Genomic DNA, 125,980 nt, shown 5'->3' on the forward strand with positions numbered 1-125,980 from the left:
GGTTCGGCTCTGCGGTTATTACCTGCCCTAAGTAGACATAGACTTTTACAACTTCAAGTGCACTATTACCTATCTCGAAGCGCTGCTCCTTTCCGAGGTTGTTGTACATTATTTTCGTTTTCTGCAGATTAATTTTACGACCCACCTTTCTGCTGTCCTTGTCCAACTCCGTAATCATGAGTTGCGATTCGTCCCCGAAGTTACTCAGCAATGCAATGTCATCGGTGAAGTGCAGGTTACTAAGGTACTCCCCATTAACTCTTATCCCTAACTGTTCCCATTCTAGGCCTCTGAAAACCTCATGTAAACACGCGGTAAATAGCATTGGGGAGATTGTGTATCTTTGATTGGTATTCTGTTGCTTTCTTTATGAAGCACTATGGTAGCAGTTGATCCCCTGTAGATTTCTTCCAGGATGTTTATATATACTTCATCGACGCCCTGATTCCGCAGTGTCTGCATGACGGCTTATATTTCTACTGAATTAAACGCCTTCTCGTAATTTATGAAGGCTATGTGTAGTGGTTGGTTATATTCTTAGCATTTCTCTATTACCTGATTGATAGTATGAATGTGGTCGATTGTTGAGCAGTAGTTATCTACAAGTACACTAATCTTTCTTCATTTCCTCGGGTCGTAGTGATGTTGTAGAGAATGTTTGTCCATGGCTTCCAATGCCTTCCTCTTGTTTTTGTGGTTTTGGAGGCTCCTCGTCTTCCGCATCCCATGAGGACTACGATTCACTCGTGTCCGTACAAGGCGGACTGTATTTGTGTAGTCAGTGCAGCTATGTGAACAAAAAAAAGGGGGGGCTCATGTGAACACACCTTAGCAAACACACGGGCGAACGCCCCTTCCAGTTCCACCTATGCCCAGCTGCATTTACTCAGAAAAAGAACCTCACTGCCAACATGCGCACACACACAGGCAGCGTCCCTTATTCTGTGACTGCTGCAGTGCATCGTTCTCAAAGAAACAGACCCTTGTGGATCACATGCGCAGTCACACAGGCGATCGTTCATTTTTCTGTGACCAGTGCAATGCGTCGTTTGCAAAGAAGAGCAACCTCACTAGGCACATGTTCACCCACACAAAATAGCGTCCATTCTTCTGTTGCCACTGCAATGCATCTTTTTTATGAAAACAACAACTTGTAAACCATGTGTACCATCATCATACAAGAAAGTCAACATAAAAATTGAGTTGTCCCCAGAACCTTTCTTTAAGGGGACATGCAGCTCGTGTTCTTTTTTTTTAATCTATAAAACAGTGCAATGAAATTTTCGCTCTTTACATAACTTTTTATACTGATTTCAAATATGTAGTCAGTTTTATATTGATTTGCACAACTTTGTTTTCCACCATGACAATCTCTAAAATATAACTTTTTTTGAACAATCTTTTTCTGCCACTAAACTTTTTTTATTATGTGCGATTAATGGCTGATATTGCTCGACAAGAACTATAGAATGCAAGTAAGTATTAGGAATGTAATAATCTTAAGAAGCTTGCGAAAATATCATCTTGGGGAAAATTCAGTTTAAGTGTAGAAATCAAACCTGATCTTTGTGGCAAAGAGGTGCTTTTTAAAATGATTTATTTCACTATGAGACCTTGGGAATTATTGCCGTCTTGGGCATGTGGCTTTCACGACCTATTCATGCGAAATGTAATGTCTTATAGTCAGGTGACAACTTCCAGGGGACTCTAGACAGTGAGCATTTGGTAGTTGTTTTATAGCCACATTGTACTTTTTAAGGGCAATTTTAATCCACTTCTAGTTTAAGTAGGACCTTGATTTTTTTTTTTCATCATGAACGCCTCTCTGGTGAAAGGCTGCTAACGAAAAACTAGGCATTGTGAAACACCTTGATGAAGTAATTAGTCAGAAAAGCGAAGGTGTTAAACGAAAGAGTGAACTTCCTGAACTCCTTACCGATTTTGGTAAAATCGAGCTCGCATACAAGATCAAGCTTAGAGAAGGTGCTGCATACCTAGCATTGACCTCTCCTTGAAAAGTTGTCGCACCGTTAATGTTGAAAGCCACGGTAAAACTACAAAAGATGGTTGAGCCTTGAGTCATTAAGGCAGTGGAGGAGTCAACACAGCGGTGTTCTGGAGTGGTCATTGTGCAGAAGCCTAATCGAGGTGTGCATATAGGCATGGACCTGACCGTGCTTAACAAGTGTGTAGAGTGAGAGGTTAACCCTCTGCCTGTGAATCAGCATGTGCTTGCGCAACTTGTCATGCTCAGTATTTGTCCAATGTTAACACCAATTCAGGATTTTCACGATAGCGAAGTTTCTTTTAGTTGGAATAGTATACAAATAAAAAGGACGTGAGACCACTGAACAAAAAACACCGTGCACCATTGTCTGTGTCATCCTGCTGTCAGGTGGCGTGTCTTTAGGACTTGTTTTAATTACAGCTGTGTCATAACAAATTGCCTAAGCTTCCAAACTGCTGTATGTTCATGGCTGCAGTAGCGTAAGTTAACATGATCAAGAGAAAAGAAAAGAACAGTACCCAACGTAGTCTTCCAAGCGATCTTTATTATAGATAAATAAGTGATTGACTACGGACAATACAACGTAACTACAATGTGTTCAGATGGTGGTGCGCGTCGAGTGTTACCTTGAAGCCAGGAGCGTAGACGGGTCCCGGATGTATACGGTGGCGCTGCAGTCGCAGGGGCTGTACGAATGTGTGGTGTGGCTGGTTACAGCATCTTTGCTGAGCTCTGGCTTGCTGATGCGCAGACGTGGTGTTTCTGTCGCTCCTTAAGGGTATCTATAGTGAGGTTTTTGTATATTCATGGACCTCTCGAAGCCTACATAAGTAGGAAAAATTCTTTACTATTGTGGCACCTGCGAATCCAACAGGTACATGCTTGCACGTGATGAACAATCCCAGGCAGCTGCCTTCTTACTGTGCCGTTCCGAAAACCGGACATGGAGACTACAAAAACCGGTGCTTACTGACTATGCAGTCTACGCTTGTGCGGTTAGGATTTAAAAAATGGGTAAACTGTAATCTGGCTACTTATTATAGAGTTTTGCATGAGGAGGTAACGAAAGCCACATTCTCGAAATGAGGATGATTACTAAGCTCTAGATGATGGAGAAAGTTATTTACACAATAATACATATATTTGCTACATAAATGAGCATCAACTTGTACCTTTAAGATGCATTTTCTCAACACTTATTTTGGGGATGCTTTAGAGTTTTGATCTAGTGTTTTTGGCACTTCTGATAGCTAGATCAAGATAAGAATTCGCCCCAATATTTCTTCACTTGTGAAGGGTACAAGTATCTTCTTTGAAACATAGTATCGCCTGTATATTTACTACAAACCTAAAGCAAGCACGTATTATGGGCTGAGGATTCTAAAAATTCTCACATTACCATTTTTCTTGTCCATTAAAATATCTTATATGTACTTTCTTGATACTAATTTGCATTCTACAGTTAATGTGAAGCTATATGAGCCAATAATGGTTCTAAACCATGAAAGATTAAGGGCTTAAAAAGTTTGTCCAAGATGAACTTTATTTTACCTATTGTCGTGGCACTCACCAAAAACTGCTCAAAATATTTTAAACTAATTACATATTTGAAATGGCAATAAAAGCCTTTATATACACCGAAAAAAAAATTCCGCACCCAAGGCTCGATACTGACGAAACTTCTTGAAATTGCAACTTACCTTAACTGCCATAAAATACATCGTACGAAATATTAAGAAAGTAGTAGCATTTATGAATACACTGGGCAGTGCACGTACAGAGAGAACTGGCAAACTACATAAAAATACAGACCTTATGACCTTTAAAAGCACTTTGATAAGTTATATTGAGGTACTTCAAATAATAGTTTGCTAGGTGCCAGGTCATGTTGAGAGGCAGATCACAGGCACATAGGGATTAGTAGACAGCCAAAGACGCAGGCCTGACAAGGTCAATGTGCCATGTCAATATCTGTAAGGGCTTGTTCACCACTTTCTGCTGTTGGCAGAGACAATATGGTACAGTGTAATTAATGACCTCCTTGCTGGCTTGTACTTTTGTGGTCTCAGTCATTTGTAAGTTTGTACCAGGATTGGGCAGTTTGTTCTGAAGCCAACAATGTTTTTGTAGCTCTTGATTTACTGTGATCTTGTGTCCCTGCATTCTTTTATATCTTGTGTATTGTATTATCACTCGTGATGACATCTGTGTTACTACCAAATAAAGACAGGATTGATTTTTTAGACTAATATAGCAAATAATTTCTATCAGGGAGTTAGAATATCTGTTGTTTTTACATAAACGCTTTTAGCACCTGTGGTCATGAAATATGGCACTCAAAAGTACATGTTAAACATTGATTGCACACATGTCATTGTAACTTTATAGGTATTTTTTATATATTGTACACTTTCTTTGCTCAGGAATGGAGGTCCTTTTACAACCATTACATTTACATTTGGCCGTATTCATTGATCAAATCAAGTCATGTACACCTTACTTTGATTTGATGCTTTATTTAGCCATTGGGTCATTAAACCCTACTACAAATGAAAAACGGTAAAAAGTAATACAGTGCTTTTGCATTATTTGTCGCCCAGCCTTCACTTTGTAGCATGTGTAGTGGAGCATACGCACTAACGTGTATGCGCCTTCCAAAGAGAAGGAAAAACCCCGTGCTCTGATTGCACGAGAACCTGGGCCGCCTTTGCCAGACTTGTCGTACGGCCATTTTTCGTTGCGACATCGTTGCGACTTCTCCGGTTCAATAAACGTCATCACATTTGGTGGAGGCTGCTGAGATCCCCAAGCAGACCTGGAGCTCCGCTCTCGCAAGTTGCCCGAGAGACCACTGCAAAACATGACTGACGCAGTCGCCAACCAGCCCATCCCAACCCAGCCAGCACCACCGGCTGTCCCGTCTACCTGCCCCGGCGCTACTCGCCAACGGGACCCACAAATCTTCAGCGGCAGGGGTGAGCAAGACGTCGAAGACTGGCTCTCCTTGTACGAACGCGTAAGCGCCAGCAACTAGTGGGGCAACGACTCTAAGCTCGCCTACGTTATCTTTTACTTGGCAGACGTAGCTAAACTTTGGTTTACGAACCGCGAAACCGCCATCGCGAACTGGTCCTCCTTTAAGACACTCGTGACTGAAGCGTTCGGCCGACCAGAGGTCCGCAAGCTCCGCGCTGACCAGCGCCTGCGCCACCGCGCCTAGCAGCCTGGCGAGACATTTACTAGTTACATAGAGGACATGCTCGACCTCTGCAGGTGTGTGAATCCATCTATGCCCGAAGAAGAGAAAATTCGGCAGATTCTCAAAGGCATCGAGGATGGCACATTCCAGATGTTGCTAGTGAAAAGCCCAAACACGGTGGCAATCCTCGTAAGCCTCTGCCAGAGCTTTGATGAATTGCGCCGTCAGCGTTCCATCGCCCGACAGAGTGTCCCACCGCCGGATTCGATCTTGGCCGTCGCACTCACAAATGCCAACGTTTGCCAAGAAAGTCTGTCCAACCAGATCAAAGACTTCATCAGGAAGGAAGTCGCCCGACAGCTCTCCCTGCTGCCGCATAGCGGCGCGCCCACCGCAAGCCTGCCTTCGACACTGCAGCAGGCCATACGCACTGAAATTTGTGATGTCCTCCCTACAGTGCAGGCCCCTTACCCATGCACTTCAGTAGCACCTAATCTCACAGCTGTCGGCTACGCACCACCTGCACCACCTTCACCTCTCAGCTACGCAGCTGTGGTCGCGTGGCCCCCATCGCATCCATTCGCTTTATCAGCTCCACCTCCTCCGGCCTCGCCTATAGTTTACAGGCCCTTACCTCGCTTTTTCCGTCGATCTAATGAGTGGCGCACCCAAGACAATCGGCCTATCTGCTTCGCCTGTGGCATCGCTAGCCACATTGCACGCTTCTGCCGTTGTCGCCCACACCTGCAAAGGCATACTTCGGAACTCCTACCTACGCGCCGCAGCAGGCCACCGCATCTGCATATGAACAGAAGCACTCAGACTCGGATCGCCGCCCATCGACTGCTCGTTTCCCATCCCCTCGTCGCCGATCGCCATCGCCTATGCGTCGTCGACCACCTCATGAGGAGGGAAACTAATCAGTGCAGTTCCGGAGGCAAGAACTGCAACTTGTGCGCAATTCCCAAGGCCTCCGTTTTCGCCGCAAAATATTGATATCGATGTTGAGGGAGTCGCCACATTAGCATTAATTGATACCGGGGCCGCCGTTTCTGTGATGGACGCCAAATTTTGTCGGAAACTGAAGAAAGTGACCACATCTCTCTGTGGCATGGTGCTGTCCAGGGCTAGCACGCAACGCATTCATCCCTCGGCTCTGTGTACGGCGCGCGTCGTCATCCAAGGCGTTTTGTACGACGTACAGTTTTTGTTCTGCCATGTTGCTCTGATGACCTTATCCTCGGTTGGGATTTCTTATCACGTGATGAAGCTATCATCGATTGTTCCCGTGCCGAAGTGTCCCTTGTGCCAACATATGAATTTCCACCACCCGACCGGCCTCCTCGGCTCTGCAAACTCATCGCTGGCGACGACATCACCTTGCCCCCGGAAGCTTCAATCCCTATAAGCCTTTCATGTGTGGCGCAACCTGACGCCACGGTGGATTTTACGCCATCTCCTGTTTTTACTGAACGCAAGGGCATCGTTCTCCGATTTGCCGTTCTTACAATTGCGTCTAGTTTAACCGTAATGCTGGTTACCAACCACTGCAACTACCCCATTGGCTTACTTCGAGGTGAAACGTTGGGATATGTGCAACCTGTCGACCATATCGATGATATTATTCTTCCCGACGAAACGCCATGTCACATTGCCGCAATAACTCATGCGTCTGAGCCATCAAGTTGTCAGCCTTCGACAATGCTATTTTCGCAGACCTTACCCTCTCGCATCGCCGCCAACTTGTTGCTCTCCTTAACAAGTTTCGCTCTTCTTTCGACTTTCAAAAACCTGCTTTGGGCCGCACCACGGCTATTACTCATACTATTGACACCGGCTCACATTCGCCTCTGCGACAGCGTCCTTACCGCGTTTCCACCGAAGAGCGCCGCGTCATTATGGAGCAAGTAGACGACTTGCTTAAACGTAGAGTGATACAGCCTTCTCCAAGCGCTTCGTCATCACCTGTGGTTCTGGTAAAGAAAAAAGATGGCACTGTTCGATTTTGCGTGGACTATCGCCGCTTAAACAAGATTACGAAGAAAGATGTCTACCCGCTACCACGTATAGACAATGCTCTTGACTTTTTTTTAAGGCGCCGAGTACTTTACATCCTTGGATCTGCGTTCTGGGTATTGGCAGGTGCCAATGGCTGAATGTGATCGCCCTAAAACAGCCTTTGTAACGCCAGATGGCCTATATGAGTTCAAAGTGATGCCATTTGGGCTCTGCAACGCACCTGCCACATTTGAGCGCATGATCGATACCATCTTGCGCGCCCATAAATGGAAAACTTGCTTGTGTTACCTGGACGACATCGTAGTCTTTTCGTCTGATTTCCCGACACATCTTGTTCGCCTCCACGAGATTCTGACATGTCTAACTTCTGCGGGCCTACAACTTAACTCCAAGAAGTGCCACTGCGCAGCACGAAAACTAACCATCTTGGGACATGTCATCACAAGAGACGGTGTTCTTCCGAATTCCGAAAAGCTTCGGGCTGTCGCTGACTTTTCATTACCCACATCACTGAAAGCCCTAAGAAGTTTCGTCGGTCTCTGCTCCTACTTTCGTCGCTTCGTGCGCAACTTCGCGTTCATCATCGCACCTCTCACGAGTCTGCTTTCTAACCGCAAAGGTATATCTGCATGGTCACCTGCATGTGACGACGCCTTTCGCCAGCTGCACCGCCTGCTGACCTCACTACCCATTCTTCGTCACTACGACCCCGCTGCTGCCACTGAAATTCACACCAATGCAAGTGGCATCGGTCTTGGTGCAATTTTGGCACAACGGAAAGGCACCCAAGCCGAATACTTAGTCGCCTATGCAAGTCGCGCTCTCAAGAAGGCTGAATTGAATTACTCCGTGACAGAGAAGGAGTGTTTGGCCATAATCTGGGCCTCGACGAAGTTTTGCCCGTACCTTTACGGCCGCCCTTTCGACGTGGTCACAGACCACCACGCTCTATGTTGGCTGTCCACATTGAAAGACCCGTCCGGACGCCTGGGACGTTGGGCACTTCGATTGCAAAAATACGACATCCGTGTAGTATATCGTTCCGGTCGCAAGCATGCAGATGCCAATGCACTTTCGCGATCGCCATTAACCCCAGATGTGGCTTCTCTGTCACCACTTTTTACCACCTTGTCACCAATAGACACCACTAACATGCTTTCGGAGCAGCGTAAAGATCCATACCTTGCATTGTTACTCGATTACCATACCGATCCGTCTGCTGTCCCTTCCATAAGAGCGCTACGCCGACAAGTAGCCCACTTTTCCGTGCGAGACAGCATTCTGTACCGCCGCAACTACATGCCTGGTGGTCCGAAGTGGCTCCTTGCTGTCCCAACTCATATACGCTCTGACATCTGCATTAATTTTCATGCAGACCCTTAAAGTGCTCACGCAGGTGTCCTGAAAACCTACGAAAGGCTGCGCAAACGATATTACTGGCGAGGAATGTATTGCTTTGTGCAGAAATATGTTCAGTCTTGCACCACTTGCCAACAGAACAAGACACTTCCACGGCACCTTACTGGCATGTTACAGCCGCTCCCATGCCCGGCTCGCCCATTCGACCGCGTGGGTATCGGTCTATATGGCCCCCTTCCATATAGTCGCTCTGGAAACCGGTGGATTATTGTCGGCGTCGATCATCTGACACGCTACGCTGAGACTGCAGCTCTACCGGCATCGACCGCCCATGAAGTTGCACTCTTCATTCTGTGCAGCTTCATTCTCCGCCATGGGGCTCCATGGGAATTACTCAGTGATAGGGGTCGAGTGTTCCTGTCGGAGGTCATCCAAGCTATTCTCGCTGAATGCAACATCATTCACCGGAAATCTACCGCATACCATCCACAGACGAATGGTCTCACTGAACGGTTCAACCGCACACTTGGCGACATGCTGAGGATGTACTCCTCTTCCGACCACACTAACTGGGATGCTTTCTTGCCTTTTGTTACCTTCGCTTACAACACCGCGACGCAAGCGACTACCGGTTTTTGCCCGTTCTTTCTGTTGTACGGCCGCGAACCATCCCACCCACTCGACACCATACTCCCGTACCGCCCTGATGCATCGGAGTGCTCCCCGCTTTCGGAAGTCACCAGATACGCTGAAGACTGCAGTCAGTTGGCTCGGTCTATGACAAGTGAGGCTCAAGGTCTACAAAAAACCCGACATGATGGCCCTCATCACATAGCGCCTACGTTTCGTACTGGCTCCCTCGTGTGGCTTTGGGTGCCCCCGCATGTTCCTGGCCTGTCTTCTAAACTTTTGGCCCGATACCATGGTCCATACCGTGCCATTGACGCAACCTCGCCGGTGAATTACATCATCGAGCCCCTTACACAATCGCCACATTTGCGCGGTCGAGGACGCGAGACCGTACACGTCGACCGTCTCAAGCCCTACTATGACCCCCTCATCGTGCCTACTCCCTGAGTCGCCAGGATGGCTACTCTTCAACCCGGGGCGTATTGTAGTGGAGCATACGCACTAACGTGTATGCGCTTTCCAAAGAGAAGGAAAAACCCCGTGCTCTGATTGCACGAGAACCTGGGCCGCCTTTGCCAGACTTGTCGTACGGCCATTTTTCGTTGCGACATCGTTGCGACTTCTCCGGTTCAATAAACGTCATCACACATGTGAGATGATCTGGCCTCTCTCAGTAAATACTTTGCAGCCTTTCACGTGTAATTATTTTTACTGACACATGTTTTTCAAAATTAGGGCTCGTCACTCCATCTTTTAGTGTGAAAACTCCAGTAACAACGCTGAAAACTTGTTGTTCCATGTGACCAGTAGAAAGAAAACCAGTGTTGTACGAAGTAGTAGTGTACAATATTGTGTTTACTCACTTTCTGAAGTCTTGCATGTGTCTTTTCTTTGAAATACAACACTTCACCATTGCTAAAATTCGAGTAAGATGCCTCCTAAGCGGCCTACAAAATGTAAAAGAAATTGGATACGCACTTCATTCCTTTCGTCTACAGGTAATGCACACATCTTTATTTTGCCAAATTGGGAACATTCAATATAGCGTACATGCATATAGTGCTCCGAAATGAAGAAACAGGTACTGAGAGCGTCAGTTGGGTTGACAGGGCAATTGCATGTTTCATATAATGTGCCCTACTACAATGCACTTCAATGTTCAAGTGCTCCCCAGTAGAGTTTGTGTTTAAAAAAGGTAGTTCAGTTACTGACATACCTAAAAAGTAGCCACTCATTCTCAACACTCAGAAGTTTTGTTTATTACGGAATTTCTTACAATCAACTGGAGGTGATGCTAACGGTGAAAGTATGTTCTAGAGTAGTGTGTTCTGTCCATGTGCTTCTGCAGATATGTGCATTTGCCCTCTAAGGAGATACAAAGTTGCATGCAGTAGACATTGCTATAAATGTCTCTTCTTGAAAATAATTTACCCTTTTTTTTTTGCTGATGAGGCAATGCTATGAACGCGTGATTGTGATGGCGATGTGACCACGTCTATAGACTGCTGCTGCGTCATATTGGAATGAGAGAATTGGCTGTTCACTTAGATCACTTTTAGTCAATGGAAATTGGCATGTATGTAATAGATTTTATTGCTTTGTATATATATGTTTCAGTCGTCAATGTAATAATATTGTGCCTGTTTTACAAAACACTGGTTCAGTTTAGGTATTTTTCAGTGCATATCGTAACATAAAAATCGCTGAAATAGTCTGCTATTGCCTATATAACTGCAACACTTGGTAGTGACACTATGATCTTACATTGCAGTATTTAAAAAATGATTGTGCATCTTGCCCATGAAAGCCTTTGTGAATGGTTGTGCTGCGCTTTCCGACTAACAAAATCTAGAAACAAAATGAACAAAAAAACTTTTCTTTTTTGTGTGTGGCAACGCCTGCTGAGTAACAACCATTTAAATTTTCCAAAGTGTTTCTTTATTTTCTTCTGTTATAAAAGATTGTAACATTCTTAATTTTGTCATTGGTTTTTGCATTTGCCTCTCAGAATTGTGAAAAACGAAACAATTGGCATTTAGTTGCTTGAGTTGCGTGCATTGCTTTACAATCCCGGCTGCCGTGAACATGGTGGTAAATATGCCGAAGCAAGTGGTTTTGCAAAAATCGAGACCATCTTGGGGTCTGACTATAATTTTCCAATGCATAGAAGGTAGCTCTGGCATGCGCAAGGCTGCGATCTCTCTCTTCCATTGCAAGCTCAGTCGTGCTGGCGCCGCTCAAAATGGCTGGCATTTCCTGTTGCTAGGTTAGACTTGGGTTCAGTCTCGTAAAGTTGGAAGTACCGAAAAATGTTGAAAACTCACTCAGCGATGAGAATCTGCCCTGCCTCGTGATCAGGAGGATGAAACGCACTTGATGGAACGAAAATCTGTATGAAAGTTGGCTCATCAGAGATGACAGAGATGGAAAAGGCTGGAGCGACGTGGAGGCATGTCCGCATGGCTTGATGTTCTAGCTGCTCCACAGAATGAGAGGCAAAGAGAAAAAGATGAGAAAGAGAGAAAATTAAAGCAAGACAGTTGAAGAGTGGAAGCGAGGGAAAAAAACAAAAAGTGGAAGTGACATGCAGAAATAGAAAGCGAGATGCAGAGACAGAAATAAAAGGCGTATCTGCTTGTGACAGATGTGGGGAGGGGAGAGACCTGTCTGTTTGCATGCTCTGATTGAATGCACGCAAATCGAGAAACAGTGAAAACTCCACTTTGCAAATTATTTTTGGAGGCCCATCCCACTTCACCTACCCCTTTTTCTTTATTAAACAACCTCCTAGTTCTCTTCATCAGGCTACGTCTAAGCAGCAAAACACTTTCTTCAGTGTCTGTTCTTGAGACATAAGTCTCAGCCTTACCGTCATGGCTGAGGGTAAGTAACACTTGTATTCTGATGCTACTGGCTTGATAGTTTTTACAACCACAAGGCCACTTGATGTGTAGCCACTTCATTCGTTAGTAGCCCATATTTTAATGTGGTTCTATATGCGACCGTTTTCTTTATTTACGAGTTCTACCATCACTGCTGATCACATCCCCACTGCAATCGCACAAGACCTAATTGATAGTGAACATTACGATAGCAAATAATGTTTGTCATGGTGTTGAAATGATTGCGATTTTTATTCAAACATTCTTGGTATCTGTGCTCACAGTGAACGCATTTTGATAGGACATGTTTGACATTCATTTTGTCACAGGGATAGAGAATGGGCGAGAAATACAGATATCACACCTTTTGTGGTATTATTGCAATTTCTATATCTTTATTTATGCACGTTTTACATGCAGGACTTCTGTCCTTTTAAATCCACACTACATTTTGTTATAGTCATTGATCGCACCAATGCATATACAATTTACTTTTTCTTGGTGGTCTACTGGCACTGTAGTCATTGCACCATTAAACCCTGCTACTAAGAAAAACATGTGTAATGTAATAGATTGGCTTTGCATTATTCGTAGCCTAACCTTTACATTTCAGAACACAAAACTATCTGGCTTGTCTCTCTGAATCCTGTCTAACCTTGCTTGTCCTTTTAATTTTCACTGGCATTTGTTTTTCAACATTTGTGCTGATCTATGTTTCCATGGTACAGAAGCCCAATGTTGTTTGAAACCATAGTGCATGTCATTGTATTTACTGGTTGGCTCTAGCCTCACATGTGTGCTCTCTACGAAACACAGAACTACGACTCAAGACACTTTCTACACGTCTCGCAATGTCTAAAAGAAATTTTCTACGCATTTGTTTTCCAGACATCAATAGATGCAGCCATCTTTATTCAGCCACAGGACATCTGTTTGTTTTAACCTACCCAAATATTTCGTGCTAAGATGAGAGAATGGCCACTAAGCTCATTGATTTGGTTCGCAGAGCTTTTGGATCTTTCATATCTTATATGCAGCTATAACGCACCACAGCAAATGCTAAATTTTTTATTCCCCTCTGCATTCAAGTGCTCAAATTTGTATTGCCTTACATATAGAGGTCCTTTAAAAAAAAAATGGCAGCATATCCACGGAGTGAATGATGGGGAGTGGGGCGAAGCATTCGTCCGTCCATTCGTTCTTGCTTCCGTCTGTTCCTGCGTACGTCTGTGTAACCGTTCAAGCGTCCATCCACCCGTCCGTGCGTGCATCTGTTCGTGCGTCCGTCCCTGCGTTCGTCCATGCATCCGCGCCTGCGTCCGTTCATGCGTCCATCCATGCATCTGTCTGTGCGTCCCTTCGTCTATCTATTCAGCACTCTAAGTACCACCATCTCGCATCTTTTCATCATATATTCTCCATATGGAAGCACCGCCATCGAGCGGACATTTCAAGGACTAATGGGATCGCAGCGTGCGCGTTACCTAAAGGCCGAATGCTCCTGTCTCTCATTCCCCCTTAGCAGCCATTAACATGTGCATTGAGCACTATCTTTAATTGTTCAACAACGCACAGAAGAAATCTCTCACCAGAACCACCTTGGAGGTCAAAATCGTTAAGGACAGCTATTCCGGGTATGTGCCACTGGTGGTTACATACGAGGGACGCACAAGCCACGCCATAAGGAGCTTCGCCCCTAAAAGTCACAGTTTAACCGCCATGTCGAAGCAATGAATGCGATTGCAACAACTTAATGTAACGCTGAAAGCTGAAAAACGGCAAGCAGATCTAAACGTGCAGGGCGCTGCTGGCGCACAAATGACGCATGAAAACAACCCACACTGGACGAGAGCGAACTAACAACATTTACCGCTTGACCTTGACACTAAATGTGCTGTTTAAACAACAATAATGCACGAAACATAATCACAGAAATAGATGCGTGCAAACTAAGAAGTGCTCCAGACGTTACTTCGCTGTATATGAAAAGCGCGCTCTTTTTGCAAACGGGGCCTGCGCAGCATGTTCATTGACCTTTTTGGGCCCGACAACTAATAAAATCGTTCTGGTAAAGGCCCACGGCACAATTTTTTCTCCACAAAAAAAGTAAGCGCATGCGCACTAGGGTCTATCCCCTCCCCCCCTTTACCAAATTCGAAATTCGTGGGGCGAAATACACGTGGCAGATAAGCGCACATTGGCGCATCCAGCGACCTGGATACTGAGCATGGACAGCTTTTTTTCTTTCTTGAGTTTTTATATATAGATGCGTATACATGTACGGTGTATGACGCCGACGCCAGCGGCAAAAACCGGCCAGTAGTGTTCATATAATTGCTATTGCAATAAAAAGTAGTGACATCAAAGCAGTACTGAAAGGTACTAACTGAATTACAATAAACAAAATTTTGTTAAAGCCCAGCTGATCTTGCGTGCATAGTGTTGCTCGTGCTAGCTTGAACAGTTTTCTGCGTGCTTTTGCAGATGAGTCCATCCATTCTGTGGAGAAGCATCGAAGTCTTATGCTTTGGATACTCGCAGAAAAGCATTGTTCCAGTGTCCTCTGGGAAGTCACTTACCCTTTCACAATAATGTTGCACCTTAATACTCTGTGTGCATCGGATAATGTTGGTGTTGTGACCATGTCTGTGAGTCTTCCAAAGAACAGGTTTCGCAGTCGTGTGTAATTGACTATTCAGTTTCTGCGATGTATTTCGATAGAACCTGAGAAGTGTATAATGGATTTCATTGCATTGTGTATGTATCATTAGTGTAAAGGAGTATTGGCTGTCTTACAAATCACTGGTTTATATTAGGCATTCATTCATGAAATTCTTTACACATGTGTATGTGCCGAGAGAAAGAAATGCATCTAAGCAAGGGTAACACTCGGTAGGAACATTTTAATTTTACACTGCAGAATGTAAGTGTGTAGCGGCAACCTGGCGTTACTTTCTTATGCATTTTACCCTCTAAAACATTTGTGCATGTTTGTGTTGTGTTTTCTAGTCAACAAAATTTGTCATCTGGACAAAGGAACTTATTTTTTTGTAGTTCTGCTCATTGAGCAACAGCCTTGTAAATTTGCTTAAATCTTTCTGGTCCTCTTCTGTCATCAAACTTTGCATCATTCTTGATTTGATCATTCGTATATATCTTTGCCTTTTCTCTCAGTTATGCTTAAGATGCAAGCAGTGCATTGAGTTGATCGCACTTTTTTGTAATATATCCAAGGTTGTTTTACCATTCTAGTATATAAGGACAGTCGTATAAGTGTAATAGTCATTGAATTCATTCAGTGTATAGTAAACTCTTGATAATTCGAACATGTTTATAGGTCGAGGCCATAATCTGCATTGTTTAATGGCATGAAGCTCTTGTAATTCGGTCATATTTAGCCTCAATCCGCTTAACTCGACCAGTCATTGGAGAGTGCTGAGCACGAAATGTCAGCCAATTTACCTGCGAAAAAACATGTGCACGTGGTGCAGGTAATGGTTGTAGCTGTAGGTAAGGATGTGGTGCAGAACACCTTTCAGGCCTAATAAAGAGGGGGTCTTAGAGCTTGGCTACATTGGGAACAGAGTTGCAGGATTACAAGACTTGAGATTTTTTCTCCTATTTTATGCGAAATAAGTACAGGATTTATTTACAAATTGATATAGAAATAGAAATTATAATGGAAAATGTGTAAGCTGTGGAAATGCAAATAGAACAACATACTTTTTTTGCATTCCTTATAAATGTATCAGCATTTCAGACCACCACAACTGTGATGTCACTTTTATCCCTTCCTAGTGATTCTTTCATATTTTGCCATTTATTTCTTATTAACCTCTTACACTCATATATCATTTCTTCTGCTTTGTGTCTTGATTTAGGAAGGTGTTTAGTTGATGTACAGCATTTCATAAATATTTCTATGGAGAAAAAAAAAAGAAAGTGCAATAAATGTTTCAATGAGCTGGTGCATAAACTGTTAGTGTATTACGGAAAAGCTTTGGTATTTAGGTGTAGTATCGGAATTACATAAACTTGCATTCTTGTGCATTCACTGGATCGTTTTGCATGTATTGGGCATAGTATTTAAATACAGAGAGAGAAAGCTGTAACCATGTCATCATAGCATGGTTACTGCTCCAGTAACATGTGGTTTCTTAGGCAAAGGTGATTATGTACTTTGTCTGCAAGTACAGTAATCTTTCTTCATTGTCTGGTGCTGTAGTCTAGTTACAGACAATGCGTGTAAGATTTTCATTGCCTTCCTTTTGTCTCTGTGGTTTCGCAGATTCCTTGTCTTCGGCATGCCATGAGGAGTACCATTCGCTCGTGTCTGTACAAGGCGGACTGCATTCGTGTCGTATGTGTAGCTATGCGACCAAGGCAAAAGGACACATGCAAGGACACCTTCGCAAGCACACGGGGGAACGCCCTTTTCAGTGCCACCTATGCCCAGCTGCATTTTCTCTGAGAGCGACCCTCGTTAATCACATTCGCACCCACACGGGAGAGCGTCCCTTTTCCTGTGACCGCTGCAGTGCGTCGTTTGCACTGAACAAGACCCTCGTGGATCATATGCGAACCCACACGGGAGAGCGTCCGTTTTCCTGTGACCATTGCTTTGCGTTATTTTCACGGAAGACGAACCTTATAAGGCACATGCACAGCCACACAAGAAACCGTCCATTTTCCTGTGACCAATGCAGTGCATCATACACAGAGAAAAAGAGCCTTCTGGAGCATGTGCGCACCCACACAGGAGAGCGTCCTTTTGTGTGTGACCACTGCAGTGCATCTTTTGCACATAAAAAGACCTTCGTGGACCATATGCGCATCCACACAAGAGAGGGTGCCTATTCTTGTGACCACTGCAATGCGTCCTTCTCTCAGAAAAACCGCCTGACGGACCACATGTCTCGTTATCATGAAGACAAGAAGCCATAAAATTTGAATGCTTTACTGACCTTCTGTAAGGGGGGAAGCATATCAGGGTGAAGAGAGCTCGTTGATCAGAAGTGACAGTGAAAGAGTAGTTCGAGGTTTGGAAAGTCTCTTAGTTTAGCAAATGATAATGGCGCGAATTCTTGGGAGAAAAGGTAAGTGGCAGAAAAGAGTGCAAAGAAGAGGCCACCTTCTTGAGATAGTATTCACACTAGCGTGCACTACTTTTGAGTAAGGCTCCCTCATGAGATCTGTTGAGCGGGTACAGGCTTTCGAACTATGTGTCGCCCGAAGGGTGGAAGAAAGATATCTCCCCATCCATAAAACTAGAAACAGCAATTTTCTAATTATGTGTCTGGCAATCCACATATTAAGCTATGGTGGCAGTGCTTATGGTTTGTTCACCTTAATTTGTTTTCCTTGATGTCATGATACTGCATAATGAATATAAACTACAAGTAATGAATTATGAGGCATTTTATTTGCTAGCCTGCTCCCACATTCGTCTTGCGAATCATTCGAATGGCTTGTAGTTTGAATCAACCCGAGGACAACAATATTTGGGTATTTGTATTCATATATGTTTGACATACTGCAAACCTCATATTGAAAATATTTGTAAGGAAGGAGAAAAAAATAAATATATTAAAGTCACCACTACAGAAGCATACTAGTACTCATTCAAAATACTAGTACAGACTTTTTGAGTAGAAGTGTGATGGCAAAAAATTTACATTTATAAATGAGAACACCTAAATATACATCACTCATACAGTCATATCATACTTAGAGGTATAAGGATACGATCATACCCACATATGTTCTAGACTTACAAAAAAGAAGTTTGCTCATTCTAGGGGAATTTTGTGAAACCTATGTGGCTTTTTTTTTCCAGCACAGCAGGGAACTGTAATGGCACACTCAGGACATTGCTATGTCGTCGAAGATTGGCCAATATAAAACAGCCATTACAAAGCACCATTTAATGTTCTATTCCGGAAGGACAGATTTCATTGCCAAGCTCTTCTGTAATCTTGTTGAAAAACCTTGATATATCAGTGTCTTGAAAAACATGTTTTAATATTGAATACTTAATAAGATACTTCCTAAATTCAATAAATATTCAATTTATTTGAATAGCAAAAAGATGGGGCCTAAGATAATTTCGGATACTTGAGCACACAGAGTGCGCGCATTTTGTTACAGACAATTCCATTACTCCGAGCCACCACATTAAGAACGTGCGGCTGAGGGAGAAGCTACACTCAAAAAGATATGAATACACTAAAGTAGTCGTGTATTTTTTACCAAGTTGTAAGGCTGGTAAATGTTTTTCTTCTTATCTCATTTCTAGTTTTCTTTTCGGATGAAATTTTTTTACTTAAATTTTATTTCATATGCTTCATGTATCACCATATAGGTACTTCGATGCACATTAAAGTGTGATGATTAGCTTGATGGTCTAATGCTTAGTAGTCTGATGTCACATATGAAAATAAATTTCGGGATTTAAGTGTTGTATATCTGGGTTGCAACTTAGGCCTTTATGTATTGGCAGCAGTGCTTTGTATATGAAAGCATAGTATTTAAGCAGGGAATGTTGAGAACTTGCATAAAAAATGTAGTGTGTTGGCACACTGCACTGCCACTGCACTAACGTGAGGACCAAGGTTAATGTGTGTATTGGTGTAGCAGCTCCTAATTTCTTGTTGTTGAAGTCTGATTTCGTGTGTAGAGTATAACACGCGGTTTTCGTTGCCTCGCTGTATTTCTTTGGCTTTTCAGTTTCCTCGTCCTTGGCATCGTTAAAGCAGTACCGTTCACTGAAGCCGCACAAAGACGACTGCATTCCTGCTAGCGTTGCTCATATGTTAGCTAGTATAAGATGCGAGGATTTGTGCCCACATGGGCATTTGTTACCTTTGAGTGCCACCTCTGTATAGCTGCATTCACTCAGAAGTGTGGCCTTATAAAGCACGTTATCAGCAAGTTATCTTTTTGTTGACTTTACTTTCTTTTCATTGGTATCATAACTAGTACATTCTTGTCTGTTACTTCAGTTAATGTCGTGCCTAACAAAGAAAAAGCCCTTAAATTTCTCCTTTCTGACCGCGAGCTTTCTGGCCAAGAGGAAATTTCAACAATACAAAGTTCCCCGTCATTTGAAGTTACATTGTGAGGTCAGGTAAGAAAAGTTTTTGGAACACGCCAGTTTTTTGTATGAAGATTGCATTAATTCTAATAAGTGATATGTGTGTATTTTTTTAGAATGCCTCATTCGAGTTTTGCTATTTCACAAAAGTATTATAGTGGTACTTCTTATTGGTAGTATTAATAATATTTGGGGTTTAACATCCCAAACTACTATATGGTTATGAGAGATGGCATTGTGGAGGGTTCCAAAAATTTCAACCACCTGGATCATGCCCCCAAATCTGAGCACCAGGGCCTACAGAATTTTTGCCTCCCTCGAAAATGCGGCCGCCGCATTCTGTAGTGGTAGTTCTGACTTCCAAGAAATTTCATGCAGGGCACCTCATTTTTAATATCATAGAACGGCCGAGACTTATCCATCATTCTAGCCTCTACATTGGGCTGTGAGATCTTGCTGGAAAAGCGCGGTTACACATGGTCCCAGTGGCTCGGTGTCACACTTCTTGGCTTCGGAAACAGTTCAGGTTAGAAAAACCATCTGAATGAAGTGCAGCAAAGGCTAATTCTTGTATATTTGATTGAGCGCAGCATTGAAGTTGGGACAGAATATGCAATTGTTTCTTAAACTTTCTATTTTACCAAAACCCAAGCTAGTCTTCATAAATTGCAACAACATATGCTTCGCCATGCAACTTGAACAGTAAGGTTGCATCGGAAACGTGGACGCCATCATAACAGTTTTTTTGGTAGTAAAAGGGCATCCATAAAATACTTTCATAGCTTGACACATTCGTTGAAGCAACCCTTAATAGCGAATGAGGAGGCTATCGTGAGGGAATGTTGGGTAACCTTATGTCATAAATGTAAACCTTTGCAGGGTTCCCCTTCAGGGAGGGGGTGGGAGTTCACAGCCCTCCCCACCTATTAAGTCAACGTATGTGGCAACATTTGCCTCCCTCCCTATTTCTGCGTGCACGCCTATAGTCCTAGGTATATGAAAGTTTGAGGCTGTCTGCAGGAATGCGAGATGTCACCATTTGAGATACTGCATAAAATATACATTTATGTGCACAAATATGTATTTTCTTACACGCTAACACTATTGCGTGTTAGTGTCTTTAAAGGTTTTGTTCGTAAATGTTGTGGTGGTTGAGGTTTGCATGTCGCCATTGCGCAGCTTTTCTACCTACTCAGCCGTCCCACATGTCCAACAATATTTCTCCCTTCCGACGCGATCCTAGGGTGACGGGCGAGTGGGGTGACCTTAGCCTCCCGCACCTAGCAGCCTAGCGCGGGATATCGATGGTAACGCAACATGTCGCCTTTCTCGTGTTGGAAGTCTTCTCAATGCTTTAATGTGCTTAAGGCTTGATCACAAGCACCTGTTGCAGCGCGTCAGCGTGTGGCTTTGCTGATGCGGGTTCGCGTCCTCTCCCTGGGGAGAGAAAGGGTGTGCAGCTTGGCGTAGCTAAGTGCTTTCTCTCTCTCTCTCTCTCTCTCCAAGGAAAGCGGGTGCAAAGCCGTGTCAAAAAGCCACGCACCGATGCGCTGCAGCAGGTGCGTGCGGTCAGGCCGAACAAGCGCCATCTCTGATGCCCGACAGAAAGAGGGGACGGCAGATGGCTTGTGGTTGCAATGTGTCAGATGGTATGTGAAGAGAGCCGCGTGAGGCTCGTGAGCTCGGGTAGTACGGGAAGATAATAGGTGTTCTGTCGTATGGGTTTCCACTCACGGCCATTGGACGCTCGACTCGCGTTGCAGTACGACACGTATAGGGTGTTGTCAAGCCGTGTAGTGCTAGAGCTTTAAATAAAAACTAGTTTTATTAATCAATGATATGGCGCAGCTGTGAAACTTTGTCTCAGAGACGTGTTAGTGGCACTCGTGTATTTTTGCCCTGAGATATTTCTTCATTTGAAGAGACGCTTTTTACCTAGCTTCAAATATACTGTTTTTTCGCAATTCATATTTCTTCATACTTGTAAACTTCATTTCTTGTACTGTACCTTTTACATAATGCACATTTTTAGAAATGAATCACCATCATTACTGTAGTTTTTTGCAGAATTGCTAAAAAAATCTCTTTTCTTTAATCTTTGAAAGCAAGTATTCATTGTAGAAAGTAATATTTATGTGCAGATGTTTTAGATGTGATTGTTTCAGTTTTTACGTCTTCCGTGCAGACTTCATTCCAGTGTCTATCTTAAGTTGTACTCTAAATGGACTTTTCTGGTTCTGGCTTTTCAACTTACATTGAATGTATTATCTTTTAATTCGTCTTCATGAGCTTAGGGTTTGCAGCTAACCAGTGGATAAGGTCCAAGCTATGGATATTCTATCCTCTACCCTTTTTACGCCATGGTACGGTTCTTGGTAGCTGCAGCTGCCGTTGGGCCCGATACTGCATCTTTGCAAAGACTCGGCATGCGTGCTAGTATTTTTAATGTGAAGGCAAGTGCAATTTAATATGTCATTAAAGAAATTGTCAGGCGAAATATTGAAGAAAAAGAACAGTTGTATTTACAGGTTCATGAAGTGTTGTGTGTACATTGTACACGGGCAAACCTCATAAAAATACGACCCTGAATGGTATTGAACAGTATTTGATTACAGCGTACCAAAGCACTTCGAATACTATAGTCTGCAGAGTTCCAGGTCACGTTGGTATTGAAAAGAATAAACAAGCATATGCTTCTGCAGCATTAGCCACACGAAGAAGCAGTCCTGACGAGATTAGTGTGTCGCACTATGCAAGATCTGGAAGCGCTGTGCCACACAACATCAATACCTTCGTTTCATACTTATTTATGAGTGGAAACTTTGTAGACTAGTGATTGCATTATATAATTGGTGCATCTTTTCATGACAAGCCCTTTGTTCTGACTACAAGTGCGTTGGTCACTTTACTGCCGTGTCTGTCTTGACAATGATTTTAAAAGTGAAGAGAACTTTTTAGGGAAAAATAAGTATGAATACAGCAAACAAAAGTGAATATACTTCAGTGACTCTGATAATGTTAAATTTAGTGAAAAGAGATTATGTTGGGTGTATTGGTGGATAATGTTGAGTGGAGAGAAAATTTTGCTATGATTTGAGGGGCACGTTTGTGAAGAAGTATTTTGTGTAAGTTAGTATTTGTAGTGGTGCCCCGCACAAGCATGTCGGATAAATTTGTAATTTCACCTTGTTGTGCGCCAAGAGAAAATGTTTGCTGTATAAGTAACTATATAAGTAATTTCAAAATCTAATGAGGGTGGCAATTTGGGCTTGTTGGTATGGTAGGATGATAATATTTGGTAGCACAGACAAAACACACGGACAAGAGAAGGCACCTTTGCGCTGTGTTGTCGTGAATGCGCCTTCTCTTGTCCGTGTTCTTTGTCTGCGCTATCATATATTATCTTTCAAAATCTAGCCAGATGTTGGTGGCTTCAATGTTAGCACGATATCATTAAAGACCTCGTTTCACAGAAATTCTGGCATCGGCGTCAATGCCGTTAGTTGTTTGCGAAAAATCTTGGCTTTGACTGAAAAATCGACATGTATGCAAATAAAATAAATAATAAAACTCTTTGGTACGAGTGAGCATCTATGTTAGGCCATCTGCGGCAAGCGGGTGCTCTCCCACAAAGCCAAGCTATCCCTTGCAATTGCATCAGGAAAAAAGCACTATATAAATTTTATGCAGTAGAAGTAGTTCTGCCGCATGTAATAGTATTGTGTGGCAAAAGCATAGATTTGCACCAGGTATCAGAAGATGTAAAACGGGCAAAGAGCGGGTGTTCTCAATGCCCACCCATTACAAAGCTCTTAAAGACATCATGCATTGCTCCATCAGCAAAAGCTTCAACAGAGCGAACTGCTGCATTGGTTCGTGTATAGCCCTACGGACGCGTAATAGACCCTTTGGGTAACTATGACATTGTGGGCACCTAACAAGTTTACTTGCAGTAGACATTTTAAGATAGATTGAAATGACCAATGTTATGCACAGACTCTTTCGTTTGTTTACAGGCTGACAACCAAAGCCAGGCTAGCAATTGAGAAGGTGATGCACACAGGGCCCACTTATGCCATGGTGTTCTACTGTTGAAGTAGAACCTGAACCATTCTTCAAGTTTTCTGACCATTAAATTGGTTTGGTATAATCAGTTATACGAACTGCTGCATTGGTTCGTGTATAGCCCTACGGACGCGTAATAGACCCTTTGGGTATTCTAAAATTGAAGAAACTATGACATTGTGGGCACCTAACAAGTTTACTTGCAGTAGACATTTTAAGATAGATTGAAATGACCAATGTTATGCACAGACTCTTTCGTTTGTTTACAGGCTGAGAACCAAAGCCAGGCTAGCAATTGAGAAGGTGATGCACACAGGGCCCACTTATGCCATGGTGTTCTACTGTTGAAGTAGAACCTGAACCATTCTTCAAGTTTTCTGACCATTAAATTGGTTTGGTATAATCAGTTATACTTATTTAAAGTTGGAAAATAGATCTGTTCATTTGTGTGTTTGTGCTAGTTACCCAAAGACCTGGTAAATAACCTACTTCTAGAAAGCAATATAAAAAGTGGGCACTTGAATCCCTTAACTGCTCTTTTTTTTTTAAGTTCTGATCAAAAGAAGACCATTTTTATCACTGATTTCGATTCTGATTCTACTAAAAAGTAGCCAGTCGATTTTGAAAAAAAAAATATTTTGACGTCATATGTATTTAGTCAAATAAACAGAGCAAAGTTTATTTCTGAACGTTACATAGAAAACCAGCTACCTGGTGCTAATAAAACTAAAAACCTTATCAACAAAACCATTACAGGCGCCACATCTTTCTTCACTTCTGTAGCCCAAGCACCCTTGGGGTATTTCACTCGGGAAGCTTCAGTGCTCTGGGGGAAATTTCAAAACGTGGAGTAACACAAGGCGGCTTCACTGGCGGGCATTCGCAATGTTTACGTCCGAGCTGTCGTCACCATCACCGGAGGAGCTACGCACTCTCCATCATCGCTGTCTTCATCTTCGGACGCAACACATAAATATGTGTACTCGGATCATCATCACTCGAAGGAGATGACGAAAACGAATAGCTCCTTCTTTGTGTTCACAGGCTAGCTATATATTCATGGGTCGCTGCCAAAGTGAACTTGAACTTGAACTTGAACTTTATTTCGCATCTATACATTGTACAGATAACAGGAACACAGACAAAAAGCCACATTACGGCTTGACGAGGTCTGTGCCCCCCCCCCCCCCTTTTTTTTTTCGCAACAAACAGTTGGCGGGCAAGATCAAAAATGCAATGCAAGAACAGATTCATGTACACACACGCACAGTAAGAAATAGAGATAATTTAAAGCACTTGCATCCGAAAACAATGAACAAATTTATATACAAAGTTTTAAACGCGTCGCTATACACCTTCAACACAAAAATACACAAAAATACATAGTAAACATACGAGCATAAGAAGTATGCACTAATGAATATACAAAAGTTCAAAAACGCTTCGCCTTGTACTTTTAACATAAAATGCATGTTCATTTAAAACACAATAGCGAATAAGATGTATGATCGGCACATCCAGATCCTTCGGGAGGGGAAATATGGCAGTTAATGAAGAGAGTTTAGCAAAGATGGTAAGGCATGACGTAGCATTTGTTTTCCATAATTTGTTCTACAATGTGGAACATGCCAGGTTTCTTTGTGACGTGTACTGAACGTGCTTGAATTTAATGTGAGCCTTGACAATTGCTCTAGAAAACCCATGCTATTCTTTCTTTCTATTAAAAACCGTTTTTGCAAAATTGTATTGTACACTGCCTTTAATGGTATGATATTTAACTGGTCAAAAATAGGGTCCGTGTGTGCATCGAATGAAGCATTTAAAATCGTTCGAACGGCTTTCTTTTGCAAAAGGAATAAAATGTTGATGTTTGAGCTGGTTGTGTTGCCCCATACGAGATGACAATAATTGATATGTGATAGAAAAAGAGAATTTTAAAGTAAGAGCTTCACTTTCAATGGCAGCAAGAGGCGTAATCTTACTAGTATACCTGTGACTCGAGCAAGCTTATTGGCAATAGTGTTGACATGTTCATTCCATAACATGTTTTCCTGAAAAATGACGCCTAAACTTTTGACTGAAGGTACTACTTCTATTCCGGAAGTTCCTATCTGGAGACATCCATGGACTACTTGTTTTTTATTCTTTGGTTGAAAAAGCACGCCTTTTGTTTTGGCAGCATTAATAGTTAGCGAGTTTGATAAACTTCATTTGTTTATTTGTTCTAGAGTATCATTGGCAGTGCTGATGAGTTCGGCAACGTTTCTAGAAGTGATAAATAAACTAGTGTCGTCCGCATAGATAACAAATCGCGCCGTAGTCTTAATATTCGTTAAATCATTTATATAAATGTTGAACAATAGTGGTCCAAGTATGCTCCCTTGCGGGACCCCAGCACGTATCGGTAAATTTTTTGAATAGTGATTGCCTATAACAACAGTTTGATACCTATACTGCAGATAACTTCTAATTAATTTCAGAAATGTTCCTCTAAAGCCGTAAATATCAAGTTTTGTTAGTAAAGTGTTGTGATTGATGGTATCGAAGGCCTTTGAAAAATCAATGAATATGCCAAGGGTAAACAAATTTTCTTCAAAGCCTTGCAGAATTATTTCTTTTTGGGTCAATAATGCTAATTCAGTTGAGCGACCTTTTCTAAATCCAAATTGAAAATCTGTAAGAAGATTGTGCTTGTTACAGAATGAGGTTATTCTTACATTTATCAGCTTCTCGAGACATTTAGAAAAAATAGGCAGAATTGATATTGGTCTATAGTTCGAGAACTTGTTTTTGTCGCCAGATTTGAAAAGTGCTGTTACCTTCGCGATTTGCATGCGTCTTGAAAATGTGCCGTTCGCCAGCGAAAGATTGTACACGTGCTCCAAGACAGGACCGATTAGATCTAGTACATGCTTTGCTGGGCGAGTACGCCGCCTTTCCATTCAAATACCATGCCCTGCTTCAGCAGAGAACTGAATCCTTGATCAAATGCTGCCATCTAGTGGAGAACAGACAATGTAACCTGTAAATGCCCGCCTTTCTGCGTAAACGCTACAAGGGAGTGCCTGTTCTGCTAGGACGAGTTCTGCTCGTTCAAAGCAGTTTTGTGACACAGTTTGGCCTGGAAGAGCTGTGCTCGTCCAAAGCATTTGAGGGGTTAATGAGGAATGGTCATACTACTATTGAGTAGTTCATTGTATCGGTGGGCTTTTATAAAAGCATGTTATGTACATAACTGTGCGTTTTTTTAGCACCAATTGTTTATATGCAATACAACTTCATTATTACACTTGGAAAATAAATTGAAAAAAAATGCACTATCTGGAAAGCATAATATATAAATTAACAAAAATGATCTGCAAGTTTACTTGATAACGAAATTTGAATTATTGGCATTGGGAAAGCATAATAAAAAAGAGTATTAGTAAGGTATTGCTATACTAGCCCCTGATGAGTCTCTTAAATAATTTTTATGTATTGTCTAATTTATTTCGTGAAATGCTCTTTTGACTGTCAACTTAGTTCATGTCCACATATGTTAAAATACAAAGTTATTATTTTAGTGTCACATTGTGCACAAACTATAAATACAGTTCACTTAGCTAATTTTCAGGATAGCATTTGTGAACGGGTATGCTGTCATGACGCACTTATATTTATTGACAATTTCACTTGACTGCACTGTTACCTGTTCACTTTTTTTTTGCCTTGACACCAGTACTGCTGTGACATGGTGAAGCTTCATGCATGAGGTCAATTAAGATGGTTTGCCTTTAAGTTGTTTTAATATTTAAATCGCTGTGTATTAACTTTCGAATCACTTGCACATTTTTACCATTTACTTCACCTCAATTTTCATTTGATTTCATTATCTGTTACTTAACCCACCCATACCCCTTTACATCTGCTGGCCCCTTTGATGCTTTCATCTAATAACCTGTGAGCAGTCTTGGGGAGCAACTTGTTACTAGTAGCTTATTACCGGTAACTTGTTATCTTTTTGAGTAACTTGCAATGTAAGTAGTTACTTTTAATTTTTAAGAACTTGTAACTAACATTGTTGCTTTTTTTACATAATTGCGGTAACAGAAAGTACCGTTACAGTTACTTGTGTTTTCATGTAAAATATTCGATAGCAACACTCGTCAGCCGATGTTAAACGCTTTTCGTATTTTCGAGCTTTCCTTTTTTGACCATGTTTTTTCGATCTTTCAGCCTTCCACAATAAGCCTGCCCTCGTAGTTGAGGAGAAGACAATGATAAAAGGAATGTCCCCCCTGCAGAAGACCGTGCTGGGAGTTTACTTGTAAACTATCTGTCGTAAACCAATCGTGTTGCGGTTTAACAGCTTACTAAGTTCAGGTCTTTTCATTTATATTGCGGGCATTCGTTAGGCATATCTTTCTTCTTCATACATGTTCATCATCATGAGTGCTCGCCATCTTCGTCGGCTGTGGGAACTCGGCTTGCTTGTGATCTGTGCATGCCTTGAGTTTGGTCCCTTTATCATGCCTTCGGGGCCTAATAAAGATCACTTTAGCCGTGATATTACAAGTTGTGGAGGCTGCTCATCGATCTTCTGTCCACTCGCCGCACTTTACCTCCCAGAACTCTGCTCAGGTCGCCGTTTGCACGAGGTGTCCGGTAACATGTCCCAGGACAAAGCCAACTCGTGCTCCTGCATCAATTTACATGGCCCCAACAACTGCGGCCTATCCACCGGGAATTAACACTGGGCACCAGCATGATCCGCCCACATTCGTCAGCCTTGGAGGTGAAGATGTGGAGAAAAGGTTCTTAGGTGCACTCACAACCGAGTGAGTGCAACTAATAACGGGGATGATACAGCTAAACTTCGCCGTGTTTCTTTCTATCGCAGAGGCGTCATTGAAACGTTTTTCAATCATGAGCCTGATATCACAAATCAAACACAATTCAAGCAGCAGCTTTGTCAAATTTTCGGCACTCCGGAAGTGCTTTCAGCTCTCGCAAAGACCCCGGATGCCGGAAAGCAACAATGCGGTGAATCTGACACCGCATCAGATGTAGCTAGTACTGGCCTTGTTTGTCCACCACTGTAGCGAAGTACGTAGCCTCGCGAGTCCTTTGTCAGTGTCGCAAGCTCCGAACATGAGCTCAAAGCGGACAATCACAACCACTTCCGTGTCCGCTAGAACCATTTGAGGTAGTTGGCGTTGACCTGTATGGCTTGCTTCCTGTGACTGTCGTGGGATACCGATGGGTAGTTACAGCTGTCGACCATTTGACACGCTGCTCCGAAACAGCTTTCGTGCCATGTGCATCAGCATCGGAAGTTGCTGACTTCACTGCTCGTGTCATCCTGAGCGACCATGGAAAGATATTAAATGCAAAGCGTTTATTAGTGAACTTTGACAACTGGTCGTATCTATCTATCTGTCATTTATCTATCTATCTAGTCCCTACGACCTTTAGCTCTTCTGGCCGTTTCGATAATGGGATCTACATCAAAATTGGTATAGCATAACATGATAACTCGACTGTATTGCGAGCATAAATACTAGTCATAAGATGAACCTCATGACATGCATGTCTTGAATGTCATGGTCTTGTTACTCTTGTAGTGGTTTTGTTCACGCGACATTGCAAAACTAGTATGGTATCACATGACTGCATCACAAACCTTAAGTGACAGGCCCTAACTAGGAAATCGTGACATGCATGCTATGTAAGGCATGGCTATACGCCACGCTCAGGGTGTTCTAGTGGTCGTTTTGCTAGGTTCACTTATGCCAAATTTTGTATTACGTGACGTGAATAGACGAAGGTAAATGACACGTTCAAACATGATCAATATGATATGCGTGTCAGGTGAAACATTACTACACGCTACGCTCATAGTGTGCTCACGTCCGTTTCGCTAGTTTCACATGTACCAAATTTTGTATTGTGTATACCATTTTTCGGCACTTCACCTTCTAGCTCTAATTAGGGATTAGGATTCATTATGTAGCTGGAAGATCTAGCCTTGCGAATTCGCTGGCGATTGCCGTGCCCGGTTTCCTCTTTGCTGATTGTATCTATAATGTCCTTTTGTTTTTTCAACTAAGCACGAGTACAATCTTAAAAAGTTGCGCTTAGCGCGACGTAAGCCTGCATAAGTCGGTGGCCTCTTGCTATTTCTACTTGCTTCATAGCACCCGAACGGGATCAGCGCGTACACCAGCATGGCTCCACAAGGTCAGACTCTGCGACGCCATTGTGCTCGAATTGCAAAGAAAGTTGATATAGACCATTATTTGCTCAAGTGTCGTGAGCTTGGGAACGAATGGCAAGGTTTATTTAAACTGCAACGTTCAGGCCCGCCATGCGACAGCGTGACTAATATTGTGTTTCCGCGTGGTCACTGAATCTTCAGGAATTAAGCAGGTGTCGTGACTGCTCTTGATATTTTTGAGTGCTACGGGCCTCGCATGTGACCAGCGATGAATGACAATTATGTTTGGGGTATGGCGCAGTGAAGATTGGAGTACCGGAACAATACTGAATGTGGAATAGCTTCTGGCTCTGTTCTTAGTGTCTCAGAGCATTCCTTTGATTGAGGCACCGCGCTAATCGTGCTGAGGTGTTCGACAGGTGGCTACAGAACTGTTGCGCGAATTGGTACTGTGAACTTGTGAACTAATTGAAACTTTTCTGTGACTAATATTCAGAAGTCTACGCAGACCTAATTCAAGTAATAAGAAAATGGCAGGTGTTTTGCCTCATACGCAGGTGACATTCTCAGCATACTCTGGCAATAATAATAAAAAAAAGAGGATGTCAATCAGTTCACCAGTTCCACATGTCCTCACAAGCGTTTTATGGTAGGTAAAACTTGTAGCTGGGTGAGTTTGGTCATAATTATGGGTAAATTGGTGTGCGCAAATACAGACGACACAGAGAACTAGAAACAGGTTCAAGCGCAATCCCTGTCTCTTGTTTTCTGTGTATGTATTTGCGCACACCAGTTTACCCGTAGTTTTATGGTAGGCAGTTGCTGTTGCGTCCTTGCTAATGAACCACGATTCTAGAAGACCCCCTTCCCTGTCGATTTCGTTTATGAGCCAGCATCGTCGTATTCTTCGGGCCAAAACTATTCCCTGTTGAGCAGTGTTCAACAAGCTCAGTAAAAGAATGCATTGCATGGTCGAAATCTGCAAGCTTTTGTTTCGTAGTCCTCCTGCCGTTTCACCATCAAAATTATGTCGCTTCGCAATCCCTGCATGGTACTTGTAAGCGATACCGCACTTATCATCCACAGGTGTGTGGTCTTCAAATTGCAGACACGTCTTAGAGTGTATACAACAAATAGCACAGCTCAAAGACGGTTTGTATGCACAGTGGACTCAAAGCTACTGCTTGAAGAATATCGGGTGTAGACTCAATGGTAGGTATGCACGAATAATCAACTTTAGAACAGACTCGGATATATATCGCATAGTGATTAGTGCGATTGAAATGCAGTTCCTACCGTATAAAAGACAATAGTCGCAAAGTAGAAAAAATCATTATTATTGGCATTCACCGATGGTATTCGTGACAAAAAATTACTGCCGTGGGTCGCTTGAGCCGTGTTCGGAGTCTTGTACTTTGCTATGTGCAAGTTTGTATAATGAGAGCTTACCACAGGTGGAATAATTTTAATGAAAGTAAAAGAAAACGCAGGAACATGTTACCGAATATTTTACAGTGCAATGAGATTCAGTTTCCGTCACTAAAGCTCATAATTGGCTTCGGCACACACTACAACATTACATGACCGGGACAGGTCATATAATGCGAAAGACAAGCTTTGTTTATAGGAGTGCCGGAATACATATCAAGGTATCGAAAACCTGCCATGGGCAGTGATGGGTCAAAGGCAGCTACATAATCAAGAAATTAGGAGGCCGTCATGGGGCAGAGTGAATAAGAGATAATTCCAATATATCTTTGTCCTGAAGTGCACATAAAATGCAAACTGATCATCCTGATGTGGCAATGGAAATTATATCCTACATTATTGTTTGCTCTTATATTGTTATTCAATCAAAATTAATGTCTCCAATAATACGAACAGTACTGATTGTTCATTTAGCCTTGGAGTATTGTGACGTACTGGACCAACGTGATGAAACGAACACTCAGGAAACAAAATGATGATAACGCGCATTTGTCCTTGGGCCAATTTTTTTTTTTTACTGTACGTGTTTCTCTTTTTTTAAGCGGCATTATGCCTCTCTTCGCACATTAAAAGATTGCGCAAACCGTGACGAAGACCGGGCCACCGGTCGAGACCATTGGTTATAATATTAAGACAACCGCCAAGTTGTGTTTATTCTCTTCCCAAGTACGTATATATATATATATATATATATATATATATATATATATATATATATATATATATATATATATATATATATATATATATATATATATATATATATATATATATATATATATATATATATATATATATATATATATATATATATATATATATATTGTAGCGAAGCCTCCAAACTATGAAATGGGTCGAACTCTTGAGTACCTTCTAGTGGGGCTACCCAACAAGGACGCCGCTCGCGCTGAGAGCCCGTGCTTGGCCGTTACTGTCGCCATTGTGCTTGCTCGCTGTGGGCCGGCTAATAAACGCCTTAACATTTTGGTGGAGAGTGCTGTGCCCTTCAAACATTTTCGGTTCACATTCGATGCCCTTGGAGCTTAGATCCCGTACCGTGCCTCCAACCGACGCCGCCCAACAAGACGCCGCCCAGCAAACGCTTCCTCCTGCGCCGACGCCATGTTCCGGTGTCCCCCGCATCCGCGACCCACCTGTCTTCACCGGCGCGGATGGCACCGACGTCGAGGACTGGCTCACCATGTACGAACGCGTAGCGTCCCCAATCATTGGGACGAGGCAGGTAAACTCGGCAACCTGGTTTTCTACCTCGCGGGTGTGGCCGGCATGTGGTATAACAACCACGCGTCTGATTTCGCAACCTGGTCCGATTTTAAGGCCGCTATCACCAACGTTTTTGGCCGCCCTGCCGTTCGTAAGCTGCAAGCCGAGCAGCGCTTACGCGAACGCGCTCAGCAGGCCGGTGAATCATTCACCAGCTACATTGAAGACGTCCTGGACCTATGCAAGAAATCCAACGACAGCATCTCCGAATCAGACAAGATCCGGAACGTCATTGTCACAAACGACTCCAATTTTCGGAGCATCCGCGGGCCCCACCTTCAAGGAGGGGCGCTTTTGTGTTGGGGGACGACATCCGGCGACTATAACGACCCAACGTGGCGCCGGCTCGTCTTCCCTGCACCGGTACGGGGAAGGGGAACCGGCGGTCTCAACAAGGAAAATTACTCCCAGATGAGATGGGAGCACGTGGACGCCCCCGAGGAGGTTTGAACTGCATCGGAAGAGCAGTTGACGTACAGCCAGCAACAAGTGCGGTCGTCGGTGTCGCGAGTCTCGCGTAGGCGGCGAGCATGGAGTGACTCGCGCAACGTATTGAGACGGCTGCAATTCCGGGCACCCTCGTCGTCTACCAAGCCGGCGAGACCTTCAGCGGCACCCGTCAACTCCCCTACGTGCACCAAGAGCTGGCCTGGTCCGTATGGAACTTTTTATTGTGACTTTTTTTAAACCATTAAATTGTTTTAACCAGCCTTTTTTTTTCTTTAAACGTTTGTAGTTGTGTGCGCTGCGTCGCACTTAGAAACTCTAAAGCGCTACCATGATCATTCTGTAATTATTTCCTTGTATCTCTCTTTTCTGATTCCCATCTTGTTGTTATTTAGTTTAACATTCCGCGTATTTGTCTTTAGTCTGTATCTTTTGTATTGTTTTTTTTGCATATTTTGTTATATAGCTGTTGTTTCTATCGCGCGTATCAGTTTTTCCTCCTTTGTTATTTTTGTAATCTCCTGCCTTTGCCCATGTTTCAATTAAATGCTTGTCTAAGTGTAATCAAACTCTGTCTGCTCTATGAGTGCGTCGGTCAGGCCCACACATCACCACACATGCAACCCCGCACGGGTCGACCAACCCGCAAATAAATTCAAAATGTGCCACTTCGAGGCCTTTCAGGCGTCGCAGGCCGAAGCGTAAAGTGGAAGCCTGCGAGTCTGCCGCACGTCGGTGTTGGATCGGCGGGGCCTCACCAGAAGTGCGTGACAGTCATGAAGGGCATTGCCGATGATGCCTTCACGATGCTGCTTGCCAAAAACCCAGGCACAGTAGCTGAGGTCATCACGCTGTGCCAGAGCTACGAGGAGCTCCGCCGGCAGCGTTCGATGACCCGTCGCTCCACACCACGAGGTGCAGGGCTTGCAGGCTTGGAGGCGAGCTGTGACCAGGTGGCACTGCTGGCAGACCTCAAGTCCTTCATATGTGAGTAAATCGCACGGCAGTTCTCTCTCCTGCCCTTCGCCCACCCACCGGCTGCTCAACAATCGGCCACTACCATTTTCCCCCCCATCCGCCGAGCGATTGAGCAGGAAATAGCGGAGGTCATGCCTGCGTACCACCCACAACAGCTTCCGGCTCCTGTACCCCCAAGTTACGCCCAAGTGGTCGCCAGGCCGCCTCCAGTCGTTCAAGCGCCCGCCCCACTGACTTACGCCGAAGCTGCCGCACGACCTCCATCCTTTGCAGCGGGTATGCCGGCTACGTATGTTGACGTGACCTCTCAGACTCAGCTCCAGCACCCCCTGCAGCCTTTCCAGCCACCGTTCCGTCCATCAACTCTTGCGTCATGGACAAGACCTACCCCGGCGAACCGATGGCGCACATCCGACAACCGGCCCATTTGCTTTGCCTGCGGTTACGCCGGCCACGTAGCACGTTATTGCACTCGCGTACAGACGCCCCATATCTCGTCGCCTGTTGCTGGCCAGATCAGGCGTACCTATCACGAGGAAACGCCGTCTATGCCACTGCCAACTCGCCTAGCTTCATCTTCTCGTAGGTCACCGTCTCCACGACGTCGTTCCCCGTCCCCCATGCGGCCAAGTTCAGCTGCTCACGAGCGGGAAAACTAGTCGTCGCCGTCCCCGAGGCAAGGACTGCGATTCTATCACATTGTGAAAGCCCTCAGAGCCGCCCATCTAATGTCATTGACGTGCTTGTGGACGGTGTTCACGCATCTGCTCTTATTTACACAGGAGCTGCAGTATCCGTTATGGACGAAAAATTTTGCCGCTTGCTTCGTAAAGTGACGACGCTAATTTCTGGATTGTCCCTTCGTACTGCCGGTTTGCATCGTATCCATCCTACAGCAGGGTGCACAGCTCGCGTTGTCGTTCAGGACGTTCTGTATGTCGCCCAATTCATCATCATTCCCGCATGCTCTCATGACGTCACCCTGGGGTGGGATTTTCTCTCCCGCAACGACGCCGTCATCCATTGTGCCGCCGCCGAAATTGAACTCTCCCCCTTCTCGCACTTGACGCCGGAAGACAGTTCTTCGAAAGTGAGCAAGATTCTCGTGAAAGACGATACCATAGTGCCTCCAAGCTCCACGATGGGTGTATCTGTCTACTGCGCTGGACTCTCCGACACAATTGCACTCGTTTCGCCATCCGACCGTGCTTGCCGAAGGAAAGGGTTGCTAGTACCTTTCGCGACCGTGCAAATCACCTAGGGCAACGCCTCTATTTTCGTGACCAACCCATCCCCGTACACTGTTACCTTGGTTCGAGGGGAATGTCTCGGCAGAGTGGAACCAATGGATAACGCACAAGTCCTGGACGTACCTGATGACTCGCGTTGTCCCAATTTGCGTACCATCAGTGCTGTGTCCACTTCTGATTCATCATCTCCTGATGTATTTGGTCCTTACATTGATGACAACCTCACGTCGGTACAGCGTTCCCCGCTTCTGAACCTGTTGCGAGAATATCGTTCTTCTTTCGATGTCGGGCGAAGTTCTCTCGGTCGTGCGTCCGCTGTTACGCATCGTATCGACACTGGTGCCCATCCACCATTACGGCAACGTCCCTACCGCGTCTCGCCTGCTGAACGTCGGGAAATTAACGAGCAGGTTGATGATATGCTCAGACGCGACGTTATTCGGCCCTCGGACAGTCCATGGGCGTCTCCTGTTGTTCTTGTTGCGAAGAAAGATGGTTCTGCGCGGTTCTGTGTAGACTACAGACGGCTCAATAAGATCACTCGCAAGGATGTTTACCCACTGCCGCGCATCGATGACGCAATTGACAGCCTTCACGGAGCCGAATTTTTTTCTTCTCTCGATCTGCGCTCGGGGTACTGGCAAGTACCCATGGCTGATGACGCTCGACCGAAGACTGCGTTCATCACACCCGACGGCTTGTACGAATTCAACGTCATGCCGTTTGGTCTATGTAATGCACCTGCGACATTTGAGCGCATGATGGACACCGTTCTGCGCAACTTGAAATGGCACACGTGCTTGTGTTACCTGGATGACGTTGTTGTGTTCGCTCCAGATTTCTCTACGCACCTCCAACGTCTGAAAGAAGTTTTTGCACGTGTCAGCAATGCCGGCTTGCAACTAAATCTGAAGAAGTGCCGCTTTGCAGCACGGCAACTCACCATCCTTGGGTACGTCGTGTCCAAGGATGGCATTCTTCCTGACCCAGCCAAGCTTCGGGCCGTGGCCGAATTCCCGAAACCTGCGTCCGTCAAAGAACTGCGTAGTTTCGTGGGCCTGTGCTCGTACTTCCGACGCTTCATACGAAACTTTGCCACGATCATATCACCGCTGACGAAGCTCCTTGGAAGTAACGGGTCCCTCAATTCGTGGTCGTCTGAGTGCGACGACGCGTTCGCGAAGCTCCGCCATGTGTTGACGTCTCCTCCCATTCTACGCCACTACGACCCTACGGCCCCGACGGAGGAGCACACAGACGCCAGCGGTGTAGGCCTCGGCGCTGTCCTGGCGCAGCGCAAACCCGGATTCCCTGAATATGTCGTAGCATATGCAAGTCGTACGCTCTCGAGAGCTGAGACAAACTACACCGTCACGGAGAAAGAGTGCCTGGCGATCATCTGGGCTCTTACAAAGTTTCGACCGTATTTGTATGGTCGCCCATTCGATGTCGTCACCGACCATCATGCACTATGCTGGCTGTCATCATTGAAGGATCCCTCAGGCCGCCTCGCCCGTTGGGCTCTTCGCTTACAAGACTACGACATCCGCGTCCTCTACCGCAACGGACGCCAGCATGCTGACGCCGACGCCCTCTCGCGCTCCCCTCTGCCTGAAGGTGATGTGCTCTGCTCAGTATCCTCGGCTACTGTTTCTGCCATTGACGTTGACATAATCGCTACCGAACAGCGAAAGGATAATTGGATCGGCCCGATGATCGACTTGCTCTCTCTCTCTCTCTCTCTCTCTCTCTCTCTCTCTCTCTATATATATATATATATATATATATATATATATATATATATATATATATATATATAAATATATATATATATATATATATATATATATATATATATATATATATATATATATATATATATATATATATATATATATATATATATATATATATATATAGGGAAAGCAAGAGTGCTTACTACTAATTATAATTATTCAAGAAATGCAACATAGCCACAGGTGAGTGTATTTATTAAAACAGAACTGTCTTATAGGACTCGGAGACGAACGTTCACAAGTCATCTTCACGCGAAGCGGCAGCCACGAAAGAGAAATTGTGCTGATCGAAGGCCGCGCTGTCCACGTACTGTGTTTTTGCATGGAGTGGCGAGCCGCATCCAGCAGCAAATAACGCCTGCAGGCTGTGCTTGATATTGTCACCTTTGCGATCTGTAGGCCTCTGCGTCACTAGCTTCATCGAGTAGCAGTGGGCATCCAGCAACCGATCGACTGACCTTGCACTGATTTGTACTCCTGGCATTTCTTCCTCCAGGGCCTCCTTTAGTTGCTTTATTGTAAATGCGCAGTTTTTGTCGACAATTCGTCTCAAAGTACTCACGACGTCATGTCCAAACTTCCTTTTGGAACCCCCACCATGCTTTGATGTTTCTCTGTCTGTAGCAGTAATCGATCTTGCTGTTCTAATATTGATGCCTAGGGCGTCGGCCACTTGCTTTAGGTCACCGCCACGCCTGTTGACGCCCACAATTCTATAGCCCTGTCGACCAGCGATACTCGGCTGTTTTTTTTTCTTTTTGACGAGGTTTGTCGGTGTTTCAAAGTGTGGTCATCGTTTGCGTCCAGCCGTAACTTCAAGCAAAGCTCTCTTCTCGTCTGCAATGTGCCCGTATGAAAACGCACGTGTTTCAAGCAAACGAGCTTCAGCAACACTAAGTGTCGTCTGTTACATGAAAACCGGAGTATCTCCTTTGATGCTTTTATAACAACTTGATTCCACATAAATCCGATTAAATGCAAGTTTAGTATTTTTAAGTGGTTACTTCTGATTTTGAGAACAAATGAATGCCATCTGTCGGTCACTGTTCTCACTGGGCTGAGCACACGACTGCGAAAGCCTCAGTGAATAAGCAGCCAAATGCCGTCTGCTGAGGCATACGAGGCGAATCTATGCATATGCGATGGTGTACATTGTTAGCCGGAATAATGCAGTAGCGATGAAATATACGTAGACTAACATGGACCCTATGAGCAAATACATTTAGTACCCACAAATGCAATAACTATTCACTGTTTTTTTTTTTAATTTTGAATCTATGACACCAAAACATTAAGGAGAAGTAGCACTGCGCACTTCATTTCATAAGCGCTAGCATGTATAGGCGAGAGAAAAGTTCTTCCTGTGACGTCATGTTTGCGTTATTTTGACATTTATAATATATAAAGTGGCAGACTATGTGTTTCTTGTGCATGGATTAAACTGACTGGCACCTGAATTAAAGTCATTGGCAATTGGATTAAACATGGTGGCACTTGGATTAAACTCACTGGCATGCGGCCTCATTGAGTTGGTGCTTGGATTAAATATGTTGGCGCTTGGATTAAATGTTTGGCACATGGATTAAATAGCTCGGCGTTCAGATTATTTCAATGGCATGCAGATTATTTAGGCTGGCACTTGGATTAAAGTGAGCGGGAAAATTTGTAGTTCACTGTATCTGCCAATGGGCGTGCAACAACGGCTAATGCATTTTTTTTCTTTTTTTTTTCGTAGTGCACGGGGGCAGACTTGACGAAGGGTGCAGACTTGAGTCATTTTTGCAGTTTCCCACAAAATGTCTGCTACAAATCATTGCCCAAGCTTTTGACAACCACACACTTCCGTCGGCGCTGCGTAGATATAAAAATATTTAACAACACATCACCAATACCACATGTGTACACAGCTTCAACTACTACGTCTCCAAAAATATCGAATAATAGTAGCGGAATAAAATATTTCTTTGCAATTTTTTAACAGTGCTCTAAAGACGGATGTTGAAAATTTATACTTTTAAGCTGGGGACTTGCATCTCCCAGTAACTCGATAGATTAGAGGAACGGAGACGCAGGAATCAACACCAGTTATGTTGAATGCATTGTGCGCGTGCTAATTTTTATTTAAAAATTGTTTTCTTACTTTTTTCGGCGCACTGCTTTAATCCATTCTTGTCGTCTGCTTGTGTCGTACCATCTGTTTAGGAATCGGTAGAATTTCACTGGTGGAGTCGACCCCTTCGTATTTGCATGGCTATTGTGACAGTTGACGACGCAGCAATAGTTCCCCCCTTTCTGTTGGGGTGACATCGCGGAACGAGGGACGTTTCACGTGCAGCGCGCGCGCTTCGAAAATGCGAGGCAGCCAAAGGGAGCGGAAGGGTCGCTACACGCTACTGTTGTGCGTTTTTTTCTGGCAGGGGAAATGCAAGCGCTGGCGTCGGCGGGCAAACTTGAGCGGTCGCGTTTTGCTAACGTAGCGTCGCTGTGCCCAGCGTTCATGTGCGTCAACGCTACATTGGAGTATATTGGGCCCTTCATGATGTGCTCACGGCCGTCTTGCTACATCCACATAAACCGAATTTGGTATTACGTGACGTCAATGAATGACGAAATATGTGACTGCTGCAAATATGATAATCCTGACACGCGTGCATGTAAAAACATGACGACATACCGCGCTCATAGCGTGCTCGCGGTCGTTTCGCTAGCTCCACATATACTAAATTTCGTATCACGTGACGTGAATAGATGACGATGGTAAATCCAAACATGATAATCATGACACGGAAGTCATGCACGGCATCAGTTATCTCCATCTCGTAATATTGCGCACTTTTTAGGGTGACATATCAGCCTTTCTCATTCGTGCTTCGCATATAATCGATTGCCACTGTGGGGTCTGCCATTTTTTTTTGAAACCATGTCGTTGTTTTTTCAGGTATTTATTTGTGCATATAAACAGCCATTAATGAAAAAAAAAATCATCGCTGATTACTACGATACCTCTGAAGAGATTACTAATGGTTGCAGTGCAAAAACTTCAAATAGTGAAGAGAGTTCAACACTCCGTAGCGGTGGTCAAATCCATGGTTCAACGAAAGGATGTATTTTCAAAGTACATATACTAAGAAAACAATGATACAGAGCAATCAGCATGACCCTTGAGCAAGGATTACACGCAAAATTGTGAAACATTCCAGATTTTTTTCCTAATTAATTTCGCTCACGGTCTACATGGTTAAAGAAAACATAGACACAGTCCGGAGGACTTATGCATGAGAACCAATAACCTTTAAAAACATTTTATTCCAATCCAATCAAGGACAATGGTCCATCATTTGGCATTTCCTTCGCGTATGTGGGTATTGCACTAAAGTATTTGCTATATGTGTGAGTACATTGATAAGTTTCGTCGAAAAGGCAGTGCGTGATTTGTGGGACTTTTATTATTATTATTATTATTATTATTATTATTATTATTATTATTATTATTATTATTATTATTATTATTATTATTATTAGTAGTAGTAGTAGTAGTAGTAGTAGTAGTAGTAGTAGTAGTAGTAGTAGTAGTAGTAGTAGTAGTAGTAGTAGTAGTAGTAGTAGTAGTAGTAGTAGTAGTTATTTGACTTCAACCGAAGCTAGTCTTGTTTTGAATTACGCGCCATCTTGGGCTAACTAGCGCTTCAGCCACGAGAGGGCGAGACTGAGCCAATGCCTTCGTTTTGTTCTAAAGACAAATAATTTAATCTAACAACTTCTATCTGTGCAAGTAAATAGTAGTAATATAAAAGGCACTTGCGAAGTATTGTGCTACTTGCAAGAAGTTGCACCATCTACAAAATGCTGACTGGTGTAATTCAATATTTATGTGTGTGTAAAACAAGCCTCACAGCTTCGGAACGGCCTCCCATTTTCTGGCTATATGTAGTTGAGCGAAAGGCAATAGGATGTACTTCCAAAGTACATATACTAAAATTGGAACGATACAGAGAAGATTAGCATGGCCCCTGCGCAAGGATGACACGCAAAATCGTGAAGCGTTCCACATTTTTTTTTCTTTTGCACTTTCTCCCTGTTAGGGGGAAAATATGCTAGCTTGTGCTGGAGTCTTCATGTGTCTTAGAAGTGTGGCAGCGCTCGTGTCTTTCGTGTCCTTCTTGTCTCTGTGTCGTCGTTTTGTTCTCGCGCTATAACTATCGTCTTCATGTGACTCATGTTACTATGGCATTATTATTATTTTTCTTTCATTCCACTTGTGGCAAAGCGCTTGCAATGTTTGTACGAAAATTACACTTGTGTAATTTTGTGCCCTGCAGCAAAATTTCATTTCGAGAAATCACACCAGCAAGCTTCAGTTGAATGCAGTGCTAAAATAGCCACAGTTAAGATAGAGTACACTGTAGTTAAAAGCTTTTAAAATGATGTATAGGTATTGAATTTGTCGGCTCATTTTCTTTCTGATACGGCGCATGCGTAAAGGAACAAATAGTCCGAAATTTCTGTGGAATGTGCCCTTCATAAACAACGAACGAGTTCGCCCACAAGTCTTGCTAAATAATTCGACATGGAGATATACCGCATCTATAGGAAAAATATGTAATAAAGCGAAGCAAAAGAATCCGGTCAAATACTCCCGTCGAGGTGTAATTAAACGGATTCCTATATCGTGACAAAGAACGTGACGGAGAAGCAGCTCACGGGATCCGGACCGGACCTCTGTACGCTGAATTTTGTGAAGCAAATTCATAGCCTAGAGAGACAAAGCCACCGAGCTTTAAAGTTATTGAACATACTTCAGTCAACTTCTTAAAATAGCGTTACACTTTAAAAACTTTTATGTTCTTTCCAATAAAATAAAACAGCACATGTATCTATTTATGCAAAAAGCTGCAATATTGCATAACTTTGTGAACACTAACGTTTTAATTATACTCAAAGAGGCCCGCGCGCGTCAACTATGTTTAGTGAGTCAATACTGTTTTTCTCCCCTTCATGTCTTCTCCCCTCTTTTTTAAGGGTTAATAACAATAATGTTTGATATTGTATTAGGCTCATGTTCCAAAATTGAAAGTAATCAAGGAGTTGGGATACATTTTGGAATTTTAAAAATGCAAAGAAATTAATGAACTTTTTTTTATGACTTCACACACACACTCCCGCCTGCATCGCATGAAGTATGCTTTTTGCGTGAATCAACTATACTATAGTGTTCTAGAATACTTTAACTATACTTCGAACAACTTGCAATACATTCCAGGTTTTGTCGCAACTATTTCAAACTTTTTAAATGAGAATATTTACTCCTCCGACAGTTGAAGACATGTGTTGCGCCGCTGTGCTTTGTTAAAGAAATGTGAAAAAGCAACCGGTAAGTTCACAGCTCGCATGTTTTTTTGCTTTGTTTGTCAACTTTGCTTTGCACAACGGTGACTGTGATACGTGCAATTTTCGCAATAACAGCAATAACAGTGCGTGACTGAAACCTGTGCTGCCTGCGCGGACGATTTCTCCCGAAAATCAGTCACAGTGAGCATAGTCTCAGTGGCATCGATAACAAGTACGCCACCAAAATTGTAAATTTTATTTGCTCGGTTAGGGTGGCTAGCTTGGTCTAGCAGCTGGCTGGTTTCGCAAACTGATTTTCGCAATCTGTCGTTGCGGTGGTTCTCTATCAGGACGGTATGTCTACTTTACACTCAAAACTGCGCTACTAACCAAACCTTGCGAATGACGACTACGCGTGAAGCAGCATTATTGATTCCATTCATTCATTCACAGAGTCATTCATTCGAGTGTCCGATAAGAGCCGCGGGTATGTCGAGGGTTGCGAAGGCAAGGATTTCGTGAAAAAAAAAAACTACTCGTCATAGCGGCCGTTCCACACCTCATCTACTTTCCGCTTCGCTACTTCGCGGCCAGACGTCAAAAACCGCCGAAGGTTGATGCCGCCGCCTTTGGAGACTAGGACGCTCATCCGATGGTGCGGCGATAAGCTCGGAGCATGCTGTTCAAGGTCGATATACTCATAGGAGCCAGTCATATGCGGCCATTCTCCGCTGTTGTCACGTTGCTTGAATGTTTGGCCGACGGACAACAACTCATTGCGTGTTGCGTCGAGATCCTGTTTATCGAAACTATTTACCCTATAAAAACGAACTTGTTGATATTTACGAACAATGTTGCAAGTTGACCCCGCGTTACCTCCAGTTGTCCTGTTACGGAGTGTGAAAGTTTTGTTCAGCTGTTTCAGTCGTTTTTTTTTTTTTTTTTGATTGACCGCGCTATAGAAATATGTATGTAGCCATCCAAGTGCATTTACACATGACTGAATTCAGGCTGCTCTTGTTTTAAAATGTTCAGTTTTGAAATCTTGTCCACATTATCCGGCTAGGGTGTGTGCGTGTATTTGTCTAGATAAGAATAAGTTGTAGCCGTTCTCTTCTCGACTTTTGAAGGATTGATCTGAAAACTCAGAGCATGTTCAATGAGGGACTTCACTTGGCTGTGATCACGCCATTCTGCCTTTGGAGGGCATGTTGTACACATTTTCGTTACATGCAAATCGCTAATTAAAGCAATATGTCTTGCCAACATAGGTAAGGATATGTTTTAACAACTATTCATAATCATTGAGTTATTCGCAAGTTTCAAGTTGTCTGTACACACAGCTGAAGATCTGAAGTTTATCAACCTTGCAAGTGAATTAATAAATTAGTCTTGCAACAATTACTGGATGGAACTGTGGTAATCACTATTGAATTAGCACAGTTCTTCGCAATGCCTAGGAAGGGGTAGTAGCATGGGATCATCTGACGCTCCTTGATTCATCGCTTTGTGGTCATTTCAATTACCTTGATTCTGGCCTTGTAACTTTATAAATTTTCAACAAATATTTTTGTAGTAAATGCAACAATACACAATTATTGTGCAGATGTGCTAAAGAGTATGTGCTTCATGCAAAAAAACAAAACACAATGCATCAAAGTTTAAAAAGACAGAGTGTATGCCCGGCCCATATCTGTTTCTTCTTAATATCAACTATGATTTCTTAAACACCCTTTTGTTCCCTAATCAACTCTGCTCTCTTCTTGTCTCTTCAGGTTGCACCTATCATTTTCCTTTTCATAGCTCGCTGCGTGGTCCTCAACTTAAATTCAACCATCTTTGTAGTCTTACAGGTATATGCTCCGTAGGTAAGCACCTCTAGGATTCAGCTGTTATATACCTTCCTCTTGAGGGATAGTAGCAGTCTACCATCCATGATTTGAGAATACTAGCCAAATGTGCTCCACCCCATTCTTATTCCACATTGATGCATCTCAGTTACTAAACTATTTCTACATGGCAGATTAGTCTGATAGGTCTGAAACTACTGATATCTTGCCCCAGCATGTCATGTACTATAAATGCTTGTAGAATGGTCGATTCCAGCAAGGGCTATAAGGCGAGTTAATTGGTTTTGAAGCAGCCTGCACCTTGCAACAGGAAAAACGTCACTGCAAGCAATTCGGGACAGGACAAGTTCTTCGAAGCCTCCCCCCCCCCCAAAAAGAAATCATCACAAGAAATGTCAGTTAAGTCCTTAACTGCGTGTGTCGCAGAGCACATGGCATGAGTTTTCTTCATAGAACGCCGAAAAAAAAAGGCATTATCAACATGACATCTGATTTACCTCAACACACAGGCAGATTTGTGGCCACAGTAGATTTTGATAACTTTGTATGGTGTTTATACATATACAATAGATTCATCATTTTCCCAATTTGTTCCTCGAACAGCTCTGGCGGTATGCATGAGTTCATCACTGCAGCTAAGCTGCTTCTGCTAAGTTGTATGATAATGAAAAGAAGTGGGTTTTGAGCACCTTGACAGAATCTGAATACATAACTTGTCGGTGCTGAAGCTTCCTTGTGTTTGAAAACACATAACACATGAAACTCTCAATAAAAACAGGTTTTAATTATGTTGTTATATACGGATGTGCCACCATTTGGTTTCAGGAGTGTAAAATTTGACTTTTGCAGAACAACAGTTGATTTGAACTGTCAAACAAACAGTTCAGACTAAACTGTCAAACAAATCAAATCGAGTTCATTACCGCACAGATGCACCACAGTGATGTATACTGATAATAGAAGCTTCTCCTGTATGCCCTGGCTGTTCCTGACCAAAGTTAGGTCATCTATGCTACGACAGACTGACTAAAGCAAAACTAGAGAACGCCGTGAACTAGAGAAGGTGACGTTTGGCGACGTCACACACACCTGAAACGGGCAAGTTTAGAGTGACCTAGAATATTTCTAGGACACTCTAGGCACGTACAATGTCAGTTGGTATTAAAAGCAACAGCAAAGCAACCAGCTGTTGAAAAATGTGGAAAATAAACTCTGTTAGAACAGTGGCATCGTCCGAGTTGAATTTTGAAGTTTCGTCTGTTTTTCTGATTTTTGTTCATTATCCCTTTGAGGAACCGCAAATGCATTACCCAGCCATGGCATTACTTACGTGAAGCTTATTATCTAAAGAAAATACGTGAAGTTTAGCTGTAATTAGAAAAAAAAAACTGCAGCGAGAAAAATATTACTCTCAGTAAAAGGCCAAAAGAGCACGCTGTCATGTATGTGTGGTCATTATGCAAGAAGCAAACATCGTGATCATTGAGACCCAATGTCCATTATTCTCAACAACTTTTTTTACTCGTTCTGTACCGGTTGTGTCTTTACTTGTCCTGTCATCTTTATTACTTTCTTTTGCATTTTCCTTTTGTATATACAAATTGCTCAGTTTTGTATTACTACTTCAACATATATATATATATATATATATATATATATATATATATATATATATATATATATATATATATATATATATATATATATATATATATATATATATATATATATATATATATATATATATATATATATATATATATAGTAATAAGCGAGACAGACACAACACCCATTCGTCGGGCAAGCTGTTCTATTCTGCCTCTTCTTCCTCGCTTTCCAGCCCATGGTCCACAGCTGCCGCGCCACTCTTCGTTACATTCGGCCACACTGGGGACCTGACAAAGAAAAAAAGGAATTACAGTTCATTGCACCTGCAGCGGTGGGACTGCTTTTTTCAAGCGCGACACATGCACGGCAAAGTTGTTTCTTTTGCATTTATCGAGAGTGAAGTTTGCATCTGAGGTGTTCACACGCCAGGTATTTTTTTCTACACGCTGAGTAATTATGAATGGCCCGTCGAACTTAGGGAGTAGCTTCTTGCCAGGCCCTCTGGTGCCACTTTGCACCCAGACCTCGTCACCGGTGTTGTAAGCAGGAGCGGGTCTACGGTGTCTGTCATAGTGGCGCTTTTGATTTTCTTGTGCGTGGGTGGCTTTCTTGATCCTCTTAGTTTGGATCTTCTGACAGGCCGCTTTGCGATCGTTAACACGCGGAATTATAATGGGAACATCCAGACTGAGGACCGCTTTCAGCTGTGGCAGTTTCCCATAAACGATTTCGTAGGGCATTTCCTCGGTAGACGTCTGCAGTGCCGTGTTAATCGCAAAAGCGGCTGACGGAAGGTGGACGTCTCAGTCATCCTCTGCTCTTTTCCCTGCCTTCATATATGGAGCGAGTCGTGCCTGGGTGCTCTGGTTGGTTCTCTCAGTAAGGCCGTTTGCTTGAGGATGAAACGCGGATGCGAAGTGGTGCTGCACGCCTGCCGTGCAAAGGTACTTCTTTAGTTCCCCGCTACGAAACGTTGTAGCCCGATCAGATATTAACTTTTTTAGTAAGCCATGTCCCCATTAAAATTGGTTCTTGAGGAAGTGTTTAGGTAAGTGGATGCAACAGATGGCACGGCCTCCACTTCCATGTATTTTGACAGGTAGTCTACTGCTACAATGACGTAACGGTTTCCCGCACTGGTGGTGGGTAGAGGTCCCATGTAATCAATGCCAATCGTGTGGAAAATTGTTTCTTCGGCCACCAAAAACCTTCTTGTAGTTTCTGGAGCGTGTCCGCCTTCTGGGGAGTCATGAATGGCTCGTAATATTTCTTACCTGTGGGATTTCGGCATCACAAGGAGGTAACGTTCTTCGGATCGGTCCGCTCGCCAGTGACGCCGGTACAATGCGGCATTGCGCACCACAAAAGTACTGTGATTTCCCTCGTCCGTGATAGATGCAATAATGGATGCCAAATCTTTATCCTCCTGTTGGGCGCGGGATATATCCATTTGGGTGAAATAAATGTGGGTTTGCCTGGTTTGTTGCGCACAGTCAAGGGGGTTCCGTGAGAGTGCATCGGCGACGTTGTTTAGCCCCTCGGCGCGGTGGCGCACGTCAAAATCGTATTCTTGCAGCGTGATTATCCACCGGGCAAATTTGTGTTTAAGTTGCTGCTTGGGGAACATCCATGGTATAGCAGCATTATCAGTCACAACAGTGAATTTACGCCCGAAAAGATAATGTCGGAACTTATCATGACGCTCCATACCACTGCAAGACATTCAAGCTCGTTGGAGTGATAGTGGCGCTCGGTGTCTGAAAGTTTTCGGCTTGCATAACGACCACGTGTTCCACGCCATCTCGATCACGCTGCACTAACACAGCTCCTAGGCCGACTTGGCTGGCATCAGTGTGCACTTCGGTGGACCAGTCTTCATTGAAGTGACTTAGTATGGGGCAACAAGTGAGCTTTTGTTTTATAGCTCGAAAAGCATTTTCTTGTGAGACGCCCCATTCAAACCGCACGTCTTTTTTAAGAAGACCGCTCAAAGGAGCTGTGATCGAAGCGAAGTGGGGAATAAACCTCCGCAAATACGACGCCATACCCAAAAATGACTGAACCTGCTTCAAGCAGGTTGGTGTGGGATACTGCGACATGGCAGCTATTCGCTCCGGGAGTTGCTGAATGCCGACAGGAGATTTATTATGTCCCAGGTACGAAATCTTGGACACACCAAACTGGCATTTCTCTTGGTTATAACAAACCCTGCTGCATAGAGTCTGTGTACTACTTCGTCCAAATTGCGAAGGTGTTCATCTTCCGTCCTGCCAACGAACAAGATGCCGTCTAAGTACACCACACAGGCTTGGTTTTTCAATGGTCCGAGCACTGAATTCATCGCACACGGAAAAGTGCTCGGAGCCGTTTTTCGTCCAAACGGCATGCGGTTGAATTCATACAAACCGAAAAGTGTGCGAAATGCCGTTTTACATCTATCTTACTCCGCGATGTTAATCTGCCAGTACCCTGCGCGTAAATCAAGGGACGAAAAGAACTTGCAGTGACGTACTGTATCAACAGCGTCATCAATGTGGGGTAAAGGGTAGGAGTCAGGCATTGTACACTTATTGAGCTGTCTGTAGTCCACGCAGAAGCGTAGTAATCCATTTTTCTTGCGAACAAGGACAACCGGTGCTGCCCACGGACTCGATGACGGCCTAATAATGCCCGCAGCAAGCATTTTATCTACTTGTTCTGCAATCACTGCCCGTTCTCGTTCTGTGTATCGTTGCAGTGGTACGCATATTGGCGGATGATCTCCCGTTGGTATGCGATGGAGGAGCAAATTAGTGCCTGGCAGTTTTGCTGTATTGCTAGCGAATACTGGCTGATGGCGAGCCAATATAGAAGATAAGGTAGGCGGAGTGGACGGCTCACCTGTCGGTGGTGGCAGGGTTGTGGCGGCAGTCCCAGCTCTCGAAGACCGGAGCTCGACGTGGCCGCAATGTATGGTGAGCTCAATGTCATCAGATAGCAAGCAGTCAGCACCAAGGATCATGTCGGCAGGGAGGTCTTCAAAGACGGGAATGACTGGAAGAACTTTAGTGCCCGCTGCCGTCCGGACTGAAATGTCGAGCATTCCGACTGGCATAGCACTTCCTCTAAGTCCGCAGAGGGGAGGTTGCGTCCACGGTCGGATAGTGTCCGGAGCAGAACGTCGGTGTAGCGCCGTTCGTTCCGCACCGGTATGTAGTGCCAGCACCGGAGCAGATAGGTCACCTATTCCCTCAACATGAATGGTCATCCGAGGTGTTTGACAAGCTTGGTAGTGGATTCGGGTCTGGAAAGGTTGACGACACTCCTTGGCGTTGTGGCCAATGCGACCGAACTTGAAGCATCCATGTCGTGTGGAGGCGTAAGTTGAACGGACAGTCGGTAATGCGTCCAAGCTAAGCCGACGACGAGAGTTCTCCTGAAGTTCGGCTGCCTTTTGAGTGAAAACCTGGGGTGACGCTTCAGGTGACTGGCAAGATAAGATGGCAGCATGGGTAGGGTCAGCCAAGCCATCAACGACACGCTGGCGGGCAGCAGGAGAGATCCATGTAATGCCACATTTCTCGAGAAGCCCGAGCTTATCGTAGACGTATTTACGGGCGTCTTCCGATGGAGCCTGCCGACGCGATCGCATGCGCATGAAATGGTCGTCGTATGCGGATGGAAGTGGTGGGAAGGGCGTGACGAAGGCTGTAGTCCAGTCACTCCAGGATTTGTACTTGCAGCCATCGTATTGATGCCACGCTTTGGCGGACTTGCGCAGTCCGCTTACGGCTAGCGATAGCGTCACGTCGTCAGTCCATGCATGTCGACGGGCCAACAAATGGATTTCATCCACCCAGACGGTTGGGTCTTGATCAACGCCGTAAAGTCAGGAATTTCTGCCATAGATGGAGGAGGCAACGTGGTGCGTGCACAGGCTGCTGAGAAGGTGACGGTGGCGTCTGCAAGACGCTGGCTCGAAGTAGCGATGGCCTGCGGAACCGTGCAGAGTTCGCTGGCGGCTACAGGCGAGTAATTACGTCTGTCTCCTGGCGACGGTACTGACGTTGCCCCAGGGATGGTACTTGAGGCGAAGTCCAAGGGCGCGTGTACGGCGTCCCTGGGCAAGGAGGCGGTTTGCGAAGCCAAGTCAGTGGAGTCACCTTGTGGTTTGGCAAGGACGCCTGCAGGCAGCGTGCTGGCTTCGGTACCCACGTTGGCCAGGTCGGATGTCATGGCCACGGTAGCAGGAGCTGCGGGCCGCTGGAGAGTGCGTCCGCTCCGTAGGACGGTTTGTAATAAGCGAGACAGACACAACACCCGTATATATATATATATATATATATATATATATATAATTATATATATATATATATATATATATATATATATATATATATATATATGTGTGTGTGTGTGTGTGTGTGTGTGTATGTGTGTGTGTGCGTGTGTAAGGAAAGAAGTGTATACCTAAGGGCTCGTTTTTCCGTGTTTTTACACAATTACTATTAATGAGATCTAACAGACAATAATGCCAAGGAAAGTATAGGGGAAGATATTAGACCAAATTGTAATGTATATAGAAAGGAAAGTGGGTGAAAGATAACTTGCCGTGGGCAGGATCCGAACCTGCGACTTTCGAATAACGCGTTCGATGCTCTACCACTGAGCTATCACGACAGCTATCCCCCCAGCCACTTTATTGGGTATCTATGTCAATTTAAACGTGGGAGAGTCAGTCAGCGCCACTAGTAGCCATGGGGGCGAGTGTGGTACACTCTTTATGAGCCTGTTTGGCGTCACTAGAGTGTACTAGAATAGGTTGAGTGGCGCGATCGCCGGGCGCCGCCTACGCCCTTGTAGATAGTGCGGCAACGGCTTGCACGGCAAACTCCAGTGCCAAACCCACTCAACAACAGGGAGCCGAGGGACACAAAGAGCCATCCAGGGTCCCAGCAGTGACGACGTCGCCACTCCCACCAGCGAGGCCTTACAACACCAGGCGGACGAATGCGGCGAAGACCAAAACGGCGGCTTCCAAATGACACGGGGAAACAAAAGGTACGGGCAGTCTTAAACACGCATGGTCCCACTCATTTCTATCGATTGGGAAAATCATTGAAAAGCGGGTGCAATACGAAAAACACGCGGAACAACTAACCAAATATATATCTCGCGAAATTGCACCTAAGGGCCTCCGCCTAGCCTGCAACCCCTCAATGTCTACACTAAGTGAAGCAGAAAAAGGGGAGTGGGAAAAAATATTACTAGAAGCGTCCTTGCAACTGACTCGGGTCCTTGCGGACCATAGTGAGCGTAAGGCCGCCGAATAGAGTGTCACGGAGGCCACGCAGAAATTGGTATCTAATCTCGGAGAGCATGAGGTAAGAGAACTGAAAAGATATGAACTAAAGAAGAGAGGCGAAATTTCAGTAGTAAAAGTTAGAAAATTCAAGCGGGACTGCAGTAGCTCCACTGCCCTGCAACAGGAAAATAGGAATGAGGCCGTACAAGAACGCCAGGGACCAGCCGTACCACAACCTAACTTTGAGGAGAAAAATGGGAACTCGAAACTACAGTGCAATCCTAATCAAAACATCCTTACTCCCGAATATGACGCTGACACTCCCGTGCCACGTGATAGCCAAGAGCAGCCGAAAACTTATGAGAAAAATGTCCTCAATCTGTCAAACACAACACTCACACCCACTCCCTATCGGAAAAATTGCCATGGTGGATACTGGAAAACATGGTGGGAGTAGTGGAAATAATAGTGGGCATGGTGGAAATAATAGTGGGCATGGTGGAAATTATGATGACTATGGTGGGACTTAGTGGAAAATATGGTGGTTATACTGGGACATACTGGGTGGTATGGTGTACAAATGATGGGTAAAGTGGAAATGATGGTGGAAAGCAGAGGCTATATAGTGGGCAATAATGGGACACTCTGCCCACCATTGCCATAATGCTGGGAAGCCCTAAGCATATGGTGGGTGGTGCTTATTATGGTGGGCTACATGGTGTACCAAGTTGAGAAACTCTTCCCACCATTGCGATAATGCTGGGAAGCACTAAGCATATGATGGGTGCTGCTTGTTATGGTGGGCCACATGGTGTACCAAGCTGAGAAGCTCTGCCCACCATCGCGATAATGCTGGGAAGCAGTAAGCAGATGATGGGTGGGCTTATAATGGCGTGCAATTTATATAGTGTACAAAGCTGGGATCTGTACACTACATGTTCTACCACCATGATTTCCACCAAAGGTTAAGCCTACTGACCGAGCCCGTACAATTGTGTTATCCGTGCTTCCGGGTTTCAGAATACATGATTACGACGATTAAGTATGACAATACAGCGCAGCCATATGGCATCAATTAACCTAATTGAAGCATTTTTCATTGTGTATGGTGTCTGCTCAAGAAGCAACAAACATCGATGCGACGCGATTAAATCACTCCCAGAGAACGTAATTAAGTGTCTTCTCACCGACAGCCGCCGGTCACACTCGCCGGCACTTCTCTAGCTTTTGTACGAGATCTCAGACGTGGCAATTCGTGTGCTTGGTGAACCAACATGATAGCGTAATGTTTCCGGCACACTGCATTCGTTTTGGCCAAGCCGTTATGTAGTTGTTGCTTTAGCGAAAGAGCTACAGCATTGCGCTGGCGCGACCACCCTCTACATTGCGCGAAAAGCATCCCAATACTCAATCAAATAAATTAGGCGGGCGTATCTGTGGAATGAGCCTAGAAGCGTCATAAAGCGTGAGCAGATGTCGCCCTTTAGAACGAGCGCGAAATGGATATTAAACTTGGCAAACCCCGCCGGTAAACTGTTGCTGCTCCCCAGTCCACTTGGTTTTTTTTTTTCTTGAAGTTGTGAATTGCAAAAAATAGCACTAGTGTCATTAACATAGTGGCAATCGTTACAGGCCGCAGTTGCTTGTGTTTAATAAATGTGCAATATTTAGTAGCAGGTGTACATCTTGTCTATGTTGTGTACACGACAAACATAACCAAGTTGAACCTTAAGTTTGTATGCCAACTAAGTATTTAACACGCAATGAACGTCATGTTGGTGTGGCGCAGTGTGTGGTCTGTGGGAAAGAAAAAACTGTACAAAGATTTATGTGACACGATGCTCCCCATCCCACTGTACAGAGCGCTATATACAGCACGCAAGGGTCAGAATGTACTTAAACGAGTTAAAAAAATGCCAGCAGCTCCAAGTGCGAAAACGTTCTTTTTCAAATTACACACTGGAACACTTCCTGTAAGAACCTTCCTAGAGGAGCGGGGGTTTTATATGCCTTGGGGATTTCACTGTCTAATCTGTAAGAAACCGGAAACTATTGACCATGTTTTTCTGCACTGTTGGGAAGGAGCTTAGTTTTGGGACGTATTACAAAGGACAATCAAAAAAGAGTTCCCGTTAGACCCTCATGGGATCAGAGATTTGCCAATAGAGAATGAGGATGGACTACCTTTCGATTTTATCATGATGACTGCCTTGCACAGTATATGGCGCTCTAGAATGGCTGGATTTCATTGTGACCCAGACAGAAGACCAGCAAGAGAGCATTTCAAAGAAAGCATCTTGTACCGAAGCATAGTGGCGCCAGCTCTGTGCCAGCGTGAAAGAAGACGTTGACGTCCGTGTGTGGCTCGTGCTTGCCGGGTTCCTGCCTGTACCAGCTTGTTGCGGCTAACGTTTCTGGAATAATAACCTGTGTTTTTACGCAACCTTGCTCGTTGCATTTAGTGGAAACGTGCTGGGTAACGTCCTGGAGCTCCGCAGCCGTAAGCTACCATCTCAGTCCACGATGACCGAGCGCGTCGATCCCCTACAAGGCTCTTCCACGCTGCCACCCGTCATGTGTTCTGGTGTACTTCGTCTGCGTGACCCACCAGTATACAACGGCGCTGAAGATCAAGATGTCGAGGACTGGCTGGCAGAGTACGAGCATGCCAGCGCGATTAACAAGTGGGATGACCCTGCGAAGCTGATTCACGTCATCTTCTACTTGACGGATTTGGCCAACCTATGGTTCACCAACCACCAAGCCGACATCCCCACCTGGTCGGTTTTCAAAGAGGCCGTCACCTCGTTTTTCGGTCGTCCAGCCATGCGTAAGCTTCGCGCTGAACTGGGACTGCGGGGACGATTTCAGCGAAATGGTGAGAGCTTCACAAGCTACATTGAGGATGTGATCAGCCTCTGTAGGCGAGTTGATGACAGGATGACGGAGGCTGACAGAATAAAGAACATAATGAAAGGCATTGATGACGACGCTTTTCATATGCTTGTGGCCAAAGACCCACAGACCGTCACGGCCTTGATTCAGTTGTGTCAAAGTTTCGATGAGCTGCGCAAGCAACGAGTTTCTACACGTCGCGCTAATACGCAGACAGCTGATATTTCGGCCTTGGAGTGCAAAAGCAGTGGCCCCGACTACAGCGTGTTAATGCCTCAAATTCAACAGTACATCCGGGAGGAAGTTGCTCGACAGCTCTCTCTTGTCGCCACCATCAACGAGACCCCCACAACACTGGAACACTCACTTCGCCGTGCTATTCAGACGCAAGTTGCCGAGGCTCTCCCTTCGCCCACATCCCCAATATCAGTGGCTGCACCGCTGACTTATGCAGAAGCCGTCCGCCGACCTTCTGCCCAACCGCCGCTCCCTTCATACAGTCCATCCACCAACTACTACAGGTCACCAGTTTCAGTTTATCCGGTAAATCGGCCCATTCCATCACCTCGAGCACCTGCCAACTCTTGGCGTACTCCGGATAACCGGCCCATCTGCTACAACTGTGGTATTCCAGGACATGTCGCGCGCTACTGTCGTCGCCGTGGATTCTATTTTAATGATGTGCAGCATTCCGGCAATATATCTCGGCCATCAGAATCGCATGTGACACCTGATTCGCATGACCCCCGCTCACGTTGACCAGACTTCAGCCGGCGTCGATCTCCTTCACCCCGTCTTCGGTCTCCTTCCCCCATGCTTCGCCGTTCCAACCACGCCCAGGAGGAAAACTGACAGTCGCAGTTCCTGAGGCAAGAGCTGCGCCACCGACGAAATTTCCAAGGCCTCATCTATCGCCCCCTAACGAGATTGCCGTGTTTGTGGACGGTTTCGCCACAACTGCTCTTGTCGACACGGGTGCCGCTATTTGTATAATCAGTGAAGTGTTATGCCGCAAACTGAACAAAGTGACGACTCCACTGGTTGAAATTTCTTTACGCACGGCGAGTTCGCAACACGTCCAACCTTCTGCCACATGCACTGCTCGTGTTGTGATTCAAGGAGTGCTTTACATCGTAGAATTTGTCGTCCTTCCGCATGCGTCGCATGAAATCATCCTGGGATGGAACTTTCTTTCCGCTAATCATGCGGTTGTCGACTGCGCTCGTGCTCAACTCGTTTTGTTTCCATTCAGCACGACATTCATAGATCTCCCTCGCTCACCCAAAAAGGTGATCGTCGCCGCTGACGTCGTCATTTCTGCTTTTTCGGTCACCGCGGTATCTCTTTTGTGCAACTCCGTTTCCGATTCAACTGCCCTATTTATGCCGTCACAAGAATGCGCTCGTCGCCGGAACCTTGTCGTCCCGTTTGCCGTCATAACACTTGCCGATGGCTCCAGTGCCGTGTACGTGTGCAATCCGTTCCCTTGTCCCGCTACCTTATTGCATGGCGAATGCATTGGAAGTCTTGACACTTATGATGACATCTTTCCTTTCGATGCCCGTTCTGATACGACACCGATGTCCGTGGATGCTGTCACAGCTGGCACCGCGCCCTCACTACCTGACGAAGACGTTTTGTTGCGCAGCGTAGACACCGGCCTTACGCAAGACCAGCGCAATCAGCTCATTCAACTACTTGACCGTTTCCGCGCCTCCTTCGACCACGGACAACCTCCCTTGGGACGCACGTCAGTTGTCGCTCACCATATCGACACCGGTCATCATACTCCACTTCGTCAGCGCCCCTACCGCGTCTCGCAGGCCGAGCGTGACGTCATCACTCAACACGTCGACGAGATGCTGCAACGTGGTGTTATTCAGCACTCACACAGTCCTTGGGCTTCGCCAGTGGTCCTCGTGCGAAAAAAGGATGGCTCCATCAGGTTTTGCGTGGATTATCGTCGACTAAACAACATCACACGCAAGGATGTTTATCCCCTGCCACGCATTGATGACGCCTTGGATTGCCTTCAAGGTGCGGAGTTTTTCTCTTCACTGGATCTGCGCTCTGGATATTGGCAAGTACCAATGGCTGAACCAGACCGTCCAAAAACGGCGTTTGTGACCCCTGACGGCTTATATGAATTTAATGTAATGCCCTTCGGTCTTTGCAATGCGCCTGCGACTTTTGAAAGAATGATGGACAGTGTCCTCAGGGGACTTAAATGGCACATCTGTCTTTGCTATTTAGACGACATAGTTGTATTCTCGGCGAATTTCGAAACTCATCTTTCCCGTCTGGAACAAGTTCTCCAGTGCCTTACGGCAGCCGGGTTGCAACTTAACTTCAAGAAATGTCGTTTTGGCGCCCGCAAACTCACAATTCTCGGCCACGTCGTTTCAAAAGAAGGAATATCGCCAGATCCTGCCAAACTGCGTGCCGTTGCTGAGTACCCCAAGCCTACTACCCTAAAGGAGCTTCGTAGTTTCATAGGCTTGTGTTCCTATTTTCGGCGTTTCATTCGCAATTTTGCCTCTATAATTGCCCCTCTGACTCAGCTTCTCTCCCGTAGCACGGACCTCTCTGGCTGGAATTCTTACTGCGATGAGGCATTCACGGCGCTACGCCGGCTACTCATCTCTCCGCCAGTTCTCCGCCACTTCGATCCCAATGCACCCACTGAAATTCACACGGATGCAAGCGGTGTCGGCCTCGGTGCCATTCTCGCTCAACGCAAGGATGGCTGCGACGAGTACGTTGTCGCCTATGCCAGCCGTACACTAACGAAGGCAGAGTCCAACTATTCCGTCACGGAAAAGGAGTGCTTGGCTATCATTTGGGCTATAGGAAAATTTCGCACCTACCTTTACGGACGCCAGTTTGATGTTGTCACAGATCACCATGCCTTATGCTGGTTAGCGTCCATGAAAGATCCTACTGGCCGCCTAGCTCGTTGGGCTTTACGCCTTCAGGAATACGATATCCGTGTTGTTTATCGCTCAGGACGCAGACATTCAGACGCCGATGCATTATCCCGTTCTCCACTGCCTCCTGACCTTGCCTGCTTATCAACTGCCATTTGCGATTCGTCATCGTTGAGCATCACTGACATGCCATCCGAACAGCGCAAGGATCCCTGGATCAATTCTTTGCTCGACGTCCTCTCTCACAGTTCGTCAGAAACGACTTCACGCTCCCTCTCTCGTCAAGCAAGACACTTTGCTGTCCGTGAAGGCTTGTTGTATCGCCGCAATTACGTGACGGATGGCCGTAGGTGGCTCCTTGTCATCCCTCGTCATTTGCGTTCGGACATCTGCGCTGCCTTTCACGATGACCCCCAGTGTGGCCACGCTGGAGTATTTAAGACTTACTCTCGCCTTCGTCTAAGATACTACTGGCGCGGCATGTATCGGCACGTTCGCCAGTACGTTCGGTCATGCACCACGTGTCAACGACGCAAGACGCCTTCTCACAGCACTGCTGGCCCTTTGCAACCCTTACCCTGCCCAGCGAGACCATTCGACCGCGTCGGAATTGATATTTATGGTCCTCTACCCAACTCTCTTCGAGGCAACCGGTATATTATCGTCGCCGTGGATCATTTAACACGCTACGCTGAAACATCTGCGCTGCCTGCTACCACTGCGAAAGACGTTGCGTCCTTTCTTCTTCACCATCTCATTTTGCGACACGGTGCACCTCGTGAATTACTCAGTGACCGTGGACGCGTGTTTCTCTCGAACGCCGTCGACGAGCTACTCAAGGCATGTCGCACTGTCCATAGGAAATCCTCGGCATACCATCCCCAAACCAATGGCATGACAGAACGCTTTAACCGTACCCTTGGAGATATGCTTGCCATGTACGCCTCTGACGACCACACTAATTGGGACCAAGTGATCCCTTTTGTCACGTACGCGTACAACTCTGCGCCACAAACAACCACTGGCTTTTCTCCTTTCTTCCTTCTGTACGGACGTGAGCCATCATGCTCCATGGACACCATTCTCCCTTACAAGCCTGATGTTTCCGAAGCGACGCCTGTTTCCGAAGCAGCTGCTTATGCCGAAGAGTGTCGTCAACTCGCTCGCTCATTTACCGCACAAGACCAATGGCGCCAGAAAACTGACCACGATTCCTCTGCGTCTACTGTACACTATAACCCAGGAATGCTGGTTTGGCTCTGGGTCCCGTCTACCCCTCCCGGTCCTCCCCCGAAGCTTTCGTCGAAATACCATGGCCCCTACCGTGTGGTGCGGCAAACATCTCCTGTCAACTATGAAGTTGAGCCCATTGATCCACCCTCGGACCAACGCTGCCGTGGGCGTGAAACAGTACACGTATCACGCCTCAAACCGTGCTATGACCCCCTTGTCGTGTCCTTTCCCTAGGTCGCCAGGTTGGCTCCTTTCTGCGCGGGGAGTAATTGTACCGAAGCATAGTGGCGCCAGCTCTGTGCCAGCGTGAAAGAAGACGTTGACGTCCGTGTGTGGCTCGTGCTTGCCGGGTTCCTGCCTGTACCAGCTTGTTGCGGCTAACGTTTCTGGAATAATAACCTGTGTTTTTACGCAACCTTGCTCGTTGCAATCTCAAGATTACTCGAGGTAGTAAGAACAGACGAATGTGTACCTTCATGGGTAGAAAGGGTAGAAGCCCTACTGACCATGACGGAATTCTAGGACGTGATGTGTTATAGTAATGCTTGACGGGCTTAGTTATTTTTAAGTTTATTGTATTGTTCGTTGTGAATTGTAATATATTTATCTTAGCAACCCGTTTGTGATGTTGAACCGGAAATAGAGAAAAAAAATTGGTGTGGCGCAGTGGTTAGCGTCTTCGAATGGGAATCCGCAGGTTGCACGTTCGATCCTCCGTGGCGCCTTGTTTTTTTTTTTTACGGGACGGGTGTTTTTTATACCGTTTTTATAGAATTCTTTTTTTATTTTTTTGGCAGCTCGTCACGGTGATTCTGACGTCATTTCGCGCTCAAGTGTTGCCGGCACTGCAGCACCCACCATACCCACCATGCGCCATGGTGGGCGTTTCCCACCATTCACCCACTACATTAATCCACTATAATGGTGGGTGGTGGTTTCCACCATGCCCACCATTCGTTTCTTTCCGATAGGGACTCAGCTTCAACTTTTGTCGAGAGGCTTGACCTTTTGTCCATCATCCGGTAGATTCAATGAATTTGAACTGTACCAAGACCTCGATAACTTTGCGCGTAATCTCCGCCTCCGTGAATACTTTCATGATCGCGGGGACTGTGCGGACGAGAATAGAGTGATTGGTGGTGACAAATCATGGTGTCCGAGTGAGCAGAGGGACAAACACCTCGATATGTATATATCAGCAGTTCAAAAAGATATCATCAGAGCGTATGAAAAAAATCGACCATTTCGAAACAACATATCAAAGTCAGAACGAAGGGCACTCGATGAACTACGAAAAAACACTGGAATTACTATCAAACCGGCTGATAAAGGGGGCTGCATAGTAATTCTAAACACGTCGGACTACTTAAAAGAAGGGGAACGACAGCTATCAGACACAAAATTCTACAAAGAACTTCCAACGGACCCGACTCCCGAATTTGAAAGGAAGATAAAAGTAACTCTAAACAATCTCCGCCGAGACGAGAAAATTACCGGCAAAATGTTAAAAGCAATGTTACCGGCCCATTCTAATCCCGGTTGATTCTATTTGCTCCCCAAAATACACAAGGCAGGTAATTCGGGACGTCCGATAGTATCCAGTAACAGCACATCAACAGAAAATATATCAGAATTAATCAATTCCTTAATAAAAAACATCCCCCCGAATTTTCCCTATTACCTAAAGGACACAAACCACTTAATCTGCGAAACTTCAAGTCTCGACATCCCAGGTGGCAGTTTTCTGGTGGCCATGGACGTCTGCTCACTGTACACCAACATACCATACCCCACCATGACGGAATAGCGGCTATGGTTTCTGAATATGTAAAATCTGACTCATCAACTAGTGTAAATGGCGAGGTACTGTTTACACTTGAACTTGTACTAAATTATAACCATTTTGAGTTCAACGGCAAGCATTTCCTTCAGGTCAGTGGCCCTGCAATGGGCACGAAAATGGCCCCAAACTTCGCGAGCACCTTTATGGCTTCATTTGAAATCCCATTCATTGAGGGACGCACCTTGAAACCTTTCTACTACAGAAGATACTTAGACGATATTTTTATGATGTGGAACCATGATGAGGGAAGTCTTCTCCGCTTCATAGAGGATTTTAACAAATGCCACCCGTCAAGAAAATTCACGCACAAAATTTCCAAAACTAGCATTAACTTTTTGGGCGTCACTGCACGGTCGAAAATGACCGCTTGTCAACAACCCTTTACAAAAAGCCTACAGACCGTCAAATGTACCTACATTTCAACAGCAGCCACCCAAAGCATTGCAAAACGGGTATTCCATATTCTCAGGCCTACCGGTACCGAAGAATATGCACCGATATGCGGGAATTTGACAGACACGCGGAACACCTAAAGCACTCCTTATTGAAACAAAATTATCTGGAGGATATTATTGACGATACCATACTACGTGCTCGCAACGTGAACAGGAATGATATATCTAAGGGACCAAACAGATTATCTAAAACGACTTCCCAAACGAACCTTGTACTAACTTACTCCTCATGAGCGCCACGAATCAACAACATACTTTCCCGCCATTTCAACATAATCAGGCAAAGCAAACGACTAACTTCTATTTTCGCGAAGCCACCTCACGTGGTGTACCACCGGGATAAAAATCTGAAGGACATTCTTGTCAGAGCAAAAACAAACACCCCCAAATTTCTATCAGGGTGCCATCCCTGCGGAAAAGCTCGATGCAAGGTATGCCCACAGATGGTCACAACACGTGAATCCAAAGCGAACTTCTCGGATTTCAAATTCTGCATAACTGAAAGCCTTAACTGTGACTCCAGTAACGTAATATACTTGCTACATTGCAACATCTGTGGACAAGAATATATCGGCCAAACAGACACGCCATTTCGACTGCGGTTCAATAATCACCGGTACCACGCCACTTCACTGCCGAAGCTACCTTTATCTAGACATCTGCGCCTGCCAAACAACAGTTTTGAAAATATCAGCGTAACTCTTTTGCAGTCCGGTTTCTCAAACAGACGCGAGCGCGAACAGCGTGAGGCATATTTTATTTTCAAATTTCGTGCAGTAGTAGCCGGCATCAACGAGGACCCCGGAAAACTCAACTGCCTCCGAGAAGTAAGCCAGGAGAAAATTGGTGACAAAGATTGATAGCTGGAGACCATGCTTTTTTCTGACTGACTCGTACGTGTACACTGTCCTTTTTTTGTGTGTGTTTTTTTTACATGCACATACAAAGTGCTTACCTTCGCCTACCACTTGATGACCATTGAAGGGAAACGGACGAAGATTAAAGGTAAATAGCCGACCGACCCATTAACGGGAATTCCTTCCTTACGCACGCCGCCCGCCGACCGACCCATTACGGAGAAACCCCTTTCTTTATGCACGCCGTCACGGACCCTCCCGGCACCGCGGCGACAATCTTGGGTGGCCCGACACACGTCAAAAACTGAACAGCACGTGATATGAACCGTATGTGGATGTAGACGGACAGTTGGCTTCGTTCTCAGTGTTGACAGTGGTTCTTCCTCTTTTTTACTTTCTTTCTTTTTCTTTTTCGTCTTTTTTCTCCTCCTTTTTTGTTTTTTTTTTCCTTTTTCTAGTTCCCTCTCACTCTCGCAAACATTTTTCAAGGCGAGAGGGACGCGGCAACAACGAAGTTTGAAAGCTCATGTCAGTATAACTCATCCCCTGATGAATGGAGGACCCCTTTCGAAACTGTTGGGAAATAAATATATTTATCCTTGTTGACAACGCTCCCGTTGTGCCATATCTCATACCTACACGAAGACTAACTGGCACATTGAATTATTACTCCCACTATATATATATATATATATATATATATTACAATTCGGTCTCTATAATATTGTGTAAAAACACGGAAAAACGAGCCCATAGGTATACACTTCGTTCCATATATATATATATATATATATATATATATATATATATATATATATATATATATATATATATATATATATATATATATATATATATATATATATATATATATAAGGAACACTTGTTTCCCTTATATATAATGGAAACAAGTGTATACTTAAGGGCTCGTTTTTCGTGTTTTACACAATATTATTGAGATTTAACAGATAATAATGCGAAGGAAAGTATAAGGGAAGTTATTAGACCAATTGTAATGTAAATGAGAAGAAAGAAAAGTGGGTGAAAAGATAACTTGCAGTGGGCAGGATCCGAACCTGCGACCTTCGAATAACGCGTTCGATGCTCTACCACTGAGCTACCACGACATCCCCCCAGCCACTTTATTGGGTATCTATGTTAATTTAAACGTGGGAGAGTCAGTCAGTGCCACTAGTAGCCATGGTGGCAAGTGTGGTACTCTCTTTATGAGCCTGTTTGCGTCACATAGCACGTGAACTTATTACTAACTGGCAGCTGACCAATAGTCCCCGGTATACAACCTAGAGGCACCAAGTCTGCCAGGGCGAGGCCCTCGTTAATAAATAAATAAATAAATAAATAAATAATATATATATATATATATATATATATATATATATATATATATATATATATATATATATATATATATATATATATATATATATATATATATATATATATATATATATATATATATATATATATATTGTGGGCATTTGTAACTTACATCGTCCTCATCCCTGCATAATCACAATCACCATCATCCGCTTGTCTCTTTGCCCTCATTGCCACTCTGGTTCATCATCATCGTCATCGTCTGTGTGCTGACTCTGCCCGTTCGTTTTGCGAGGTCTTTCCTCAAATAAACGCTGTCGCAGCCAAGACTACCAAGACTTCATACGTGGTGGAGGTGGATTTTCGGTCCTCTGACCTCCCGCAGCCCGCTATACCCCCTGGAGCTTCGTTCAGGCCGCCGCTTGCTCCCACAGTCAGGCAGCATGTCTCAGACCGAGCCTGCCGGCACTGATGTCATCAACCACGCACCGCCGCAAGCTGCCCCTCCTACTTACATACACGGACATCAGCGGGAACCCCCGCTCTTCGCTGGTAGTCGTGGAGAAGACGTAGAAGACTGGATCGACGACTACGACCGCGTAAGTGTCGCTAATCGGTGGGACGAGGCCGCCAAACTGCGTTACGTCCCATTTTATTTGACCGGAGTCGCAAAGACATGGTATTTTAACCACGTCATTGACTTACCCGACTGGGCTACCTTCCAGCAGCAGCTGCGGCACGTCTTTGGGACACTAGACATTCGATCCGCCGTCGCGAAGAGGACACTCGATACTCGCCGACAACATCGCGGTGAATCGTACACTTCATACATCGAGGATGTCCTCGCACTCTGCCGGCGTGTCAATAAATCCATGCCGGAATCGGACAAAGTGCGCCACATATTGAAAGGCATTGGGCCTGTTGCCTTTAATGCCCTCGCTGTGCAAAACCCAGCTACCATCGCTGATGTCGTTGCGACATGCCAGCGCCTTGATGCGCTGGACTCCGTCCGCCTTCAACCAGACATCGGCGACCACCACTCCACGTCAGATGGCCATCTGCGTGACCTCATCCGGGACGTTATACGCGAAGAATTGCGGTCCATGGGCTTCACACCTCCTACACCGCGACCTACTCAGCCTTCGGGAATGCCCTTACGTGACATCATCAGGGAGGAACTTACATCCCTGACTGGCTCTGCACCCGTACAGCCACCTGCTTCTCACCCTTTAGCCACGTACCCTCAAGTTGCTGCCGTGCCTCCCAGCGACGCCCACGCGACATTGCCACGTCCATCCTACGCGTCAGTTGCTGCCGCTACCCCTGTGAACTACCATTCCGTGCCCCCTGACCCTTCGGCCCACCTGACCGCGCTATCTCCAAGTGCCCCGAATGCCTTCTATTCTCCACCGTGGCGCTCGTCTCGCCCTGTATGCTTCTACTGTGGCTATCGCGGCCACATATCCCGTTTCTGCCGGAAGCGCCAGCAAGATGAGCGTCGGAACGATGTGCGTGAACGGGATTTGTACAACGGGGCGTCTTATCAAGGTCGGCGTTATTCGTCTCCCCCGCACCGGTCTCCATCTCCTCCTGCATCGACTGCACCACGAAACAGCCGAAACACGAGACGCCGCTCGCCTTCGCCCTTCCGCCGTTCCACTTCTCCACTTCGGCCCGCCTCATTCGCCTCTGATATTCGTTCGGAAAACTAAGTGATGCAGTTTGTGGAGGAAAAACTGCATTCGGAATTAGAACTGAAATTCCTCCATTAGGCCCGTGTATTATGGTTTCTGTGGAAGTGGAAGGAGTGCGAGTCGATGCTTTGGTGGACACAGGTGCGACATTGTCTGTGATACGTGCTGATTTGTGTGAACATTTAAGGAAAGTAATGACGCCTTACGATGGTCCCACGTTAGTTGCTGCCCAGGGGAACATCATTCGCCCTTCCGCGCTTTGTACTGTGCGTGTTTTCATCGACGGCATCCGCCATCATGTCCAGTTTGCTGTCCTGTCCCGCTGCTCTCACCAACTAATTTTAGGGTGGGATTTTCTATCATCTGCTTCCGCGGCGATTTGTTGTGGACAACGCGTCGTTCACCTCGCTGACACCGACTACATGCTTGACGACGATAATCAGAAGCCACTTCGTCTGGTCGCTGCGAAAGACATCGAACTCCCGCCACTACAAGAGCAAATTGTCACCATTACGTCCAACGGCATCTATCACGGGGATGTATTGGTCTCACCGTCACCACTTTGCGATCGCAAAGGTATAGTTCTTCCGTCCGGTGTCGTTCGTTTTTGCAATGGCTCGGCACTTGTCACCGCTGTCAACTCTACACCGGAGAAGATCTTACTGCCACAGGGCACTACTGTGGCCCGTGTTGCTGACTTCGAGCCTGTACTTGTCACGCCACTTCAGGCCATCGCATCTAAAGAACCTTGCCTCGGTGAGCATGTTTCTTCCTCCGCCTTTACCACCACTATCAGCAGCGAATTGACATATTCACAGAGGCAGCAGTTGCTCGCATTGTTACAGAAACATGCAAATTCTTTCGATATTTGCTCGTCTAAGCTGGGCCGCACTAATACTACAGCACATCGAATTCAAACTGTTGGGACATCTATTGTACACCGCCGACCCTACCGCGTGTCTCTAACTGAAAGAAAAATTATAGAAGGAAACGTTGCGGACATGCTTAAACGGGAAGTCATCCGTCCCTCATCTAGCCCTTGGTCGTCTCCTATTGTTTTGGTCCATAAAAAGGATGGCTCTGTGCGGTTTTGCGTGGACTACCGGGCGCTCAATAAGATCACACGCAAGGACGTGTACCCTATGCCACGCATTGACGACGCCCTTGATTCCCTACAAGGCGCGGAATTCTTTTCAAGCATCGACTTGCGTTCTGGGTACTGGCAGATCCCCATGCATGAAGACGATAAAGAGAAAACGGCATTCGCAACCCCCGACGGGCTATATGAATTCAACGTGATGCCTTTCGGGCTCTGCAACGCACCCGCGACTTTTGAGCGCATGATAGATACCGTGCTGCGTGGCCTGAAATGGAAAAGTTGCCTTTGCTACCTGGACGACATTATTATCTTTTCGTCAACGTTTCCTGAGCACCTAGAACGATTGGATCAAGTTTTGACGTGCCTTGCCGGCGCCGGGCTTCAAATAAACACGAAGAAATGCTCTTTCGCTAGCAAATCTATCAAGGTCTTAGGACACGTCGTTAGCAAAGATGGCATCCGGCCCGACCCTGACAAGATTTCTGCAGTCCTTCACTTTCCGCGCCCCGAAAAACCAAAGGAGCTTCGCAGTTTTCTTGGCCTTGCCTCCTATTTTCGCCGGTTTATCCAGAACTTCGCTTCTATTGCTGCTCCATTACACCAACTACTTGCTTCCAACGTCCCCTTTCTGTGGTCTCAAGAATGCCAAACAGCATTCGACCTGTTGAAGCGGGCACTCACGTCTGAACCTCTGCTCTGCCACTTTGACGAAGCCGCACCAACTATCCTCCATACCGACGCTAGCGGCCTTGGTATAGGAGCCGTACTTCTACAACGCGACAAGTCTTCCCTAGAGAAAGTTATTGCATATGCCAGTCGCGTACTCACCGCTGCTGAAAAGAACTACACTATAACTGAGCAAGAGTGTTTGGCTGTGGTTTGGTCGGTTCAGAAGTTCCGTCCCTATCTCCACGGGCGTCACTTCACAATCGTTACGGACCACCATGCCTTATGCTGGCTTTCTACACTGAAGAACTTGTCCGGACGCTTGGGTCGGTGGATACTACGCTTGCAGGAGTACGACTTTGATATAACTTACAAGTCAGGCAGAAAACATCAAGACGCCGATGCTTTATCTCGTTGCCCGCTTCCAACTACCCATATGAGCGTTGGTGAGAACTCAACCACCACATCTACCAAAGTTCATACGCTCGCATCAATAACGCAACCCTTTTCGGATGACGAGCCAACATTTATCTCCCGCCAGCGGTCCGATTCATACTGCAGACGCATCATGGACCACCTTTTGGGAGTTTCTCATCCACCAAACGCGCGACTCCGTCGTCAACTCCTGCACTTTAGGCTGGACAATGGGGTTCTCCACCGCCACGTCTACCACCCTGACGGTCAGCGCTGGGTTCCTGTACTGCCACGCTCTCTCCGACTTCAGGTGCTCGAAGCCTTCCACGACGACTTGACTGCTGGTCATCTTGGTTTTAAAAAAACTCTTGACCGCATTCGATGTCGTTATTACTGGCCTGGCCTTTCTTCTAGTGTAGCTCGGTACGTCGGTTCCTGCTACCCATGCCAGCGTCGTAAACTCCCCACGTCGGCACCTGCTGGACCTCTACAGCCACTTCCGTGCCCTTCAATGCCGTTCGAGGTTGTAGGTGTTGACCTTTACGGGCCTCTCCCCGTCACATCTGCTGGCAAACGATGGATAGTGACTGCCGTGGACCACCTGACACGCTACGCTGAGACTTCCTCTGTTATTACAGGCTCAGCTGTGGAAGTTGCAGACTTTATTCTTCACGCAATAATATTGCGTCATGGGGCTCCTCGTGTACTGCTTAGTGACCGCGGCAAAGTGTTCCTGTCACAAGTTGTAAATGAAGTACTGCGCGCATCTGGAACTACTCACAAGACAGCTTCAAGCTACCACCCTCAGACAAATGGTCTCACAGAAAGATTTCACCGAACCCTTGCAGACATGATAGCCGTTTACGTCCAACCCGACCACAAAAACTGGGACACTCTTTTACCATTCCTGACATTCGCTTACAACACCGCCGTTCAGCGAACAACTTGCTACTCACCGTTTTACCTCGTGTACGGACGCACCCCGACTACCTTTCTCGACGTCTCCTTCTTTAGCAGCCATGGGAATTCATGTCAGTCTTCTAGCGAAGAATACATTTCCCGCCTGGCCCAGTCTCGCCATCAGGCTCGCATCAATACTGAAGCGAGACAGCACGAGCGGAAGATCATCTATGACGAATCCAACCGCGTTGTGTCTTTCCAACCTGGTGACGAAGTGCTGCTTTTGACACCTATTCGCACTCCTGGTCTCTGTGACAAATTCCAACCACGCTTCATCGGGCCATACATTGTTTTAGAACAGACTTCGCCGGTTAATTATCGTGTGACACCACTCGTCGCCCCAACAGACCGCCGCTACCGCAGCACAGAGATTGTACACGTTTGTCGCATGAAACCTTTCACGCGACGTTCCCCATCACTTTGACTTACGGCGGCCAGGGTGTCCGCTTTCAAGTGGGGGGGAATTAGTGTGGGCATTTGTAACTTACATCGTCCTCATCCCTGCATAATCACAAACACCATCATCCGCTTGTCTCTTTGCCCTCATTGCCACTCTGGTTCATCATCATCGTCATCGTCTGTGTGCTGGCTCTGCCCGTTCGTTTTGCGAGGTCTTTCCTCAAATAAACGCTGTCGCAGCCAAGACTACCAAGACTTCATAATATATATATATATATATATATATATATATATATATATATATATATATATATATATATATATATATATATATATATATATATATATATATATATATATATATATAGATGAAATAGATGATCAGAGTTTCTTCCGGCTACCGTAATAAAAGTTATAAACTTCGAGAATAGTGCAGTATAGGAAACAAAACAATAAAATATTTATTTAATCCTAACAGTTTCGGCTGGTGGACCAGCCTTCCTCGGAGGATGTAAGTAAAATGATACAAGTTCCCGTAGCAGAGCGTCACCCTCACAGTTTAAAGACCCTCCAAAAAAAAAGAAAAAGACAAGCGGGCGAACGAGGTAGCAACAGACAACAAGAAGCAGAAGAAGGAGAAGAACTAGAAAGGAGCGACGGAGAGCCGCCGGAAACGAGCGGGTAATTCTGGCATATATATATATATATATATATATATATATATATATATATATATATATATATATATATATATATATATATATATATATATATATATATGGGTGGGAGGGCTCAGCTTCCCCTCCCTACCCGGCTGATATGCCTATGTGCACGGCGGCACCTTTCTTCGAGCTCGGATTAAGTTAACACTGTGAGAGATCTTCAGTACGCCCTTGTTTGTGATACGCTATCATAAACAAACAGGGAAATTTGGAATCGCCAAATACGAGTGAAGATCAGAAGAGCCAGCGGTACAAAGGCTAGAGCTGCTGTGCAGCCAGTCAGGCAGCATAAAGCTTCCTACAATACCTATGAAAAACTTTATGTCAAGCAGACCAGGGTTGTTAGATATATTATCTAAAAACGTTGAGGCAGACAACGTGAGAAGATAATAACCTAGCGCAACCTTGCGTTCACTCAGGGAAACAAACCACCAGGCGCGGATCATTCGGAACTGGCGCGACGCAACAGGCACAGAAAAAAATAGAGGAGGCGCTGGAGTGGATAGGTGTTCTGCGGCGCCGGTTCGTTTCAACCACTTCGGGTGCTTCGTTCTATAGTGAACTAGAAGACTTCTAGTGGAGCGAGCAGCGAGGCGTGAGCAAGCCGGTTTCATATTGACGCCACGAGGTGGCGTCACTGCAACTTTTGATAGGACGAGATCTTGCGGCATTTTTTAAGAATTTTGCTTGTTATTTCGCATTTTCAGCTCATTTATCGACTCCATTCGAAAAATACATCCTTCTCACTGGTGAAAGCCCACACGTTTTGATGGCTAGCGTTGTTAAACATTTCAAAGACGTGTACGAAGGCCGCGTCACTATTAAAGCGCGAAGAATACCGCATTCCGATTTTCGTGCTGTCAGCGAAACTTTGACTTCGAGAGCAATTTTTTTTTTTGTTATAAATGTTACCAAACAAGGGTGTACCATTGTGATGACGTGCAAAGCTAACTGTTCGCATGACTATAGGCGTGTGCACGAGTCCCCCCTGCCGCCGCTAATGACCTAAAGGGCGCAAAGTTTTCCCCATACTTTTACTCAGTCGAACCTTTTCCATCATTGTTTAAACGACACGGTTATGGGGACGAAAGTTTTTGACGATTATGGCGGTTTTATTTAGGCGTAATTATGGAAAATGACATCACAGCCATGTTAATATGAAACCACACTTCAAGAATTTATTGGCAACTTACTTCACTACAAAAATAGTAACAGGAAACATCTTGACCGTGATGATCAACAGCTTTCATGTACACACTCATTTAGCACCTGCTCAACTTCAAATGCTTCGATGTCTGCCGCCTTTTTTCATTAGCTCGATTGATACTTTTCGTAAAGAAATGCAGGTGTGTCGTTAAGTAAAATGCAGTTACGTCAGCAGCTATGGCTTCAGCATGTTCTGGGCATCCAAGCGTAGTTTGCTGCTTTTTTTGACAATGTCTAACACATCAAGCACGCTTTCAGAGTGCAGCTCTAAAAGGCTAAAGCAGGTTGTGAATGACTCCTCGAGGTCGGCCACAAATTTGCACAGCTTGCCTGCAGAATAAAGTAACCCGCCATTGTCCTTCAAACGGACAAGCTCAGCCATATTCAAATCATCAGCTGCCTCCTTGGTGAGCAAAAGAAGGTTAATGCACTCTTCACAACCTGTTTTGAGAATGCACTTTCTTGAGTCATAACCGGCAATGTAAAAGATTAGTCTGCGATCGCTTGATGCCACAACAACAGGAGAATGATCTGGCGCAGCCTTAGTGAGTAAGGCATCTGCGGCATCTAGGTTTCCATCATCGAGAAACCTGTCAATCAGCTTCTGCCTCTCAGTGCAAGTGTTCTGCTCACCAGCATCTGCATTCAAGAGTGAACTGAGAACAGCAGGCTCACAGTTCTCCCTTGAAACAGAGTGCGCAAGATTGCTGAAGCTGAGACAGTTCACTGTAGCAATGAACTGCTGAGGTGTCGGGTGGGTATTGTACCCCGACGACTGTCTAACGATGCCAAAGAGATGTTCGACAGGGTCGTGGCTCAACCTGCTCGTCATCAAATACTTGAAACCTACATTTTCAGTCAAATACTTCAACAGCGACAAGGTACTTGATAGTGTTACTCGCAGTCCAGTTGCTGTGGACTGACTGAGAAAGCCCCTTTGCCCATTTGTGTGGCGTTCCCACTCTGACAAAAAGGTTAGAAAAGAGTTTAGCTTCTCAGCTGATCGAGAGTTGGGGCGGAGTGCTTGAGCTGAAAGCGCGATGTCATGACTTCTATAACACCATGTATGGTCCTGCAAAAGAATGTTTCAGTGAGCTTTATGCGCAGCTAAGAAAGCTGCAAAGAGTTACCGTAGCACAAAATTAGGTAAATATAAACTTTTGCAATGCTTACTCAAAAAAGTGAATTGTTGCTGCTATGCTAGCGCACACATGTTCCAGCCTGGGTTTGTGCAGCTAAAGCCCATGTGTTACTTTTTCACTGAACAGCTGGACTGCGAAGCCAACTCGCATTTTTTCGAAGTTGTTAGGGTTTGTATGGCTGGATGTGATGCCATGCATAACCTGCAGGGTAACTTTGCTGCCATCCAGTTCCAAAGCCTTGCGAATAGCTCGCATAGTCACCTGCATATAACCAAGGCAGTGATAATCCACTGAAAGTTAGAGCGACTGGAAGAAAATCTGTGGTAGGTTAAATAGCACGTTATTTGGATTGATTAAAGTATTTACTTGATCCTTCGGTGTTTGAAAATCCAAGCATACCAACCGGTTTCGAAGGCACTTGAGGAGTTGAGGGAAATCTGATATGAAATAGAGCTGACGGTGCTCGTCTACTGGATGTGGTGCACTGCACTTGATCTCATTCAAGGAGGCCTTGACACCCATTAGCGTCCACATGCATCTGTTCCAACTTGCACCGTCTGATGTGATGAAGTCCACCTTCAGGCCTGCTTTTTCGGCCAAAATTATGGCTTCAAGCATGATCTTGGTCAGGGTACTTCCATTGACGTTTCCTCTTGTTGCAAACGCTGCCAGAATTTGAGTCCATTTCCCAATTAACGGTACGGAAATTGAAACTATTCCATGGTCACGCGGTGTGTGCTTATCTTTAGGAGACGTAAAGCTACCTAGATCCACAAAACCATCTGTGTGGCCTGTTGTTGTTACAGAAAGATGCTCAGAAAGGTGCATTTCGTCTACAATAATTCCACCGTGGCATGCGTATTCCTCCATTGTGGCTGTTTTTTCACTCACCACATTGAAAATCTTTGGGCAGAAGCCAAATCCTGTTTTGTACGACTTCAAATATTTGCGCAATGTTGTTTTACTTGGCAGTGACAGAATATTTTCTTTCGTCCGGTGCTCATAAAGCTTGGCGCTCTTCATTTTCATTATAAGACATTCCAAAACCCATCCATTGGAATATCTCATGCCTTTTGCGCTTTTTCGTGATGCCGGTTTAAACATGTTAAGTGTTGCTTCATGCTGTTTCGGAGGAAGGGCTTCTATTCAAGAAGTAAATTCCTCTTCAGTGATGGCTTTGTTTTTAGCTGACATTGCTTTCAGTTGATTTTTCAATGCAGTGGCGCTATTCTTCAAACACCTGGTTTTTTTGCCTCTGAAGCTTCAGGCGCTGGGCAAGGGCTCCTTTCTTAAGCACAGGAGCTTTTTGGCACGACTTTCTGGTCAACAATAGCTTTCGATGCGACTTGCACTCTGGCAAATAAGTTCTGTACACGAAAGAAAAACAATTGTTTAAATACCCGAACAATAAATACATGCGGCGCTTGTAGATCAAAGCACTTGAATGCACTTACCATCGGACAAGACCTTCCCGGAGCACATAGCACTGAAGACGTCGAGTCCGTTGGTGTATGTTGCTGCTTGCTGCTTCACCGTCAAAACCGGCAACATTTGCCTGAATTTGTTGTCCGACATTGCACCCTTGCAAACACACATTGCCATGGCATCATTCAGTACAGCTGCAGCGTCGCCAACGGAGGCGATTGTTTTTTCTGAGCGCAGAACGCCTTGGCAATAAATGGCAGCACAAACTTCGTCTCCCGAGGACTTCTTGAAAATGACAGCTCGCTCATGACCACGACCGGCTTTATAAATATTATAAAGCCGATCGTGCTCATGACAAACAACAAGCCTTCCTTGCTTCTTCAACGAAGACGTCGTGAAAGCCAAGCCGACACTATTAGATTCAGTTTCGGTTTTTACTTTGTGTTATTTCACCCCCAGGGGGCGCGTCTGTCCTTTAAGTATATATTCGATGTGTTGCGTACAACAAAGGTCTTTTTGTACGGTGGTGTTGCCGGTGCTTCTTACGACTTTCCCAAACACCACATTGGCGACGAGGATGGGCTAAACACGTCAAGCTACCTTCCGCATCCAGTGTCGTCCGGGTGCGTCCCGCCATGACTTTCTCCGGCCTTGCTCCGCCGCTGCCGTTCCTCCCGACGCCCGGCCGGCCGTCACTTCCATGGGATGAGTGGGAGCAGACGTTAACAGTCTACCTTCTAGCGTCCGGAGCAGGTGAGTTCCCACCAGCGCGACGCAAGGCCATTCTTCTGCATTGTTTGTGGGCGGAATGGCAGCGTGTTTACCGGACTTAACCTGCAGGGTCAAATGCCGCAGCACCGGAAGTACGAGAGAAGCCTCCCGCGGCCGCTACTGACGAGTACGAGGCTGCACTCATCACCTTACGGCAGCAGTTTTCCACGTCGGGTAACGTCGTCGTCGAGCGCCATCGTTTCCACCGCCGCAGCTAACACGCAGGCGAGTCCGTTCATGACTTTGTTGCTGCTTTACGGGAGCTCGTTTCGCATAGTTCGTTCGCTTCACAAGATGATGCTCTGCGGGACCGATTTGTTGCCGGCGTTGTTTCCAACCGCGTACGTGAACGGTTGCTGCTCGAGGGTTCCTCCCTTTCGTTCGAGAACGCAGTGCGGATCGCTCTTCAGTTTGAGCAAACAGCTGAAGAGCTGAAGGAATTTTCTGCTTCGGTCGGGCCTGTTTCTGTACGGCGTCGTTCCCAGTATTCGCATTCTTCGCGAAACTTCAATTTCCAGCCAAAAGCGCATTTTCAGCAAAACTCTCCAAGCGCTAGCGGTTCGCGTGCGCCGCAGGGGCCCCGCCCCCCTCGGCGAGACAGAGATAGCCGGTCCGTTTCACCACACTGTTTCCGATGCGGCTCGCGGAATCACCGCGCATCAGCGTCACAGTGCCCTGCGCAGGGAAAGAAGTGTTTGCTTTGCGGTATCAAGGGCCACTTTCAGAAAGTATGCAACCGCAAGCGTCAAATGCAAGGCAGGATTCGTGAAGTTGGCATCGATGACGATGCTTTGTCAGGGGGAAGTTCTGAGCAAGTTTTGACTGTGCAGCATCCCGCTCGCAGCGCAATTTACATATAAGTACGCGTAGCGGATGTCAAGTTGTCAGTCCTTGTTGACTCGGGGTCGTCTGTTTCAATCCTATCAGAGCAAGAATTTCACCAACATTTTCAAAGCGGTTTGCTCCTCCCAGCTCCGCATGTCACTTTGTTTGACTATTCGAAGCGACCAATTTCCGTGCTAGGCTGTTTCCAGGCAGACGTTCAGTTTAAAGGGCGCTCTGCACCACTTTTCTACATCGTTCGCCAAGGAACTTGTCTGATCGGCCTCGACGGCATTAAGGCCCTAAATCTTCGAATACAGGGCTCCACTCTTGAGTGCCTGCACACGTCCGTTGGCCCGCCGCCACGTGTTAATGACCCGACACCTTGTAACATTCCGATGCAGTCAATAGAGCAACCCAGGCAAGCAAACCTTCCGCCAGCCTTGGAGCACGACTTCGGTTCACTTTTCAGTCCCGAGTTGGGTCTTGCGAAGCGGTTCACGCATCGTGTCAAGATTCGGCAAGGCGTGCAGCCGGTATCTTCGAAGCTGCGCCGTCTTCCATATTCACTTTGGGAACCAGTGTCAAATGAACTTCACAGGTTGCTGAGCCTTGACATCATCGAACGCATCGATGCTTCTGAATGGGTTTCGCCCATTGTTGTCGTTGACAAGAAAGACGGCACCATCAGAATTTGTGTTGACCTCCGGGAGCCTAACAAGGCTATTGTACCCGACAGCTTCCCGTTGCCTCATACAGAGGAACTCCTTCATGCCTTGGTAGGCGCGACGCACTTCTCAAAACTTGACTCGGGTTCTGCCTACCATCAGGTTCTTTTGCACCCTGACAGCAGGGACCTGACAACCTTCATCACGCATGGACTTTTTTGGTTCAAAAGAGTTTGCTTTGGGTTAGCTTCCGCCCCAGCGGCATTTCAGAAGATGATGGCCACAATTCTGGACGGCTGGCCTGGTGTGTTGTTCTACATTGATGACGTGATAGTTTTTGGGAAAAGTGCAGAATAACATCTTTTGAACCTAACAAAGGTCTTGCAGAAAATCAAGTCTGCAGGCCTGAAATTGGACGACAAATGCCTCTTCGACGTTCTAGAACTTTCTTTCCTACGGCATAAGGTCACTGCACAAGGTATCTCGCTGCTTCCAGAGAAAGTAGACTCGGTAATTAACACTCCAGTGCCAACAGATGTTGCTGCCCTCCGTTCATTCCAGGGTCTTGTAGAATACTATTCCAAGTTTGTTGCCCGCTTGGCCCAGGTAGTCGAGCCTATGCGCGTTCTGCTTCGCAAGAATGAGCCATTCATCTGGTCAGCCGAAGCAGACAGCAGTTTCCGGAGGGTCAAGGAAATGCTTTCTTCAAGTACAGTTCTCCACATGTTCGATCCATCACTTCCAGTCATCGTGTCGACCGACGCTTCTGACTGTGGGCTGGGAGCCGTTCTGCAGCAGCAAAATGGCCATGAGCTCCGCACAGTGGCTTTCGCGTCTCGTACCTTGTCACCAGCGGAAAGAAAGTACTCGGTCGGCGAACGCGAAGCATTGCCATGCATTTGGGCGTGCGAACGATGGCACACTTACCTTTGGGGTCGCCATTTAAAGATTCGAACGGACCATCAGGCGTTGGTATCGGTGCTGTCCTCGCAAGGACGTGGCAGAAGGCCACTTCGAATTGCACGTTGGAATGCGAGACTCCTATGCTACAATTTCACTGTCGTGTACTGCAAGGGGTCTACCAACACGGTGGCAGATGCTCTTTCTCGGCTGCCAGCTCCTGCCGCGCAGGCACAGCTGGACAAGGATGAAGAAATTGTCGTTGGTGGAGTCGGCTTGCGTGACGAAGGAAGAATTCAAGCAAGCCGTCCTCAACGATGGTTGTCTGCAAACGGTCAAGTCATTCGTGCTCGGTTCTTGGCCACCACAAAAGTCCATACCAGAGGAGGCAAAACCTTTCTACTCTGTGCGCGAAGAACTTTCTGTTGTTGATGACCTTCTACTGCGCGCAGAACGCCTCGTTGTTCCGTCCTCACTCGCGGCTCAGTTCATCGCCGTTGCCCACGAGGCACATCCGGGCATCACGCGCACAAAGGCGCGACTTCGTGACCTATTCTGGTGGCCACGGATGGACAAGCAAGCTGAATCCGCCGTGAAAAATTGTCACATCTGCCTGGAGGCAGATAAGTCTGCCAAAACATCACCAGCGCCATTGCAGCCTATTGACTGGCCTGAAAGGCCATGGCAGAAACTGAGCCTAGACATTGTTGGCCCATTGGAACATGCACCTTACAATAGCCAATTTGCTATAACACTGGTCGATTACCATTCCAAATGGCCAGAGATATATTTCTGCAGCGAAGTGGCCACAAGCACCGTGAAAGACTTCTTAACCAGTGTTTTTGCCTGTGAAGGATACCCGGAAGAGATTGTTTGCGACAATGGGCCGCAGTTCACTTCGCGTGAATCTGTAACCTTTCTTCAAAACCGAGCCATCAAGCTGTCTCATTCGTCTGTATATTACCCCCAGGCGAATGGGCAAGTCGAGAGGTTCAATCGAACTCTGAAGAACTTCATCCAGGTTTCACTCCTCGAAAGAAGACCTATCCGACAAGCAGTTACGGACTACCTCTCTATTTACCGCTGTACTCCACAGGCTACCACTGGAGTTGCCCCAGCAGTTCTGCTGCATTGGCGAATGCCCCGAACCAGTTTGGATGTTGTAGGGTTTTCGGCACCAGTGTTTGCAAAAGACCCAGCAAATGAACTGGCGCGACTGCGCCAAAGGGTCCGCTTCAACAGCAAAGCAGTAAGGAGTACACGGACCGCAGGAGAGCTGCTAAGGAGCGAAAGATAGCTGTGGGTGATTTCATTCGTATCAAGAAGTCGTCCGTTCGCTTCAAGGGGGATCGCTCCTTTTCCTCACCAACGGAGGTGTTGGGGAAGAGGGGACCTGCCTCTTTCGGACTTGCAGACGGCCGCAATTGGAACGCCTCCAAGCTTTCCCGGGTTCCTGAGAGGGGCACGAGTCCACCATACCAACGTTTGGAGCTACCTGCGCCACAGCTTTCGGTTCAAGTGCCGCAGCCTGCCCTGCCGCCGCCGCCTTCTCCCGGGTCGCAGCCGCCGCCTCCTGGCGTACTGAAGTCTGCTGTACCGCAGTCGCCTGCTCCTGATCCGCAGCTGCCTGTACCGCAGCCTGCCATGCTGCAGCCGCCTTCTCCTGGGCCGCAATCGCGGTCTCCTGGCGTACTACAGAGCTCTACAAGCTCATTAGTCTCCGGCCGTGCAGCATCCCCATCGGCCGTCCCGAGAGCGCCGGCCACCGGTCCGGCTCAAGGACTATCAGACCCACTAGTTGCCTGTGTGTATAGCACAGTGTGTATGTAGTGTAAATATGTATGTGTATACAGAGTGTAAAATGTACAGTGCATGCATAGGGCTTTCTTACTAACACTTACTAACAACTAATCACTACATATAAGGGAGGGAGTATGTTATATTCAGTTTCGGTTTTTACTTTGTGTTATTTCACCCCCAGGGGGCGCGTCTGTCTTTTATGTATATATTCGATGTGTTGCGTACAATAAAGATCTTTTTGTACGGTGGTGCTGCCGGTGCTTCTTACGACTTTCGCAAACACCACAACTATCATCTTCAATGTGGCACCACCTCACTGATGGTGCTAGTGAACGTAGGGTCTGAAACTTGAAAGGCGAGGATTCTGCAGATTCAGGTTCTTCAAGCACCTCATGTTCGTTGTTGATGTAGTCGGCGCTTCTGACGTCTTGGCGCGGCTTCTTTCCTCGAAGTGGAACTGAACGTGCAGGTCTCTTCCTTTCCGTTCTCTGTTGCGGGGTTTTAACGGAGAGGTAAGCTGGGCACTGAGGCAACAGCGTAGGAATGGCATCGGGAGCTAAAGACGGCTTGCCTCTCGGAATGCGCACTTCCACGCCATTGACCACATGAACGTAATCACGCAATATGCAATGCGCTTCGAAATTATGTTCACACACAGCTTATGATTCCGTCAGGCTCTTGTCTGCTCTTCTTAGGTTTCGCTCCCATTTACTTCGAAGCGAGTCGTCTCTTGGTGCGGCGAACAGCGATGCTTTCGGCGCGCCCGGATAGCCGGTGCGGAAGCCTGGTGCAAAACAGTGGGAATCTGTTCTTTTCGCCATGTCATCGCGAAATTCCCAGTCGCTGGTACAATATAGATACGCCAAGATACGCAAGATAATGTCAAGTTATCCGAGTAACATTGCGCGCACAAAACGAGCAAAACCACAGCCCTCCCAGCCATGTGCCACCAACTGCCAACGAGCGCGCCAGAGCAGCCGGAGGCTAGGAAAAGGTGCAGTGGCGCCCTCGCTTGCTTCACCCGAGCCGGCCGCAGCCGCCGCCGGTCGCACCACTAGAAAAGTGTTCTAGTTCACTATACTGCGTTCCATAGAGTTTCCTAAAGTTTTAAAAAATTATATGCTGTGTTCCTCGTGAAAGTCTGGTATGCTGCTTAGTGCTCGGAGAATGTGATCAGGGCATCCAAGCTCGAGTTCTCCTGTCCTTGAATTCTTGCACAACCGACATCAAGTTGTCTGCTTCTTTTTCTCAGTGTAAATGTTTTTGGTGTGTTCGATGAACGTGTTTTGTGAAAGCTGCGGATCCACTGCGCAGATAAGTGTTTTTGCATGCCTCGAGCTTGATTTTATTCGTTAATAAGGCAGCAGTGTAAACCCTTATAGCACCTATTACATTGTATGGCTGTTGCAAAGGGGGGGGGGGGGGGGTGTCAGTTACCTAGTATTTTTCTTGTTTTGTGTTTTTCTCTTGTCACGACGTGCTTGGGGTGCAACTAGAGATGGGCGAAGCGGCTAATTTTAGTGAGCGGCTCTGAACGGCTCAGCTCACCGAAATGAACCGGCCCAATAACGGCTCACCAGTTCACTAAAGGCCATTTACTTCGTGTCGGAATCAAAATTTGGAAGCTCGCGTTTAAATGACACACCAATAACAGATGTAGCCGCAAGATTCGGGGACGAAGTAACAAAACTAAATATGGGAAGTATATTTAGAGAACAAACCATCGTGCAGAAATTCGTCGAGGCAGAAATTTATGGTGAAAGTGAACACTGCATGACAGAAATTCGCGAAAATAAAAGGCCTCGCCTAAAATATTTAGGAGCCGCCTAAAAGCACTATGTAGGAAGTCCGTCACAAGGCAGCAACATATAGTAGATAAAGGAGTCAATAAATTGGAAAGCTACGAAGCACTAGGTTATATTCGAAAAGTAACAGCGAATTCACTTGAAATGGTCGCCCATGGGACTTCCCCGATCAGTAACAGTATGGAAAAGAGAACAACCGAAGAAGTAGTACTTGAGAATTTCAATTGGAAGAAGGCAGAAAAAAAAATTTATTATAAGCGCGCTACTCTGGGCTTAGATAGGGTTCCCGTGTGCTTCATTAATTAACCAACTTTGACATAGCACTATAGAAGCACTGCTGAAATTTACGTAAAAGTGCTTACACAAGATGGAAATATCGGACACCTTGCAGAAAAGTAGCATGAACTTCATCTATAAAGGCAAGGGAGAAAAGGCTCATATAGATCGCTCACCATTACAACTGTACTATACAAGTTGGTGATGCAGGCAATGAATTAAAAATAGAAACGGGGACAGAGCAAAATGATATTTTGGGAGAACTTCAAATTGGATTCCGAATCTACAGGCGGTTAAACGATAACCTGCTTGTTCTTACTCGGTGTATAGAAGCATATAAAATAGAAAACAGGCCTTTATACATATTTTATCTGGACATCACTGGGGTGTATGACAATGTTAATCTGGGAATTTCGTGGGACACAATAAAGAAAGTGGGCATGGGTAATGGCGGTATAAAGCTTTTGAAAGAAATACACTGAGGAAACACAGTTTGGATAAAAGTAGAAGGAATACCGTGTTTGCTCGCAAAATTTGCACACTTTTTTTCCTAATTTTGGGGCCCCAGAGAAGGAGATGCGCAAATTACGTGGGGATATTGCCAGCGCATTCGAAATATTGTGCAATAGTCCTATAGCATGTGCAGTATATGCATTTATAAGAAAAGAAGAAATAAGTCGGAGCACGAACGCAGTGTACTAAATAATTTTGAAAGAATTAGGCCGTAATTTACTCAGTCAGAACTTGTCACGTGAGGTCTAGCGGGCTTCAATAGTTTTCTTGAAGCTCTTTCGACAATGTTGAGCAAAACTATTCCTCACGACACAGAATTACTGGAAGAACTAAGCATCCACACATAATTGAAAGGGCATCATTCAATGGCAGGAACTTGTATTAGAAGCGCGCACTTTCCTGCTTTCTAGCGCCGGTCGTCAAGTCCTCTTGAAGTACTTTCTGGCAGCATGCTTCATGTTTTCCTCAGCGAAATTCACAACAGCGAGCTTCAATTTCGCCGCATATATGGTTACTGCAGCACATCGCAAGGGAACCATCAAAACGCGTTGGCCAGATGGCGAAACCTAAACTTCCGAATTTGACCAAGTGTGCGTTGCAGCGCGAATACACAGAACGAAGGGAACAATTAGCGCGACAGGCCCTTGTACGCCTCAGATTCAGAAAGTCGTCCGTGCCGTGACGTGAGGGTGCATTCTCAGAATTATCGCGGTGGTAGAGATTGGAAGATAGGGGGAGGCAAACACTTGAACAGTTCCGGCAAACCGTCAACGGGTTCGTGTTCGGGTGCTGTATTCTTGGGACCCTAGTTCGGGAAAGTCCTCGGAAGCGGCGACTTCGCACAGGCAGCCTGTTTGACTGCGCTCGTCTGCTCGGCGAGGCGAGTACCCAGCCGAAGCATACAAATGTTCAAAGGTGCGCACACCGGCTGCAATATGTACGAAGTGCGTCGAGGTCTGGGGAAAGGCGTTATGGTTCCAGGGCTTACCTTTGGCAACTCAGTGGTGTGGGGCCAGAGGTGCATTCAGGAATAGATGTAAATCATAGGACTGTAGGACGCCTCGTGTTGGGCACTGACGGGAAGACGACAAATGAGGCTGTAAAGGGGGATAGGGGATGGACAGGCTTTGAAGTATGGGAAGCTCAGAGCAAAGTGAGAATTGGAGAGATGCTTAGGAAAACGAAAGACAGTAGATGAGCAGGAAATGTGTTCAGGTATTTGTGTAGGAAGAGCGTGGATGCAAAGTGAAGAAAAAGAACTAGGAGGCTCGCTAGTAAATAAAAAAGTGGCAGTGTTGGTGATATGGCAACAAGGAGCATTAAGCGAAAAGCCAGAGAGGTGGAGTGGATTTATTGGATGACACTGATGGTAAAGAAGCCACCTCTCAGTAACTACCGAAATGTTAAGAACAAAATAAGGCGGCAGATGTTTTATGGTAATTCAAAGGGAAGCGCTTTACTGTTCAAAGTGAGATTGGGTTGCCTTAGAATGTGTAGACAGGAAGCGAGGTTCAGTAAAAAGAGGGACAATGTACAGTGCTCAACTCTCATGTCTATAACAACGGTGCGTCGCGCGTGGAACAGCGCAAACGACATCTGCAGTCGCAAATGCGCCACATCTGAGCATCCGCGACGACAGTGATGTGCCTGCCTTGCATTTTCCACCCTCCTTTAGTTTAGGGGCCGCAATGACTGCTTTGGCCGTTGAAGCGCTGTCAACTTTGTAGAACCGAAGGGAAAAAAAAAGAAACCTGAAATTGCCCGGATAGGTGCCTTTTATGCTCTAAACTCATCCTCGCTTCATGATATCGTATCAGAGTGAGAACGGGTTGCTTCGCTCTTTTGTGTTCTTTTTGTTTTTTCGCTAAATCGTTCAGAGAGCTTTCGATGGCCAAAGCGATTGCTGCATCCGCAGTGATGAACAGGGATCAGTATTGCAAGGCAAGCACATCACTAGCGCTGTGCATACTCAGATGTGGCGTATTTACGACTGTAGATGTCGCCTGTGCTGTTCCGCGCGCAACGCTCCGTCGTTATAGGCATGAGAGTTCAGCACTGTGTATGCTGTCGGAGAGCTAAGGAAACGATGGAACATGTTCTGATTGAATGCGGCGATACGCGTGGGTACTAGCCTACAATGTGGCTTTGGATCTTAGGGACGAACATGAAAAGGTGAACACGACCACAATAGAAGCAAGTAAGAGACAGAGTATTGGTGGCAAAAAAGCAGAGAGAAAGGACAGAAATAGTGGGAAATAGTGCGAAGAAGTCATTCTGCCTAAAGAGGCAGAAAGGTGGAACATAAATTGACATTTTTTTTGTTATAATAAAATCAATTTAATGGAAGTAGATAAGGTATTAGGCCAACACAAAAGGAAAGTTTCATTTTTTCCTTGTGAGCCTGGTGACGCACATGTCACCGCCCCATTATAAAACTGACGCTCATAGCATCCATTCATTCATCCACGTGAGCTTTTGTTTACTTCTTGTCCGTGACTCCATGTGCTGGGCAGATGCACCACTTTTTGTGGACTCATCTGAGAAGTTCTGTTTGCCATCATCGAAGCACCAACGGGGCTTTGACGCTGCAGAGATTCGTCCACTTCGTTGAGCATACGCGCGAAGGTGTCATCTGAGACGTCATTGACGAGTGGAGTCGTGGTATCAATGGTATTGACACGGAACGTAAAACGCGCACAATGGACGGCGTGACGAACTGTGTGTATTTACCGTGATGGATGTAACATTTGCAGTTGATGTGCTGCCATTTATTTTCTTTCTCATGATTCTAAGCGAACTGATATGTGTTACTCATTTCTGAGTGAATGTATCTTCTTGCATGTAACGGGATCAAAATATACAGTATATTTTTAGCTGATGTCTGGGTGCCGGTTATACAAGAATTTTGGTGCGCTAGTTGACTTCATAGCGCGGCTTCACGGCAATGCAAAGAAGGGAGCCTTGCCTCAATAAGCGGCTAGTTTTTTCTTCCTGAAGCGATTTGCGGTCCTGGGCGCCGGTTATATGCAGGGGTGTGTCATACAGAAGAAAATGCGATCTTCAGACGACACTTGGGGCATGCTGAGTTCACAGCGCCGCAAATGAGCGTGCCAAAGCTTCGCTAGAGGCCAAGTGATACACTGAAAGTGACGAAGCTGCGCTCTACCATGGCCAAAAGTGAATGACAGGAAAGCCGTAACGCTTCACCTTGTTTTATGGCTTTATTATCTTTAATTATTGTTATCTTCAATTATTATCTGTTAGCTGCACTTCTTCGGACCGTATTCACTATCGATGAACAAGACGATAGCGACCTCGCTTTCCTGCGCAGCGCTTGCGGGAAACTGTAGTTCTGTTTTTAATCTGCGCGCGTTGCGGTGGCCGTGTGCGTAACTTTTGAACTTTGTTCTTTCTATCTTTGTTTGCATAGTTACGGCAAGAAAGATTGGGTTGAGTTGGCGCGTATTGACTGCATGCGTACTTTCGTGGTAGCCCATGACCTGCGTTCGACACAATGCGTACCTAAGGTCGGCTAGAAAAATTCAGAGGGAAAAAGTTTTCCCCCGGGGACAGATTCAGACCCACGTACATACCATCTAAGGGCAAGGGGCTAGAAGAGCACAAATAGCAAGCTGGTTGGGGAAGTTCAGGAGCGGAGTGCAGATGATAGCATGGGGAGAAGGAAAAGGACGAGAGAGTAAAACATGCTGTGGAAATAAAAAGAGGGATACAGAATAAGAGGCAAAAAGAAAAGGATGTTGAGAGAGAGAGAGCATCAAAGAAAGAGATCTTAAGATAGAAAGTGAGAGAAAGAGATAAAAAGTGGAAGCGAGATACAGACATAAAAAGAAAAATATAGGGGACCCTTGAGCTTTGCGTTCTAAGTGTTGAACGTGGTAATGATATCCTGTCCCTAGTGCGTACTTGAACCACTTGGTGCATGAAATTATTTCGAACATGCTATGCACCCGCCATGTAGGTTTAAGGGAATATGCTCACTAACTTGTGTACATTTTGTAGTGGGTGACCTGCACTAAACCATGATGTGATCAAGATAATCTCATATTCTGATAATAATCTCATATCCACACTAAATTTGGCTATAATCATTGATCGCACCAATGCATATTGAATTTACTTTTTCTGGGTGGTCTACTGGCAGTGTTTGAAGTATGCATTAGGGACAGCATATCGCTATCGCATTCAGCTCTTGAAGACAGAGCTTAAGCGTCCCCCAATTTTTTCACTGATCTTTGTTTTTCAAGATTCATTCTGATCACTCCTTTTTGAGCTTGGAAACTTTGGTAATCACACTGAAAATTCATTCCATGTGTCATGGTAGAGAGACACACTGCAGTTCCAGAGCATAGTACATGCAGTTGTTCTCGCTCGCTAGCTCAAGTCTCGCGTGTGTGTTGTCTTTGAAGCACAGCCTTTCATTATTATTACGACTCAAGAAAGACACATTCTAAACATCCCGCAGTGTCTAAAAGAAACTGTCTACACATTTGATTGCCTGGCATCAACAGTTGATGCACCCATCTTTATTTAGCTACAGGGCCTCAGTTTAATATAGCCTACCCACATATTTTGTGCTAAAATGAGGAAACAGACACTTAGCTCATTGGTTTGGTTCACGAAGCATTTGTTTCTTTCATATCTAATATGCTGCAACAACACACTGCCTCAATGTTCAATTTCATATTTTCTTTTTTTCCAAATTCAAGTGCTCAAATTAGTTATCCTTCTGTATAGAGGTTGTCTTAAAAAAAAAATAAGTAGTTTATCAAATAGGTACTGAAAAGTTGTCACTCAATTAAAATAATAAAAAAGTTTAATGAAACTCAGCTGACCTTGAGTGTAGTGTGTTGTTTATGCTGGCGTTAAGAGTTGTCTGTGTGCTTTCGCAGATGTGTCCATTACTTTGTAGAGAAACGAAGAAGTCTTATGCTTCAGATATTGCGAGAAAAACATTGCTCTAGTGTCCTCCTGGAAGTCGGTCATTATTTCACGAAAATGTGGCTGCTTAATATTTTGTGAACGTAGTATTGTGGTTGTGATGTGACCATGTCTGTGGACTGCTGCAAAGAATAGGTTTCATTGAAACGAGTGAAATTGACTATTCAACTTCTGCCCTTTTTGTCGATTGAAATTTGGAAGAATGTCATAGATTGTTCTGCGATGTTTATGTATTATCAGCGTGAAGCAGTATTGTCTGTTTTACAAAGCTCTGGTTTATTTTAGGCTCATGCAATTCTTCACACATCTGAATGTGCCGAGAGAAAGAAATTTGCATCTAAGCGAGGGCAACACTCGGTAGTGACATGTTGATTTTACACTGCAGAATGTACACGTGTAGTGACAAACTGGCGTTACTTTATTATGTATTTTACCTTTTAAAACATATGTGCATGTCTGTGTTTTGTTTTCTATACGACGAAATCTGTGATCTCGACAAGTGAACTTCTTTTTTTTTTTTTTTTTCAGTTCTGCTAACTGATCGACAACCGTGTCAATTCACTTAACATTCTTGATTCAACATTATTCTTGATTCGATCATTTGTATATTTATTTGTCTTTTCTCTCGGTGATGCTTAAAATGCAAGCAGTGCATTGAGTTGATTGCTCTGTTTTGTAATATGTCCAAGGAAGTACGACCATTCTAGTATATGAGGACAGTCTTATAAGTGTGATGAGTATTGTCTGCATTCAGTGTACAGTAAAAGCTCGATAATTCGAACATGTTTGTTGGTCCAGGGAGGAATCTACATTGTTCAATGGCATGACACTCTTGTAATTTGATCATATTCGACCTAAACCCAGTCAACGCGTCCGGTGATTGGAGAGTGCCGAGCACGAAGCGCAAGCCAAATTACCTGCGAAAAAACACGTGCACGTGGCGCAGGTAACAGTTGTGGCTGTAGGGAAGGTTGTGGTGCAGAACACCTTTCAGGCTTATTGAAACGGGTCTCGTGAAGCTTGGCTGCTTTGGAACAAAATATCAGGATGACAAAAGTTACGACTTTTTTACTTGTGAGAAATATTTAGCGCATTTATAGATTGATGAAGAATTGGTAAATGGTTTTATTTTTCAAATATTTTAAACAAATATTTTTGGTAGTTTGGCATTTTATCTATTTAAATGCATTGTCCAGTCTCGTCAAATCCGAGCTAATGAGCTTTGAATATACTTATTTGATAAATGGGAATTAGTGCTCGTATGTCTGTTTGAGTAAATGTCTGGAACTTTATATGTTGCATAGCTTACTTATGTTTCATGCAATCATAACATTGTCACTAAAGTAGTTCATAAGCAAGAATGGGAAATGCTAAATTGCACAGGTACACTGAAAAACATATTTTGGCAGTCCGCCTAAATGTGCCAGCTTTTCTGACAACCAAACTGTGATATCGTTTCTATCCGTTTTGAATTATTCATTTCCCATTTTGTTATATTTTGCTGTTTATTTCAGATTGACCTTGTACACTTATATATCATTTCTTATGCTTCGTGTGATGAAATATGAAGTTATTTGGTTAGTGTGCAGAATTTTAGGGATTTTTCTATGGAAACAAAAAAAAAATGTGCAATTAATGTTTTCTGGGCTAGGGCCTTATTTATTGGCGTATTACAAATAAACTTTGTCATTTAGGGATAGTATCAGAATTACATTGATAATGAATTCTTGCACATTCACTGGAGGTGTTTGCGCATATTAGACATAGTATTTACAAACAAATAGAAAAACTCTTTGTGACCTTTTTGTAGCTCAGTTGCGTTCCAGTAACATGTGGCTTGCTGATGCAAAGGTGATTAAGTACTTTATCTCATCATCATCACCATCAGCCTGACTACGTCCACTGCAGGACAAAGGCCTCTCCCATGTTCCGCCAGTTAACCCGGTCCTGTGCTTGCTGCTGCCAATTTATACCCGCAAACTTCTTAATCTCATCTGCCCACCTAATCTTCTGTCTCCCCCTAACCCGCTTCCCTTCTCTGGGAATCCAGTTAGTTACCCTTAATGACCAGCGGTCATCCTGTCTACGCGCTACATGCCCGGCCCATGTTCATTTCCTCTATTTCAACTATGATATCCTCAACCCCCGTTAGTCCCCTAATCCACTCTTCTCTCTTCTTGTCCTTAAGGTTACCCCTACCATTTTTCTTTCCATTGCTCGCTGCGCCGTCCTCAATTTAAGCTGAACCCTCTTTGTCAGTCTCCAGGTTTCTGCTCCGTAGCTAAGTACCGGCAAGATACAGCTGTTCTATACCTTCCTCTAGAGGGATAGTTGCAATCTACCTGTCATGATTTGAGAGTGCTTGCCAAATGTGCTCCACCTCATTGTTATTCTTCTAGTTACTTCAATCTCGTGGTTCGGCTCTGCGGTTATTACCTGCTCTAAGTAGACAGTCTTTTACAAATTGAAGTTTACTATTACCTATCTCGAAGCGCTGCTCTCTTCCGAGGTTGTTCTACATTACTTTCGTTTTCTGCAGATTAATTTTAAGACCCACCTTTCTGCTGTCCTTGTCCAACTCCGTAATCATGAGTTGCAATTCGTCCCCTGAGTTACTCAGCAATGCAATGTCATCGGCAAAGCGCAGGTTGCTAAGCTACTCTCCATTAACTCTTATTCCTAACTGTTCTCATTCTAGGCTTCTGAAAACTTCCTGTAAGCACGCGGTAAATAGCATTGAGGAGATTGTGTCCCCCTGCATTACACCTTTCTTGATTGGTATTCTGTTGCTTTCTTTATGAAGCACTACGGTAGCAGTTGATCCCCTGTAGATTTCTTCCAGGATGTTTATATATACTTCATCGACGCCCTGATTCCGCAGTGTCTGCATGACGGCTGATATTTCTACAAAAGAAATATGCAATAAATGTTTTCTGGGCTAGGGCCTTATTTATTGGCGTATTACAAATAAACTTTGTCATTTAGGGATAGTATCAGGATTACATTGATATTGAATTCTTGCACATTCACTGGAGGTGTTTGCACTTATTAGACATAGTATTTACAAGCAAATAGAAAAACTCTTTGTAACCATTTTGTAGCTCAGTTGCGTTCCAGTAACATGTGGCTTGCTGATGCAAAGGTGATTGTGTACTTCATCTACAAGTGCAGTAATTTTTTCATTTCCTCATGTTCTAGTGATGTTCCAGAGAGTGCTTGTCCATGGCTTCCAATGCTTTCGTCTTGTTTCTGTGGTTTTGCAGGCTCCTCGTCTTCCGCATCCCATGAGGAATACGATTTACTCGTGCCCGTAGAAGGCGGACTGTATTTGTGTAGTCAGTGCGGCTATGTGAACAAAAAAAGGGGGCTCATGCGAACACACCTTCGCAAACAAACGGGCGAGCGCCCCTTCCAGTGCCACCTTTGCCCAGCTGCATTCACTCAGAAAGGGAACCTCACTGCCCACATGCGCACCCACACAGGGGAGCGTCCCTTTTCCTGTGACTGCTGCAGTGCATCGTTCCCAGAGAAACACTCCCTTGTGTATCACTTGCGCACTCACACAGGCAATTGTGCATTTTCCTGTGACCAGTGCAATGCGTCGTTTGCAAAGAAGACCAGTCTCACTAGGCACATAAACACCCACACAAAATAGCGTCCATTCTTCTGTTGCCACTGCAATGCATCTATTTATGAAAACAACAGCTTGTAAACCACGTGTACCATCATCATACAAGAAAGTCAAGATAAAAAGTGAGTTGTGTACAGACCCTTTCTTTAAAGGGACATGCAAGTCAAGGTTTTTTTTTTAATTTATAAGACAGTGTAATGAACTTTTCGCTTTTTACATAACTTTTTATACTGATTTCAGATATGTAGTCAGTTTGTTATTGATTTGCACAACTTTGTTTTCCACCATGACAATCTCTAAAATATAACTTTTTTTGAACAATCTTTTTCTGCCACTAAACTTTTTTTATTATGTGCGATTAATGGCTGATATTGCTCGACAAGAACTATAGAATGCAAGTAAGTATTAGGAATGTAATAATCTTAAGAAGCTTGCCAAAATATCATCTTGGGGAAAATTCATTTTAAATGTAGAAATCAAACCTGATCTTTGTGGCAAAGAGGTGCTTTTTAAAATGATTTCACTATGAGACCTTGGGAATTATTGCCATCTTGGGCATGTGGCTTTCATGAACTACTCATGAGAAATTTAATGTCTTGTAGACAGGTGACAACTTCCAGGGAACTCTAGACATTGAGCATTTGGTTGTTGTTTTATAGCCACATTGTACTCTTTAAGGGCAATTTCAATCCACTTCTAGTTTAATTGATTTTTTTTTCATCATAAACGTCTCTCTGGTGAAAGGCTGCTAACGAAAAACTAGCATTGTGAAACACCTTGATCAAGTTATTAGTCAGAAAAGCGAAGGTGTTAAACGAAAGAGTGAAGTTCCTGAACTCCTTACCGATCTTGGTAAAATGGAGCTCGCATACAAGATCAAGCTTAGAGAAGGTGCTGCATCACTAGCATTGACCTCTCCATGAAAAGTTCTCGCATCGTTAATGTTGAAAGCCAAGGTAAAACTACAAGAGATGGTTGAGCTTTGAGTCATTAAGGCAGTGGAGGAGTCAACACAGCGGTGTTCTGGAGTGGTCATTGTGCAGAAGCGTTATCGAGGTGTGCATGGACCTGACCGAGCTTAACAAGTGTGCAGAGTGAGAGGTTTACCCTCTGCCTGTGAGTCAGCATGTATTTGCGCAACTTGTCGGAGCTCAGTGTTTGTCCGATGTTGACACCAATTCAGGATTTTCACGATAGTGAAGTTTTTTTTGGTTGGAATAGTGTACAAATAAAAAGGACATGAGACCACTGAACAAAAAACACCCCGCAACATTGTCTGTGTTGTCCTACTGTCAGGTGGCGTGTTTTTAGGGCTTGTTTTAATTACAACTGTGTCATAACCAATTGCCTAAGCTTCCAAACTGCTGTATGTTCATGGCTGCAGTAGCGCAAGTTAACATGATCAAGAGAAAAGGAAAGAACAGTACCCAACCTAGTCTTCCAAGTGATCTTTATTATAGATAAGTGGGTGGTTGACACAGGACAATAATGACGTGGTTACAATGTGTTCAGATGATGGTGCGCGTCGAGTGCTGCCTTGAAGCCAGAAGCTTAGACGGGTCCCGGATGTATGCGGTGGCGCTGCAGTCGCATGGGCTGTACGAATGTGTTGTGGCTGGTTACAGCATCCTTGCTGAGCTCTGGCTTGCAAAAACTTGGTATTTCTGTCACTTGTTAAGGGTATATATAATACCGTTTTTGTATATTCATCGACCTCTCGAAGCCAACATAAGTTGGAAAAATTTTTTTGTATTGCGACACCTGCGAATTCAACAGATATGTGCGTGCACGTGATGAACAATCCCGGGCAGCTGCCTTGTTACCATGCCGTTCCAATAACCGTACACGGAGCCTACGGGAACCTGTGCTTACCGATTCTGCAGTCTACGCTTGTGCGGTTAGGATTTAAAAAATGGGTAGCTGTACATACTGTCATTCATCATACTTGCTTTCCAAATACTATTTTATATTTGTCTTTGTGAAAGATTTTAGTTATTCACAAACCATGGATGACACAGAATGTATATCTGTCACTTCTTTGTTCATGTGCGTCTTTTCCACTTGGAATATTGTCCAAAGATTAGAGAATGTTTTCCTTTTTTTTTGACGGGAGCATTTGAAGGGGGGCAGGCTGTCGTGGCTTGGTGTAACTCAGGCAAAATCACATGTACCATAGCCAGCTGTAGCACTTTGAGGATGTAAAGATAAGTCTTTTTTCCTGTTCTTGACGTGCACCTTCTACATTGTATGGCACCTTTTACACATTGCAATATTGTTGCACTCATTTACTATCATTGCTGTAATTTCAGGCTCAGTGGCTAAAGGTGTTCTTTTTATTGCATATTTGAAAAGAGAGTACCTGTTTTAATAAGCACAAATTGTGTACGAATCTAGAGCCTTGTCATTACTGTCTTGGTTTTTACATCGGGCTTGGAGGAGGCATCACTTTATTTTTAAGTCTGTTGCTACATCCGAGTAGTATCTCAAGTGGCTTTTTCAGTTTTTGTTTCACTGCATACGCTGTATGTTCTGTCCTTAATCCACCTTAATGAGCTTAAGGGTTACAAGTTATTAGGGTATGAGACAATATTCACGGAAATTTTGAGCACTTGCCTGTTTTTGTTTGACAATTTTTGTGACTTCACAACTCACTAGGTAGCTGCAGCTGTCCTTGGTTCATATTTTTCTTCAAAAAACATGGTACCCATGCCAGTTCTTCAAACGAAAAGCCATATGCAATTTTAAGGGCAGATGCGAGTAAAAAAAAAATTGATTTTTTTCCAAAATTAGATATTTTTGTTTTTATGGGCTCCTGCAAGTTAGGTTTCTCTACTTTCACGGCAGAGGTTGTAACTAAACTCAAAGTATGTTAAAATCACTTTTAATGCGTTCAAGGTGGCTATTAAAAACTAAAAAGAGCTCAATGTCTAGACTCCCTTGGAAACTGTAACCTGGCTACTTATTATACAGTTTCGTATGAGGAGTTAACGAAAGCCACATGCTCGAAATAAGGATGATCCCCAAGCTCTACATGGTGGACAAATTATTAACAAAATAAAACATATAATTGCGACATAAATGAGCTCCAACTTATACCTTTAAAATGCTTTTTTCTCAACATCAACTTTTGGGCCAGCTTTAGAGTTTTGACGTGGTGTTTTTGGTACTTCTGATAGCTAGATCAAGATAAAATTTCGCCCCAATATTTCTTCAGATGTGAAGGGTACAAGTATCTCCTTTAAAACATAGTATCGCCTGTATAATTACTACATACCTAAAGCAAGCACGTATTATTTCATTTCATTTCATTTATTTTCTCTCAATGCACAAGGCGTTACAGAGAGGAGTGGTGGAAAAACAAGTAACAATCTGTACAAACAAATGGAGCATGTTTAAAAAGGGTATGCGTTTATGGTACTTTTGAAGTTGGCCGGGTCAGTGATGGATGCGATGGAAGCGGGAAGGTGATTCCAGTCCGTGCTTGTTTTGGGCACGAATGAATTAAAATGGAGGTTTGTACGGCTGCTTGTAATTCGAACTTTGAAGTGATCGCTGTTGGATGAAATGTAGGATGGCGGCAAAAAAAAAGCGAGTTACTCAGTGAGTGCATGGTATGGTACAACTTGTGGAAGAGGCACGAGCGCGAGATTTCGCGGCGAAATGATAGGCTAGGTAGATTTAAGGTTGACTTCATATGGGTTACGCTTGCTGTACGGGAATAGTTTGACAAAATGAAACGAGCGGCGCGATTTTGAATTGCTTCGATGCTACTGATATGGATGTTTACGTGGGGATCCCATGTAGATGATGAATATTCAAGCTTTGATCGGACTAATGTTTTATAGAGCAGAAGTTTCAGTTGCATCGGGGCAAGGGAGAAGTTACGTAAATAACCAAGTGTGCGGTTAGCATTGTTTTTAATGAGGTCAATGTGAGACTGCCAGGAAAGGTTGTCAGAAAGTGTAACGCCAAGGTACTTGTAAGAGCTAACTTTAGTAGTAAGGGGAGAATTATCAAGTACGTAGTTAGTAGAAATATTACATGTTCGACGTGAAACTCTCATTACCTTGCATTTAGTAACATTAAGGTTCATTAACCAAGTATCGCACCAAGATGAAACATTGTCTAAGTCGAGAAAAATACAGTCAACAAGGGAAGAAGCGTCAATGGCAAGAAAAAGGTCATTAGTAAAGCAGAGAAGTTGGGTCTCGCACGAGTACTGTTTCCGGAATCCATGCTGGTGATCACTAAGGAACGAGTTGTTTTCTAAAAAAGTGATTATGTGGGAGTAGATGCCGTGTTCCATGAGCTTACACGGTATACTTGTTAACGATATAGGCCTGTAATTGCGGGGGTTATGAACGTCGCCTGATTTGTGAAGAGGAACCACCTTTCCCGCTTTCCAGTCGCCCGGGAGGCAATGACATTCCAAAGACTGTGTGAAAAGCTTACATAAAATGACAGATGAGTAAACAGAGGTATTATGCAAAAACTTTGCACAGATACCGTCTTCACCTGGAGCACTGGCTAATTTCATGTTTTCTATCAATTTTGGTATGCCAACACAGCCAAATAAAAGGGGTTCCATGGGAACAAAGTTGTGGGTGAGGGTATCGGAAAAGGAAAGTGCTGTAGGTTTAACAAAGCACGATGAAAACGCAGAGCTTAAAATGACACAACACTCTTCTTTCGGTACACGGCTGTTATCATCATGGATTAATTCTATCGCCTTTTTTTCATTTCCCCTAGTCATCTGCCAAAATTTCTGTGGGTTAGTTGCAAGCAGGGAGGGAAGCGTTTGTTGATAATAATTTTCTTTTGCAACGGATAATGCGAGAGTGTACTCGTCAGCTGCGTGATGATAAGCGGACCATCTTTCCGCGTTGTTAGTTAGCTTTGTCCTTCGAAAAATTCATTTCTTTTTATTCAGTAGTCGTTTTAGTGTAAGCGTGAACCAAGGGGACTTTGCGTTTTGCCTAATTCTGCAGAGTGGAATAAAACGATTGGTAAGTTCTGCTACCTCCTGCTTAAACGAATTCCAGTTTTGTTGCACAGACCTTTCCAGAAATTGCGAAAGGTGATCGTTTAGGAAAAGCTGAAGCTCATTATTAATTGAAACATAGTCGGCTCTTTTGTACTCCCTAAAAACTTTTGAGCTATCATTTCTTTTAGTTGTTTTAGTCATGTTAAAATGTATAGCTAGATGGTCGCTTACGCCCGGAATAACTGATAGGGATTTAATTAGGTCGGGATGCGTGGTCAGCACCAAGTCTAGAACTGAGAAGGTGGACAAGGTAATGCGGGTTGAAGCGTTAACCAGCTGGGTAAGGTTAAAGTCTGAACACACATCAAGAAAGGCAGCACTGTCGGCAGAAGTTGATGAAATTATTGGGAAAGGGGGAGACCACGAAACATTAGGGAAGTTAAAGTCACCTAGGAGAAACATAGGCGCAGCCGGAAACCTTACTCGCAACTTATTTAGTACATCGTGTAATTCATTTGCGAAACGGTAGTAAGGTTAGGAGGCTGGTAGCAGCCACAAACGATATCTTTATGGTTAGTGCGAACACACGCGACAACAATTTCAAGCGGTGAAACAACAGGCACGCTGAACGAGCTACTCTCGTCACTAATGGCAATCAATACGCCGCCCCCGCACTTCGTACCCCGGTCACAGCGGTAGAATTTTAAACTTTTTTGAACAGTTAAACATTTCGTTATTTTCAATTTCCGCGGACAGCCAAGTTTCAGTTACTACGACGACATCAGCTAGACATGTATCTATAAGCCCAGATAGGGCATCACGCTTGTTAGTAACACTTCGAGAATTACATAGCAAAAAAGAAAATTCGTGAGCTCGAAAATGCTTATCTAGCTATCGATGTGAAGGAGCGCTGGCCCCTGCGCATTCTGCATTGCTTACTTCAGGAGCAATGTGGACGGGGTTATCATAAATAGGTCCTGCCTCAGTTACACGATCAGTGACTGGACAATAAACGTAGGCTTTCTTGTTGATTAGTATCTTGTTATACTTCAAGTAATATGGCTGCCCAGTGCTTTTCGCGAAGTTTAAAAGCTTTTTCTGGATGTGGCACGTGGCCTTGCAGAAATATTCGCTAACTGACACGGGGGTGCTGCGAAGCATCGATTTCTTCGTAAAGACACTTTCTCTTGTTTTGAACGAACTGAAGCGAACAATAACAGGTCGACATTTGTTCTGTACATATGTTCCAAGCCTGTTTGCACGGGAGATGGCCTCATTAGGAAGTTCCAGTTTAAGGGACGCAGACAGGATTTCACTAATTTTTAGCTCCGACTCGGCCCAGGTTTCTGAAGCAGAATCCAATATCCCATAAAAAATTAGGTTCTCCCTATGAGAGCGATCCTCGAAGTCATCAAGCCGTGAACCGAGAGCGACACTTTCGTGTCACACGGCAGCCGTTACAAGACCTTGTATCTGTGCATTGTCTGGAACGCTCTCGAGGGAAATAACCTTCTGTTCAAGTACAGTTAGTCGGGTGGTTAAATCTGTTACTTTGGAATCAAGTAGCCACTGGTTTTCTTTAACTTCGTTAATAGTCTTCTGCAAGTTGTCATGACGCTCATCCAAGTGTGCGGTTAGTTTGCTCATGGCGGCTAATACTTCGCTATTCGGACCAGGATTCTGTTCAATATCCCCGCAAAGAAGAAGTTCCTTTATAGCGACAAAACACTCTGCGACTATACCAAGCAACACATGTGGGCATGGAAGGAGCAGCAGACAATAGTTGCTAGATCGCTTAGCGCTATAATCTTGGGAGGCACCAACCTGTACGAAAAGCAAAAAGTGGTTGGATGAGACCATGGTGGCGGCCGCTCCGTTCCACTGCCCACTGAGGCGCGCGGTGCAAGGCTGGCTGTATTTGTAGTTTTCTGGGTGGCTTGACGATGTCAATGCGGTTGGCTTGGTGGCAGCGTAAGGGGTTACCGGAACGGGAGGTTGAAGTGGCACCGGGCAACAACGGCTCGGTTCGGGCTGGGGAGGGCACGTGCCGTATGGCGTGCCAGGCGCATGTGGTTCCACACAGTCTGGCGAGCTCGTGCTGATGACTGCGAACAACTGTACGAAAAGCAAAAAGTGGTTGGATGAGACCATGGTGGCGGCCGCTCCGTTCCACTGCCCACAGTGGACAGTGGAACGGAGCTGATGATTCTAATAATTATCACATCACCATTTTTCTTGTCCATAAAAATGTCTAATATGCACTTTCTTCATACTAATTTGCATTCTACAGTTATTGTGCAGCAATATGAGCCATTATTGGCTCAAAACCATGAAAGAATAAATGGCTTAAAAAGTTTGTCCAAGATGAACTTTATTTTACACATTGTCGTGGCACTCACCAAAACTGCTCAAATTCTTTAAAACTGATTACATATTTGAAATGGCAATAAAAGCCTTTATATACAGCAAAAAAAAAAATCCCGTTCCCGAGGCTCAACAATGACAAAATTTTTCTATTTTCATCTTACCTTAACTGCAATAAAATACATCGTTGTACGAAATTATAAAAAAGTAGTAGCATTTATGAATACACTGGGCAGTGCACGTACAGAGAGCACTGGCAAACTACATAAAAATAGAGACCTTAATGACCTTTAAAAGCACTTTGATAAGTTATATTGAGGTACTTCAAATAATAGTTTGCTGGGTGCCAGGTCATGTTGAGAGGCAGATCACAGGCACATGGGGATTAGTAGACAGCCAAAGACGCAGGCCTGACAAGGTCAATGTGCTATATCAAGATCTGTAAGTGCTTGTTCTCCACTTTCTGCTGTTGGCAGAGACAATATGGTACAGTGTAATTAATGACCTCCTTACTGGCTTGTACTTTTGTGGTATCAGTCATTTGTCAGTTTCTACCAAGATTGAGCCATTCGTTCTGAAGCCAACAATGTTTTTGTAGCTCTTGATTTACTGTGATCTTGTGTCCCTGCATTCTTTTTATTTCGTGTGTATTGTGTTTTCACTCGTGATGACATCTGTGTTACTATCAAATGAAGACAGGATTGATTTCTTAGACTAATATAGCAAATAATTTTTAAAGGGAGTTAGAATATCTGCTGTTTTTACGTAAACACTTTTAGCACCTGTGGTCATGAAATATGCCACTCAAAAGTACATGTTAAACATTGATTGCACACATGTCATTATAACTTTATAGGTATTTTAATATATTGTGCACTTTCTTTGCTCAGGAATTAAAGTGTCTTTTCAGCCATTACGTTTACATTTGGTCATATTCATTGATCAAACGAAGGCATGTACACCTTACTTTGATTTGATGCTTTATTTAGCTATTGGGTCATTAAACCCTATCACAAATAAAAAACAGTAAAAAATAATACATTGCTTTTGCATTATTTGTCCCCCAGCAATCACTTTGTAGCACTTGAGATGATCTGGACTCTCTCGGTAAATACTTTGCAGCCTTTCACGTGCTATTTATTTTTACTGACACATGTTTACACTCCAGTAACAACGCTGGAAATTTGTTCCATGTGCCAGTAGAAAGACAACCAGTGTTGTACGAAGTGTACAATATTGTCTTTACTCACTTGCTGAAGTCTTGCATGTGTCTTTTTGTTTGAAATACAACACCATTGCTAAAATTTGAGTAAGATGCCTTCTAAGCGGCCTACAAAATGTAAAAAAAGTTGGATACGCACTTCATTTCTAACGTCTACAGGTAATGCACACATCTTTATTTTGCCGAATTGGGAACATTCAATATAGCGTACGTGCATATAGTACTCCAAAATGAAGAAACGGGTACTGAGAGCATCAGTTGGGTTCACAGGGCATTTGCATGTTTCATATAATGTGCCCTACTACATGCACTTCAATGTTCAAGTGCTCACCAGTAGAGCTTGTGTTTAAAAAAAGATAGTTCAGATATTGACATACTGAAAAAGTAGCCACTCATTCTCAACACTCAGAAGTTTTGTTTATTATGGAATTTCTTACAATTAACTGGAGTTGAAGCTAACGGTGAAAATATGTTCTAAAGTAGTGTGTTCTGTCCATGTGCTTCTGCAGATATGTGCATCTGCCCTCTAATGAGATACGAAGTTGCATGCATTAGACAATGCTATAAATGTATTGCACCAGCCTCTTCTTGAAAATAATTTACCCTTTTTTTTGCTGATGAGGCAATGCTACGAAGGCGGGATTGTGATGGCGATGTGATCACGTCTATAGACTGCTGCTCGGTCATATTGGAATGAGAGAATTGGCTGTTCACTTGGATCACTTTCAGTCAATTGAAATGAGCATGTACGTAATAGATTTTATCGCTTTGTATATATATGTTTCAGTCGTCAATGTAATAATATTGTGCCCGTTTTACAAAACACTGGTTCAGTTTAGGTATTTTCAGTGCATATCGTAACATAAGAATCGCTGAAATAGTCTGCTATTGCCTTTATAACTGCAACACTTGGTAGTGACACTTTGATCTTACATAGCAGTATATAAAAAATGATTGTGCATCTTGCCCTTGAAAGCCTTTGTGAACGGTTGTGCTGCACTTTCATCAGAATAACAAAATCTAGAAACAAAATGAACAAAGAAACTTCTTTTTTTTTTTGTGGCAATGCCTGCTGAGTAACAACCATTTAAGTTTTCCAAAGTGTTTCTTTATTTTCTTCTGTTATAAAAGATTGCACCATTCTTAATTTGGTCATTGGTTTCTGCATTTGCCTCTCTCAATTGTGAAAAACGAAACAATTGGCATTTAGTTACTTGAGTTGCAGGCATTGCTTTACAATCCCGGCCGCCGTGCACATGGTGGTAAAAATGCCGAAGCAAGTGGTTTTGCAAAAATTGAGACCATCTCGAGGTCTGACTATAATTTTCCAATGCACAGAAGATAGCTCTGGCATGCACAATGCTGCGATCTCTCTCTTCCATTCCAAGCTCAGTCGTGCCGGCACTGCTCAAAGTGGCTGGCGTTTCCTGTTGCTAGGCTAGACTAGGCTTCAGTCGCGTAAAGTTGGAAGGACCCAAAAATGTCAAACTCGCGCAGCGATTACAATCTGCCCTGCCTCGGGATCAGGGGGATGAAACGCACTTGATGGAACAAAAGTCTGTATGAAAGTTGGCACATCAGAGATCGCAGAGATGCAAAAGGCTTTAGCGACGTGGAGGCATGTTAGCATGGCTTGGTGTTCTAATTGCTCCACAGAATGAGAGGCAAAGAGAAAAAGATGAGAGAGTGAAAATTAAAGCAAGACAGTTAAAGAGAGAAAGCGAAAAAAAAGAGATAAAAAGTGGAAGTGACATGCAGAGATAAAAAGCGAGATGCCTAGATAGAAAGAAAAGGTGTATCTGCTTGTGACAGCTGGGGGAGGAGAGAGAACTGTCTGTTTTGGATGTTCTGACTGAATGCACACAAATCGAGATACAGTGGAAGCCCCACTTTGCAAATTATTTTTGAAGGCCCATCCCACTTCATCTATCACTTTTTTTTTTATCAGACAGCCTCCTACTTCTGTTCATCAGGCTTCGTCTAAGCAGCAAAACACTTTATTCAGTGTCTGTTTTTGAGACATAAGTCTCAGCCTTACCATCATAGCTGAGGGTAAGTAACACTTGTATTCTGATGCTACTGGCTTGTTAGTTCCTGCAACCACGAGGTCACTTGATGTGTAGCCACTTCATTTGTTAGTAGCTCATGTTTTAATCTGGTTCTATATGCGACCGTATCATTAATAATGAGTTTTACCATCGCTACTGATCACATCCCCACTGCCATCACACGAGAACTAAATTGATGTGAAACACTAAGGTGGAAAATAAGTTACGTTGTGCTGTTGAAATGATTGCGGTTTTTATGCAAACATTCTTGGTATCTGTGCTCACAGTAAACGCATTTTGATAAGACATGTTTGACGTTCATTTTGTCACAGGTATTGAGAATGGGTGAGAAAGACAGATATCACACCTTTTGGGGTATTATTGTAATTTCGATATCTTTATTTCCACACATTTTGCACGCAGGATTTTTGCCATTTTTAAGTCCACACTACATTTAGACATAGTCTTTGATTGTGGCAATGCATATACATTTTGCTTTTGCTTGATGCTCTACTCCTTTTCATCATTAAACGCTGCTACCAAAAAAAAAAAAACAGTGGGGTGTGATAGATTGGCTTTGCATTATTTGTCGCCTAACCTTTACATTTCAGAACACAAAATCATCTGGCTTATCTCTCTGAATCCTGTGCAACCGTGCTCTTCCTTTTAATTTTTACTGACATTTGTTTTTCAACATTTGTGCTGATCCATGTTTCCATGGTAAAGAAGCACAGTGTTGTATGAAACCATAGTGCATGCCATTGTATTTACTGGTTGGCTCTTCCTCACGTGTGTGTTCTCTACGAAACACAGCACTACAACACAAGACACATTCTACATGTCTCACAATGTTTAAAAAAAATTTTTTACGCATTTGATTTCCAGACATCAACAGTTGATGCAGCCATTTTTATTCAGCCACAGGACTTGTGTTTGCTTTAACCTACCCAAATATTTCATATATTTTGTGCTAAGATGATAGAATTACCACTTAGCTCATTGATTTAGTTCACAGAGCATTTGAATCTTTCATATCTTATATGCAGCTACAACGCACTGCAGCAGATGCTAAGTTTTATATTTCCCACTGCATTCAAGTGCTCCATTTTTTATTGTCTTATGCGTAGAAGTCTTTTTAAAAAAGTGTCACTGTTTCACCTCGGGGACAATGCAACAAATGCCATAGCAACAACTTAGAATGTAACACTGAAAACGACAAGAAGATCAAAACGTGCAGTGCGCTGCTCGCGCACAAATGACTCACGGAAACAACTCAAACAGGACGAGAGCAAACTAACATTTACCACTCGACACAATGTGCTGTTGAAACGAAAACAACACACGATACCTAATCACAGAGACAGATGTGTGCAAACTAAGAAGTGTTCCGAATGTTACTTCGGTGTATATGAAAAGCACGCTCTTCTTGCAAACAGAGCCTGCACAGCATGTGAATAGAGCTTTGTGGGCCCGACATATAATAAAATTGTTCCGGTGAAAGCCCAAGGCACAATTCTCTCTCCGCAAAAGAATAAGGGTGCTTGCACACGCTTCTATCCCCCTTCCCAAATCCGTAGGGCCAAGTACACGTGGAAGATAAGCGCTTGTTGGCGCATCGCAACGACCTGAATACTGAGCATGGAGGGCTTTTTTTTCATTCTTGATTTTTCGTTCTTGATTATACATGTACGGTGCATGACGTCGACACCAGTGGCGAAAACCAGCTGAGAGTGTCCATATAATTTCTATCGCAATAAAAAGTAGTGACATCGAAGTGGTACTGAAAAAGTACTGGCTGAATTACAAGAAAAAAAGTTTGATGAAGCCCAGCTGATCTTGAGTGTATTGAGTGTATGTTGTTCGTGCTAGCTTGAACAGTTGTCTGTGTGCTTTTGCAGATGAGTCCATCCCTTCTGTGCAGAAGCATCGAAGTATCGATACTGCCAGAAAAGCATTGCTCCAGTGTCCTCTTAGAAGTTGCTCGCCTTTTTTTTCACAATAATGTTGCAGCTTAATACTCTGTGTACATCAGATAATGGTGGTGTTGTGACCATGTCTGTGGACTCCTCCAAAAAACAGGCTTTATCGAAACAAGTGAAATTGACTATTCAGTTTCTGTGATGTCTTTCAATTGATCCTGAGAAGTGTATAATAGATTTCATTGCATTGTATATGTATCATCAGTGTAAAGCAGTATTGACTGTCTTACAAATCACTGGTTTATATTAGGCATTTATTTATGAACTTCTTTACACATGTGTATGTGCCAAGAGAAAGAAATTTGCATCTAAGCAAGGACAACGCTCGGTAGGGACATTTTGATTTTACACTGCAGACTGTAAATGTGTAATGGCATCCTGGCGTTACTTTCTTATGCATTTTACCCTCCAAAACATTTGTGCATGTTTGTGTTGTGTTTTCTAGTCAACAAAATTTGTCATCTGGACAAAGGAACTTATTTTTTTGTAGTTCTGCTCATCGAGCAACAGCGTTGTAAATTTGCTTAAATCTTTCTGGTCCTCTTCTGTCATCGAACTTTGCATCATTCTTGATTTGATCATTTGTATATTTCTTTGTCTTTTCTCTCCGGTATGCTTAAGATGCAAGCAGTGCATTGAGTTGATCGCACTTTTTTGTGTTATATCCAAGGTTGTTTTACCACTCTAGTATATAAGGGCAGTCGTATAAGTGTAATAGTCATTGCCTTTATTCAGTGTAGAGTAAAATCTTGATAATTCGAACATGTTTATTAGCCGAGGCCATAATCTGCATTGTTTAATGTCATGAAGCTCTTGTAATTCGGTCATATTTAGCCTCAATCCACTTAACTCGACCAGTCATTGGAGAGTGCTGAGCATGAAATGTCACCCAATTTACCTGCGAAAAAACATGTGCACGTGGTGCAGGTAATGGTTGTAGCTGTAGGTAAGGATGTGGTGCAGAACACCTTTCAGGCCTAATAAAGAGGGGGTCTTGGAGCTTGGCTACATTGTGAACAGAGTTGCGGGATTACGAGACTTGCGACTTTTTCTCCTATTTTATGCGAAATAAGTATAGGATTTATTTACAAATTGATATAGAAATAGAAAATGTAATGGAAAATGTGTAAGCTGTGGAAATGCAAATAGAACAACATACTTTTTTTGCATTCCTTATAAATGTATCAGCATTTCAGACCATCACACCTGTGATGTCACTTTTATCCCTTCCTAGTGATTCTATCATATTTTGCCATTTATTTCTTATTAACCTCTTACTCTCATATATCATTTCTTGTGCTTTGTGTCTTGATTTAGGAAGGTATTTGGTGGGTGTGCAGCATTTCATAAATATTTCAATGGAGAAAAAAAAAGAAAGTGCAATAAATGTTTCAATGAGCTGGTGCATAAACTCTTAGCGTATTACGAAAAAGCTTTGGTATTTAGGTGTAGTATCAGAACTACATAAACTTGCATTCTTGTGCAAGTTTATTGGCAAAGGTGATTATGTACTTTGTCTGCAAGTACAGTAATCTTTCTTCATTGTCTGGTGCTGTAGTCTAGTTACAGACAATGCGTGTAAGATTTTCATTGCCTTCCTTTTGTCTCTGTGGTTTTGCAGGTTCCTTGTCTTCGGCATGCCATGACGAGTACCATGCGCTCGTGTCTGTACAAGGCGGACTGCATTCGTGTCGTATGTGTAGCTATGCAACCAAGAAAAAAAAACACATGCGAGATCACCTTCGCAAGCACACGGGGGAACGCCCTTTCCAGTGCCACCTATGCCCAGCTGCATTTCCTCTGAGAGCGACCCTCGTCGGTCACATTCGCACCCACACGGGAGAGCGTCCCTTTTCCTGTGACCGCTGCAGTGCGTCGTTTAAACTAAACCAGACCCTCGTGAATCACATGCGAACCCACACGGGAGAGCGTCCGTTTTCCTGTGACCATTGCTCTGCATCATTTTCACAGCAGGCAAACCTTATAAGGCACGTGCACAGCCACACAGGAAACCGTCCCTTTTCCTGTGACCAATGCAGTGCATCATTCACACAGAAACAGACCCTTCTGGACCATGTGCGCACCCACACAGGAGAGCGTCCTTTTGTGTGTGACCACTGCAGTGCATCTTTTGCACATAAAAATACCTTCGTGGACCATATGCGCATCCACACAAGAGAGGGTGCCTATTCTTGTGACCACTGCAATGCATCCTTCTCTCAGAAATACTGCCTGACGAACCACATGTCTCGTTATCATGAAGACAAGAAGCCATAAAATTTGAGTGCTTTACTGACCTTCTGTAACGAGGGAAGCATATCAGGGTGAAGAGAGCACATTGATCAGAAGTGACAGTGAAAGAGTAGTTCGAGGTTTGGAAAGTCTTTTAGTTTAGCAAATGATAATGGCGCGAATTCTTGGGAGGAAAGGCAAGTGGTAGAAAAGAGTGCAAAGGAGAGGCCACCTTCTTGATATAGTATTCACACTAGCGTGCACTACTTTTACGTAAGGGTTCCTTATGAGATCTGTTGAGCGGGTACAGGCTTTCGAACTATGTGCCGCCCGAAGGGTGGAAGAAAGATATCTCCCCATCCATAAAACTGGAAACTGCAATTTTCTAATTATGTGTCTGGTAATCCACATATTAAGCTATGGTGGCAGTGCTGATGGTTTTTCATCTTAATTTGTGTTCCTTGATGTCATGATACTGCATAATAAATATAAACTACAAGTAATGAATTATGAGGCATTTTATTGGCTAGCCTACTCTCACATTCGTCTTGCGAATCATTCGAATGTCTTGGAGCTTTAATGAACCCGAGGACAACAATATTTAGGTATTTGTATTCATGTATGTTTGACATACTGCAAACCTCATATTGAAAATATTTGTCAGGAAGGTGGAAAAATATATATATTAAAGTCACTACTGCAGAAGCATACTAGTACTCATTCAAAATACTAGTACAGACTTTTTGAGTAGGAGTGTGATGGCAAAAAATTTACATTTATAAATGAGAACACCTAAATATACATCACTCATACAGTCATATCATTCTTAGAGGTATAAGGATACGATCATACCCACATATGTTCTAGATTTACAAAAAAGAAGTTTGCTCATTCTAGGGGAATTTTGTGAAGCCTATGTGGCTTTTTTTTTTTTTTTTCAGCACAGCAGGGAACTGTAATGGCACACTCAGGACATTGCTATGTCGTCGAAGATTGGCCAATATAAAACAGCCATTACAAAGCACCATTTAATTTTCTATTCCGGAAGAACAGATTTCATTGCCAAGCTCTTCTGTAATCTTGTTGAAAAACCTTGAAATATCAGTGTCTTGAAAAACATGCTTTAAAATCAAATATTTAATAATATACTTCCTAAATTCAATAAATATTCAAATTATTTGAATAGCAACAAGATGGGGCCTAAGATAATTTTGGATACTTGAGCACACAGAGTGCACGCATTTTGTAACAGACAATTCCGTTACTCTGAGCCACCACAATAAGAACGTGCGGCTGAAGGAGAAGCTACACTCAAAAAGATATGAATACACTAAAGTAGTCGTGTATTTACAACCAAGTTGTAAGGCTGGTAAATGTTTTTCTTCTTATCTCATTTCTAGTTTTCTTTTCGGATGAAATTTTTCTAGTTACATTTTATTTCATATGCTTCATGTATCACCATATAGGTACTTCGATGCACATTAAAGTGTGATGATTAGCTTGATGGTCTAATGCTAAGTAGTGTGATGTCACAAATGAAAATAAATTTCGTGATTTAAGTGTTGTATATCTGGATTGCAACTTAGGCCTTTATGTATTGGCAGCAGTGCTTTGTATATGAAAGCATAGTATTTAAGCAGGGAATGTTGAGAACTTGCATAAAAAATGTAGTGTGTTGGCACACTGCACTGTCACTGCACTAACGTGAGGACCAAGGTTAATGTGTGTATTGGTGTAGCAGCTCCTGATTTCTTGTTGCTTAAGTGTGATTTCGTGTGTAGAGTATAACACGAGGTTTTCCTTGCCTCGCTGTATTTTTTCGGCTTTTCAGTTTCCTCGTCCTTGGTATCGTTAAAGCAGTACCGTTCACTGAAGCCGCACAAAGAAGACTGCATTCCTGCTAGCAGTGCTCATATGTTAGCTAGTACAAGATGCGAGGATTTGTGTCCACCTGGGCAAGCGTTACCTTTGAGTGCCACCTCTGTATAGCTGCATTCACTCAGAAGTTATCTGCAAGTTACCTTTTTGTTGACTTTACTTTCTTTACATTGGTATCATAACTAGTACATTCTTGTTTGTTACTTCAGTTAATGTCCTGTCTAACAAAGAAAAACCCCTTAAATTTCTCCTTTTTGACCGCGAGCTTTCTGGCCAAGAGGAAATTTCAACAATACAAAGTTCCCCATCCTGTGAAGCTACATTGTGAGGTCAGATAAGAAAAGTTTTTGGAACACGCCAGTTTTTTCGTATGAAGATTGCATTAATTCTAATAAGTGATATGTGTGTATTTTTTTAGAATGCCTCATTCGAGTTTTGCTATTTCACAAAAGTATTGTAGTGGTATTTCTTAATGGTAGTATTAATAATATTTGGGGTTTAACATCCCAAACTACTATATAGTTATGAGAGATGGCGTAGTGGAGGGTTCCAAAAATTTCAACTACCTGGATCATGCCCCCAAATCTGAGCACCAGGGCCTACATAATTTTTGTCTCCCTCGAAAATGCGGCCGCCGCATCCTGTAGTGGTAGTTCTGACTTCCAAGAAATTTCATGCAGGGCACCTCATTTTTAATACCACAAAACGGCCGAGACTTATCCACCATTCTAGCCGCTACATTGGGCTGTGAGATCTTGCTGGCAAAGTGCGGTTACACATGGTCCCAGTGGCTCGGTGCCACACTTCTTGGCTTCGGAAACAGTTCAGGTTAGAAAAACCATCTGAATGAAGTGCAGCAAAGGCTAATTCTTGTATATTTGATTGAGCGCAGAATTGAAGTTGGGACGGAATATGCAATTGTTTATTAAACTTTCTATTTTACCAAAACCCAAACTAGTCTTCATAAATTGCAACAACATATGCGTCGCCATGCAACTTGAACAATGAGGTTGTATCGGAAACGTGGACGTCATCATAAGTTTTTTTTGGTAGTAAAAGGGCATCCATAAAATATTTTCATAGCTTGACACATTCGTTGAAGCTACCCTTAATAACGAATAAGGAGGCTATCGTGAGGGAATGTTGGGTAACCTTATGTCATAGATGTAAGCCTTTGCAGGATTCTCCTTCAGGGAGGGGGGTGGGAGTTCACAGCCCTCCCCACCTATTAAGTCAATGTATGTGGCAACCTTTGCCTCCTTCCCTATCTCTGTGTGCACGCCTATAGTCCTACGTATATGAAAGTTTGAGGCTGTCTGCAGGAGGGCGAGATGTCACCATTTGAGATACTGCATAAAATATACATTTATGTGCACAAATATGTATTTTCTTACATACTAACACTATTGCATGTTAGTGTCTTTAAAGGTTTCGTTCGTAAATGTTGTGCTGGTTGAGGTTTGTATGTCGCCATTGCGCAGCTTTTCTACCTACTCAGCCGCCCCACATGTCCAACAATATTTCTCCCTTCCGACGCGATCCTAGGGTGACGGGCGAGTGGGGTGACCTTAGCTTCCCGCACCTAGCAGCCTAGCGCGGGATATCGATGGTAACGCAACATGTCGCCTTTCTCGTGTTGGAAGTCTTCTCAATGCTTTAGCGTGCTTAGGGCTTGATCACAAGCACCTGTTGCAGTGCGTCAGCGTGTGGCTTTGCTGATGTGGGTTCGCGTCCTCTCCCTGTGGAGAGAAAGGGTGTGCAGCTTGGCGTAGCTAAGTGCTTTCTCTCTCTCTCTCTCCAAGGAAAGCGGGTGCGAAGCCGTGTCAAAAAGCCACGCACTGACGCGCTGCAACAGGTGCGTGTGGTCAGGCCGAACAAGCGCCATCTCTGATGCCCGACAGAAAGAGGGGACGGCAGATGGCTTGTGGTTGCAATGTGTCGGATGGTATGTGAAGAGAGCCGTGCGAGGCTCGGGTCTCGGGTAGTACGGGAAGATTATAGGTGTTCTGTGGTATGGGTTTCCACTCACGGCCATTGGACGCTCGACTCGCGTTGCAGTATGACACGTATAGGGCGTTATCAAGCCGTGTAGTGCTAGAGCTTTTTAATTAAAACTAGTTTTATTAATCAATGATATGGTGCAGCTGTGAAACTTTGTCTCAGAGACGTGGTAGTGGCACTCGTGTATTTTTGCACAGAGATATTTTTTTATTTGAAGAGACGCTTTTTACCTAGCTTCAAATATACTGTCTTTTCGCAATTCATATTTCTTCATGCTTGTAAACTTCATTTCTTGTACTGTACCTTTTACATAATGCACATTTCTAGAAATGAATCACCATCATTACTGTAGTTTTTTGCAGAATTGCTAAAAAAATCTCTTTTCTTTAATCTTTGAAAGCAAGTATTCATTGTAGAAAGTACAATTTATGCGCAGATCTTTTAGATGTGATTGTTTTAGTTTTTACGTCTTCTATGCAGACTTCATTCCAGTGTCCATCTTAGTTGTACTTGAAATGGACTTTTCTGGTTCTGGCTTTTCAACTTACATTGAATGTATTATCTTTTAATTCGTCTTCATGAGCTTAGGGTTTGCAGCTATCCAGTGGATGAGGTCCAAGCTATGGATATTCCATCCTCTACCCTTTTTACGCCATGGTACGGTTCTTGGTAGCTGCAGCTGCCGTTGGGCCCGATACAGCATCTTTGCAAAGACTCGGCATGCGTGCTAGTATTTTTAATGTGGAGGCAAGTGCAATTTAATATGTCAGTAAAGAAATTGTGAGGCGAAATATTGAAGAAAAAAAACAGTTGTATTTACAGGTTCATGAAGTGTTGTGTGTACATTGTACACGGGCAAACCTCATAAAAATACGGCCCTGAATGGTCTTGAACAGTATTTGATTACAGTGTACAACAGTATTTGATTACAGTGTACCAAAGCACTTCTAATACTCTAGTCTGCAGAGTTGCAGGTCGCATTGGTATTGACAAGAATAAACAAGCATATGCTTCTGCAGCACTAGCCAACCGAAGAAGCAGTCATGACGAGATTAGTGTGTCACACTATGCAAGATCTGGAAGCGCTGTGCCACACATCAATACCTTCGTTTCATACTTATTTATGAGTGGAAACTTTGTAGACTAGTGATTGCATTATATAATTGGTGCATCTTTTCATGACAAGCCCATTGTTCTGACTACAAGTGCGTTGGTCAGTTTACTGCCATTTCTGTCTTGACAATGATTTTAAAAAGTGAAGAGAACTTTTTAGAGGAAAATAAGTATGAATACAGCAAACAAATGTGAATATACTTCAGTGACTCTGATAATGTTAAATTTAGTGAAAAGAGAATATGTTGGGTGTATTGGTGGATAATGTTGGGTGAAGAGAAAATTTTGCTATGATTTCAGGGGCACGTTTGTGAAAAAGTATTTTGTGTATGTTAGTATTTGTAGTGGTGCCCCGCACAAGCGTTTCGGATAAATTTGTAATTTCACCTGGTTGTGCGCCAAGAGAAAATGTTTGCTGTATAAGTAACTATATAAGTAATTTCAAAATCTAATGAGGGTGGCAGTTTGGGCTTGTTGGTATGGTAGGATGATAATATTTGGTAGCACAGACAAAACACACGGACAAGAGAAGGCACATTTGCGCTGTGTTGTCGTGAATGCGCCTTCTCTTGTCCGCGTTCTTTGTCTGCGCTACCATATATTATCTTTCAAAATCTAGCCAGATGTTGGTGGCTTCAATGTAAGCACGATATCATTAAAGACCTCGTTTCACAGAAATTCTGGCATCAGCGTCAATGTCGTTAGTTGTTTGCGAAAAAAATCTTGGCTTTGACTGAAAAATCGTCATGTATGCAAATAAAAAGAAATAATACAACTCTTTGGTACGAGTGAGCATCTATGTTAGGCCATCTGCGGCAAGCGGGTGCTCTCCCACAAAGCCAAGCTATCGCTCGCAATTGCTTCAGGAAAAAAGCACTATATAAATTCCATGCAGTAGAAGTAGTCTTGCCGCATGTAATAGTATTGTGTGGCAAAAGCATAGATTTGCACCAGGTATCAGAAGATGTAAACCGGGCAAAGAGCGGGTGTTCTGAATTCCCACCCATTACAAAGCTCTTAAAGACATCATGCATTGCTCCATCAGCAAAAGCATCGACAGAGCGAACCGCTGCGTTGGTTCGTGTATAGCCCTACGGACGCATAATAGACCCTTTGGGTATTCTAAAATAGAAGAAATTATGACATTGTGGGCACTTAACAAGTTTACTTGCAGTATACATTTTAAGATAGATTGAATTGACCAATGTTATGCACAGACTCTTTCGTTTGTTTACAGGCTGAGAACCGAAGCCAGGCTAGCAATTGAGAAGGTGATGCACACAGGGCCCACTTATGCCATAGTGTTCTACTGTTGAAGTAGAACCTGAAGCATTCTTCAAGTTTTCTGACCATTAAATTGGTTTGGTATAATCAGTTATACGTATTTAAAATTGGGAAATAGATCTGTTCATTTGTGTGTTTGTGCTAGTTACCCAAAGATCTTGGTAATAACCTACTTCTAGAAAGCAATATAAAAAGTGGGTGCTTTGATCCCTTAACTGCTCTTTTTTTTAAGTTCTGATCAAAAGAAGACCATTTTTTATCACTGATTTCGATTCTGATTCTACTAAAAAGTAGCTAGTCGATATTGAAAAAAATATATTTTGACGTCATATGTATTTAGTCAAATAAACAGAGCAAAGTTTATTTCTGAACGTTACATAGAAAACCAGCTACCTGGTGCTAATAAAACTAAAAACCTTATCAACAAAACCATTACAGGTGCCACATCTTTCTTCACTTGTGTAGCCCAAGCACTTTTGGGGTATTTCACTCGGGAAGCTTCAGTGCTCTGGGGGAAATTTAAAAACGTGGAGTAACACAAGGCGGCTTCACTGGCGGGCATTCGCAATGTTCACGTCCGAGCTGGCGTCACCATCACCGGAGGAGCTACGCACTCTCCATCATCGCTGTCTTCACCTTCGGACGCAGGACATAAATATGTGCACTCGGATCATCATCACTCGAAAGAGATGACGAACATGAATAGCTTCTTCTTCGTATTCACAGGCCAGCTATACATGCATGGGTCGCTGCCAAAGTACGCCGTCTTTCCATTCAAATACCATGCCCTGCTTCAGCAGAGAACTGAATCCTTGATCAAATGCTGCCATCTAGTGGAGAACAGACAATGTAACCTGTAAATGCCCGCCTTTCTGCGTAAACGCTACAAGGGAGTGCCTGTTCTGCTAGGACGAGTTCTGCTCGTTCAAAGCAGTTTTCTGACACAGTTTGGCCTGGAAGAGCTGTGCTCGTCCAAAGCATTTGAGGGGTTAATGAGGAATGGTCATACTACTATTGAGTAGTTCATTGTATCGGTGGGCTTTTATAAAAGCATGTTATGTACATAACTGTGCGTTTTTTAGCACCAATTGTTTATATGCAATACAACTTCATTATTACACTTGGAAAATAAATTGAAAAAAAAATGCACTATCTGGAAAGCATAATATATAAATTAACAAAAATGATCTGCAAGTTTACTTGATAACGAAATTTGAATTACTGGCATAGGGAAAGCATAATTAAAGAAGAGTATTAGTAAGGTATTGCTATACTGGCCCCTGATGAGTCTCTTAAATAATTTTTATGTATTGTCTAATTTATTTCGTGAAATGCTCTTTTGACTGTCAACTTAGTTCATGTCCACATATGTTAAAATACAAAGTTATTATTTTAGTGTCACATTGTGCACAAACTATAAATACAGTTCACTTAGCTAATTTTCAGGATAGCATTTGTGAACGGGTATGCTGTCATGACGCACTTATATTTATTGACAATTTCACTTGACTGCACTGTTACCTGTTCACTTTTTTTTTGCCTTGACACCAGTACTGCTGTGACATGGTGAAGCTTCATGCATGAGGTCAATTAAGATGGTTTGCCTTTAAGTTGTTTTAATATTTAAATCGCTGTGTATTAACTTTCGAATCACTTGCACATTTTTACCATTTACTTCACCTCAATTTTCATTTGATTTCATTATCTGTTACTTAACCCACCCATACCCCTTACATCTGCTGGCCCCTTTGATGCTTTCATCTAATAACCTGTGAGCAGTCTTGGGGAGCAATTTGTTACTAGTAGCTTATTACCGGTAACTTGTTATCTTTTTGAGTAACTTGCAATGTAAGTAGTTACTTTTAATTTTTAAGAACTTGTAACTAACATTGTTGCTTTTTTTACATAATTGCGGTAACAGAAAGTACCGTTACAGTTACTTGTGTTTTCATGTAAAATATTCGATAGCAACACTCGTCAGCCGATGTTAAACGCTTTTCGTATTTTCGAGCTTTCCTTTTTTGACCATGTTTTTTCGATCTTTCAGCCTTCCACAATAAGCCTGCCCTCGTAGTTGAGGAGAAGACAATGATAAAAGGAATGTCCCCCCTGCAGAAGACTGTGCTGGGAGTTTACTTGTAAACTATCTGTCGTAAACCAATCGTGTTGCGGTTTAACAGCTTACTAAGTTCAGGTCTTTTCATTTATATTGCGGGCATTCATTAGGCATATCTTTCTTCTTCATACATGTTCATCATCATGAGTGTTCGCCATCTTCGTCGGTTGTGGGAACTCGGCTTGCTTGTGATCTGTGCATGCCTTGAGTTTGGTCCCTTTATCATGCCTTCGGGACCTAATAAAGATCACTTTAGCCGTGATATTACAAGTTGTGGAGGCTGCTCATCGATCTTCTGTCCACTCGCCGCACTTTACCTCCCAGAACTCTGCTCAGGTCGCCGTTTGCACGAGGTGTCCGGTAACATGTCCCAGGACAAAGCCAACTCGTGCTCCTGCATCAATTTACATGGCCCCAACAACTGCGGCCTATCCACCGGGAATTAACACTGGGCACCAGCATGATCCGCCCACATTCGTCAGCCTTGGAGGTGAAGATGTGGAGAAAAGGTTCTTAGGTGCACTCACAACCGAGTGAGTGCAACTAATAACGGGGATGATACAGCTAAACTTCGCCGTGTTTCTTTCTATCGCAGAGGCGTCATTGAAACGTTTTTCAATCATGAGCCTGATATCACAAATCAAACACAATTCAAGCAGCAGCTTTGTCAAATTTTCGGCACTCCGGAAGTGCTTTCAGCTCTCGCAAAGACCCCGGATGCCGGAAAGCAACAATGCGGTGAATCTGACACCGCATCAGATGTAGCTAGTACTGGCCTTGTTTGTCCACCACTGTAGCGAAGTACGTAGCCTCGCGAGTCCTTTGTCAGTGTCGCAAGCTCCGAACATGAGCTCAAAGCGGACAATCACAACCACTTCCGTGTCCGCTAGAACCATTTGAGGTAGTTGGCGTTGACCTGTATGGCTTGCTTCCTGTGACTGTCATGGGATACCGATGGATAGTTACAGCTGTCGACCATTTGACACGCTGCTCTGAAACAGCTTTCGTGCCATGTGCATCAGCATCGGAAGTTACTGACTTCACTCCTCGTGCCATCCTGAGTGACCATGGAAAGGTATTAAATGCAAAGCGTTTATTAGTGAACTTTGGCAACTGGTCATATCTATCTATCTGTCATTTATCTATCTATCTAGCCCCTACGACCTTTAGCTCTCCTGGACGTTTCGATAATGGCATCTACACCAAAATTGGTATAGCATAACCTGATAACTCGACTGTATTGTTAGCATAAATACTAGTCATAACATGAACCTCATGACATGTATGTCTTGAATGTCATGGTCTTGTTACTCTTGTAGTGGTTTTGTTCACGCGACATTGCAAAACTAGTATGGTATCACATGACTGCATCACAAACCTTAAGTGACAGGCCCTAACTAGGAAATCGTGACATGCATGCTATGTAAGGCATTGCTATATGCCACGCTCAGGGTGTTCTAGTGGTCGTTTTGCTAGGTTCACTTATGCCAAATTTTGTATTACGTGACGTGAATAGACGAAGGTAAATGACACGTTCAAACATGATCAATATGATATGCGTGTCAGGTGAAACATTACTACACGCTACGCTCATAGTGTGCTCACGTCCGTTTCGCTAGTTTCGCATGTACCAAATTTTGTATTGTGTATACCATTTTTCGGCACTTCACCTTCTAGCTCTAATTACGGATTAGGATTCATTATGTAGCTGGAAGATCTAGCCTTGCGAATTCGCTGGCGATTGCCGTGCCCGGTTTCCTCTTACTGATTGTATCTATAATGTCCTTTTGTTTTTTCAACTAAGCACGAGTACAATCTTAAAAAGTTGCGCTTAGCGCGACGTAAGCCTGCATAAGTCGGCGGCCTCTGTGCTATTCCTACTTGCTTGCTTCATAGCATACGAACGGGATCAGCGCGTACACCAGCATGGCTCCACAAGGTCAGACTCTGCGACGCCATTGTGCTCGAATTGCAAAGAAAGTTGATATAGACCATTATTTGCTCAAGTGTCGTGAGCTTGGGAACGAATGGCAAGGTTTATTTGAACTGCAACGTTCTGGCCTGCCATGCGACAGCGTGACTAATATTGTGTTTCCGCATGGTCACTAGTTCTTCAGGAATTAAGCAGGTGTCGTGACTGCTCTTGATATTTTTGAATGCTACAGGCCTCACATCTGACCGGCGATTTGTGACAATTAAGGTTTGGGTATGGTGCAGTGAGATCGGAGTACCGGAACAATACTGAATGTGGAATAGCTTCTGGCTCTGTTCTTGGTGTCCCAGAGCATTCCTTTGATTGAGGCACCGCGCTAATCGTGCTGAGGTGTTCGACAGGTGGCTACAGAACTGTAGCGCGAATTGGTACTGTGAACTAGTGAACTAATTGAAACTTTTCTGTGACTAATATTCAGAAGTCTACGCAGACCTAATTCAAGTAATAAGAAAATGGCAGGTGTTTTGCCTCATACGCAGGTGACATTCTCTGCATACTCTGGCAATAATAATAAAAAAAAGAGGATGTCAATCAGTTCATTAGTTCCAAATCCTCACAAGCGTTTTATGGTCGGTAAAACTTGTAGCTGGGTGAGTTTGGTCATAATTATGGGTAAATTGGTGTGCGCAAATACAGACGACACAGAGAACTAGAAACAGGTTCAAGCGCAATCCCTGTCTCTTGTTTTCTGTGTATGTATTTGCGCACACCAGTTTACCCATAGTTTTATGGTAGGCAGTTGCTGTTGCGTCCTTGCTAATGAACCACGATTCCAGAAGATTCCCTTCCCTGTCGATTTCGTTTATGAGCCAGCATCGTCGTATTCTTCGGGCCAAAACTATTCCCTGTTGAGCAGTGTTCAACAAGCTCAGTATAAGAATGCATTGCATGGTCGAAATCTGCAAGCTTTTGTTTCGTAGTCCTCCTGCCGTTTCACCATCAAAATTATGTCGCTTCGCAATCCCTGCATGGTACTTGTAAGCGATACCGCCCTTATCATCTACAGGTGTGTGGTCTTCAAATTGCAGACACGTCTTAGAGTGTATACAACAAATAGCACGGCTCAAAGAAGGTTTGTATGCACAGTGGACTCAAAGCTACTGCTTGAAGAATATCGGGTGTAGACTCAAAGATAGGTATGTACGAATAATCAACTTTAGAAAAGACTCGAATATATATCGCATAGTGATTAGTGCAATTGAAATGCAGTTCTTACCGTATAAAAGACAATAGTCGCAAAGTAGAATAAATCATTATTATTGGCATTCACCGATGGTATTCCTGACAAAAAATTACTGCCGTGGGTCGCTTGAGCCGTGTTCGGAGTCTTATACTTTGCTATGTGCAAGTTTGTATAATGAGTGCTTACCACAGGTGGGATAATTTTAATGAAAGTAAAAGAAAACACAGGAACATGTTACCGAATATTTTACAGTGCAATGAGATTCAGTGTCCATCACTAAAGCTCATAATTAGCTTCGGCACACACTACAAATTACATGACCGGGACAGGTCATATAATGCGAAAGACAAGCTTTGTTTATAGGAGTGCCGGAATATATATCAAGGTATCGAAAACCTGGCCGTGGGCAGTGATGGGTCAAAGGCAGCTACATAATCAAGAAATTGGGAGGCCGTCATGGGGCAGAGTGAATAAGAGATAATTCCAATATATCTTTGTCCTGAAGTGCACATAAAACGCAAACTGATCATCCTGATGTGGCAATGAAAATTATATCCTACATTATTGTTTGCTCTTATATTGTTATTCAATCAAAATTAATGTCTCCAGTAATACGAACAGTACTGATTGTTCATTTAGCTTGGGAGTATTGTGACGTACCTGACCAACGTGATAAAACGAACACTGAGGAAACAAAATGATAATAACACGCATTTGTCCTTGGGCCAATTTTTTTTTTCCTGTACGTGTTTCTCTTTTTTTAAGCGGCATTATGCCTCTCTTCGCACATTAAAAGATTGCGCAAACCCTGACTAAGTCGGGGCCACCGGTCGAGACCATTGGTTATAATATTAAGACAACCGCCAAGTTGTGTTTATTCTCTTCCCAAGTACGTTTGGCCCATTGGAAATATATATATATATATATATATATATATATATATATATATATATATATATATATATATATATATATATATATATATATATATATATATATATATATATATATATATATATATATATATATATATAGGGAAAGCAAGAGTGCTTACTACTAATTATAGTTATTCAAGAAATGCAACATAGCCACAGGTGAGTGTATTTATTAAAACAGAACTATCTTATAGGACTCGGAGACGAACGTTCACAAGTCATCTTCACGCGAAGCGGCAGCCACGAAAGATAAATTGTGCTGATCGAAGGCCGCGCTGTCCACGTGCTGTGTTTTTGCATGGAGTGGCGAGCCGCATCCAGCAGCAAATAACGCCTGCAGGCTGTGCTTGATATTGTCACCTTTGCGATCTGTAGGCCTCTGCGTCACTAGCTTCATCGAGTAGCAGTGGGCATCCAGCAACCGATCGACTGAGCTTGCACTGATTTGTACTCCTGGCATTTCTTCCTCCAGGGCCTCCTTTAGTTGCTTTATTGTAAATGCGCAGTTTTTGTCGACAATTCGTCTCAAAGTACTCACGACGTCATGTCCAAACTTCCTTTTGGAACCCCCACCATGCTTTGATGTTTCTCTGTCTGTAGCAGTAATCGATCTTGCTGTTCTAATATTGATGCCTAGAGCGTCGGCCACTTGCTTTAGGTCACCGCCACGCCTGTAGACGCCCACAATTCTATAGCCCTGTCGACCAGCGATACTCGGCTGTTTTTTTTTTCTTTTTGACGAGGTTTGTCGGTGTTTCAAAGTGTGGTCATCGTTTGCGTCCAGCCATAACTTCAAGCAAAGCTCTCTTCTCGTCTGCAATGTGCCCGTATGAAAACGCACGTGTTTCAAGCAAACGAGCTTCAGCAACACTAAGTGTCGTCTGTTACATGAAAACCGGAGTATCTCCCTTGATGCTTTTATAACAACTTGATTCCACATAAATCCGATTAAATGCAAATTTAGTATTTTTAAGTGGTTACTTCTGATTTTGAGAACAAATGAATGCCATCTGTCGGTCACTGTTCTCATTGGGCTGAGCACACGACTGCGAAAGCCTCAGCGAATAAGCAGCCAAATGCCGTCTGCTGAGCATACGAGGCGAATCTATGCATATGCGATGGTGTACATGGTTAGCCGGAATAATGCAGTAGCGATGAAATATACGTAGACTAACATGGACCCTATGAGCAAATACATTTAGTACCCACAAATGCAATAACTATTCACTGTTTTTTTTTTAATTTTGAATCTATGACACCAAAACATTAAGAAGAAGTAGCACTGCGCTCTTCATTTCATAAGCGCTAGCATGTATAGGCGAGAGAAAAGTTCTTCCTGTGACGTCATGTTTGCGTTATTTTTACATTTATAATATATAAAGTGGCAAACTATGTGTTTCTTGTGCATGGATTAAACTGACTGGCACCTGAATTAAAGTCATTGGCAATTGGATTAAACACGGTGGCACTTGGATTAAACTCACTGGCATGCGGCCTCATTGAGTTGGCGCTTGGATTAAATGTTTGGCACATAGATTAAATAGCTCGGCGTTCAGATTATTTCAATGGCATGCAGATTATTTAGGCTGGCACTTGGATTAAAGTGAGCAGGAAAACCTGTAGTTCACTGTATCTGCCAATGGACGTGCAACAACGGCTAATGCATTTTTTTTTCTTTTTTTTCGTAGTGCACGGGGGCAGACTTGACGAAGGGTGCAGACTTGAGTCATTTTTGCAGTTTCCCACAAAATGTCTGCTACAAATCATTGCCCAAGCTTTTGGCAACCACACACTTACGTAGGCGCTGCGTAGATATAAATATATTTAACAACACATCACCAATACCATATGCGTACACAGCTTCAACTACTACGTCTCCAAAAATATCGAATAATAGTAGCGGAATAAAATATTTCTTCGCAATTTTTTAACAGTGCTCTTAAGACGGATGTTGAAAATTTATACTTTTAAGCTGGGGACTTGCATCTCCCAGTAACTCGATAGGTTAGAGGAAAGGAGACGCAGGAATTAACACCAGTTATGTTGAATGCATTGTGTGCGTGCTAATTTTTATTAAAAGATTGTTTTCTTACTTTTTTCGGCGCACTGCTTTAATCCATTCTTGTCGTCTGCTTGTTTCGTACCATCGGTTTGGGAATCGATGGAATTTCACTGGTGAAGTCGACCCTTCGTATTTGCATGGCTATTGTGACAGTTGACGACGCAGCAATAGTTCCCCTCTTTCTGTTGGGGTGACATCGCGGAACGAGGGACGTTTCACGTGCAGCGCGCGCGCTTCGAAAATGCGTGGCAGCCAAAGGGAGCGGAAGGGTCGCTACACGCTACTGTTGTGCGTTTTTTCTGGCAGGGGAAATGCAAGCGCTGGCGTCGGCGGGCAAACTTGAGCGGTCGCGTTTTGCTAACGTAGCATCGCTGTGCCCAGCGTTCACGTGCGTCAACGCTACATTGGAGTATATTGGGCCCTTCATGATGTGCTCACGGCCGTTTTGCTTGCTCCACATAAACCGAATTTGGTATTACGTGACGTCAATGAATGACGAAATATGTTACTGCTGCAAATATGATAATCCTGACACGCGTGCATGTAAAAACATGACGACATATCGCGCTCATAGCGTGCTCGCGGTCGTTTCGCTAGCTCCACATATACTAAATTTGGTATCACGTGACGTGAATAGATGACGATGGTAAACGTCACATCCAAACATGATAATCATGACACATAAGTCATGCACGGCATCAGTTATCTCCACCTCGTAATATTCCGCAGTTTTTAGAGTGACATATCAGCCTTCCTCATTCGTGCTTCGCATATAATCGATTGCCACTGTGGGGTCAGCCATATTTTTTAAAAAACATGTCATTGTTTTTTCAGGTATTTATTTGTGCATATAGACAGCCATTAATGAGAAAAAACTCATCGCTGAGTACCACAATACCTCTGAAGAGATTACTAATGGTTGCAGTGCAAAAACTTCAAATAGTGAAGAGAGTTCAACACTCCGTAGCGGTGGTCAAATCCATGGTTCAACGAAAGGATGTATTTTCAAAGTACATATACTAAGAAAACAATGATACAGAGTAATCAGCATGGCCCCTGAGCAAGGATTACACGCAAAATTGTGAAACATTCCAGATTTTTTTCCTAATTATTTCGCTCACGGTCTACATGGTTAAAGAAAACATAGACACAGTCCGGAGGACTTATGCATAAGAACCAATAACCTTTAAAAACATTTTATTCCAATCCAATCAAGGACAATGTTCCATCATTTGGTATTTCCTTCGCGTATGTGGGTATTGCACTAAAGTATTTGCTATATGTGTGAGTACGTTGATAAGTTTGGTCGAAAACGCAGTGCGTGATTTGTGGGACTTTTATTATTATTATTATTATTATTATTATTATTATTATTATTATTATTATTATTATTAGTAGTAGTAGTAGTAGTAGTAGTAGTAGTAGTAGTAGTAGTAGTAGTAGTAGTAGTAGTAGTAGTAGTAGTAGTAGTAGTAGTAGTAGTTATTTGACTTCAACCGAAGCTAGTCTTGTTTTGAATTACGCGCCATCTTGGGCGAACTAGCGCTTAAGCCACGAGATGGCGGGACTGAGCCAATGCCTTCGTTTTGTTCTAAAGACAAATAACTTAATCTAACAACTTCTATCTGTGCAAGTAAATAGTAGTAATATAAAAGGCACTTGCGAAGTATTGTGCTACTTTCAAGAAGTTGCACCATCTACAAAATGCTGACGGTTGTAATTTAATATATGTGTGGGTAAAACAAGCCTCACGGCTTTGGAACTGCCTCCCATTTCCTGGCTATATGTAGTTGAGCGAAAGGCAATAGGATGTACTTCCAAAGTACATATACTAAAATTGGAACGATACAGAGAAGATTAGCATGGCCCCTGCGCAAGGATGACACGCAAAATCGTGAAGCGTTCCACATTTTTTTTTTTTTTTTTGCAGTTTCTTTTTGTTAGGGGGAAGGTATGCTAGCTTGTGCTGGAGTCTTCATGTGTCTTAGAAGTGTGGCAGCGCTCGTGTCTTTCGTGTCCTTCTTGTCTCTTTGTCGTCGTTTTGTTCTCGCGCTATAACTATCGTCTTCATGTGACTCATGTTACTATGGCATTCTTTTTTTTTTTTAATTCCATTTTTGGCAAAGCGCTTGCAATGTTTGTACGAAAGTTACACTGGTGTAATTTTGTGCCCTGTAGCAAAATTTCATTTCGAGAAGTCACACCAGCAAGCTTCAGTTGAATGCAGTGCTAAAATAGCTACAGTTAAGTAGAGTACACTGAAGTTAAGAGCTTTTAAAATGATGTATATGTATTCAATTTGTCGGCTGATTTTCTCCCTGATCCGGCGCATGCGTAACGGATGAAATAGTCTTTGAAATTTGTATGGAATGTGCCCTTCATAAACAAAGAACAAGTGTTGCTAAATAATTTGAAATGGAGATATACCGCATCTAAGGAAAAAAAATGTAATAATGCGAAGCAAAAGAATCCGGTCAAATACTCCCGTCGAGATGTAATTCAACGGATTCCTATATCGTGACAAAGAACGTGACGGAGAAGCAGCTCACGGGATCCGGACCGGACCTCTGTGGAGTCAACGTTGTGAAGCAAATTTATAGCCCAGAAAGACAAAGCCACTGAGCTTTAACGTTAGTGAATATACTTCAGTCAACTTCTTAAAATAGCGCTAAAACTTTAAAAACTTTTATGCTCTTTGCAATAAAACAACACAGCACATGTATCTGTTTATGCAAAAACCTGCAATATTGCATAACTTTGTAAATACAAATGTTTTAAATACACTCAAAGAGGCTCGCGCGCGTGAACTATGTTTAGTGAGTCAATACTCTGTTTTTCTCCCCTTCCCGTCGTCTCCCCTCTTTTTTTGGGGTAAATAACAATAATGTTTGATATTGTATTAGGCTCATGTTCCGAAATTGAAAGTAATCACGGAGTACAGATACATTTTGGAATTTTAAAAATGCACAGAAATTAATGAACTTCCTTTTTTAGGCAGAGACTGCTGCGCCGCTCGAGCCACCCCCACACAAAAACGGCTGCTGCGCCGCACGTAAGTGATGTCACGCACTTTTGGTTAGGCGCCTTGTTTTAATAGTCGGGAGTGTCTAGTGGTACGTCTAGACGTTACGATAAAAGCCGTTAAAGTTACGTGCAAACGTAAAAGTAAACAAAATATGTTAGTTAGGTCCAGCGTAACAACAATACAAAACTGGCTGATCGGCAGTTGTGGCGTAGTCATTCTGCTTTCGGCCACGGTAGTGAACGGACGCAGGATGCAGGACTCCGTTGGAGCGGCTTCAGCGGCCCTTGAGGGCCGCGGTAACAGGTCAACTGAAGAGTACCAAGTGATTCTGCCTCATTTGCCAACAAGACGCGTTGCCTTAATTACTGTGTTTTTGCACAGACGTTCGAGCGAGATCCTACAGGGTTGAAGACTTCAGAGACGCTTTGGGCCCCACTGCAGTGCTAACGGACATCATTGCACTCGGAGCGTACCAGATTAATCACGTCTGGGCGGTTACACTGAACGGAGAAGACGTGACGAAGAAACTGCTGGCCTTCAAGGAACTTCAGGTGAAGGGACATCGGTGTCTCATCGCTGATCCCCAGGATCGGCAGATAGAACTGCGGCTTCATTGGCTGCTTTACGGAGTCACCGATGAGGATGTGCGGACGGCTTTCGCGGCCTTCGGCAATATTGTCGAAGTGAATCGTGAGCCCTGGTTTGTCGACGGCGTCAGCGACAAAGCGTCGACGACGAGAACCGTGCTACTCAAGTTAAAGAGTGAAGTTACGGTGGAGGACCTTTCGCACCAAGTGCGCGTTGCAGGGGAATTGGCCCTAGTTGTGGCGCCGGGCAGGCCTATGCAATGCTTGCGGTGCAAAGAGACTGGTCATGTACGGCGAGACTGCATGGTGCCACGGTGTTTAATTTGTCAGTGATTTGGACATCGAGACGCTCAGTGCGTCCGGTTATATGCAGCAGTTACGAGCGCTGCAACGTGCGATCACATCGAAGAGCAGACAATGGACGCCGCTGAGGCGGAAGACGCGGCTAAGGGGGCAGGAGACGCGGCTAGTTCTCTGGTTGAACGTGGGCCGGTTTCGCCTGAAGATTACGATACAGCGTCGGAAACCGAGGAGAAAGAAACGGCTAAGGCAGACACCAGCCAAGAGAATTCCACTGAAGACGCACAAAGCCAACTGGTGGGCATGTTGACGCAAGCGGGGACATGCCAGCGCACGGAATGACCCGCGGGATCAACACGAGCTCGGCGGTCAAGCGTTCGCTGGAGCAATCTGCGGGCACTGCTCACGAGAGCAAAGTTGAGGGACCACCAGCGAAGCCGACACCGGGGCGGCGCTCGGACCTCAGAGCAAGGTCCAATCTACTTGTGGACCGACCGGTTGGCACTCCAAGGGACCAGCAGCTAACTGATGCCGGACGACCAAATGGCCCCGGAGACGTCTAGCAGGGAGCTAGACGTACACGGTAAGCATCCGGGCCTACCCCCTCCTTTGCTTTGAACGTGGAGGCAGACCGAGAAACTTTTTTCGTTAATTAAGCAACATTTACGGACACCAGAACAGCTTGCTTTATTGGGGGATTTGAATTGTGTATTGAGCGCAAAGGATAGAATTAATAACCCCTATGTGCGAGACAAATATGTTAAAGTGCTCTATGACTTGCTGAATGAATCTGACCTGGATGATGTTGCGGAGTGCCTCAAAGCAGGTGGCAAAGTTCAATTTACGCATTTTCAGGGAGCCAGTCACGCACGTCTTGATAGGGTATACATGGCAGGGGAGACGCTGGCTAAAAGCATTAATTACACAGTTACCTGTCTCTTTCTCTGATCATTGTCTTGTACAATGCAACGTGGGACTTAAACAAAAAGAAAAGAAATTTAGTTGGGATTTATGGAAGTTTAACGCTAAACAGCTTTGGGATGACATTTTTAATAATTTTGTAATTGAGGAAATTAAGAACATTAAAGTGATCGGAGCCTGTAATGTTGGCGAGGAATGGGAGCTTTTGAAGCAAAGCGTTAAAATGAAAGCCATATCGAGATCTAGTTCTTTAAAATATCACAAAAGAATGAAAGAAAATGAACTCAGAACAACGCTTAAGAAATTGATAGCATTAGAAAGCAAGGAGCCCAGTGCATATAAAGAAGATATTCGAACGGTGAAACGACAAACTGAGCTAGTAGAGCAGGAACGCTACAGAGGAGCCCTTATTCGAGCGAGAGCAGAGGCGTGGGCTATGGGGGAGACTTCAACAGAGCGCGCACTTGGAATCGAGAAATCACGAGCGCGTCGTAATCACATCGACGAAAGAGAGGAAAATGGAATTATGCTAAATACTCACAGCACTATCACTGAGGTTTCTTTCGGTATTACAAGGGTCTCTTCGCGGCCGCATTAGTCGATGTTACGAAGTTCAAGGACACTTTCTTGAGCCGGATGCCGCAATTATCCCTCGAAATGAAAGAAGTGTTAGAGAGGCCTATAACCGTTTCTGAAATTGAATATGCAATAGACAGTCTCGCCGCTGGGAAGTCGCCGGGGCCTGACGGTCTCGGTGCGATGTGGTATGAAGCTTTTAAAACAAAAGTTTCACCAGTGTTACAAGCTGTGTTCAAGGAAGCCTACGCAATCAAAGCGTTACCACCTTCATTTGCCGAGACGCACACTATTCTAATACCTAAGACAGATGACAAAGCAAAATTAAAACTAGTTCCGTCATATAGGCCCGTTTCGCTAACCAACACTGACTACAAAATACTCATGAAAGTATTGGCAGGTAGATTGCAGTCCATGATCACCGGAATAGTTGGGGAACACCAAACGTGTGGCATCAAGGGGCGCTCAATATTGATGAACACACACACAATGCATTGTGTCCTTGAGAGTTGCAATGCTTTTAATTCTCATGTTGCGATCCTCCAGCTTTATTTAGAAAAGGCCTTTGACTGCGTCCCGCAAGATGTGTTATTCTCCATACTTGAACATGTCAATGTCGGATTGGTGATTACAGAGGGCACAGTTTTGGCGTATAAGAACTCTACTACACGACTAATTATTAACAAGATCCCGGGGTTTCCCATTAGGCTGGAACGTTCTGTATGCCAGGGATGTCCGGCAAGTCCACTCTTGTTTGCATTGTACATAGAGAGCTTATGCTTGGCCATAATAAAAAACGAGACCATCCGTGGTTTCAGACTGCTTGACGCCGAGGTAAAGGTTTCGGCATACGCTGATGATGTAGCAGTGTGTTGCACCACCAAAGAGAATGTACAAGAGACAGTTGCCGTTGTTAAAACTTTTGGAGAAAGTACAGGAAGTTGGGTTAATTGAAGAAAGTGTCTGGGGTTTTGGCACGGGGACTGGACATCAACCCCAGATACTTATGCTAACGTTCACTGGTTTAATACTCAAGTAAAATATCTAGGCGTGCCTTTCCAGAACTACAAAGACATCAATGATTACTGAACTGAACAAATGAAAGAAACGCGCGAAAGGACAGCGCAGTGGAATGGCAACTGTCTCTCAATGTTTGCCAGAGCCACTGTATGCTATATATTTTTAATGAGCAAATTATGGTATGTGATGTAGGTTTTGTGTTGCTCACGGGTGCATGTGCAAAAGCTGCATAGGATATTTGTGGTGTTTATATGGGGGTCTACTTGGGAAAAATGTAGTGGGACAAATCTGTTCCGAAGAGTAAACCAGGGGGGACTAAGCCTGTCGCATCTCTTCGTGCGACAACTAGTTAATCGTTTTATTTTGTTTCGAGATGTTCAACACCCCTTCTTAAGAACGGTATGCCAGTTATGCCTTTGTCGTGTTCTGCCTAACTTTGTGGTTTGCACCGTAAGCATGCCGGGAGCTACGCGAGGTTTCTTTAAGGAAATTGCGGAAAGTGTCCGGTTCTTGTCAGTTCGGTTTTCCAATGAATACCTTTTTTAGGTCGGGCGAAAAAATTGCATAAAGACATATGCGACATGTTTTTTCCAGTTCCTATGTATAGGTTAATTAATAGTGGGGGAGAAGGCAATGATGTTCTTAAGCGTGTTGAGAAAATGCAAATTCAGCCTAGTACAAAAAGCTTTTTCTTTAAATTACACTCCGGAACACTACCGGTTAAGACTTTTTTTTAGAAGATAGAGGAGTTTATATGCCATGCGGTTCGAACTGTTTGATCTGCCGAAAGCGGGAGACAATAGATCACGTTTTTCTGCATTGTTGGGAAGGTGTTTACTTCTGGGATGTTTTACAGAGAACTCTAAAAAAGGAACTTTCCTTACATTCACTGGGTATCAGGTTTTTAACAGTAGAAAAGGAGGAGGGACTGCCTTTTGATCTTATAATGCTGCTCGGCCTCCATTGTCTATGGCGGGCAAGAATGGCCGGTTACTACTGTGACCCTGACAGGCGTCCGGCCCGTATGCTTTTTCGCGAAAGCATTGCTCAGTACATTGATGTACTCAAACAAAAAGATTTTGTTCCGGAAGGGCTCTCCAGGGTCGAACCGCTGTTGAACCTGAAGGAATTTTAGCACTTTAATCACCAATGGTTCCGCGACTGTTTTGTCATCACTTCTGTTGTGTATGTTACTGTTTACAGCGACTTATATTGATGTGTGTACCTTGTGCAAAACCGGTAATAAAGGAAAAAAAAAAGGAGTAGTGGCGTAGTTGGTTAAAGCAGCACATCCGAAACTGGTGATGTCAATGGTTCAAGTCCCATTGCAGTTATCGCTCTTTTTTTTTTCGTGCATGTATTGTTAAACATTTGCGCCTCCTCGTCAGCCCAACTTGCTGCTGGTGGTGGTCCCGTCCACAGGCCCTTTCATATTGGATCTTCGATGACGCTTGCAGGATTGACTATATTTATTATGATAAAGTGTTTTGCGAATTAGTGCTCTTAATCGGCGAGACGCAAAAAGCCACAAAAACTGGAATGCAGCTGGCTGCATTGGTTTCTTCGGCACAGGTGTCAGGAATGTTGATTTCCACGGTTTATCAAAGTCTTGATGACAGAAAGGTGCACTGCAACGTAGCTTTGGGCAACTTTTTTTATGTCGCTCAGTGTACCATCACCTGACGAGGTGACCGGCAGGCCGCTTCAAAATACTGACGTGTCACCGCAATGTTCTAGGCGATCAGCACTTGATTAACGATGCCCAAGAGCAAGTGCCGACGGCGTTAGCCCACCTAACTACAAAACAGCTTGTCTGCCTTGCTGAATAGCATGCACGGCCTGTGACAGCACGGGAGCATTTACGTAGCATCGGATGAGAACGGCCATACGTGTTCGCACTTGACAAAATAGCTGACAATGCAGTAGCTCTGGCCTTCAGAGATCACAGGCTTCGGTAGACCACTACAATAAAG

At 44.1% G+C, this 125,980-nt stretch overlaps 1 protein-coding gene and 4 non-coding genes across 5 annotated transcripts; all 5 read left to right on the forward strand.

Moving 5' to 3' along the window:
• Positions 1–39,798: 39,798 nt before the first annotated feature.
• LOC119186693 (U6 spliceosomal RNA) lies at positions 39,799–39,900 on the forward strand. Its single transcript, XR_005111743.2, has one exon. It is a non-coding gene; the product is annotated as a U6 spliceosomal RNA (small nuclear RNA).
• A 746-nt stretch (positions 39,901–40,646) lies between these two features.
• LOC142772360 (U6 spliceosomal RNA) lies at positions 40,647–40,749 on the forward strand. The gene has a single exon (XR_012886334.1). It is a non-coding gene; the product is annotated as a U6 spliceosomal RNA (small nuclear RNA).
• A 31,802-nt stretch (positions 40,750–72,551) lies between these two features.
• On the forward strand, positions 72,552–108,780 carry LOC142772250 (uncharacterized). The gene is made up of 5 exons (XM_075874445.1): positions 72,552–72,792; positions 72,880–73,035; positions 87,817–88,207; positions 94,764–94,801; positions 102,403–108,780. Exons 3-5 carry the CDS (start codon positions 87,924–87,926, stop codon positions 103,056–103,058), a joined length of 978 nt encoding a protein of 325 aa, XP_075730560.1. The 5' UTR covers positions 72,552–72,792; positions 72,880–73,035; positions 87,817–87,923; the 3' UTR covers positions 103,059–108,780.
• A 9,797-nt stretch (positions 108,781–118,577) lies between these two features.
• Positions 118,578–118,679, forward strand: LOC142772364 (U6 spliceosomal RNA). The gene has a single exon (XR_012886337.1). It is a non-coding gene; the product is annotated as a U6 spliceosomal RNA (small nuclear RNA).
• Positions 118,680–119,389: 710 nt separating this feature from the next.
• LOC119186691 (U6 spliceosomal RNA) lies at positions 119,390–119,492 on the forward strand. Its single transcript, XR_005111742.2, has one exon. It is a non-coding gene; the product is annotated as a U6 spliceosomal RNA (small nuclear RNA).
• The last annotated feature ends 6,488 nt before the right edge of the window (positions 119,493–125,980 follow it).

Source organism: Rhipicephalus microplus, chromosome 9, assembly GCF_043290135.1.
Source record: "Rhipicephalus microplus isolate Deutch F79 chromosome 9, USDA_Rmic, whole genome shotgun sequence".
Taxonomy (NCBI): Eukaryota; Metazoa; Arthropoda; class Arachnida; order Ixodida; family Ixodidae; genus Rhipicephalus; species Rhipicephalus microplus.

Bases quoted from the DNA above. Each gene is read 5' to 3' on its own strand.
- LOC142772250 (XM_075874445.1), top strand. From the start codon at position 87,924: ATGCGAACACACCTTCGCAAACAAACGGGCGAGCGCCCCTTCCAGTGC. The intron at 88,208-94,763 runs GCGTCCATTCTT...CTTCGTTAATAG, and splicing joins ATAAACACCCACACAAAATA to TCTTCTGCAAGTTGTCATGA. The intron at 94,802-102,402 runs GTTAGTTTGCTC...GTGGTTTTGCAG, and splicing joins GACGCTCATCCAAGTGTGCG to GTTCCTTGTCTTCGGCATGC.